Consider the following 144179-nt stretch of genomic DNA (forward strand, 5'->3'; position numbering starts at 1 on the left):
TGGATTCACACAAAGAGACATATTTCTTCCAAATACGATGGTAATGTTTAGACGTTTCCCCTTTCCTAGCCTGTATGAGGGTAGGAATAACCTTTCGGAATAACCGTCCAAGCAAGTATCAGGCACTCAACTTCCATGCCGTCAAACGTAGCCGCGGTAAGTCTTGATAGGCGAAAGGTCCCTGCTGCAGCAGGTCCTCCCGAAGAGGAAGAAGCCTTAGCTCTTCTTGCAGTAGATTCAGAAGGTCCGCGTACCAAGCCCTTCTTGGCCAGTCTGGGGCAATGAGGATCGCTTGAACCCTTGTTCTCCTTATGAGCTTTAGGATTCTTGGGATGAGTGGGAGTGGTGGAAACATGTACACTGACCGGAACACCCACGGAGACACCAGGGCATCCACTGCCACTGTGCCCCTCGACCTGGAACAATAACGCCGAAGCTTCTTGTTGAGACGAGAGGCCATCATGTCTATTTGGGTCAAACCCCAAAAGTCTGTTATTTCCATGAACACCTCTGGATGGAGACCCCACTCCCCTGGATGGAGATCGTGTCTGCTGAGGAAGTCTGCTTCCCAGTTGTCTACTCCCGGAATGAAGATGACTGACGGCGCCAACGCGTGCTTTTTTTGTCCAGAGGAGTATTCTTGTCACCTCTGACATTGCTGTTCTTGTCTTCGTTCCTCCTTGTCGGTTTATGTAAGCCACTGTTGTTACATTGTCTGACTGCACTTGAATGGCCCGATTTCTTAGAAGAGGGGGCCGCTTGAAGAATCCCGTTGTAGACAGCTTTGTTCAAAGGATGTTGATGGGCAGGCCGGCTTCCAGGCTTGACCACCGTCCTTGGAAGGGTATTCCTTGAGTGACTGCTCCCCAGCCCCAAAGGCTCGCATCCGTGGTTAGAAGGACCCAGTCCTGAATCCCGAACCTGCGGCCTTCCAGAAGGTGAGGCAATTGGAGCCACCAGAGGAGTGAAATCCTTGCCTTTGGCGACAGACAAATGCTCTGGTGCATGTGGAGATGAGATCCCGAGACCACTTTTCCAGAAGATCCAGTTGGAAGGTCAGAGCGTGGAGAGCCTCATAAGAGGCCACCATCTTTCCCAATAGGCGAATGCATTGATGAACTGACACCCGGGCTGGCTTCAGGACATCCCGAACTATAGTTTGTATCACCAACGCCTTTTCCTGCGGAAGAAACACCTTTTGCACTTCCGTGTCCAGGATCATTCCCAGAAAGGACAACCTCTGGGTTGGTTCCAAATGTGACTTTGGAAGGTTCAGAATCCAACCATGACTCCTGAGGAGGCGTGTTGTGAGAACAATGGATTGCAGCAGCTTCTCCTTGGACGATACCTTTATCAGCAGATCGTCCAGATATGGAATGATGTTCACACCCTGTTTGCGGAGTAAAATAATAATTTCTGCCATCACCTTGGTGCTGCGGAAAGGCCGAATGGCAGGGCCTGGAACTGGAAATGACAGTCCGGCAATGCGAAACGGAGAAAAGCCTGATGCGGCAGCCATATCGGAATGTGGAGGTACGCATCCTTGATATCCAGGGATACCAGGAATTCCCCCTCTTACAGACCTGCTATCACCGCCCTGAGAGGCTCCATCTTGAACTTGAACTCCTTTAGAAAGGGGTTCAATGATTTTAGGTTCAGAATGGGCCTGACCGAACCATCCAGTTTCGGTACCACGAAAAGGTTCAAATAATAACCTTTGTTCTGCATGTGAGGTGGTACAGGTAAAGGCCTGTGCCTCCACCAATTTTTGGACAGCGTCTTGTAGTACAGTGCTGTCTGCCAACAAAGGGGTTTTTTACTAATATTCGTGTTTGAGTAGAGTTTAAACTCATTTTTTATCGGGTGCATTTTCATGCAACTTTTTGAATATTTATGCTAATTTACGAAGCTGTCGAGTTATTTGTTTTCGTGTTTTCCAATGTCGATGGCAGTCGTATTTTTTTGGGCCATTTACGGCCGTCATTGACGTTTGTGTTCGTGTTTTTGTTGTTTTTACTTGATTTTTTTCAATGCTAAACGCGGCAGGGTTATTTACCAACCACGGCCGCATTTTTACTTTTAGTTTCAATTTTCATCCACGTTCGTGATTGGTTGTGTTTCAGATGTAGGAGTGTCTGTGCGCAACCATATAAATACGCCCCAAACCGTCCGCACCTCGTGGGTTTAGTTAGTGGTGAGGAGGGAGGTTGTGCTGTGGACGTTGGTGAGTAGTTGGTTTGGTGAGGAGTTTTGTTAGCGATTTCTGAGTGTAGTATTGTGTTTGAAAGTAGTCTTGTCATTCTTGTAGTCTTGTTTTTTTTTTTTTTGTCTCATTTTTTGTCCAAGTTTTTTTGCTTTATAGTCCCTTGTCAGTGTTTGTGTGTGTGTTGTGCAGTGGTAGAGGAGGAGTGTGTTTGTCTTACTATTTTTCTGTGTTAATTGTTGAACCACACAATTATGTCTGACTCAGAGGTGGGTGAGGTGGAGGGTGTGAGTGAGGGGGAGGAGGTTGGTCAGGTGGAGGTATGATGTTAGTGAGGTGGGTGAGGTTGCTGCAGCAGCCTCAAGTGATAGTGACAGTCAGACAGCTCCGCAGCCACGCACCACTACTAAGACTGGGCGGAATGTAAAGTTTAGTTATGCTGAAAATGTGGCATTGGTGCGGGAGCTGATGAAGTATCAGCGGCGGCTACTTGGGCCTGATTCCGCGAAGGTGCCAACACAGAAGACGGTGTGGGCGAAAGTTGTTGCTGCTGTAAATAGTGAGGGGGTGGTCAAGCAAACGGAGGACACGTGCCGCAAACGGTACTATGACATAAAGCGACGTGTCAAGTCCAAAATGGCCAAGGAGGCGAAGTCGGCTTGCAAAACCGGTGGTGGACAGCCCTTTATTGCCAGATATCTGGACTATGAGGAGCCCATGCGGAGTTTAATACCTCCTGAAGTAGTGTCTGCAACCCATGTCCGTGATTCCGATCGGCCCAGGAAGGATGGTGAGCATGTGTATTTGTCTTAACATTCTATTACATTACTTCTGTCTTAATGTTTTTTGTAAATGTGTGTCATGTGACGTTGCCTATTAATCACATCTTCAAGTGTGCATCAGCAAAGACATCGTTTTGGGTAATGTTTTCAACAAAAGCCAATGTCACATAGTACTTTATTGTATGTCATGGGGTATTTTTACAGTACATTTTCCATGTGTAGTTTGGACTTGGTGTGTCATAGCATAGTCCAGCATAGTGCATAGTCCAGCAATAATGTTTTCCTTTAGCACATCTTACAGTTTGAAAGTAGGACTGTTTTCTATTTCAGTTATCCATGTGCAATGTTTCCAAAACAGTGGTTGACATGTTAAGAGGCTGGAGTAGTGCAAAGTCAATTTGAAGCCAGTTACATGTGTAATTTCATTAGTACTGAATGTAATCTTGTTTAAGGCAAACCCACTATTTGTTGGTTCAGTTTTAGGCTGTATTTGTACCCTGTCACAACACTGCAGACTTAAGGCCCATACACACTTGACGATAAAATGAGCGACGTCGTTCATTTCAGCCCTCATCAACGACGTCGCTCATTATATCGTCAAGTGTGTATGCATCAGACGACCACCGATGCGCGGCCCCGCGGGACGTTAACGACCCTCGCTTATCTGTGGAGCATGTATGTTCAATTTCCACTATGGTCGTTACCGACCAGAGACGTCGTTGAATGTGTATGGTGTGAAAGACCAACGACCAAGCCACTGTTCACCAGCCCTGCTCCCAGCTCATTATTTTAATAAACTGTTCAGCTTGGATGCTTCAACGATGAATGGTCTTTCGTCTTTGGTAGTGTGTATGCTCATGTCGTTTGCTCAGCTGTTCAAGGAAAGTTCAAGGGAAGTCGTTAACGACGGTCGTTAACGATGTGTGCATCGTCAAGTGTGTATGGGCCTTTAGTTACCTTACTATTATGATGGGTTTTTTTGTTTGTTTGTTTTGCTCATATTGTGCTAATGTGTGTTTGGAGTGCCACATCACAGAGCATTTTCTATATTGCATTTTTCATTAATTACATTACATTTGAAAATGAAGATGTGTGTGTTTTTGCTTGTTAAGTGTATGTATTTGTAATTGTGTCCTATGTCTGTGTCCTGTACATTCTTTCCTGTGTTGCACTTACCATAGTGCATATGGCTATTGACCAATGTGTGTGTTTGTAATTTTTTTTTTTTGTGCGTAATTTTTAATCCCTAAATAAAGAACCATTTTTGTAAGATGTAATGTTTATACACATAATGGGTGGCTGCATCAACAATAGCATGAATAAATAAGTTCTTTTATTTGTTTCATGATTTATGGTGTTGAAAAAAAGCAGTACTGCTCATCCTACAGTCACTCCCATGACAACTGATGATGATGACGCACCGGAAGCAGGTAAAGTGTCCATTGTAGTATAGGTTATGTTTGTAAAGGAATGGCCATAACAACATTACACTTTAAATCCTAGGTCCACCAAAAGAAGTCTTCAGCAGCAGAAGGCGGACTCCTGTACCACACCAACAAATAATACATGTGCCAACAAAGAAAGCAAGGTCTGATGTCCAGTCCCAACCACAGCAGGTTACCCTGCCACGAAGATTGTCCTCAGTTTCTTCGGTCCCACCACTCCAAATTTTGGACACACCTCCAAGACACCAACCACACTCCCCTCATCTTGATTGTGAGTAAGAAACTGTAATTTAAAAAAAAAAAAAGTCATCTCGTAATAATCCATTTAATTAGACTAATTAACTCAAAATCCATCAAAATCTGCTATACTTACAGAAGTCACTAAAACATCAAATAGTATCTGAGCAAAATGGCCTTGTCCACATCCAGTAAAGCTATGTATGTCCACTTCAGCCATACAGTAGCAGATTGTGTGGAAGATGCTGCAACATAAACACATGTGTAAGCTTGGCAAATAGTAAGGTTGTTTTCCACAATTTCACATGTGTGTTTGTCCTAACATTGGCACCAACATGCAAAAACATTACTATGTTTTTGTTTTAGACACTATAAGGCAACACATTATGGTTTAAACTGTGTTTTTATGGTGGAGTATGTCTGATCTACCATACAACTCATGTGCTTGCTTTAAGAATGAAGTAACCAGACACATTTGCCACAAACAGGCATATGTCTGTATTTAAGTTCAAAGTGATGATGTTGCTATGCTGATATCTGAAAGTACCATTCAAATACATGTGTTCCATGTTTATTGCTTTGTATTAATTTCTCTAACATATGGATAACTAACGGCAAAATGATTCTAATTCCAGATTCTAGTACTGGTACCAGCATCCCTACACAACAGCAGCAACACAGTGACATGGATGAGACAATAATTTTACAAATGCAGCCAGTAATCGAAGGAATCAGCCACCCAGCACCTGTGAGTACACCACCATAGCAAAGCACACCACCACAACACAGCCCAACAACACCAGTAGCACAAGGTCCTGATCAAGTGTTTTGGGACAGTTGGGCTACACAGCAGGCCACTAATCAAGATTGCCTGCGTAGGCAGACCCAAATTTTTTCAAGCGTACCATCTCACCTCAGAAGAATCAGCAGAAATATCAGTCGCCAAAATGAACCAACCACCAGAATTGCCAATACCATGGAAATCATGCGTGCAGACATTACACATGTCACGGGCAACTTACAACCCATAATGGAAAAACAGCACAGACAACAGCAAAGCTATATCAACATCTTAGAAAACAATCAAATGATCAATGAATCTATCACCAGAATTTTAGAAAATCAAAATGCTGCAACATGTGAACTCAATGCCACCCTCACTAACCTCAATGAAACACTCAGATCCCAGCACCAACAGCAACCAAGCAGCAGTTCTGGTACGACTACTCCAATTATATCGCCAGTGTCCTCACCACCAATGCGCTCCACCAGAGCACGCCAACACAACAGTGGTAAAGGCAAAGGCCAGTCCAAGCAGCCACCCAAAAAAACATAAAAAATATAGACACCGATTTCTGTAAAGAGAAGAAAATAAACACAGTTAGTAAGTGTATGATTGTCAGAATATATATAACACTTAGCACCTTGTCAATTTTTACAACATCATTAATTATAACTGTTACAAACAACAGGATTTTTAGCAGCACATTTATTCTTTCACATCTTTTTTTTTTGAGGAGGAAAATGTTCTTTGAGCTGCACATTGATCTTAGCCTGCAGAAACAATACCACTTGATTTGATTAACTAATTAATATCTCTTGATTCCAATCACTCTCATATCCTGCAGACAGACTAATTGGCAGCCATACAGAATGTCTTTAGCCTGCAGAAACAATACCACTTTATTTGATTAATTAATCTCTTGATTCCAATCACTCTCATATCCTGCAGACAGACTGATTGGCAGCCATACAGATTAATCCATGAACAATACAACTTACAATGTGAATTTTAACTCTTTTACATTTCTTCTCTAGACAACATTACAATAATAACACAATTGAGTTTGCAAAGAGTGTCCTAATATGTTGTCAACAAATTTAGATAATTCCTTCCCAAAATGATTGACATTATTGTTGTGCCATATTTGTGTGTGGTAAAAAGGAGTAATCAGATTCTAAAACATGATGCAGAACCAAAGTAATGGGAAATATTTGATTCAAACAAATAATGTGTGGAATAATGGATATATGTTGAAAACTGTGTATTGACTTACAAATCTGCAAGTTTACTCCAGCAAACATAACTAAATAAATTTTTTTGGATGAGACTAAGTTTGTGTCCCTTAAATCCGATGGAGCATCACACATAGGGACACATGTATTCCTCAAGGATAACATATTATATGTTGAGAAGTGTTACATTAGGATGTAACACACTTTCCTAAAGTAAATAACATATTCAATTACTATCTGGATTGTGTGTTTAAAATAAATTACAAATATAAGTATTTTAACACTTATACAGACTTCATGCATGTCACTCATAAAATGATGTTTAGTCAATTTAATTAAACACAATACACATGCTGCATTTGTTTAGCATAAAGAGAGGGTATGTTTGTATGTCAGAAGGAGACAGACACATTCTGAGTAATGGTTTTTAAGGGAAAAATTATCAAAATATATTTAGGCTTAGACAACAAATGAAAGAAGCAAAACATACTTACCTTAAAAATAACTATTTATGAGGTCTTGCCTAACCTGCCTCCCTACATCTGTACTCCAAGTGTCGCCAGATGTCTCTAATTCCACTGCTTGCTGGCTTTCTTCATCCTCCTCGTCATCATCAACATGTGGCAGATGTTGTTGCTGATAATGCTGATTATCTTACAGGAATGAAAGCTATACCTTCTATACACTCTAAACACACTTTAAACCTTTAGCCGCTGCGGCCGCTATACTTGGTACACACGCTACGTACTTTTTACGCTATTAGCGTACAGAGTCCTGTACGATGTAAGGACTCTGTGTACAAACGCCGCGCTGACGGTACAATGCACCCGTAGCGCGTACACACCCAATGAATACGCTTTAAACCTTATACAGCAATGCAATGCGTTACTAATACACTTTTAATCCTTAGCTGGGAAAGAAAGACACAACACCGATTTGTAATTAAATCACTGGGTTCCGACACCACAGCATAATATTTCTGAAAGGGGGTTACAATATATACAATACAATATAAGACAATATAACAGAATAATGGCTACAGTCCATGGTACATGCGTGAGTATATTCGCGTGCGCTTCCCGGTCCGGTCCTCTGTAATCTAATAGATAACGTTGTGAGTCTTGTGTCTGACCAGGCCTGCAGCAGCTCTCTTTATACACTTCTTCAAAAAAGCAATACAATAGATACTGTAATCTCTTTGTCCATTGGACACAGGAATGCACATTTACAGTACAGGAGAGGTCATAGGTCTGTTTGAATAGGTGGGCGATGTCTATTTTCACTGCTCTTGTGGGTGGTCTCCTCTGGATTCCCGCCGCATACATAATGTACAGTAAATACAGTTTATATCTATATTCTGCTCCTGCACATAACTATCCGCAGGAACATGCGATCTTCCTCAAACCAACACCGGAATGTTTCCCTTAAAATACCTTACAGCTGGATACCAAACACCACCTTGTAACTTTGTTCTGTCCCCTCCTATCCTGTAAAGGTGAATCTTTTTGTTCTGTTACCATTTAAACTGATGTTAATTTCTGATGTGGTGCAAGGAGAATATGTGTACATTGTGCACTATTTGGATTAAAATAAGAATTTACTCACCGGTAATTCTATTTCTCGTAGTCCGTAGTGGATGCTGGGGACTCCGTTAGGACCATGGGATAGCGGCTCCGCAGGAGACAGGGCACAAAATTTAAAAGTTTGACCACTAGGTGGTGTGTACTGGCTCCTCCCCCTATGACCCTCCTCCAAGCCTCAGTTAGGATACTGTGCCCGGACGAGCGTACACAATAAGGAAGGATTTTGAATCCCGGGTAAGACTCATACCAGCCACACCAATCACACCGTACAACTTGTGATCTGAACCCAGTTAACAGTATGATAACGTAGGAGCCTCTGAAAAGATGGCTCACAACAATAAACAACCCGATTTTTTTGTAACAATAACTATGTACAAGTATTGCAGACAATCCGCACTTGGGATGGGCGCCCAGCATCCACTACGGACTACGAGAAATAGTCCGTAATAAATTCTTATTTTCTCTGACGTCCTAGTGGATGCTGGGGACTTCGTCAGGACCATGGGGATTATACCAAAGCTCCCAAACGGGCGGGAGAGTGCGGATGACTCTGCAGCACCGAATGAGAGAACTCCAGGTCCTCCTTAGCCAGGGTATCAAATTTGTAGAATTTTACAAACGTGTTCTCCCCTGACCACGTAGCTGCTCGGCAGAGTTGTAATGCCGAGACCCCTCGGGCAGCCGCCCAAGATGAGCCCGCCTTCCTTGTGGAGTGGGCATTGACAGATTTAGGCTGTGGCAGGCCTGCCACAGAATGTGCCAGTTGAATTGTGCTACAAATCCAACGAGCAATCGTCTGCTTAGAAGCAGGAGCACCCAGCTTGTTGGGTGCATACAGTATAAACAGCGAGTCAGATTTTCTGACTCCAGCCGTCCTTGAAATATATATTTTCAATGCTCTGACAACGTCCAGCAACTTGGAATCCTCCAAATCGCTAGTAGCCGCAGGCACCACAATAGGCTGGTTCAGGTGAAACGCTGATACCACCTTAGGCAGAAAATGAGGACGCGTCCTCAATTCTGCCCTGTCCGAATGGAAAATCAGATATGGGCTTTTATACGATAAAGCCGCCAATTCCGACACTCTCCTGGCTGAAGCCAGGGCCAGTAGCATGGCTACTTTCCATGTAAGATATTTCAAATCTACCGATTTGAGTGGCTCAAACCAATGGGATTTGTTTGAACCTTAATGGACCCTAATTTGAGGCCCATAGATAATCCTCTTTGCAGGAAATGTAGGAATCGACCCAGTTGAAATTCCTCTGTCGGGGCCTTCCTGGCCTCACACCATGCAACATATTTTCTCCAAATGCGGTGATAATGTTGTGCAGTCACCTCCTTCCTGGCTTTGACCAGGGTAGGGATGACCTCTTCCGGAATGCCTTTTTCCCTTAGGATCCGGCGTTCAACCGCCATGCCGTCAAACGCAGCCGCGGTAAGTCTTGGAATAGACACGGTCCCTGCTGAAGCAGATCCCTTCTTAGAGGTAGAGGCCACGGATCTTCCGTGAGCATCTCCTGAAGTTCCGGGTACCAAGTCCTTCTTGGCCAGTCCGGAGCCACTAGTATCGTTCTTACTCCCCTTTGCCGTATAATTCTCAGTACCTTGGGTATGAGAGGCAGAGGAGGGAACACATACACTGACTGGTACACCCATGGTGTTACCAGAGCGTCCACAGCTATTGTCTGAGGGTCTCTTGACCTGGCGCAATACCTGTCCAGTTTTTTGTTGAGGTGGGACGCCATCATGTCCACCATTGGTCTTTCCCAATGGACTACAATCATGTGGAAGACTTCTGGATGAAGTCCCCACTCTCCCGGGTGAAGATCGTGTCTGCTGAGGAAGTCTGCTTCCCAGTTGTCCACTCCCGGGATGAACACTGCTGACAGTGCTATCACATGATTTTCCGCCCAGCGAAGAATCCTTGCAGCTTCTGCCATTGCCCTCCTGCTTCTTGTGCCGCCCTGTCTGTTTACGTGGGTGACTGCCGTGATGTTGTCCGACTGGATCAACACCGGCTGACCCTGAAGCAGAGGTTTTGCCAGGCTTAGAGCATTGTAGATTGCTCTTAGTTCCAGTATATTTATGTGAAGAGACGTTTCCAGGCTTGACCACACGCCCTGGAAGTTTCTTCCTTGTGTGACCGCTCCCCAGCCTCTCAGGCTGGCATCCGTGGTCACTAGGACCCAGTTCTGTATGCCGAATCTGCGGCCCTCTAACAGATGAGCACTCTGCAACCACCATAGCAGAGAGACCCTTGTCCTTGTCGACAATTTTATCCGCTGATGCATCTGCAGATGCGATCCGGACCATTTGTCTAGCAGATCCCACTGAAAAATGTGTGCATGGAATCTGCCGAATGGAATCGCTTCGTAAGAAGCCACCATTTTTCCCAGGACTCTTGTGCATTGATGCACAGACACTGTCCCTGGTTTTAGGAGGTTCCTGACGAGTTCGTATAACTCCCTGGCTTTCTCCTCCGGAAGAAATACCTTTTTCTGAACAGTGTCCAGAATCATCCCTAGAAACAGCAGACGTGTCGTCGGGATCAGTTGGGATTTTGGAAAATTCAGAATCCACCCGTGCTGTTGGAGCACTACTTGAGTTAGTGCTACTCCGACCTCCAGCTGTTCTCTGGATCTTGCCCTTAATCAGGAGATCGTCCAAGTAAGGGATAATTAATACGCCTTCTCTTCGAAGAAGGATCATCATTTCGGCCATTACCTTGGTAAAGACCCTGGGTGCCGTGGACAATCCAAACGGCAGCGTCTGAAACTGATAATGACAGTTTTGTACCACGAACCTGAGGTACCCTTGGTGTGAAGGGCAAATTGGGACATGAAGGTAAGCATCCTTGATGTCCAAGGACACCATAAAATCCCCTTCTTCCAGATTCGCTATCACTGCTCTGAGTGACTCCATCTTGAACTTGAATTTTTGTATGTACAGGTTCAGAGATTTCAGATTTAGAATAGGTCTTACCGAGCCGTCCGGCTTCGGTACCACAAATAGCGTGGAGTAATACCCCTTTCCCTGTTGTAGAAGGGGTACCTTGATTATCACCTGCTGAGAATACAGCTTGTGAATGGCTTCCAATACCGTCGCCCTGTCTGAGGGAGACGTTGGCAAAGCAGATTTTAGGAACCGGCGAGGGGGAGACTTCTCGAATTCCAACCTGTAACCCTGAGATACTACCTGCAGGATCCAGGGGTCCACCTGCGAGTGAGCCCACTGTGCGCTGAAATTCTTGAGGCGACCCCCCACCGCCCCTGAGTCCGCTTGTAAGGTCCCAGCGTCATGCTGAGGCCTTTGCAGAAGCCGGGGAGGACTTCTGCTCCTGGGAAGGGGCTGCTTGCTGCAGTCTCTTACCCTTTCCTTTGCCTCGGGGCAAATATGAATGTCCTTTTGCTCGCTTGTTCTTATAGAAACGAAAGGACTGCGGCTGAAAAGACTGCGTCTTTTTCTGCTGGGAGGGGACTTGAGGTAAAAAGGTGGACTTCCCGGCTGTTGCCGTGGCTACCAAATCCGATAGACCGACCCCAAATAATTCCTCCCCTTTATACGGCAATACTTCCCTATGCCGTTTGGAATCCGCATCGCCTGACCACTGTCGTGTCCATAGACTTCTTCTTGGACATCGCACTTACTCTTGATGCCAGAGTGCAGATATCCCTCTGTGCATCTCGCATATAAAGGAATGCATCCTTTAATTGCTCTATAGTCAATAAAATACTGTCCCTATCCAGGGTATCAATATTTTCAGTCAGGGAATCCGACCAAGCCACCCCAGCACTGCACATCCAGGCTGAGGCGATTGCTGGTCGCAGTATAACACCAGTATGTGTGTATATACTTTTTAGAGTATTTTCCAGCCTCCTATCAGCTGGATCCTTGAGGGCGGCCGTATCAGGAGACGGTAACGCCACTTGTTTGGATAAACGTGTGAGCGCCTTGTCCACCCTAGGGGGTGTTTCCCAGCGCGCCCTAACCTCTGGCGGGAAAGGGTATAACGCCAATAACTTCTTTGAAATTCGCAGTTTTTTATCAGGGGTAACCCACGCTTCATCACACACGTCATTCAATTCCTCTGATTCAGGAAAAACTACAGGTAGTTTTTTCAGACCCCACATAATACCCCTTTTTGTGGTACTTGCAGTATCAGAGATATGCAAAGCCTCCTTCATTGCCGTGATCATATAACGTGTGGCCCTACTGGAAAATACGTTCGTTTCTTCACCGTCGACACTAGATTCGGTGTCCGTGTCTGGGTCTGTGTCGACCGACTGAGGCAAAGGGCGTTTTACAGCCCCTGACGGTGTTTGAGACGCCTGTACAGGTACTAACTGGTTTGCCGGTCGTCTCATGTCGTCAACCGACTTTTGCAGCGTGCTGACATTATCACGTAATTCCATAAACAAAGCCATCCATTCCGGTGTCGACTCCCTAGGGGGTGACATCACCATTACCGGCAATTGCTCCGCCTCCACACCAACATCGTCCTCATACATGTCGACACACACGTACCGACACAGCAGACACACAGGGAATGCTCTGATAGAAGACAGGACCCCACTAGCCCTTTGGGGAGACAGAGGGAGAGTTTGCCAGCACACACCAAAGCGCTATAATTATATAGGAACAACCTTATATAAGTGTTGTTTCCTTATAGCTGCTTAAATATATATAATATCGCCAAAAAATGCCCCCCCTCTCTGTTTTTTACCCTGTTTCTGTAGTGCAGTGCAGGGGAGAGCCTGGGAGCCTTCCTAGCAGCGGAGCTGTGTAGGAAAATGGCGCTGTGTGCTGAGGAGATAGGCCCCGCCCCCTATTCCGGCGGGCTCTTCTCCCGGTTTTTCTGAGACCTGGCAGGGGTGAAATACATCCATATAGCCTCATGGACTATATGTGATGTATTCTTTTTAGCCAGAAAGGTATTAACATTGCTGCCCAGGGCGCCCCCCCCAGCGCCCTGCACCCTCAGTGACCGCCGGTGTGAAGTGTGCCTGAGCGCAATGGCGCACAGCTGCAGTGCTGTGCGCTACCTCATGAAGACTGAAAAGCCTTCAGCCGCCGGTTTCTGGACCTCTTCTTACTTCGGCATCTGCAAGGGGGTCGGCGGCGCGGCTCCGGTGACCCATCCAGGCTGTACCTGTGATCGTCCCTCTGGAGCTAGTGTCCAGTAGCCTAAGAAGCAAATCCATCCTGCACGCAGGTGAGTTCACTTCTTCGCCCCTGGGTCCCTCGTTGCAGTCAGCCTGTTGCCAGCAGGACTCACTGAAAATAATAAAACTATCAAAACTTTTACTCTAAGCAGCTCTTTATGAGAGCCACCTAGATTGCACCCTGCTCGGACGGGCACAAAAACCTAACTGAGGCTTGGAGGAGGGTCATAGGGGGAGGAGCCAGTACACACCACCTAGTGGTCAAACTTTTAAATTTTGTGCCCTGTCTCCTGCGGAGCCGCTATCCCATGGTCCTGACGGAGTCCCCAGCATCCACTAGGACGTCAGAGAAATATGTAATGTATTTTGATAGCCTTCCATGCGCTCACAAACTCTACTGTAAATACTCATACCACGCGCTAATGCGCAGGACCGCGGGAGCGACCATACGCAAATTGCGAATATGCGCACGCACAGCAGAGCAAGTACGGGCATGGAGGCCATCTGTGTGTAGTTTGTACATGATGTGTGTACTGCATTTTTTTACTTTGACAGTCCACCCTTTGGCAGTCACCAATAACTGCCACTATCTAATCAATAAAAACAGAAAAATATCTACACAATATCTACAGAAGCTTGGAGTTGTCAGAGGAGAGTTGGTGGGAAATGTATGACCTAGTGGGATAGTAAAAGTATGTATGTATGAATCCATGTCTGAGGGGCATGTATCATCGTGCCGTATATGTTCTAAATAAGCTTCGAGGTATTGCGAAGTATACATTAAATCCTTCTCATCCCGTATTAAGGGTCTGTAAATGGGCCAACAAACACTACTGAGCTCTCTTCGGCTTCTTGTTCAAACAAATGGGGTGCACATTTAGTTGATGATACATGGAGGGGGAAACATAAGTGAGGGCTAGTATATGTGGATATCACCTGTCGACTATGTGTGTTATTAACTGGAGGTTGCTGAGATGAAGATAAGACACATATCTAAAATACATTCACATAAACCTTTTGGGTAGGGCAGATGTCTTTTCCGGATGGATGTATCTGGGCAGAGGGGGAAACAAAAGAAAAGCGGGAGAAAGAAACAGGCCATGAAATTCATTTACAATCCTTATCATAACACTGTCTCTATGGATGGGTTATAAATTAAATCTGCTGCTATAACAGCGCCCTCGCTCCTTAGACTCATCAATTTTGTGCCGTGCTTGCGCCGCGTCAGAATTCGAACACACCTGAATATCAAACCAATAATTATGACGACTCCCAGGATACAAAGGAGAAACTTCCCTACACTCATAACATTTTGAGCCCACTCTCCTAAACCTGAGAACCAATTGCATGGAATCAGTTCCTGCTTGTATGCTTGTAACTCCCTTCCCGTATACCTGAAGGGGTCGTCATACATCTCAGTGATATTATCTATCAATTTCGCTAGCACATGGATATACCTATAATTTATAATTCCTCTGGCAGTACGGGTGATGTCTAATGTGAGAAGGAATTGCTCTGTCCTATCTATGAGGTGTCTCTTGACGATGTGTTCATAGTGAGTATGAGTATAAGGAGCCTGAGCACTGCGGTAAACATCTTTCATCTTATCATGGGTTACGGTCATGACCTCTGGCAGTACTCTCCCAATATAACACAATCTCTCTGAGCAAGCCACTTGTACGCCTTCCTCCCACATATGAAATAGGCATCATCTGGGAGAACATAGGGGACAAAATATAACATTACCATATTACAGACTTTCCAAGTAAAGAAACCCATCCCCAGTTCTCCCATCTGCTCAGTACAAGTATCGGGCTGGATGATATGAGCACAATACCCTGGCGATACTTTTCCAACCCACATGGTCTTGCTTCCACGAGTATACCTATACCGAAAATACCTCCCACTGTTGGCTATTTGGCGTACAAGTTCAGAGTCTATGGGTATCCTATCAGCTCTGTGTGAAAAGGTCATTGTCTGGTTATTCCACGTCACTTCCCAATTTCCCGGTTTTCGGTAATTGGAAATATTAAAACATAATAAGGATCTATCTACATGATACTGGTGGAGCTTCAAACTAGGGGGCCTAGAAATATTGAATTTCTTGTCCACCGGTCTCCCACCCCGTAATTCGAGTACCTCATCTATTGCTAAAGGGTACGGTACTAATCCTGACTTGCTCTGACTTTGAGGTACCTGTCAGCACACCCAGCATTCGGTCTGGTTTAAGACCTTACCCACTAGTGAGTGGAAATCACTCAACGGATGACGGTCCATGTCGATATTAAGGTTGGACTGACATCTCTGGATGCACCCATCCTCAACTATATTCTCACAATTCCTACAAATACAATATTCATCAGACAATAACCCCTCACAGTGCCTCCGAGCTCCTTGACTACCAGAGCGCTTACTGATGCCAGCCTTTACTAAAGTGATGTGCTGATCCTGAGATCGTACAAATTCATACTTGCTATCAGAACCCATTCCAGATCCCTGCTCGACCTCTCTGGGACCCTCACAAAAATAATAATTACTCACCGGTAATTCTATTTCTCGTAGTCCGTAGTGGATGCTGGGAACACCGTAAGGACCATGGGGAATAGACGGGCTCCGCAGGAGACTGGGCACTCTAAAGAAAAGATTAGGTACTATCTGGTGTGCAAAACAAGCGCCTATTCACAAAATGTGGAATTAACTGATGGTATAACACGTCTGCAAATAATGATTCCTGAGATGCTGCGCTTGCCGGAATACTATGTGAAGTATTGTAATGGCAACATAAGAAAAAAAGGACAAACGGCTGCGCTGGATGTCAGGAAAAATAAATATGCTGTACAGAGAGCCAACGTTAAAAGCAATATTTATTAAAAATGAAACATTTTACTCCGGTGAGTTAATTTAAGAACAGTCACTAATAATGAATTAATGGTGACTAATGAAACATTTCTGACCGGTAGAATAATTAAGAACAGTCACTGGTGATGAATTGGTGGTGACTTGTGGTGACAGATGGATTCCATCTGTGCACCCTGACCATTATCAATTACCCACCAACTGGAATATGGAATTTTTCCTTTAAGGTCACGTTCATCACATTGATCCTGAGCTACTACAAGTCACCACCAATTCATCACCAGTGACTGTTCTTAATTATTCTACCGGTCAAAAATGTTTCATTAGTCACCATTAATTCATTATTAGTGACTGTTCTTAAATTATCTCACCAGAGTAAAATGTTTCATTTTTAATAAATATTGCTTTTAACGTTGGCTCTCTGTACAGCATATTTATTTTTCCTGACATCCAGCGCAGCCGTTTGTCCTTTTTTACTATCTGGTGAGCACTGGCTCCTCCCTCTATGCCCCTCCTACAGACCTCAGTTAGGGAAACTGTGCCCGGAAGAGCTGACATTACAAGGAAAGGAAATTTTGAATCCAGGGTAAGACTCATACCAGCCACACCAATCACACCGTACAACTTGTGATACCTTACCCAGTTAACAGTATGAACAACAACTGAGCCTCACTCAACGGATGGCTCATAACAATAACCCTTAGTTAAGCAATACTATATACACGTATTGCAGAAAGTCCGCACTTGGGACGGGCGCCCAGCATCCACTACGGACTACGAGAAATAGAATTACCGGTGAGTAAATTCTTATTTTCTCCGACGTCCTAGTGGATGCTGGGAACTCCGTAAGGACCATGGGGATTATACCAAAGCTCCCAAACGGGCGGGAGAGTGCGGATGACTCTGCAGCACCGAATGAGCAAACACAAGGTCCTCCTCAGCCAGGGTATCAAACTTGTAGAACTTTGCAAATGTGTTTGAACCCGACCAAGTAGTCGCTTGGCAAAGCTGTAAAGCCGAGACCCCTCGAGCAGCCGCCCAAGAAGAGCCCACCTTCCTTGTGGAATGGGCTTTTACTGATTTTGGATGCGGCAATCCAGCCGCAGAATGAGCCTGCTGAATCGTGCTACAGATCCAGCGAGCAATAGTTTACTTTGAAGCAGGAGCACCCAGCTTGTTGGGGGCATGCAAGATAAACAGCGAGTCAGTCTTCCTGACTCCAGCCGTTCTGGAAACATATATTTTCAAAGCCCTGACTACGTCCAGCAGCTTGGAGTCCTCCAAGTCCCGAGTAGCCGCAGGCACCACAATAGGTTGGTTCAAATGAAACGAGGACACCACCTTTGGGAGAAATTGGGGACGAGTCCTCAATTCTGCCCTGTCCATATGGAATATCAGATATGGGCTTTTACATGACAAAGCCGCCAATTCCGACACACGCCTAGCCGATGCTAAGGCCAACAGCAGGACCATTTTCCACGTGAGATACTTCAGTTCCACGGTCCTAAGTGGCTCAAACCAGTGGGATTTCAGGAAATCCAACACAACGTTAAGATCCCAGGGTGCCACTGGTGGCACAAAAGGGGGGCTGAATATGCAGCACTCCCTTAACAAATGTCTGAACCTCAGGCAGTGAAGCCAGTTCTTTTTGAAAGAAAATGGATAGGGCCGAAATCTGGACCTTTATGGACCCCAATTTTAGGCCCATAGTCACCCCTGACTGTAGGAAGTGCAGGAAACGACCCAGTTGGAATTCCTCTGTAGGGGCCTTCCTGGCCTCACACCAAGCAACATATTTTCGCCATATACGGTGATAATGCTTTGCTGTCACGTCTTTACTAGCCTTTATCAGCGTAGGAATAACTTCATCCGGAATGCCTTTTCCCACTAGGATCCGGCGTTCAACCGCCATGCCGTCAAACGCAGCCGCGGTAAGTCTTGGAACAGACAGGGCCCTTGTTGCAGCAGGTCCTGTCTGAGAGGCAGAGGCCATGGGTCCTCTGTGTGCATTTCTTGCAGTTCCGGGTACCAAGTCCTTCTTGGCCAGTCCGGAACAATGAGTATTGTTCTTATTCCTCTCTTACTATTCTCAGTACTTTTGGTATGAGAGGAAGAGGAGGAAACACATATACCGACTGGTACACCCACGGTGTCACTAGGGCGTCCACAGCTATCGCCTGAGGGTCCCTTGACCTGGCGCAATATCTTTTTAGCTTTTTGTTGAGGCGGGACGCCATCATGTCCACCTGTGGCAGTTCCCATCGGTTTGCAATCAGTTGGAAGACTTCTTGATGAAGTCCCCACTCTCCCGGGTGGAGGTCGTGTCTGCTGAGGAAGTCTGCTTCCCAGTTGTCCACTCCCGGAATGAACACTGCTGACAGTGCTTGCACGTGATTCTCCGCCCATCGAAGAATCTTTGTGGCTTCCGCCATTGCCATCCTGCTTCTTGTGCCGCCCTGGCGGTTTACATGGGCGACCGCCGTGATGTTGTCTGACTGAATCAGCACTGGCCGGTTTCGAAGCAGGGGCTCTGCTTGACTCAGGGCGTTGTAAATGGCCCTTAATTCCAGTATATTTATGTGTAGAGAAGTCTCCAGACTTGACCACAGCCCTTGGAAGTTTCTTCCCTGAGTGACTGCCCCCCAACCTCGGAGGCTTGCATCCGTGGTCACCAGGACCCAGTCCTGTATGCCGAACCTGCGGCCCTCGAGAAGGTGAGCACTCTGCAGCCACCACAGAAGAGACACCCTGGCCCTTGGGGACAGGGTGATCAGCCGATGCATCTGAAGATGCGATCCGGACCACTTGTCCAACAGATCCCACTGAAAGATCCTCGCATGGAACCTGCCGAAGGGAATGGCTTCGTATGAAGCCACCATCTTTCCCAGGACTCGCGTGCAGTGATGCACCGATACCTGTTTTGGTTTCAGGAGGTCCCTGACCAGAGGTGCTAATTCCTGGGCCTTTTCCACCGGGAGAAACACCTTCTTCTGTTCTGTGTCCAGAATCATGCCCAGGAAAAGCAGACGCGTCGTAGGAATCAGCTGCGACTTTGGAACATTCAGAATCAAGCAGTGCTGTTGCAACACTTCCTGAGAGAGTGCTACGCTGATCAACAACTGCTCCCTGGACCTCGCCTTTATGAGGAGATCGTCCAAGTACGGGATAATTATAACTCCCTTCTGCCGAAGGAGTATCATCATTTCGCCCATTACCTTGGTAAATATTCTCGGTGCCGTGGACAGGCCAAACAGCAGCGCCTGGAACTGGTAATGACAGTCCTGTACCACAAATCTGAGGTACTCCTGGTGAGGTGGGTAAATGGGGACATGCAAGTAAGCATCTTTGATGTCCAGCGACACCATAAAATCCCCCTCTTCCAAGCTTGCAATAACCGCTCTGAGCGATTCCATTTTGAACTTGAATTTCTTTATATAAGTGTTCAAGGACTTTAAATTCAGAATGGGTCTCACCGAACCGTCCGGTTTCGGTACCACAAACATTGTGGAATAGTAACCCCTTCCCTGTTGAAGGAGGGGGACCCTGACATTCACTTGCTGGAGGTACAGCTTGTGAATTGCCGCCAGCACTACCTCCCTTTCCATGGGGGAAGCTGGCAAGGCTGATTTGAGGTAACGGCGGGGGGGGGGGGACTCGCTTCGAACTCCAGCTTGTATCCCTGAGATACAATTTGTATAGCCCAGAGATCCACCTGTGAGCGAACCCACTGGCTGCTGAAGTTTCGGAGACGCGCCCCCACCGCACCTGGCTCCGCCTGTGGAGCCCCAACGTCATGCGGTGGACTTAGTGGAAGCAGGGGAGGACTTTTGTTCCTGGGAACTGGCTGCATGGTGCAGCTTCTTACCTCTACCCCTGCCTCTGGCAAGAAAGGATGCACCCCTGACCCCTCTTGCCTTTTTGGGAACGAAAGGACTGCATTTGATAATACGGTGCTTTCTTAGGCTGTGAGGAAACCTGAGGCAAGAAAGTGGACTTTCCAGCTGTCGCTGTAGACACTAGGTCCGACAGACCGTCCCCAAACAATTCCTCACCCTTATAAGGCAAAACCTCCATGTATTTTTTAGAATCGGCATCTCCTGTCCATTGCCGAGTCCATAAGACCCTCCTGGCAGAAATGGACATAGCATTAATTCTAGAGCCCAGCAGGCAAATGTCCCTCTGAGCATCTCGCATATATAAGACGACGTCTTTGATATGGCCCAGGGTTAGCAAAACAGTATCTCTGTCGAGGAAATCTATGTCGTCTAACAGAGTATCTGTCCACGCTGCTGCAGTACTACACATCCAGGCTGAAGCAATAGCAGGTCTCAGTAGAGTACCAGAGTGTGTATACACTGACTTCAGGATAGCTTCCTGCTTTCTATCCGCAGGCTCCTTTAGGGCGGCCGTATCCTGAGACGGCAGGGCCACCTTTTTAGATAAGCGTGTCAGCGCCTTGTCCACCCTAGGGGATGTTTCCCAACGTAACCTGTCCATTGGCGGGAAAGGGTACGCCATCAGTAACCTCTTAGAAATCACTAATTTCTTATCAGGGGAACTCCACGCTTCTTCACACAATTCATTTAATTCATCAGATGGGGGAAAAGTCACTGGCTGCTTTTTCTCCCCAAACATATAAACCCTCTTGGTATTAACCGGGTTACTCTCAGAAATGTGTAATACATCTTTCATTGCAATAATCATGTATCGGATGGCCTTGGTCATATTAGACTGTAAATGTGCCTCATCATCGTCGATACTGGAGTCGGACTCCGTGTCGACATCTGTGTCAACCATCTGAGATGGAGGGCGTTTATGAGCCCCTGACGGTTTCTGAGTCGCCTGGGCAGGCGCGGGCTGAGACCCCGGCTGTCCCAAGGCTGCAGCGTCATCAAACCTTTTATGTAAGGAGTTTACATGGTCATTTAAGACCTTCCACATATCCATCCAATCAGGTGTCGGCCCCGACGGGGGCGATACCAAACTTATCTGCCCTTGCTCCTCCTCCACGTAACCTTCCTCATCAAACATGTCGACACAGCCATACCGACACACCGCGCACACACAGGGAATGCTCAGACTGAGGACAGGACCCCACAAAGTCCTTTGGGGAGACAGAGAGAGAGTATGCCAGCACACACCACAGCGCTATATAACACAGGGATTTACACTGCTAATAAGTGATATACCCAATAGCTGCTTTTTTTGTATTCTTTGCGCCTAAATTTATGTGCCCCCCCTCTCTTTTTAACCCGTCTTGTACCTGGATACTGCAGGGGAGAGCCTGGGGAGCTGCTTCCAGCGGAGCTGTGAAGAAAAAATGGCGCTGGTGTGCTGAGGAAGAAGGCCCTGCCCCCTCAGTGGCGGGCTTCTGTCCCGCTTTCAGTGTAAAATAATGGCGGGGGTTTTTACATATATACAGTGCTAGACTGTATATATGTATTTTTATGCCAAAGGTACTTCAATTGCAGCCCCCCCCCCCCCCCCCAGCGCCCTGCACCCTACAGTGACCGGAGTGTGTAAGTGTGCTGGGAGCAATGGCGCACAGCTGCGGTGCTGTGCGCTACCTTAATGAAGACAGGAGTCTTCAGCCGCCGATTTCGTCATCTTCTAGCTTCTGTTCTTCTGGCTCTGCAAGGGGGACGGCGGCGCGGCTCCGGGAACGGGTGATCGAGGACAGGTGCCTGTGTTCGAACCCTCTGGAGCTAATGGTGTCCAGTAGCCTAAGAAGCACAAGCTAGTAGGTTTGCTTCTCTCCCCTTAGTCCCACGTAGCAGCGAGTCTGTTGCCAGCAGAAGCTCACTGAATATAAAAAACCTAATAAATACTTTCTTTATTAGTAAGCTCAGGAGAGCCCACTAGGAGCACCCAGCTCTGGCCGGGCACAGATTCTAACTGAGGTCTGGAGGAGGGGCATAGAGGGAGGAGCCAGTGCACACCAGATAGTACCTAATCTTTTCTTTAGAGTGCCCAGTCTCCTGCGGAGCCCGTCTATTCCCCATGGTCCTTACGGAGTTCCCAGCATCCACTAGGACGTCAGAGAAAACAAAACTGTCCTTATCAAAACCAGAGTGTCAAAGTCAGAAAAATATCACGCTGCACATTGCCATATATGCACCACATGCGTGTGCCCGCTGCACGTGCATGAGCCCTCCCGTGCGTGCGTATACTCGCGGTCGCGTGCACTCGCGGGCGCGCGGTATGCGCATTTACGGTAGAGTTTGTGTTCGTCTAGCGGGCGACTCAATCGTAACATATTTTAGTCATATAATGTATTTTGTAGATTATGGTCCCTTTGATAAATCTGAAAGTTTAGTTAATATAGCATGTTCGGGGACAGAGAGATTCCTCCTTGTTTGATACGAAGGGTCAGACAGGGGTTACACAGTGGTGTTTAGTATCCATCGGAAGAGAATATAATTAGCAATATTCCGGTGTTGGTTTGAAGCGGATTACTCGCCCGTGCGTATAGTTATGGACATAAGAAGTTTATGGACATTTACTATATTTGCACTTTATTACCCATGCGGCGGGAAACCCAGTTTCCCTCCCACCTGAGCAGTTTGAAATAGTCACAGCCCACCTGTATGAACCAACCTATGACCTTTTGTTATAATACAGAGACGAATTCCTGTGTCCAATGAACAATAAGAATGTAGGGACCATTGTACTGTACTGTGTGTAAGTGTATATAAAGACAAGCCGACCTGGGCCAGCTCTCTACTCTTCTCAACGGTTCTCATCACTGATAATCGGGAGCTGGATATCCAGAAAGGCGCTTGCGATTGTTCCCCTTGTGCGTAAGTTCTCTGCAACCATATTTATCTCCTATTTTGTTGTAAGCCATTCTCTCTCTCCTTCCCCCTTAAATGTAATTGTGTCTTTGTTGTATTTTAACGTGTAGTAACTCGGTTAGGTATTTTATGTTAGTTTGGTAGTGTATAACTTGTATTGTGTATTCTTTTGCGATTGAACGTTCATTCTCTCCCTTAAAAGGTGTTAGACCCTTAGACCGGTATTTGAGTGATTATTATATTGCTAAAGGGTTCTCAGAGCGTAAGAATCGCTCATACAGCTTTTAAACTAACAAAGTTACACTGTGTTGCATTTACACCATATCACTGCACAAAGGTTTACAATTTAAGTACATTGTTTAGGATATTGTTACAAAGGTTTAACTCTGTGAGCGTCAGCGCCGCTCGTGATCTCCTCGTGGTCTCGAGCGTCCGCTACGCTGATAGCGTATCATTACGTTAGTCGGCAGCCTATAGCGTGCTTGCCTTTACGCTGTAAGCCGTGAGCGAACATGCCGCTCGTGCGTCTCGTCCACGGCTAAGCGTTTGTACGCTACGTGCGTACTCTTACGGTATTCCATACGCCAATTGCGTACTGTGTTCATTAACCTTTTAGAGTGTTTTAACTAGGATAAATATTAGGCTTTTACAAGAGTTACTAATAGAACCCAAAACGCAGTCTCTTGTGATCGATCCTTTTCGTTTGGGTAAAGGAGGAAAATAAGGAGAAAAGAAAGGAAAAATGCAGGGGGAGGTGAAAAAAAAGAAAGTGGTACGACAACCGTTCTAGCTCTTGTTACTCTCTGTGCTCAGATGCCTTTCAACAGTCCTGCCTCTCAACTTTCCCGGAACACTCTAGTGTCTCTTTGCTTTGCTCTTTGGACACACAGTTCACTTTGCTCTTTGAGCACACAGTTACCAAACCACAAAACCTTGATGAAACTGCACGAGTTCTCTTCGGGTCAGCGACCTTCTTACAGTGGGACGAGTGGATCCAAGTCTCTTTTTTGGCGACCTTCAATGCTGTTGTGCTGGTTAACAAGACTTGATCTGGTCCTTCCCACCTGTCTATGAGGCAACCTGAGCGTAAGAAATTTCGAAACATCACATAATCCACAGGTTCAATGTCATTGCAATTACTGTTTGGTAGGTCAGGAATCACCAGCTTTAAATTTCTTTGTTGATTTTTCAGCTGCTGGCTCATCCCAACCAAATATTTCACAGTCACTTCAATATTACATTTCAAATCATCCTGGGGGTCTATCATTACATGAGGTTGTCGACCAAAAAGAATTTCAAAGGGTGATAGGTTAAGGGGAGACCTGGGAGTGGTTCTGATGCTGTACAACACTAGTGGCAAAGCTTCTGGCCACGACAATCCAGTTTCAACCATTAATTTGCTCAGCTTGTTCTTAATAGTGCTATTCACTCTCTCCACCTTTCACTCGCCTGTGGACGGTACGGAGTATGCATCTTGCTATTAATTCCCATCGGTTTGCACATGACCTGAAAGACTTCACCTGTAAAATGGGTACCCCTATCACTTTCAATTATTCTAGGGATACCATATCTACACACAAATTCCTGCACAATTTTCTTTGCAGTGAACGTAGCAGTATCTGTGGCAGCAGGGAACGCTTCTACCCAATTTGAAAATACGTCAATACAAACTAACACATATTTTAAATTCCTACAGGGTGGTATCTGTATGAAATCGATTTGTATTACCTGAAAAGGGCCGTCTGTCGGTGGGATATGGGATGGCTCTGTTGGTATTGACTTTCCAATATTCTTCCTCAAGCAAGTAAAACATGTCATTGCTCTCTTACCTGCATGAGAAGAGAATCCTGGCGCACACCAGTAGGCTCTCACCAGCTTACACATACCCTCTTTACCCAGATGAGTCAGACCATGTGCCGCCTCAGCTAAGCTTAGAAGATATGCTCTGGGGGCTACTGGCTTACCTTGTCCACCTGTCCACAGTCCCGAGGATTCCTGGCCATATCCCTTTGACCTCCAGACTGCCTTTTCCTGTAATGAACACAAATCTTGCATTTCAGTGTGTTTAACTGTTGTGTATTATCAGTTGTGTGAAGTAAACCATCTGTGGAAAGTGAAAAGAGAGGGGAAATAATAAAAAGAAAATTTGTCAGATTTGCGTTCACCATCAGGCTGTCACACCATCATGCATATCGGTATCTATGCACAGTCTCCCTTCACCAGTATTCTCATTCTCCACCCTGAGACCAGGCACACTGCGTAAATACTGGTGTCCTTATGCTGGTGAGGTATACTGGATTTGGGCAGAGCTCTGAAAGACCGAGTAGGCATGTGGCGTTTGAACTACAATCCTGTCAGTGAACGTAAGAGATGAAGAGGAAGCTTTGAAGACAAATCACATAGAGTTTAGTAACAGATACGTTTGTAGAGGCAAAGAAGATTTTACAAAATTTGACATCAGGATTGGGCACTACGGGGGAATGATACTCTACTCAGTCTGCTCCCCTAAAAGAAATTCTATGTGTGTTATCTCTCTACTGGGACTATCCCAGCCATCAATCCAGTGTCCTGTCCATTCTAAGTTCATAGGGAACCCGGTATCTTTGAGATAATTTCCTCTACCTGTGATGGACATGCATCTAAAACAGTAAAATGCAACATTAGTTTTCGTGGGTATCCCACATACTTTGTGCTTCCTGGGTGGGAGCACTCTATATGTATACCATCTCTAACAAAACTCCTGTTAAGTTACTTAGAGGTCACTTCTGCTACAGAGAGAAGCAAAAGTTTAGAGACCTCCTCGTAATCCCAGCAAGTTCTGTCAAAAGGGTAAAGTTGCATTTATTCCGTTCTTCCCATTAACCGAATCTGTGTTCTCTATTTGGCTCGTGATTCCTTACTTATGTCCCTTGATCCCGTCTATGTGTTTAATAACGTGGCTTGTTTTCTCTGTTTAGGGGTCTATATTGACTGTGTTCTACTATACCTACAATCTCTGGCAAAATGCCCTTCCTTTTTACAACTGTAACATATTCTCGGTCTTTTCCAAACAGCAGGGGTCTGGGGTTTAGGCTGATGAGACTTTGGTGTAAGAGCCTGTATTCTTTCAATCCTCAGCCTCTCCTCCTGCAGTTCTCTACGCCTAGCAATATTCTTATGGTGTACAATTGCGCATTCTCTAAGACAAGCTACTGTGGCCCCTCTCCAATCAGGCAAGGATGTTTGTACCCTGTCCCTTACTGTCTTATTGAGCCCGTCCATTAGCACAGAGACAGCCACTTCCCTATAATTCGCATCGTTCCCTGTATCTGATACCCCAATGTATCTATCCATTATTTGCAGGGCCCGATGGAAATATTCAGATGTCATTTCATTTTCCCTCTGTTTTATGGAGAACATTTTTCTCCACTTAACATTAATGGGGAAACACAACTCTAGTTGTCTATTAATTCGTTCTAAGTTCTCCTGATTGTGTTTGTCAGTCATAAGACTATCCGACTCTAACCTACAATCAGTGATACATTTTTGGGTGTCAATATTAGGGGGTAGGCACGCTTTCAAAACTATCCGCCAGTGTGTGTTTGTCTGTTCATACGCATTACCCAGATCTCTGATAAATTTCTGACATCTGGCTAAATGCTTCCGAGGGTCGGGGAATTCTGAAATGATTGATCGCAGCTCATCTCTGGGCCACGGGCAATACATTGCATTATTCCTGGTGAGGATTACTCCCTGACTATCGGTTCCCCCATTGGGAGTTACTATTTCCAAGACAGGGTGTAATTCTACCATTCCGTTCCTAATCTGTTTACTGTGAGGTGTTGTCTCTGTGCAATGAACTGTCTCACACTTACCGGTAGCTGTGACCTCACTAGTTCTTTCATTGGGGAATATGGTTACTGCTCTACCTGGTTGGACAGGCCCCACCTGAGTTTCCTGCAAAGTGACTGCTTGGAGGAGAGCTGCGATTTGGCTGGATCCTTCATCTTCTTGTGACCTATAACCTTGAAAAGACTTCAAAACAGGATACATCTTGCAAAAATTAGGGTTAATACATTGTTTTAGCATACTATGATCATTTACGGATATACCATTGACTGTAGCCATCTCTTCCCCTTCGACCTGTGTCGACACTGGTGTTGTGTTCTCATTCCCGCTAGGTTTTGAACCTGTTTTGCGAATTTGTTCTCTTTGCATATCCCCCTCCTGTTGCCATAATTTTAAACAATCATTATGTCTAATCCTTTGTTTTCTGGATTTAAGAAGACATATTCTACTGCTTATATTCTGCAGTACCTCTGGTTCAAAGCTGCCCACCCTAGGGAATGGTTCCCTATCATTGTTAGTCATAATACATACCCACTCATTGCATAAAACTTCTGTGTGTGAACCATATTTTTCACACATGATAAACCTTGCTGAGCCTTTTGGCCACAATTCTGCCTGAACCCTGTCCAAACGTCTCTTACTTGAGCAACTGGCTCCCATATTTGTGGGTCTCTTCCAATATCTTTAAAAAATTCCCACAAACACCAAAATACTCAATATAAGTAGACGGTGGAAGTATACCTGAGCGCCTTCCACTCGCTCTCGCCCACACTGGCCAGTACAACGATACACTGTTGATAGCGGATCGCAATGTACCCAATTTAGGGCTCCTGTCAGACCTTACACCGTAATTTCTTTCGGTGGAAGTTCTGTTTGGAATATTTTCCTGAGAGGCAGTGAAAATTTCCTTTTTGGCATCTTTCAACTGGAATTGTTTGTAGAGTGAAAAACAGAGAAATTAGATAACTATCTTTCACCCTTTCCAGTGAAGCCCACCAGGGAGATTTCCCGAAGTTATCAAAGAAAAACCCCTTTGTCTATACAATCACGTCTGCGTATGCTCTTCCACAGCGCATATGACACAATAATATCACGTTGCTGTGCTGAACAAACGGACATGTGATGCAATAGCACAGCCTATAGATACTAGTTATCTATATGCCCTACGATTGCTGTAGACCACCTAGACCACTAAGAGTTGTATGGGATACCACTCAGTCCACTAAGACCACCAAGTTAATAACGCAGGGTTGCGAACCCTACGCCACCGGGCCTCTACTAACCCAGTGTGTCCACCTAGACCACTTCAGTTCTTGGGTTCAGTATCCACTCACTCCTACATTCGCTCATTCAAATACACGTTATTTTTCTGTACAGAAAATTAGGATTCATTCAAGTTGGCAGCTTTACCCCCAGAGGCAATTAAAAAAAAAAAAAAAAAAAAGAAGAATTTACTCACCGGTAATTCTATTTCTCGTAGTCCGTAGTGGATGCTGTGGACTCCGTAAGGAACATGGGGAATAGACGGCTCCGCAGGAGACTGGGCACGTCTAAGAAAGATTTAGGACTATCTGGTGTGCACTGGCTCCTCCCCCTATGACCCTCCTCCAAGCCTCAGTTAGGAACTGTGCCCGGAAGAGCTGACACAATAAGGAAGGATTTTTGAATCCCGGGTAAGACTCATACCAGCCACACCAATCACACCATATAACACGTGATAGGAACCCCGGTTAACAGTATGATAACAAAATTGGAGCCTCTGAAGAGATGGCTCACAACAAGACCCGATTTTTGTAACAATAACTATGTACAGGTATTGCAGACAATCCGCACTTGGGATGGGCGCCCAGCATCCACTACGGACTACGAGAAATAGAATTACCGGTGAGTAAATTCTTATTTTCTCTGACGTCCTAGTGGATGCTGGGGACTCCGTAAGGACCATGGGGATTATACCAAAGCTCCCAAACGGGCGGGAGAGTGCGGATGACTCTGCAGCACCGAATGAGAGAACTCCAGGTCCTCCTCAACCAGGGTATCAAATTTGTAGAATTTTGCAAACGTGTTTGCCCCTGACCAAGTAGCAGCTCGGCAAAGTTGTAAAGCCGAGACCCCTCGGGCAGCCGCCCAAGATGAGCCCACCTTCCGTGTGGAATGGGCTTTTACAGATTTAGGCTGCGGTAAGCCTACCGCAGAATGCGCCAGCTGAATAGTGCTACAAATCCAGCGCGCAATAGACTGCTTAGAAGCAGGAGCACCCAGCTTGGTGGGTGCATACAGGATAAACAGCGAGTCAGTCTTTCTGACTCCAGCCGTCCTGGAAATATAAATTTTCAGGGCCCTGACTACGTCCAGCAACTTGGAATCCTCCAAGTCCCTAGTAGCCGCAGGCACCACAATAGGTTGGTTCAAGTGAAAAGCTGAGACCACCTTTGGGAGAAACTGAGGACGAGTCCTCAATTCTGCCCTATCCATATGGAAAATCAGATAAGGGCTTTTACAAGACAAAGCCGCCAATTCTGAAACCCGCCTGGCCGACGCCAAGGCCAACAGCATGACCACTTTCCACGTGAGATATTTTAAATCCACAGTCTTAAGTGGTTCGAACCAATGTGATTTCAGGAATGCCAGAACCACATTGAGATCCCAAGGTGTCACTGGGGGCACAAAAGGAGGCTGAATATGCAGTACTCCTTTGACAAAAGTCTGAACTTCGGGCAGTGAAGCCAGTTCTTTTTGGAAGAAAATCGACAGAGCCGAAATCTGGACCTTTATGGACCCCAATTTGAGGCCCAACGTCACCCCTGCTTGCAGGAAGTGCAGGAATCGACCCAGTTGAAATTCCTCCGTCGGGGCCTTCATGGCCTCACACCAAGCAACATATTTTCGCCAAATGCGGTGATAATGTCTTGCGGTGACATCCTTCCTGGCTTTGATCAGGGTAGGGGTGACTTCCTCCGGAATACCCTTTTCCTTCAGGATCCGGTGTTCAACCGCCATGCCGTCAAACGCAGCCGCGGTAAGTCTTGGAACAGACAGGGTCCCTGCTGCAGCAGGTCTTGTCTGAGCGGCAGAGGCCAAGGGTCCTCTGTAAGCATCTCTTGAAGTTCCGGGTACCAAGCTCTTCTTGGCCAATCCGGAACCACGAGTATGGTTTTCACTCCTCGCCTTCTTATTATTCTCAGTACCTTGGGTATGAGAGGTAGAGGAGGAAACACATAAACCGACTGGTACACCCATGGTGTCACTAGAGCGTCCACCGCTATCGCCTGAGGGTCTCTTGACCGGGCGCAATATCTTTTCAACTTCTTGTTGAGGCGGGACGCCATCATGTCTACCTGTGGTTTTTCCCACCGGTTGACCAGCATTTGGAAGACTTCTGGATGAAGTCCCCATTCTCCCGGGTGGAGGTCGTGCCTGCTGAGGAAGTCTGCTTCCCAGTTGTCCACTCCCGGAATGAACACTGCCGTCAGTGCTAACACATGATTCTCTGCCCATCTGAGAATCCTTGTGGCTTCTGCCATCGCCATCCTGCTTCTCGTGCCGCCCTGTCTGTTTACATGAGCGACCGCCGTGATGTTGTCTGACTGGATCAGTACCGGCTGGTTTTGAAGCAGGGGTCTTGCCTGGCTTAGGGCATTGTAAATGGCCCTTAGCTCCAGGATATTTATGTGAAGAGAAATCTCCTGATTTGACCACAGTCCTTGGAAATTTCTTCCCTTTGTGACTGCCCCCCAGCCCCGAAGGCTGGCATCCGTGGTCACCAGGACCCAGTCCTGTATTCCGAATCTGCGGCCCTCTAGTAGATGAGCCCTCTGCAGCCACCACAGCAGCGACACCCTGGTTCTGGCCGATAGGGTTATCCGCTGTTGCATCTGGAGATGGGACCCGGACCATTTGTCCAACAGGTCCCACTGGAACGTCCTTGCGTGGAACCTTCCGAATGGAATTGCTTCGTACGAAGCTACCATTTTTCCCAGGACTCGTGTGCATTGATGTACCGACACTTTTCCTGGTTTTAGAATGTCTCTGACCAGAGATGACAATTCCTCTGCTTTTTCCAGTGGAAGAAACACTTTTTTCTGGTCCGTGTCCAGAATCATTCCCAGGAACAGAAGACGTGTCGTCGGGACCAGCTGTGACTTTGGAATGTTTAGAATCCAGCCGTGCTGTTGTAGCACTTCCTGAGAAAGTGCCACCCCCACTATCAACTGTTCTTTGGACCTCGCCTTTATCAGGAGATCGTCCAAGTACGGGATAATTAAAACTCCCTTCTTGCGAAGGAGTATCATCATTTCGGCCATTACCTTGGTAAAGACCCTCGGTGCCGTGGATAACCCGAACGGCAGCGTCTGGAACTGATAGTGACAGTCCTGTACCACAAATCTGAGGTACTCCTGGTGCGGAGGGTAAATGGGGACATGCAGGTACGCATCCTTGATGTCCAGGGATACCATGTAATCCCCCTCCTCCAGGCTCGCAATAACCGCCCTGAGCGATTCCATCTTGAACTTGAACCTTTTGATATAAGTGTTCAAGGTTTTAAAATTTAAGATGGGTCTCACCGAACCGTCCGGTTTCGGTACCACAAACATTGTGGAGTAGTAACCCTTTCCTTGCTGAAGGAGGGGTACCTTGACGATCACTTTCTGTGAATACAGTTTTTGAATAGCCACCAACACTGCCTCCCTGGCAGAGGGAGTTGCCGGCAAGGCAGATTTTAGGAAACGGCGGGGGGGAGACGTCTCAAATTCCAGCCTGTACCCCTGAGATACTACTTGAAGGACCCAGGGATCCACTTGTGAGAGAGCCCACTGTGTGCTGAAAAACCTGAGACGTGCCCCCACCGTTCCCGATTCCGCCTGAGCAGCCCCAGCGTCATGCTGTGGACTTACCGGACGCAGGGGAGGACTTCTGCTCCTGGGAACTAGCTGTGTGCTGCAGCTTTTTCCCCCTTCCTCTGCCCCTCGGCAGAAAGGATGAGCCTCTAGCCCGCTTATTTTTCTGGGGCCGAAAGGACTGTACCTGATATTACGGTGCTTTCTTTTGCTGTGGGGTAGCCTGTGGCAAAAAAGTCGATTTCCCAGCAGTAGCTGTGGAAACGAGGTCTGAAAGACCTTCCCCAAAAAGTTCCGCCCCTTTATAGGGTAAAACTTCCATGTGCCGCTTGGAGTCGGCATCACCTGACCATTGCCTAGTCCATAACCCCCGTCTGGCGGCAATGGACATAGCGCTTATTTTTGATGCCAGCCGGCAAATATCCCTCTGTGCATCACGCATGTATAAGACCGCGTCTTTTATATGGTCAATCGTTAGCAAAATATTGTCCCTATCCATGGTATCAATGTTTTCCGACAGGGAGTCTGACCACGCAGCAGCAGCACTGCACATCCAAGCTGATGCAATAGCGGGTCTCAATATAATGCCAGTGTGTGTGTATATAGCTTTTAGGGTACTTTCCAGCTTTCTATCAGCAGGTTCTTTTAGGGCGGCCGTATCCGGAGACGGTAGTGCCACCTTCTTTGATAAGCGTGTCAATGCTTTATCTACCCTAGGGGGTGTTTCCCAGCGTCACCTATCCTCTGGCGGGAAAGGGTACGCAGCCATTAACCGTTTAGAAATGATCAATTTCTTATCTGGGGAAGTCCACGCTTCCTCACACACCTCATTTAATTCGTCAGATGCAGGAAAAACTACTGGTAGTTTTTTCTCACCAAACATAATACCCTTTTTTGTGGTACCTGGGGTATCATCAGAAATGTGTAAAACATTTTTCATAGCCTAAATCATATAACGGGTGGATCTATTGGAGGGTACACTCGTCTCATCATCGTCGACACTGGAGTCGGTATCCGTGTCGACATCTGTATCTGTCATCTGAGGTAGCGGGCGTTTTACAGCCCCTGATGACATTTGAGACGCTTGGACAGGCACAAGCTGAGTAGCCGGCTGTCCTATGTCGTCAAACCTTTTATGTAAGGAGCTGACACTGTCACGTAATTCATTCCATAAGTCCATCCACACTGGTGTCGACCCCGCAGGGGGTGACATCACATTCACAGGCATTTGCTCCGCCTCCACATCATTATCCTCCTCATACATGTCGACACAGCAGTACCGACACACAGCAGACACACAGGGAATGCTCTTACAGAGGACAGGACCCCACAAAGCCCTTTGGGGAGACAGAGGGAGAGTATGCCAGCACACACCAGGGCGCTATATAACACAGGGATATCACTATACAAAGTGTTTTCCCCTATAGCTGCCTATAATATATATATATATATACTGCACCTAAATTGTGCCCCCCCCTCTCTTTTTTACCCTTTCTGTAGTGCAGGACTGCAGGGGAGAGCCAGGGAGCTTCCTTCCAGCGAAGCTGTGAGGGCATAATGGCGCCAGTGTGCTGAGGGAGTTGGTTTCGCCCCTTTTTCGGCAGGGGTTAATATACACCTATATAGCCTCTGGGACTATATATGGTGTTAGTTTTGCCAGCCAAGGTGTTATTATTGCTGCTCAGGGCGCCCCCCCCCCCCCCCCCCAGCGCCCTGCACCCATCAGTGACCGCAGTGTGTGGTGTGCATGAGGAGCAATGGCGCACAGCTGCAGTGCTGTGCGCTACCTTGGAGAAGACAGAAGTCTTCAGCCGCCGATTTTCCGGACCACCTTCTTGTTTCTGGCTCTGTAAGGGGGACGGCGGCGCGGCTCCGGGAACGGACGACGAGGTCAGGTCCTGTGTTCGATCCCTCTGGAGCTAATGGTGTCCAGTAGCCTAAGAAGCCCAAGCTACAACCACTTAGGTAGGTTCGCTTCTTCTCCCCTTAGTCCCTCGTTGCAGTGAGCCTGTTGCCAGCAGGTCTCACTGAAAATAAAAAACCTAAACTATACTTTCTTCTAGGAGCTCAGGAGAGCCCCTAGTGTGCATCTAGCTCAGCCGGGCACAGAAATCTAACTGAGGCTTGGAGGAGGGTCATAGGGGGAGGAGCCAGTGCACACCAGATAGTCCTAAATCTTTCTTAGATGTGCCCAGTCTCCTGCGGAGCCATCTATTCCCCATGGTCCTTACGGAGTCCCCAGCATCCACTAGGACGTCAGAGAAATGGGATTATTCCATTCACTGTTTGACTACTCTATGACCCCCAAGCGCCGCATCACTTCCAGTTCCCGTTTTACTGCTGCCTGTTGGGCCTCAGATATACAATTTGGCCTTTGCTTTATCACCCCCCCGGGTGGAGTAACATTGTCATGCTGTATGATTTGAGTTTTCCCCAGGAGGGCAGAGAACACAACCTGGTACTGTGCTATTAAGTTTACCACTTCTTGTTTCTGGCTAGGACTCAAAGTTACTTCAGTAGGCACCTGACATTCTGGGGTTTTCATGGCCACTAAAGAGGGATGACTGGCACTTTCCAAGGCTTCAACAAATTCACATGGTAGACTTTTACCTCTTTCCTTCTACCTTCCTGCCGTACCTAGACACAAGTATCAGTACCTTGTTGCCCCTATTGAGAGTTGACAGCAGTAACGCCATGACTGCATTTTTGATCCTGTTGAGCTCTTACCATATGCTTGGTCAAAAGTGGCGCAATTTGCCTTAGACAGCCATACAATTGGGACACAAACTGAACGATGTTAGGCTCTTGGGACGGGATCAGTACTAAATCCCGCTGGACGGGATCCCGGCGGTCGAAATACCGACGCCGGAATTTCGACTGCATAATCCCGACAGGGGTGGCGAGCAGAATGCAGCCCCTTGCGGGCTCGCTTCGCTCGCCACGCTGCAGGCACGGTGCCTTGCTATGCTCGGCACACTGTTATATTCTCCCTCTATGGGTGTCGTGGACACCCACGGAGGCAGAATATGTCGGGATTGTGCCGGTCGGTGTTCCGGCGTCGGTATTTCGACCGCCGGGATTCTGTCCGGCGGGATCTTGACCGCATCCCCTTGGGACAATTGCTGTTCCCACCCATCTTTTAATAGATCTAGTATCCCTCTGCGTTGTCTACCATAGAGGAGTTTGAAGGGTCTAAACCCCATACAGTCTCTATATAAAGTCTCTGTATAAATAAAGGATAATAATAATAATAATAATAATAATAATAAAAGAGGTTTGGGGTACCTCTCAAACTGCCAACAATAGCTAAGGTAAGAGTAGGTCCTAATCTCGCTTCTCCTGTGACACTGCCCTTTTCATCATCTGCATAAGGGTTCTGTTAAAGCATTCAACCAAGCCGTCTGTCTGCGGGTGGTAAACCGAAATGGTAATTCTATCCACCTTTAACAGGCGACACAGGTATTTCATTAATTTAGACACAAAAGGGGTACCTTAGATGGTCAGGACCTCCATTGGTATTCCTAGACGGGTATACAGCATCAAGAACTCCCGGACAATAGTGCTAGATTTCATGTTACATAGTGGTATGGCCTCCGGGTACCCGGAGTAGTCCACCGTCACCAATATATACTGATGCCCACGATCCGATTTTTCTACTGGCCCTATCAGATCTATAAAAATTGGCTCAATAGACATGGAAATTATAGTCAGGAAAACCAAGGTCGCCCTAAATTCTGTCTGGGGTGCATTCTTTTGGTACACTGGGCATCCCTGACAATATTTTTTTACTGCAGCATGAATGCCTGGCCAGGAGAATCATAGCTGGATACGCTGGAGAGTTTTCCTCTCCCCTAAATGGCCACCCCATAAATGCATGTGAGCCGCCCTCAATACCAGCTGCTCATGTTTTCGGGGAATCAGCAACTGGTCTACCCTTTTACCTTGCAAATAAGTTACAAGGTAAAACTATTTTTTTTTTCACATTAAGTAATAGGCCCTACACACTGGCCGATTTTCTGAAAGATATGAACGATCTCGTTCATAAATGAACGAGAACTCGTTCATATCTTTCAGTGTGGAGACTCCAGCGATGAACGATGCGCGGCCCCGCGCTCGGTCATCGCTGGTCTCCCGTCGGCTGTGCATGCAGGCCAATATGGACGATCTCGTCCATATTTGCCTGCACTTCAATGCAGCCGCGAGACGGGGGGAGTGAAGAAACTTCACTCCCCCCGTCACTGCCCCCCCGCCGCCGGGTCGCGTTTCGGCCGTCGGGCACCTCGGCGGCGCATCGTCAAATGTGTAGGGCCCCTAAGGTACACCTTCAGGTGGTAGAGCAGAGTTTACCTTACCATTTACCACTACCACATTTTAAAAAGTATTGGACAAGTTTCCATCGTTATGTTGATCTCGCCTAAAGTCCTGCAAAGACACTCTTTCGCAAATGGGGGACTAATGTGTCTCAATCTCACTGGCAAGAGAGGGCTTTACAGTCATACAACCTTGGCTCCCAGTAGATCTTGGCCCCTGCGACAGCTTAACCTTTGTCTGTCTGCCAATGTCATGCCAGGTAACAAACTACTGCAACAGTGGGAAGTCCTGGCCCAGGATTAGTGGATAAGGAGGTTTGGAAGCTACTGTTACTACCATTTTTACTGGTCTTACTTTAATCACCACCGGCAGGTGCACTCATGGGCATTCTTCTATGTCACCAAGTATACATAGCATCTTTACCAGAAGCACAACCTGGCCAGACCCGGGAAGAACCAGGTTAGCAGAGATGATAGACAATTCATTGCCAGTATCAACCAAGGCCCAGATATCCCAGCCTTCAATCTGTACCATCAGATGAAACGGTAGTTTCAGCTGGGGAAATGATTTCAGGCGCCATACTGAATACAGGTTGTGCTGTTTTCCCTGAGCTGCAATCCACTAAGCTCACCCTGCTTTAGGAAGTACCTCTGTGCATGACTGGGCTCTCTGCACTCAAAACATATGACTGGAGACAGGCTTTTTGGTTTAACAATGGGGATCTCGGTATTGGGCTTAGGTACTTGCTTGGCTTTATTAAAATTTCCCAGGGTCAGGTACCTCTCAATGACCACTGCTAGCTCCTCAAATGTCTGGGGTCAGCCTGCAAAGGCCCAGTGTTTTACACCACAGTCTAATACCCGTATAGCCTGGTCTAGAGGGTATCTGGACTCCAAGTCGACAACAAAAAGGTCGACACACCTTAGGTCGCCGCCAATTGGTCGACACACCTTAGGTCGACATGGAAAAAGATCGACATGAGTTTTTCACAATTTTTTTCTTTTTTGGAACCTTTTCATCCACGTGGACTACGATTGGAACGGTAATCTGTGCCAAGCGGAGCGGAGTGAAGGCACCATGACCGAAGCATGGCGAGCGAAGCGGTGCACTAGTTGGGGTTCCTGGTCACTCTACAAAGAAAACAACACCAAAAAAACATTAAAAACTCATGTCGACCTTTTTCCATGTCGACCTTGTTCTTGTCGACCTTTTGTCTATGTCGACCTAAGGTGTGTCGACCTTTTTCTGGTCGACCTAGAGTCCCAGACCCGTCTAGAGCCATCACTTCCACTACCCACTGAGAAGAGTTTTTATCTGTCTGTAACCAGGTTTTACTCAGTTTGGCCAATTCTGCCAGTTTGACCACTGGAGGATCAGATGGGTTCAGCTGCAACTCATAATATTCTTGGGCTTTGCTGGGACCCGTCACCCCAATCCTGCTGAGTATAGGTTCCTTCAAGCAAGGATAGGAGCTGACTTCAGACAACTTTAACTCAACATAGGCTTTCTATGACTCCCCTGTGCAATAAGGAGCTAATCTAACCCTTGATTTCTGGTATCAAATATGTCGCCCAAGACTAGTTAACCCTTGCAAAACTACAGCTACATATTCAAAATGGTAAATTATAATATGGTGCTTGTGCCCACTTTCCCAGCGTATTTCATTCACAAATCAATGTTTGGCCAGGCAGAATACAAGTGGGTGATATGTAAGAGACCACATTCTGTTGATTGCAGGTCTCACAATTGTGTCCCAAGAATAGTTAACTCTTGCAAAACTACAGCTACTTATTCAAAATGGTAAAATATGGTGTGTGTGCCCACTTTGCCAGTGTATGTCATGACCAAAACAGCGTTGGGTCAAACAAATACAAGTGGGTCATATGTAACTGACCCCGCTTTGTTGATTTCAGGTGTCAAATTTGTGGCCCAAGACTAGTTAACCCTTGCAAAACTACAGCTACTTATTCAAAATGGCAATTTATAAAATGGTGTTTGTTTCCACTTTGCCAGTGTACTTAATGCCCAAAACAGCGTTGGGCCAAACAAAATACAAGTGGGTGATATGCAAGTGACCACCCTCTGTTGTTTTCGGGGGTCACATTTGTGGCCCAAGACTGGTTAACCCTTGCAAAACTACAGCTACTTATTCAAAATGGTAAAATATGGTGTGTGTGCCCACTTTGCCAGTGTATTTCATGCCCAAAACAGCGTTGGGCCAGGCAAAATACAAGTGGGTCACATGCAACTGACCACCCTCTATTGTTTTTGGGGGTAAAATTTGTGGCCCAAGACTAGTTAACCCTTGCAAAACTACAGCTACTTATTCAAAATGGTAAAAATAAGATTTTACTCACCGGTAAATCTATTTCTCGTAGTCCGTAGTGGATGCTGGGAACTCCGAAAGGACCAGGGGGAATAGCGGCTCCGCAGGAGACTGGGCACAACTAAAGAAAGCTTTTAGGTCACCTGGTGTGCACTGGCTCCTCCCACTATGACCCTCCTCCAAGCCTCAGTTAGGACACTGTGCCCGGACGAGCTGACATAATAAGGAAGGATTTTGAATCCCGGGTAAGACTCTTACCAGCCACACCAATCACACCGTATAACTCGTGATACCATACCCAGTTTAACAGTATGAAAACAACTGAGCCTCTCAACAGATGGCTCAACAATAACCCTTTAGTTAACAATAACTATGTACAAGTATTGCAGACAATCCGCACTTGGGACGGGCGCCCAGCATCCACTACGGACTACGAGAAATAGATTTACCGGTGAGTAAAATCTTATTTTCTCTGACGTCCTAGTGGATGCTGGGAACTCCGAAAGGACCATGGGGATTATACCAAAGCTCCCAAACGGGCGGGAGAGTGCGGATGACTCTGCAGCACCGAATGAGAGAACTCAAGGTCCTCCACAGCCAGGGTATCAAATTTGTAGAATTTTGCAAACGTGTTTGCCCCTGACCAAGTAGCAGCTCGGCAAAGTTGTAAAGCCGAGACCCCTCGGGCAGCCGCCCAAGATGAGCCCACCTTCCTTGTGGAATGGGCTTTTACTGATTTAGGATGCGGCAGTCCAGCCGCAGAATGTGCCAGCTGAATTGTGCTACAAATCCAGCGAGCAATAGTCTGCTTAGAAGCAGGAGCACCCAGCTTGTTGGGTGCATACAGGATAAATAGCGAGTCAGTTTTCCTGACTCTAGCCGTCCTGGAAACATAAATTTTCAAGGCCCTGACTACGTCCAGCAACTTGGAATCCTCCAAGTCCCTAGTAGCCGCAGGCACCACAATAGGTTGGTTCAAGTGAAAAGCTGATACCGCCTTAGGGAGAAACTGGGGACGAGTCCTCAATTCTGCCCTATCCATATGGAAAATCAGATAAGGGCTTTTACATGACAAAGCCGCCAATTCTGACACACGCCTGGCTGAAGCCAAGGCCAATAACATGACCACTTTCCACGTGAGATATTTTAGATCCACGGTTTTAAGTGGCTCAAACCAATGTGATTTTAAGAAACTCAACACCACGTTGAGATCCCAAGGTGCCACTGGAGGCACAAAAGGGGGGCTGAATATGCAGCACTCCCTTAACAAACGTCTGAACTTCAGGTAGTGAAGCTAGTTCTTTATGGAAGAAAATCATAGAGCCGAGATCTGTACCTTAATGGAGCCTAATTTCAGGCCCATAGTCACTCCTGCTTGTAGGAAATGCAGGAAATTCCTTCAGGGTCCGGCGTTCAACCGCCATGCCGTCAAACGCAGCCGCGGTAAGTCTTGGAACAGACAGGGCCCCTGCTGCAGCAGGTCCTGTCTGAGCGGCAGAGGCCATGGGTCCTCTGAGATCATCTCTTGAAGTTCCGGGTACCACGCTCGTCTTGGCCAATCCGGAACCACGAGTATTGTTCTTACTCCTCGTTTTCTTATTATTCTCAGTACCCTTGGTATGAGAGGCAGAGGAGGGAACACATAAACTGACTGGTACACCCACGGTGTCACTAGAGCGTCCACAGCGATCGCCTGAGGGTCCCTTGACCTGGCGCAATATCTCTCTAGTTTTTTGTTTAGGCGGGACGCCATCATGTCCACCTGTGGCCTTTCCCAACGGTTTACCAACAGTTGGAAGACTTCTGGATGAAGTCCCCACTCTCCCGGGTGTAGGTCGTGTCCGCTGAGGAAGTCTGCTTCCCAGTTGTCCACTCCCGGAATGAACACTGCTGACAGTGCTAAGACGTGATTTTCCGCCCATCGGAGAATCCTTGTGGCTTCTGCCATCGCCATCCTGCTTCTTGTGCCGCCCTGTCGGTTTACATGGGCGACTGCCGTGATGTTGTCTGATTGGATCAGTACCGGCTGGTTTTGAAGCAGAGGCCCTTGCCAGACTTAGGGCATTGTAAATGGCCCTCAGTTCCAGAATATTTATGTGTAGGGACGACTCCTGACTTGACCAAAGTCCTTGGAAATTTCTTCCCTGTGCGACTGCCCCCAGCCTCGAAGGCTGGCATCCGTGGTTACCAGGAACCAGTCCTGTATGCCGAATCTACGGCCCTCTTGAAGATGAGCACTCTGCAGCCACCACAGTAGAGATAACCCTGTCTCCAAGGACCAGGGTATCAGCCGATGCATCTGAAGATGCGATCCCGACCACTTGTCCAAGAGGTCCCACTGAAAGGTTCTTGCATGGAACCTGCCGAATGGAATTTTGCTTCGTAAGAAGCTACCATTTTTCCCAGGACTCGTGTGCAGTGATGCACCGATACCTGTTTTAGTTTCAGGAGGTCTCTGACTAGAGATGACAGCTCCTTGGCTTTCTCCTGCGGGAGAAACACTTTTTTCTGTTCTGTGTCCAGAACCATCCCCAGGAACAGTAGGCGTGTGGTAGGAACCAGCTGTGACTTTGGAATGTATAGAATCCATCCGTGCTGTTGTAGCACTTCCCGAGATAGTGCTACTCCGACCAACAACTGCTCCTTGGACCTCGCCTTTATAAGGAGATCGTCCAAGTACGGGATAATTAAAACTTCCTTTCTCGAAGGAGTATAATCATTTCTGCCATTACCTTGGTAAAGACCCTCGGTGCCGTGGACAGTCCAAACGGCAGTGTTTGGAATTGGTAATGGCAATCCTGTACCACAAATCTGAGGTACTCCTGGTGAGGATGGTAAATGGGGACATGTAGGTAAGCCTCCTTGATGTCCAGGGATACCATTTAATCCCCCTCCTCCAGGCTTGCAATAATCGCCCTGAGCGATTCCATCTTGAACTTGAATTTTTTTATGTATGTGTTCAAGGATTTCAAATATAAAATGGGTCTCACCGAACCGTCCGGTTTCGGTACCACAAACAGTGTGGAATAGTAACCCCGTCCTTGTTGAAGTAGGGGCACCTTGACTATCACCTGCTGGGAATACAGCTTGTGAATTGCCTCTAGCACAGTCTCCCTGCCTGAGGGAGTTGTCGGCACGGCAGATTTGAGGAAACGGCGGGGGGGAGACGCCTCGAATTCCAGCTTGTACCCCTGAAATACTACTTGAAGGATCTAGGGATCCACCTGTGAGCGAGCCCACTGATCGCTGAAATTTTTGAGGCGGCCCCCCACCGTACCTGGCTACGCCTGTGGAGCACCCCCGTCATGCGGTGGACTCAGAGGAAGCGGGGGAAGAATTTTGATTCTGGGAACTGGCTGACTGGTGCAGCTTTTTCCCTCTTCCCTCGTTTTACACGCTTGCATTTCTGAAGCCGAAAGGACTGTACCTGATAATACAGTGCTTTCTGAGGCTGTGAGGAAACCCGAGGTAAAAAAAATTTCTTCCCAGCTGTTGCTGTGGATACGAGGTCCGAGAGACCATCCCCAAACAATTCCTCATCCTTATAAGGCTCTATGTGCCTTTTAAAGTCAGCATCACCTGTCCAGTGTCGGGTCTCTAATAACCTCCTGACCGAATGGACATTGCATTAATTCTGTATGCCAGCCGGCAAAATATCCCTCTGTGCATCCCTCATATATAAGACGACGTCTTATGTTCGCAAAAATAGGATTTTGGTACTTACCAGGTAAATCCTTTTCTTTGAATCCATAGGGGGCACTGGAGTACTCTTGGGATATGGACGGGCTTCCGTAGGAACAGCACTGAATATTTAAATTTTTAACACTCCACCCCTCCATATCCCCGAGTACTTGTCAGTGTTTTTTACTGAGCCGAAACAGGAACTATAGAGAGGTTGACAATGGAGTATTACATATAACATAATGGACAATAACGAAGTTGACACATAACGTTACTGACAACTAAACAGTTGACACCCTAACCAGCACTTGTAATTTGAACCAGTCGGTGAAAGTGTGTTACCATAAGATCCTCAGAACTAACCACAACTAGGTAAAACTGCTCTGGGTGGGCGTCCAGTGCCCCCTATGGATTCAAAGAAAAGGATTTACCTGGTAAGTACCAAAATCCTATTTTCTTTATCATCCACTAGGGGTCACTGGAGTACTCTTGGGACGTACCAAAGCTTCCCCCGTGGGCGGGAGAGCTGTTTGGCACTTGTAACACTAGGCGGCCAAAGCTAGATGCTGATGCCGCAAACGTATCAAACTTGTAAAAGCGCACAAACGTGTGCACTGAAGACCATGTAGCCGCACGGCAAAGCTGCGTCGCAGAAGCCCCACGACCAGCTGCCCATGAAGTTCCCACAGAACGTGTGGAATGAGCGGTTACTGACGTAGGCGGTTGTAACCTAGCATGAAGGTAAGCCTGACGTATGGTCAGTTTTATCCATCTGGATAAGGTTTGTTTAGACGCTGGCCAACCCATCTTGGCCGCATCATATAGAACAAACAACGTATCCGTTTTACGAACTGAAGACGTTCGGGATACATAAACGCGTAAAGCGCGTACCACATCCAGCGTTCCAGAATGTGCTGTCAACACAGGAACTACTATTGGTTGATTGATGTGAAAAGATGACACTACCTTTGGTAAGAAGGCGGGATTCGTCCGAAGTTCCGCTCTGTCATCATGAAATACCAAATACGGTGCCTTGCATGACAAGGCACCCAAATCCGAAACACGCCTTGCCGAAGCTAAGGCTAGGAGAAAAATTGTTTTCCAAGTGAGAAACTTTATATCCACTTGCTGTAAGGGTTCAAAATATGAAGACTGTAAGAACTCCAAAACCAGATTCAAGTCCCATGGCGCTGTAGGTGGAATGAATGGAGGCTGTACCCTGAGTACACCTTGGAGAAAAGTGCGTATAGACGGCAATAGAGCCAATCATCTTTGAAAGTAAATTGACAAAGCAGAGACCTGCACCTTCAGTGTAGATAAACGCAATCCTCCATCTAACCCTGTTTGTAGAAACAACAACAGGCGGCATAACTTGAAAGATGATGTCGGAAATTTCCGAGCTTCACACCAACCTATATAGGCACGCCATATTCTGTAATAATGAGCTGCCGTAACCGGCTTCCTAGCTCGTAACATGGTTGGTATAACTGAATCTGGAATGCCCTCTCTTCTTAAGAGGGCGGTCTCAACAGCCACCCCGTCAAACGCAGCCGCGCTAAATCGGGGTAAAGGAACGGACCCTGTTGTAACAGGTCTGGACGTAGCGGGAGCGGCCAAGGATCGTCTGCGAGTAATCCTCGAAGATCCGAGAACCAAGCTCTCCGAGGCCAATGAGGCGCCACTAGTATGACTGTGACCGACTCTCTTTTGATCCGTTTTAGCACCAGAGGGAGCAGCGGAAATGGTGGAAACAGATACACAAGACTGTACGGCCACGCGACAGTGAGAGCATCCACCGCCACTGCCTTTGGATCTCTTGTTCTGGACACATACTGGAACGTTTGGTGATTGTGTCGAGATGCCATCAGGTCCACCTGAGGATAACCCCATCGCTGAACCAACATGTGAAACACTTCTGGATTTAATGCCCATTCGCCTGGATGAAAATCCCGACGACTGAGATAATCCGCTTCCCAGTTGTCCACTCCCGGAATGAACACGGCCGACAATATCACCTGGTGGCATTCCGCCCAATTGAGGATTCGAGCTACTTCCCGCATTGCCATGCGGCTTCTCGTTCCTCCTTGTTTGTTGATGTATGCGACCGCCGTCGCATTGTCCGACTGCACTTGGACAGGCTGAGAGCGAAGCATGTGCACTGCTTGTCGTAGCGCATTGTAAATTGCGCGGAGTTCTAGAACATTTATAGACAGCAATTTCTCGTGATCCGCCCAGAGACCCTGGAGCTGACAATTTTGAATTACCGCTCCCCAACCTCTGAGACTGGCGTCCGTAGTTAGAATTATCCAATTCCAACTTCCGAACTGTTTTCCTGCGGTTAAATTGTGTTCCTTGAGCCACCAGAGCAGAGATACTCTTGCTGTTGGCGACAACCTCACCCTGTGGTGAATCTGCAGATGCGAGCCCGACCACTGGGCAAGCACATTCAGCTGAAATGGACGAGAGTGAAATCTTCCGAACTGAAGCGCCTCGAAAGCTGCCACCATTGTGCCTAAGAGGCGAATGCACAAATGTACCGACACTGTGCGTGGCTTGAGCACTAATTGTACTAGATGGCGTAGCATTTGTACTTTCTGCTGTGGTAGGTAAATTCTTTGATTGACCGTATCGAGAATCATACCTAGGAACTGAAGGCGTTGAGACGGAATTAGATGTGATTTATTGAAGTTGACAATCCAACCGTGGTGAACCAGTACATTGTATGTCAGCAGCGCATGTTGGAGAAGTATCTGTTGAGACGGAGCTTTGATGAGCAGATCGTCTAAATACGGAACTATTGTCACTCCCAGGGATCTGAGGTGAGCTATCATCACAGACATCACTTTGGTGAATACCCGAGGCGCTGATGACAGGCCAAACGGTAGAGCCTGAAACTGGTAATGGTTCTGGCGTACTGCAAACCGTAAGAATTTCTGATGAGGCTGCCAAATTGGAATGTGTAAGTACGCATCCTTGAGGTCTAGCGCAATCATAAATTCCTTTGCCTCTAAACCCGCAATCACCGAACGTAGAGACTCCATTTTGAATCTGTAGTAAGTTACGTACTGATTGAGGCCCTTTAAGTTCAATATTGGTCTGACTGAGCCATCCGGCTTCGGGACCACAAACAGACTTGAATAATAACCCTGACCCTGTTGGTGTACAGGGACCGGAATCAACACTGCCGAATCCAGTAGGGACTGAATGGCAATTTGCAAAACCGTCCTCTTGTCGTCCGACAGAGGCAATCCTGTCTTGAAAAACCGCAGAGGCGGAAGACAGTCGAACTCTATTTTGTAACCTTTTAACACTAAATTACGGATCCAGCCATCCGCGGATGTGTGGAACCACGCCACATGGAACGTCTGAAGGCGTGCTCCCACAATTGGAGAACCGAGATGGGCTGGTAACCCGTCATGCCAATGGCTTGTCGGTAACCTTAGCGTCTTGGCGAGTTGTGTTGGTTTGATGGAAACCACGTCCGCGACCACGTCTAGCAGGCGTGGCTGATCCTCTGCCACGTCCTCGAAAGGGCTGAGGTCTAAAGGATTTGAACGAAGGTCCAGCGTACCTTCTTCTTGGAGCCGGTGGAGGCAATGGTAAGAAAACAGACTTACCTCCCGTAGCCTCCGCAATCCATGCGTCCAATTCTGGACCAAACAACTTCTTGCCATCGTAAGGCAACGCCTCTATACTTCGTTTGACCTCTGCCTCCGCCTGATAAGTACGCAGGTAGAGTGCTCTTCGTGCCGTAACTAGCGACGATGAAATACGAGAAGTGAGCTGACAGACGTCAGTAGACGCTGTACAGAGATACTCTACAGCCTCAATCATTTGATTTACAAGAATTATCAGGTTTTCATCATGTAGAGCAGATTTGAGTTCTGTAAGCCATATTATGAGCGCCTTAGTGACCCAAATGCCAACCAATCCAGGTCTTAGCATCACACCTGCTGCTACATACATGGATTTTAGCATAGTTTCTATCTTGCGATCTGAAGGATCTTTAAGTGTAGTCGCTGCTGGCACTGGTATGGTTAATTTCCTGGTAAGCTTGGACACTGACGAATCAACTATTGGTGGATTCTCCCATGTACACGTTACCGAGTCTGGAAACGGATAACTAGACTTAAATCTGCGAGGTATAGAAAACCGTTTATCTGGATTCTGTCGTGTTTCTACTAACATCTGATTTAGAGAATCCGACAGAGGGAAACTTATTGGCGTCTTCCGTCGTTTCGTAAATACGACCTGATCATTTGTGAGTGGCTCCTCAGTTTCAGGAAACTTCAGAGACTGACGTACCGCTCTGATGAGATCATCAATGCCGGAACTGTTAACCTCCTCGCTATCTAACTCCACTTCGCCCTCCTCACCCTCATCTTGTTCCGTGAGGTCTGGCATGGAATCGTCAGAATGCAACATAGCAGAAACTGGAAAATCATAAGACATATGAAATTTATCCCGTTTACCCAAAATGGATTTGGACCTTACGCAAGGCTGAGACGCCTCCGGTAGTTCTGGCGGTCTCATCCTAGACTCAGATCTTACCGCTTCCCGCTCCTGACGAGCGGCGGTCATTTCTGTTTGTAACCTATCCAGTACATTTACTAACATACCCCACGGAGGGTCCGGTGAGGACATTGGTTGTAAAACCGGAGCAGAAATGGTATTCTGAACCGAATCCACAAAACATACTGTACATGTGGTAGATCCATCCGGTAACACACTGTTACAGACTTTGCAATTATGCTTTTTAGTTTTTGCTGGTGCCTTACTCATTATGGCGACAGACAATACAATACACAAAAAACAGACACCTGCACGACTCAGTAAAATAGCAGTAAGGTGTCTCTGTATATATATCTGGCCAAGTGCAGTACACGTGGCCAGTACTGTGAAATGTGATCCCAAATTCCCACCAACACCCCTGCGCCTCCGGTGGAGTAGAGATGTAAGACAGGAACGTTCTGGAATCACAGAGGAAGACACAGGAAACATGGTTAAAATGGCCCCCATGCTTATACATATAATCACTGCATTCATGCTGATATTATAAACAGCCTGTGTAAACAATAAAAATCTCCTCCCTGGCAGTATAAACATCTTATATAGTTATATGCTATACTACCAGCAGCCTGATTCTGCTGTTCTTTCTCCCACCCCCTCGCATCTGCTCCAGGTACCGGGTAGCGGGCACCCCGGTACCTGGGAGCGCGTGTTAGCGCTATGAGACCCGGCAGCAGCGGTCCAGCGACGGGGGGAAATGCAGGACAAGCGGCGGCGGACCCGTTGTCTCCCCCCTGCAAGACGCGCCGGACCAGCGGGAAGCCGACTTTAGAGACGCGGGAGCGGGAGCAGCGGAAGCGGGGCTATGTTACCCGGCGGCCGGAGCAACTGCGGCGGGCGGCAGACACTTCCCCACACCTCGGGGCGGCAGCGGAAGCTGACCGCCCCGTTCTCTCCCCTCACATACCTTTATAGATGTGAAGAGGCTCCGACGGGGCTTCTTAGTAAGCGCCGGCCAGCCTGCTGTGTGGGCTGTGAGGGAGCTGTTTCAGAGAGGCCCGACACGCCCCTGCTGCTTCAGCAGCTGCACTATCCCTGACCCTGCCTTTTGGAAGGGGGAAAGGGATGTGTAAAATAGAAAAAAGAAAAAGAAAAAAGAAAATTCTTCAATAGGAATCGTCTAGCTGTTGCTACGTGTAGCACAGAAAAAACACTGACAAGTACTCGGGGATATGGAGGGGTGGAGTGTTAAAAATTTAAATATTCAGTGCTGTTCCTACGGAAGCCCGTCCATATCCCAAGAGTACTCCAGTGACCCCTAGTGGATGATAAAGAAATAGTATCCCTGTTTGGCAGGGTTACAGACCACGCTGCAGCAGCACTATCTGCAGGTCTCAGTCTAGTACCTGAGTGTGTAAATACAGACTTCAGGATAGCCTCCTGCTTTTTATCAGCAGGTACCTTCAAAGTGGCCGTATCCAAAGACGGCAGTGCCACCTTTTTTGACAAACGTGTGAGCGCCTTATCCACCCTAGGGGATATCTCCCAGCGTAACTTATCCTCTGGCGGGAAAGGGTACGCCATCAGTAACTTTTTAGAAATTACCAGTTTCTTATCGGGGGAACCCACGCTTTTTCACACTTCATTCACTCATTTGATGGGGGAACAAAACACTGCCTGCTTTTTCTCCCCAAACATAAAACCCTTTTTTAGTGGTACTTGGGTTAATGTCAGAAATGTGTAACACATTTTTTATTTTCGGGATCATGTAACGGGTGTTCCTAGTGGATTGTGTATATGTCTCAACCTCGTCGACACTGGAGTCAGACTCCGTGTCGACATCTGTGTCTGCCATCTGAGGGAGCGGGCGTTTTTGAGCCCCTGATGGCCTTTGAGACGCCTGGGCAGGCGCGGGCTGAGAAGCCGGCTGTCCCATAGCTGTTACGTCATCCAGCCTTTTATGTAAGGAGTTGACACTGTCGGTTTATACCTTCCACCTATCCATCCACTCTGGTGTCGGCCCCACAGGGGGCGACATCACATTTATCGGCATCTGCTCTGCCATCACATAAGCCTCCTCATCAAACGTGTCGACACAGCCGTACCGACACACCGCACACACACAGGGAATGCTCTGACTGAGGACAGGACCCCACACAGCCCTTTGGGGAGACAGAGAGTATGCCAGCACACACCAGAGCGCTATATAATTTAGGGATTAACACTATATTGAGTGAATTTTTCCCAATAGCTGCTTGTATATACAATATTGCGCCTAAATTTAGTGCCCCCCCTCTCTTTTTAACCCTTTGAGCCTGAAAACTACAGGGGAGAGCCTGGGGAGCTGTCTTCCAGTTGCACTGTGAAGAGAAAATGGCGCCAGTGTGCTGAGAGAGATAGCTCCGCCCCTTTTTCGCGGACTTTTCTCCCGCTTTTTTATGGATTCTGGCAGGGGTATTTATCACATATATAGCCTCTGGGGCTATATATTGTGATATCTATGCCAGCCAAGGTGTTTTTATTGCTGCTCAGGGCGCCCCCCCCCCAGCGCCCTGCACCCTCAGTGACCGGAGTGTGAAGTGTGCATGAGGAGCAATGGCGCACAGCTGCAGTGCTGTGCGCTACCTTGGTGAAGACTGATGTCTTCTGCCGCCGATTTTCCGGACCTCTTCTTGCTTCTGGCTCTGTAAGGGGGACGGCGGCGCGGCTCCGGGACCGAACACCAAGGCCAGTTCCATGCGGTCGATCCCTCTGGAGCTAATGGTGTCCAGTAGCCTAAGAAGCCCAAGCTAGCTGCAAGCAGGTAGGTTCGCTTCTTCTCCCCTTAGTCCCTCGCTGCAGTGAGCCTGTTGCCAGCAGGTCTCACTGTAAAATAAAAAACCTAATTATATACTTTCTTTCTAGAAGCTCAGGAGAGCCCCTAGTGTGCATCCAACCTCGGCCGGGCACAAAATCTAACTGAGGCTTGGAGGAGGGTCATAGTGGGAGGAGCCAGTGCACACCAGGTGACCTAAAAGCTTTCTTCAGTTGTGCCCAGTCTCCTGCGGAGCCGCTATTCCCCCTGGTCCTTTCGGAGTTCCCAGCATCCACTAGGACGTCAGAGAAATATGGTGTGTGTGCCCACTTTACCAGTGTACTTCATGCCCAAAACAGTGTTGGGCCACACAAAATACAAGTGGGTGATATGTAAGTGACCACCCTCTGTTGATTTCAGGTGTAAAATTTGTGGCCCAAGACTAGTTAACCCTTGCAAAACTACAGCTACTTATTCAAAATGGCAAAATATGGTGTGTGTGCCCACTTTGCCAGTGTATTTCATGCCCAAAACAGCGTTGGGCCACACAAAATACAAGTGGGTGATATGTAAGTGACCACCCTCAGTTGATTTCAGGTGTCAAATTTGTGGCCCAAGACTAGTTAACCCTTGCAAAACTACAGCTACTTATTCAAAATGGTAAAAATAAGATTTTACTCACCGGTAAAGCTATTTCTCGTAGTCCGTAGTGGATGCTGGGAACTCCGAAAGGACCATGGGGAATAGCGGCTCCGCAGGAGACTGGGCACAACTAAAGAAAGCTTTTAGGTCACCTGGTGTGCACTGGCTCCTCCCACTATGACCCTCCTCCAAGCCTCATTTAGGACACTGTGCCCGGACGAGCTGACATAATAAGGAAGGATTTTGAATCCCGGGTAAGACTCTTACCAGCCACACCAATCACACCGTATAACTCGTGATACTATACCCAGTTTAACAGTATGAAAAACAACTGAGCCTCTCAACAGATGGCTCAACAATAACCCTTTAGTTAACAATAACTATGTACAAGTATTGCAGACAATCCGCACTTGGGACGGGCGCCCAGCATCCACTACGGACTACGAAAAATAGATTTACCGGTGAGTAAAAATAAGAATTTACTTACCGATAATTCTATTTCTCGTAGTCCGTAGTGGATGCTGGGAACTCCGTAAGGACCATGGGGAATAGCGGCTCCGCAGGAGACTGGGCACAAAAGTAAAGCTTTAGGACTACCTGGTGTGCACTGGCTCCTCCCCCTATGACCCTCCTCCAAGCCTCAGTTAGGATACTGTGCCCGGACGAGCGTACACAATAAGGAAGGATTTTGAATCCCGGGTAAGACTCATACCAGCCACACCAATCACACCGTACAACTTGTGATCTGAACCCAGTTAACAGCATGATAACAGAGGAGCCTCTGGAAAGATGGCTCACAACAACAATAACCCGATTTAGTTAACAATAACTATGTACAAGTATTGCAGACAATCCGCACTTGGGATGGGCGCCCAGCATCCACTACGGACTACGAGAAAATAAGAATTTACTTACCGATAATTCTATTTCTCATAGTCCGTAGTGGATGCTGGGGACTCCGTAAGGACCATGGGGAATAGCGGCTCCGCAGGAGACTGGGCACATCTAAAGAAAGCTTTAGGACTAACTGGTGTGCACTGGCTCCTCCCCCTATGACCCTCCTCCAAGCCTCAGTTAGGATACTGTGCCCGGACGAGCGTACACAATAAGGAAGGATTTTGAATCCCGGGTAAGACTCATACCAGCCACACCAATCACACCGTATAACCTGTGATCTGAACCCAGTTAACAGTATGATAACAGAGGAGCCTCTGAAAGATGGCTCACAACAATAATAACCCGATTTTTGTAACAATAACTATGTACAAGTATTGCAGACAATCCGCACTTGGGATGGGCGCCCAGCATCCACTACGGACTATGAGAAATAGAATTATCGGTAAGTAAATTCTTATTTTCTCTAACGTCCTAAGTGGATGCTGGGGACTCCGTAAGGACCATGGGGATTATACCAAAGCTCCCAAACGGGCGGGAGAGTGCGGATGACTCTGCAGCACCAAATGAGAGAACTCCAGGTCCTCCTCAGCCAGGATATTAATTTTGTAGAATTTTACAAACGTATTTGCTCCTGACCAAGTAGCTGCTCTGCAAAGTTGTAAAGCCGAGACCCCTCGGGCAGCCGCCCAAGATGAGCCCACCTTCCTTGTGGAGTGGGCATTTACAGATTTTTTTGGTTGTGGCAGGCCTGCCACAGAATGTGCAAGCTGAATTGTACCACAAATCCAACGAGCAATAGTCTGCTTAGAAGCAGGAGCACCCAGCTTGTTGGGTGCACACAGGATAAACAGCGAGTCAGATTTCCTGACTCCAGCCGTCCTGGAAACATATTTTCAGGGCACTGACAACGTCTAGCAACTTGGAGGCCTCCAAGTCCCTAGTAGCCGCAGGCACCACCAATAGGTTGGTTCAGGTGAGACGCTGAAACCACCTTGGGGAGAAACTGAGGACGAGTCCTCAATTCCGCCCTGTCCGAATGGAAAATCAGATAAGGGCTTTTTCAGGATAAAGCCGCCAATTCTGACACGCGCCTGGCCCAGGCCAGGGCCAACAGCATGACCACTTTCCATGTGAGATATTTTAACTCCACAGATTTAAGTGGTTCAAACCAATGTGACTTTTGGAACCCAAAACTACATTGAGATCCCAAAGTGCCACTGGAGGCACAAAAGGAGGCTGTATATGCAGTACCCCTTTTACAAACGTCTGAACTTCAGGGACTGAAGCTAATTCTTTTTGGAAGAAAATTGACAGGGCCGCAAATTTGAACCTTAATGGACCCCAATTTTAGGCCCATAGACACTCCTGTTTGCAGGAAATGTAGGAATCGACCCAGTTGAATTTCCTCCGTCGGGCCTTACTGGCCTCGCACCACGCAACATATTTACGCCAATTGCGGTGATAATGTTTTTGCGGTTACATCCTTCCTGGCTTTGATCAGGATAGGGATGACTTCATCCGGAAAGCCTTTTTTCCTTCAGGATCCGGCGTTCAACCGCCATGCCGTCAAACGCAGCCGCAGTAAGTCTTGGAACAGACAGGGTCCTTGCTGGAGCAGGTCCCTTCTTAGAGGTAGAGGCCACGGATCCTCCGTGAGCATCTCTTGAAGTTCCGGTTACCAAGTCCTTCTTGGCCAATCCGGAGCCACGAATATAGTGCTTTCTCCTCTCCATCTTATCAATCTCAGTACCTTGGGTATGAAAGGCAGAGGAGGGAACACATACACTGACTGGTACACCCACGGTGTTACCAGAGCGTCTACAACTATTGCCTGAGGGTCTCTTGACCTGGCGCAATACCTGTCGAGTTATTTAATCATGTGGACGACTTCTGGGTGAAGTCCCCACTCTCCCGGGTGGAGGTCGTGCTGAGGAAGTCTGCTTCCCAGTTGTCCACTCCCGGAATGAATACTGTTGACAGTGCTATCACATGATTTTCCGCCCAGCGAAGAATCCCTGCAGCTTCTGCCATTGCCCTCCTGCTTCTTGTGCCACCCTGTCTGTTTACGTGGGTGACTGCCATGATGTTGTCCGACTGGATCAACACCGGCTGACCTTGAAGCAGAGGTCTTGCTAAGCTTAGAGCATTGTAAATGGCCCTTAGCTTCAGGATATTTATGTGAAGTGATGTATCCAGGCTTGACCCTAAGCCCTGGATATTCCTTCCCTGTGTGACTGCTCCCCAGCCTCGCAGGCTGGCATCCGTGGTCACCAGGACCCAGTCCTGAAAGCCGAATCTGCGGCCCTCTAGAAGATGAGCACTCTGCAACCACCACATGATGGATACCCTTGTCCTTGGTGACAGGGTTATCCGCTGATGCATCTGAAAATGCGACCCGGACCATTTGTCCAGTAGGTTCCACTGGAAAGTTCTTGCGTGGAATCTAACGAATGGGATTGCTTCGTAGGAAGCCACCATTTTTACCCAGAACCCTTGTGCATTGATGCACTGAGACTTGGTTCGGTTTTAGGAGGTTCCTGACTAGCTCGGATAACTCCCTGGTTTTCTCTTCCGGGAGAAACACCTTTTTTCTGGACTGTGTCCAGGAACATCCCTAGGAAACAGAAGACAAGTCGTCGGAACCAGCTGCGATTTTGGAATATTGAGAATCCAATCGTGCTGCCGCAACACTACCTGAGATAGTGCTACACCGACTTCCAACTGTTCCCTGGATCTTACCCTTATCAGGGAATCGTCCAAGTAAGGGATAACTAAAATTCCCTTCCTTCGAAGGGATATCATTTCGGCCATTACCTTGGTAAAGACCCGGGGTGCCGTGGACCATCCCTACGGCAGCGTCTGAACTGATAGTGACAGTTCTGTACCATAACCTGAGGTACCCTTGGTGAGAAGGGTAAACTTTGACATGAAGGTAAGCATCCTTGATGTCCCAAGACATCATGTAGTCCCCTTCTTCCAGGTTCGCAATCACTGCTCTGAGTGACTCAATCTTGAATTTGAACCTCTGTATGTAAGTGTTCAAAGATTTTAGATTTAGAATCGGTTTCACCGGGCCGTCTGGCTTCGGTACCACAATAGTGTGGAATAATACCCCGTTCCCTGTTGCAGGAGGGGTACCTTGATTATCACCTGCTGGGTGAATGGCTTCCAAAACTGCCTCCCTGTCAGAGGGAGACGTCGGTAAAGCCGACTTTTGGAAACGGCGAGGGGGAGACGTCTCGAATTTCAATATGTACCCTTGAGATATTACCTGAAGGATCCAGGGGTCTACTTGCAAGTGAGCCCACTGCGCACTGAAATTCATTGAGAACGGGCCCCCACCGTGCCCGAGTTTGTAAGGCCCTAGCGTCATACTGAGGGCTTTTGCAGAGGCGGGAAAGGATTTCTGTTCCTGGGAACTGGGTAATCTCTTCAGCCTTTTTCCTCTCCCTCTGTCACGAGCAGAAAAGAGGAACCTTTTGTCCGCTTGCCAACAAAGGACTGCGCCTGATAATACGGCGTCTTATTTTGAGAGGCGACCTGGGGTACAAACGTGGATTTCCCAGTTGTTGCCGTGGCCACCAGGTCTAAAAGACCGACCCCAAATGTCCCCTTTTAAAGGCAATACTTCCAAATGCCGTTTGGAATCCGCATCACCTGACCATTTTACTGGTAGAATTGGACAACGCACTTAAACTTGATGCCAGTCGGCAAATATTCCGCTGTGCATCATGCATATATAGAAATGCATCTTTTAAATGCTCTATAGGCAATAATATACTATCCTTATCTAGGATATCAATATTTCCAGTCAGGGAATCCGACCATGCCAACCCAGCACTGCACCTCCAGGCTGAGGCGATTGCTGGTCGCAGTATAACACCAGTATGTGTGTGAATACATTTTTGGATACCCTCCTGCTTTCTATCAGCAGGATCCTTAAGGGCAGCCATCTCATGAGAAGGTAGAGCCCTTGTTCTTACAAGCGTGTGAGCGCCTTATCCCCCCTAGGGGGTGTTTCCCAACGCACCCTAACCTCTGGCGGGAAAGGGTATACAGCCCATACTTTTTAAGAAATTATCAATTGTTATCGGGGGGAAACCCACATATCATCACACACCTCATTTTATTTTTCAGATTTAGGAAAACTACAGGTAGTTTTTCCCTCACCATAATACCCCTTTTTGGTGGTACTCGTATTATCAGAAATGTATAAAACATTTTCCATTGTCTCAATCATGTAACGTGTGGCCCTACTGGAAATCACGGTTGTCTCTTCACCGTCGACACAGGAGTCAGTATCCGTGTCGGCGTCTGTATCTGCCATCTGAGGTAATGGGCGCTTTAGAGCCCCTGACGGCCTATGAGACGTCTGGACAGGCACAAGCTGAGTAGCCGGCTGTCTCATGTCAACCACTGTTTTTTTATACAGAGCTGACACTGTCACGTAATTTTCAACAGTACATCCACTCATACATGTCGACACAAACGTACCGACACACAGCACACACACAGGGAATGCTCTGATAGAGGACAGGACCCCACTAGCCCTTTGGGGAGACAGAGGGAGAGTATGCCAGCACACACCAGAGCGCTATATATATATATATATATATACAGGGATAACCTTATATAAGTGTTTTTCCCCTTATAGCTGCTGTATGTTTTAATACTGCGCCTAATTAGTGCCCCCCTCTCTTTTTTTTTTAACCCTTTCTGTAGTGCAGGGAAGAGCCAGGGAGCTTCCCTCCAACTGAGCTGTGAGGGAAAATGGCACCAGTGTGCTGAGGAGATAGGCTCCGCCCCCTTTTCGGCGGCCTTATCACCCGTTTTTCTGTATATTCTGGCAGGGGTTAAATGCATCCATATAGCCCAGGAGCTATATGTGATGCATTTTTTGCCATGTAAGGTATTTTTATCGTGTTTTATTGCGTCTCAGGGCGCCCCCCCCAGCGCCCTGCACCCTCAGTGACCGGAGTATGAAGTGTGCTGAGAGCAATGGCGCACAGCTGCAGTGCTGTGCGCTACCTTATTGAAGACAGGAACGTCTTCTGCCGCCGATTTTTTCCGGACCTCTTCGCTCTTCTGGCTCTGTAAGGGGGCCGGCGGCGCGGCTCCGGGACCCATCCAGGCTGAACCTGTGATCGTCCCTCTGGAGCTAATGTCCAGTAGCCAAGAAGCCCAATCCACTCTGCACGCAGGTGAGTTCGCTTCTTCTCCCCTTAGTCCCTCGATGCAGTGAGCCTGTTGCCAGCAGGTCTCACTGAAAATAACAAACCTAAACTAAAACTTTCACTAAGAAGCTCAGGAGAGCCCCTGGTGTGCACCCTTCTCGTCGGGCACAGAAATCTAACTGAGGCTTGGAGGAGGGTCATAGGGGGAGGAGCCAGTGCACACCAGTTAGTCCTAAAGCTTTCTTTAGATGTGCCCAGTCTCCTGCGGAGCCGCTATTCCCCATGGTCCTTACGGAGTCCCCAGCATCCACTTAGGACGTTAGAGAAATAGAATTATCGGTAAGTAAATTCTTATTTTCTCTGACGTCCTAGTGGATGCTGGGAACTCCGTAAGGACCATGGGGATTATACCAAAGCTCCCAAACGGGCGGGAGAGTGCGGATGACTCTGCAGCACCGAATGAGAGAACTCCAGGTCCTCCTCAGCCAGGGTATCAAATTTGTAGAATTTAGCAAACGTGTTTGCCCCTGACCAAGTAGCTGCTCGGCAAAGTTGTAAAGCCGAGACCCCTCGGGCAGCCGCCCAAGATGAGCCCACCTTCCTTGTGGAATGGGCTTTTACAGATTTTGGCTGTGGCAGGCCTGCCACAGAATGTGCAAGCTGAATTGTACTACAAATCCAACGAGCAATAGTCTGCTTAGAAGCAGGAGCACCCAGCTTGTTGGGTGCATACAGGATAAACAGGGAGTCAGATTTTCTGACTCCAGCCGTCCTGGAAACATACATTTTCAGGGCCCTGACAACGTCCAGCAACTTGGAGTCCTCCAAGTCCCTAGTAGCCGCAGGTACCACAATAGGCTGGTTCAGGTGAAACGCTGAAACCACCTTAGGGAGAAATTGTGGACGAGTCCTCAATTCTGCCCTGTCCGTATGAAAATCAGGTAAGGGCTTTTATAAGATAAAGCCGCCAATTCTGACACGCGCCTGGCCGAAGCCAGGGCCAACAGCATGACCACTTTCCATGTGAGATATTTCAAATCCACAGATTTAAGCGGTTCAAACCAATGTGATTTTAGGAACCCCAAAACTACATTGAGATCCCAAGGTGCCACTGGAGGCACAAAAGGAGGTTGTATATGCAGCACCCCCTTGACAACGTCTGAACTTCAGGAACTGAAGCCAGTTCTTTCTGGAAGAAAATCGACAGGGCCGAAATCTGAACCTTAATGGATCCTAATTTTAGGCTGTTTGCAGGAAATGCAGGAATCGACCCAGTTGAAATTCCTCCGTTGGGGCCTTCCTGGCCTCGCACCACGCAACATATTTCCGCCAAATGCGGTGATAATGCTTTGCGGTCACATCCTTCCTGGCTTTGATCAGGGTAGGAATGACTTCTTCCGGAATGCCTTTTTCCTTCAGGATCCGGCGTTCAACCGCCATGCCGTCAAACGCAGCCGCGGTAAGTCTTGGAACAGACAGGGTCCTTGCTGGAGCACGTCCCTTCTTAGAGGTAGAGGCCACGGGTCCTCTGTGAGCATCTCTTGAAGTTCCGGGTACCAAGTCCTTCTTGGCCAATCCGGAGCCACGAGTATAGTTCTTACTCCTCTCCGTCTTATAATTCTCAGTACCTTGGGTATGAGAGGCAGAGGAGGGAAACACATACACTGACTGGTACACCCATGGTGTTACCAGAGCGTCCACAGCTATTGCCTGAGGGTCCCTTGACCTGGCGCAATACCTGTCCAATTTTTTGTTGAGGCGGGACGCCATCATGTCCACCTTTGGTTTTTTCCAACGGTTTACAATCATGTGGAAGACTTCTGGGTGAAGTCCCCACTCTCCCGGGTGGAGGTCGTGCCTGCTGAGGAAGTCTGCTTCCCAGTTGTCCACTCCCGGAATGAACACTGCTGACAGTGCTATCACATGATTTTCCGCCCAGCGAAGAATCCTTGCAGCTTCTGCCATTGCCCTCCTGCTTCTTGTGCCGCCCTGTCTGTTCACGTGGGCGACTGCCGTGATGTTGTCCGACTGGATCAGCACCGGCTGACCTTGAAGCAGAGGTCTTGCTTGGCTTAGGGCATTGTAAATGGCCCTCAGCTCCAGGATATTTATGTGAAGTGATGTCTCCAGGCTTGACCACAAGCCCTGGAAATTTCTTCCCTGTGTGACTGCTCCCCAGCCTCGCAGGCTGGCATCCGTGGTCACCAGGACCCAGTCCTGAATGCCGAATCTGCGGCCCTCTAGAAGATGAGCACTCTGCAACCACCACAGGAGAGACACCCTTGTCTTTGGTGACAGGGTTATCCGCTGTGCATCTGAAGATGCGATCCGGACCATTTGTCCAGCAGGTCCCACTGGAAAGTTCTTGCGTGGAATCTGCCGAAAGGGATTGCTTCGTAGGAAGCCACCATTTTTCCCAGGACCCTTGTGCATTGATGCACTGACACTTGGCCTGGTTTTAGGAGGTTTCTGACTAGTTCGGATAACTCCCTGGCTTTCTCCTCCGGGAGAAACACCTTTTTCTGGACTGTGTCCAGGATCATCCCTAGGAATAGAAGACGTGTCGTCGGGATCAGCTGCGATTTTGGAATATTGAGAATCCAACCGTGCTGCCGCAACACTACTTGAGATAGTGCTACCCCGACTACCAATTGTTCCCTGGATCTTGCCCTTATCAGGAGATCGTCCAAGTACGGGATAACTAAAACTCCCTTCCTTCGAAGGAGTATCATCATTTCGGCCATTACCTTGGTAAAGACCCGGGGTGCCGTGGACAAACCAAACGGCAGCGTCTGAAACTGATAGTGACAGTTCTGTACCACAAACCTGAGGTATCCTTGGTGAGAAGGGTAAATTGGGACATGGAGGTAAGCCTCCTTGATGTCCAAAGACACCATATAATCCCCTTCTTCCAAGTTCGCAATCACCGCTCTGAGTGACTCCATCTTGAATTTGAACCTGTGTATGTAAGTGTTCAAGGATTTCAGATTTAAAATAGGTCTCACCGAGCCGTCCGGCTTCGGTACCACAAACAGCGTGGAATAATACCCCTGTCCCTGTTGCAGGAGGGGTATCTTGATTATCACCTGCTGGGAATACAGCTTGTGAATGGCTTCCAATACCGCCTCCCTGTAGGAGGGAGACGTCGGTAAAGCAGACTTTAGGGGAGTGCCTGAGTCCGCTTGTAAAGCCCCAGCGTCATGCTGAGGACTTGGCAGAAAACGGGAGAGGGCTTCTGTTCCTGGGAACTGGCTGTTTGCTGCAGCCTTTTTCCTCTCCCTCTGCCACGGGGCAGAAATGAGGAGCCTTTTGCCCGCTTGCCCTTATGGGGCCGAAAGGACTGCGCCTGATAATACGGCGTCTTCTTATGTTGAGAGGCTACCTGGGGTAAAAATGTGGATTTCCCAGCAGTTGCCGTGGCCACCAGGTCTGATAGACCTACCCGAAATAACGCCTCCCCTTTGTAAGGCAATACTTCCATATGCCTTTTGGAATCAGCATCACCTGACCACTGCCTCGTCCATAACCCTCTTCTGGCAGAAATGGACAGCGCACTTACTCTTGATGCCAGTCGGCAAATATCCCTCTGTGCATCACGCATATATAGAAATGCATCTTTCAAATGCTCTATAGTCAGTAATATACTGTCCCTATCCAGGGTATCAATATTGTCAGTCAGGGAATCCGACCAAGCCACCCCAGCACTGCACATCCAGGCTGAGGCGATTGCTGGTCGCAGTATAACACCCGTGTGAGTGTATATACATTTTAGGATATTCTCCTGCTTTCTGTCAGCAGGTTCCTTAAGGGCGGCCCTATCAGGAGACGGTAGTGCCACCTGTTTTGACAAACGTGTGAGCGCTTTATCCACCTTAGGGGGTGTTTCCCAACGTGCCCTATCCTCTGGCGGAAAGGGGTATGATGCTAATAACCTTTTAGGAATTATCAGTTTTTTATCGGGGGAAACCCACGCTTCATCACACACTTCATTTAATTCCTCAGATGCAGGAAAAACTACAGGCAGTTTTTTCTCACCAAACATAATACCCTTTTTAGTGGTACTTGTATTATCAGAAATATGTAAAACATTTTTCATAGCATCAATCATGTAACGTGTGGCCCTACTGGAAGTCACATTCGTCTCTTCATCGTCGACACTGGAGTCAGTATCCGTGTCGGCGTCTGTATCTGCCATCTGAGGTAACGGGCGTTTTAGAGCCCCTGATGGCTTTTGAGACGCCTAGACAGACACGAGCTGAGTAGCCGGCTGTCTCATGTCATCAACCGTCTTTTGTAAAGAGCTGACACTGTCACGTATTCCTTCCATAAGCTCAGCCACTCAGGTGTCGACTCCCTAGGGGGTGACATCTCCATTACAGGCAATTGCTCCGCCTCCACACCATTTTCCTCCTCATACATGTCGACACAATCGTACCGACACACAGCACACACACAGGGAATGCTCTGATAGAGGACAGGACCCCACTAGCCCTTTGGGGAGACAGAGGGAGAGTATGCCAGCACACACCAGAGCGCTATATATATACAGGGATAACCTTATAGAAGTGTTTTTCCCCTTATAGCTGCTGTTTTATTTATACTGCGCCTAATTAGTGCCCCCCTCTCTTGTTTTACCCTTTTCTGTAGTGCAGGACTGCAGGGGAGAGTCAGGGAGACGTCCTTCCAGCGAAGCTGTGAGGGAAAATGGCGCCCGTGTGCTGAGGAGATAGGCTCCGCCCCCTTCTCGGCTGACTTTTCTCCCGCTTTTTGCTGTATTCTGGCAGGGGTTAAAATACATCCATATAGCCCTGGGGGTTATATGTGATGTATTTTCGCCAGCCAAGGTGTTTCTATTGCTGCTCAGGGCGCCCCCCCCCAGCGCCCTGCACCCTCAGTGACCGGAGTGTGAAGTGTGCCTGAGGAGCAATGGCGCACAGCTGCAGTGCTGTGCGCTATCTTGGTGAAGACTGATGTCTTCTGCCGCCGATTTTCCGGACCTCTTCTTGCTTCTGGCTCTGTAAGGGGGCCGGCGGCGCGGCTCTGGGACCGGACTCCGAGGCTGGGCCTGTGTTCGGTCCCTCCGGAGCTAATGGTGTCCAGTAGCCAAGAAGCCCAAGCTGGCTGCAAGCAGGCAGGTTCGCTTCTTCTCCCCTTAGTCCCTCGATGCAGTGAGCCTGTTGCCAGCAGGTCTCACTGAAAATAAAAAACCTAAAACTAAACTTTTACTAAGAAACTCAGGAGAGCCTCCTAGAATGCACCCTTCTCGGCCGGGCACAAAAATCTAACTGAGGCTGGGAGGAGGGTCATAGGGGGAGGAGCCAGTGTACACCAGGTAGTCCTAAAGCTTTACTTTTGTGCCCAGTCTCCTGCGGAGCCGCTATTCCCCATGGTCCTTACGGAGTTCCCAGCATCCACTAGGACGTCAGAGAAATCTTATTTTCTCTGACGTCCTAGTGGATGCTGGGAACTCCGAAAGGACCATGGGGATTATACCAAAGCTCCCAAACGGGCGGGAGAGTGCGGATGACTCTGCAGCACCGAATGAGAGAACTCAAGGTCCTCCTCAGCCAGGGTATCAAATTTGTAGAATTTTGCAAACGTGTTTGCCCCTGACCAAGTTGCAGCTCGGCAAAGTTGTAAAGCCGAGACCCCACGGGCAGCCGCCCAAGATGAGCCCACCTTCCTTGTGGAATGGGCTTTTACTGATTTAGGATGCGACAGTCCAGCCACAGAATGCGCCAGCTGAATTGTGCTACAAATCCAGCGAGCAATAGTCTGCTTAGAAGCAGGAGCACCCAGCTTGTTGGGTGCATACAGGATATATAGCGAGTAAGTTTTCCTGACTCCAGCCGTCCTGGAAACATAAATTTTCAAGGCCCTGACTACGTCCAGCAACTTGGAATCCTCCAAGTCCCTAGTAGCCGCAGGCACCACAATAGGTTGGTTCAAGTGAAAAGCTGATACCACCTTAGGGAGAAACTGGGGACGAGTCCTCAATTCCGCCCTATCCATATGGAAAATCAGATAAGGGCTATTACATGACAAAGCTGCCAATTCTGACACACGCCTGGCTGAAGCCAAGGCCAATAACATGACCACTTTCCACGTGAGATATTTTAGATCCACGGTTTTAAGTGGCTCAAACCAATGTGATTTTAAGAAACTCAACACCACGTTGAGATCCCAAGGTGCCACTGGAGGCACAAACGGGGGCTGAATATGCAGCCCTCCTTTCACAAACGTCTGAAATTCAGGTAGTGAAGCTAGTTCTTTCTGGAAGAAAATCGACAGAGCCGAGATCTGTATCTTAATGGAGCCTAATTTTAGGCCCATAGACACTCCTGCTTGTAGGAAATGCAGAAATCGACCTAGTTGAAATTCCTCTGTTGGGGCCTTTTTGGCCTCACACCAAGCAACATATTTCCGCCATATGCGGTGATAATGCTTTGCAGTTACATCTTTCCTGGCTTTAATCAGCGTAGGAATGACCTCCTCCGGAATGCCCTTTTCCTTCAGGATCCGGCGTTCAACCGCCATGCCGTCAAACGCAGCCGCGGTAAGTCTTGGAACAGACAGGGCCCCTGCTGCAGCAGGTCCTGTCTGAGCGGCAGAGGCCATGGGTCCTCTGAGATCATCTCTTGAAGTTCCGGGTACCACGCTCGTCTTGGCCAATCCGGAACCACGAGTATTGTTCTTACTCCTCGTTTTCTTATTATTCTCAGTACCCTTGGTATGAGAGGCAGAGGAGGGAACACATAAACGGACTGGTACACCCACGGTGTCACTAGAGCGTCCACAGCTATCGCCTGAGGGTCCCTTGACCTGGCGCAATATCTCTCTAGTTTTTTGTTTAGGCGGGACGCCATCATGTCCACCTGTGGCCGTTCCCATCGATTTACAATCAGCGTAAAGACTTCTGGATGAAGTCCACACTCTCCCGGGTGGAGGTCGTGCCTGCTGAGAAAGTCTGCTTCCCAGTTGTCCACTCCCGGAATGAACACTGCTGACAGTGCTAGTACGTGATTTTCCGCCCATCGGAGAATCCTTGTGGCTTCCGCCATTGCCATCCTGCTTCTTGTGCCGCCCTGTCGATTTACATGGGCGACTGCCGTGATGTTGTCTGACTGGATCAGTACCGGCTGGTGTAGAAGCAGGGATTTTGCCTGACTTAGGGCATTGTAAATGCCCTTAGTTCCAGAATATTTATGTGTAGGGAAGTCTCCTGACTCGACCATAGTCCTTGGAAGTTTCTTCCCTGTGTGACTGCCCCCCAGCCTCGAAGGCTGGCATCCGTGGTCACCAGGACCGAGTCCTGTATGCCGAATCTGCGGCCCTCTAGAAGATGAGCACTCTGCAGCCACCACAGCAGAGACACCCTGGTTCTTGGAGACAGGGTTATTAGGCGATGCATCTGAAGATGCGATCCGGACCATTGGTCCAACAGGTCCCACTGAAAGATTCTGGCATGGAACCTGCCGAAAGGAATTGCTTCGTAAGAAGCCACCATCTTTCCCAGGACCCGCGTGCAGTGATGCACCGATACCTGTTTCGGTTTCAGGAGGTCTCTGACTAGAGATGACAGCTCCTTGGCTTTCTCCTCCTGGAGAAACACTTTTTTCTGGACTGTATCCAGAATCATACCCAGGAACAGTAGACGTGTCGTCGGAACCAGCTGTGATTTTGGAATATTCAGAATCCAACCGTGCTGGTGTAGCACCTCCTGAGATAGTGCTACTCCCACCAACAACTGCTCCTTGGACCTCGCCTTTATTAGGAGATCGTCCAAGTACGGGATAATTAAAACTCCCTTTCTTCGAATGAGTATCATCATTTCCGCCATTACTTTGGTAAACACCCTCGGTGCTGTGGAGAGTCCAAACGGCAGCGTCTGGAATTGGTAATGGCAATCCTGTACCACAAATCTGAGGTACTCCTGGTGAGGATAGTAAATGGGGACATGCAGGTAAGCATCCTTGATGTCCAGGGATACCATGTAATCCCCCTCGTCCAGGCTTGCAATAACCGCCCTGAGTGATTCCATCTTGAACTTGAATTTTTTTATGTATGTGTTCAAGGATTTCAAATTTAAAATGGGTCTCACCGAACCGTCCGGTTTCGGTACCACAAACAGTGTGGAATAGTAACCCCGTCCTTGTTGAAGTAGGGGCACCTTGACTATCACCTGCTGGGAATACAGCTTGTGAATTGCCTCTAGCACAGCCTCCCTGCCTGAGGGAGTTGTCGGCAAGGCAGATTTTAGGAACCGGTGGGGTGGAGACGCCTCGAATTCCAGTTTGTACCCTTGAGATACTATTTGCAGGATCCAGGGATCCACCTGTGAGCGAGCCCACTGATCGCTGAAATTTTTGAGGCGGCCCCCCACCGTACCTGGCTCCACCTGTGGAGCCCCACCGTCATGCGGCGGACTTGGAAGAAGCGGGGGAGGACTTTTGCTCCTGGGAACCTGCTGTTTGTTGCAGCCTTTTTCCCCTACCTCTGCCTCTGGACAGAAAGGACCCGCCTTTTCCACGCCTGTTTTTCTGAGTCCGAAAGGACTGTACCTGATAAAACGGCGCCTTTTTAGGCTGTGAGGGAACATGGGGTAAAAATGCTGACTTCCCAGCAGTTGCTGTGGAAACTAGGTCTGAGAGACCATCCCCGAATAACTCCTCACCCTTATAAGGCAAAACTTCCATGTGCCTTTTTGAATCTGCATCCCCTGTCCACTGGCGAGTCCATAAGCCTCTCCTAGCAGAAATGGACAGTGCACTTATTTTAGATGCCAGCCGGCAGATCTCCCTCTGTGCATCTCTCATGTATAAGACTGAGTCTTTTATATGCACTATGGTTAGCAGAATAGTGTCCCTGTCTAGGGTGTCAATATTTTCTGACAGGGAATCTGACCACGCAGCGGCAGCACTGCACATCCATGCTGACGCAATAGCTGGTCTAAGTATAATGCCTGAGTGTGTATATACAGACTTCAGGATCGCCTCCTGCTTTCTATCAGCAGGTTCCTTGAGGGCGGCCGTATCCGGAGACGGTAGTGCCACCTTTTTAGACAAACGTGTGAGCGCTTTATCCACCCTAGGTGGTGTCTCCCAACGTGACCTATCCTCTGGCGGGAAAGGGAACGCCATTAGTAACTTCTTAGAGATTACCAATCTTTTATCAGGGAAAGCCCACGCTTCTTCACACACTTCATTTAATTCTTCTAATGGGGGAAAAACTACGGGTAGTTTTTTCTCCCCAAACATAATACTCTTTTTAGTGGTACCTGGGTTTATATCAGAAATTTGTAACACCTCTTTCATTGCTTCAATCATGCAACGAATGGCCTTAGTGGACATTAGACTAGACTCATCGTCGTCGACACTGGTGTCAGTATCCGTGTCGACATCCGCGTCTGCCATCTGAGGTAGCGGGCGTTTTAGAGCCCCCGATGGCCTTTGAGACGCCTGGACAGGCACGAGCGGAGAAGCCGGCTGTCCCGCATTTGGCATGTCGTCAAATTTTTTGTGTAAGGAGTCGACACGTGCACGCAATTCCTTCCATAAGTCCATCCACCCAGGTGTCTGCCCCGCAGGGGGTGACATCCCTTCTATAGGCATCTGCTCCGCCTCCACATCATTATCCTCGTCAAACATGTCGACACAGCCGTACCGACACACCGCACACACACAGGGAATGCTCTAACAGAGGACAGGACCCACAAAAGCCCTTTGGGGAGACAGAGTGAGAGTATGCCAGCACACACCAGAGCGCTATATAATGCAGGGACTAACTGAATTATGTCCCCTATAGCTGCTGTTATATATACTGCGCCTAAATTTAGTGCCCCCCCTCTCTTTTTTACCCTTTTCTGTAGTGTAGACTGCAGGGGAGAGCCAGGGAGCTTCCTTCCAGCGGAGCTGTGAGGGAGAAATGGCGCCAGTGTGCTGAAATGGCGCCAGTGTGCTGAAGGAGATAGCTCCGCCCCTTTTTCGCGGACTATTCTCCCGCTTTTTTATGGATTCTGGCAGGGGTAATTATCACATATATAGCCTCTGGGGCTATATATTGTGGTATTTTTGCCAGCCAAGGTGTTTTTATTGCTGCTCAGGGCGCCCCCCCCTAGCGCCCTGCACCCTCAGTGACCGAAGTATAAAGTGTGTATAAGGAGCAATGGCGCACAGCTGCAGTGCTGTGCGCTACCTTGGTGAAGACTGATGTCTTCTGCCGCCGATTTTCCGGACCTCTTCTTGCTTCTGGCTCTGTAAGGGGGACGGCGGCGCGGCTCCGGGACCGAACACCAAGGCCAGTTCCATGCGGTCGATCCCTCTGGAGCTAATGGTGTCCAGTAGCCTAAGAAGCCCAAGCTAGCTGCAAGCAGGTAGGTTCACTTCTTCTCCCCTTAGTCCCTCGCTGCAGTGAGCCTGTTGCCAGCAGGTCTCACTGTAAAATAAAAAACCTAATTATATACTTTCTTTCTAGAAGCTCAGGAGAGCCCCTAGTGTGCATCCAACCTCGGCCGGGCACAAAATCTAACTGAGGCTTGGAGAAGGGTCATAGTGGGAGGAGCCAGTGCACACCAGGTGACCTAAAAGCTTTCTTTAGTTGTGCCCAGTCTCCTGCGGAGCCGCTATTCCCCATGGTCCTTTCGGAGTTCCCAGTATCCACTAGGACGTCAGAGAAATATGGTGTGTGTGCCCACTTTGCCAGTGTATTTCATGCCCAAAACAGCGTTGGGCCAAACAAAATACAAGTGGGTGATATGTAAGTGACCACCCTCTGTTGATTTCAGGTGTCAAATTTGTGGCCCAAGACTAGTTAACCCTTGCAAAACTACAGCTACTTATTCAAAATGGCAAAATATGGTGTGTGCCCACTTTGCCAGTGTACTTTATGCCCAAATCAGCGTTGGGCCACACAAAATACAAGTGGGTGATATGTAAGTGACCACCCTCTGTTGATTTCAGGTGTCAAATTTGTGGCCCAAGACTAGTTAACCCTAGCAAAAATAAGATTTTACTTACCGATAAATCTATTTCTCGTAGTCCGTAGTGGATGCTGGGGACTCCGTCAGGACCATGGGGATTAGCGGCTCCGCAGGAGACAGGGCACAAAAATAAAGCTTTAGGATCAGGTGGTGTGCACTGGCTCCTCCCCCTATGACCCTCCTCCAAGCCTCAGTTAGGATACTGTGCCCGGACGAGCGTACACAATAAGGAAGGATTTTGAATCCCGGGTAAGACTCATACCAGCCACACCAATCACACCGTACAACTTGTGATCTGAACCCAGTTAACAGTATGACAACGTAGGAGCCTCTGAACAGACGGCTCACAACAATAACAACCCGATTTCTTTGTAACAATAACTATGTACAAGTATTGCAGACAATCCGCACTTGGGATGGGCGCCCAGCATCCACTACGGACTACGAGAAATAGATTTATCGGTAAGTAAAATCTTATTTTCTCTAACGTCCTAGTGGATGCTGGGGACTCCGTCAGGACCATGGGGATTATACCAAAGCTCCCAAACGGGCGGGAGAGTGCGGATGACTCTGCAGCACCGAATGAGAGAACTTCAGGTCCTCTTTAGCCAGGGTATCAAATTTGTAGAATTTTACAAACGTGTTCTCCCCCGACCACGTAGCTGCTCGGCAGAGTTGTAATGCCGAGACCCCTCGGGCAGCCGCCCAGGATGAGCCCACCTTCCTTGTGGAATGGGCCTTGACAGATTTAGGCTGTGGCAGGCCTGCCACAGAATGTGCAAGTTGAATTGTGCTACAAATCCAACGAGCAATCGTCTGCTTAGAAGCAGGAGCACCCAGCTTGTTGGGTGCATACAGTATAAACAGCGAGTCAGATTTTCTGACTCCAGCCGTCCTTGAAATATATATTTTCAATGCCCTGACAACGTCCAGCAACTTGGAATCCTCCAAATCGCTAGTAGCCGCAGGCACCACAATAGGCTGGTTCAGGTGAAACGCTGACACCACCTTAGGCAGAAAATGAGGACGCGTCCGCAGTTCTGCCCTGTCCGAATGGAAAATCAGATATGGGCTTTTATACGATAAAGCCGCCAATTCTGACACTCTCCTGGCTGAAGCCAGGGCCAGTAGCATGGTTACTTTCCATGTAAGATATTTCAAATCCGCCGATTTGAGTGGCTCAAACCAATGGGATTTGAGAAAATCCAAAACTACATTAAGGTCCCACGGAGCCACTGGGGGCACAACCGGGGGCTGTATATGTAGTACTCCTTTTACAAAAGTCTGGACTTCAGGAACTGAAGCCAATTCTTTCTGGAAGAAAATCGACAGGGCCGAAATTTGAACCTTAATGGACCCCAACTTGAGGCCCATAGACAATCCTGTTTGCAGGAAATGTAGGAATCGACCCAATTGAAATTCCTCAGTGGGGGCCTTCCTGGCCTCACACCACGCAACATATTTTCTCCAAATGCGGTGATAATGTTGTGCAGTCACCTCCTTCCTGGCTTTTACCAGTGTAGGAATGACCTCTTCCGGAATGCCTTTTTCCCTTAGAATTCGGCGTTCAACCGCCATGCCGTCAAACGCAGCCGCGGTAAGTCTTGGAATAGACACGGTCCCTGCTGAAGCAGGTCCCGTCTTAGAGGTAGAGGCCACGGATCTTCCGTGAGCATCTCCTGAAGTTCCGGGTACCAAGTTCTTCTTGGCCAATCCGGAGCCACGAGTATCGTTCTTACTCCCCTTTGCCGTATAATTCTCAGTACTTTTGGTATGAGAGGCAGAGGAGGAAACACATACACTGACTGGAACACCCACGGCGTTACCAGAGCGTCCACAGCTATTGCCTGAGGGTCTCTTGACCTGGCACAATACCTGTCCAGTTTTTTGTTGAGGCGAGACGCCATCATGTCCACCTTTGGTTTTTCCCAACGGTTCACAATCATGTGGAAGACTTCTGAATGAAGTCCCCACTCTCCCGGGTGTAGATCGTGTCTGCTGAGGAAGTCTGCTTCCCAGTTGTCCACTCCCGGAATGAACACTGCTGACAGTGCTATCACATGATCTTCCGCCCAGCGAAGAATCCTTGCAGCTTCTGCCATTGCTCTCCTGCTTCTTGTGCCGCCCTGTCTGTTTACGTGGGCGACTGCCGTGATGTTGTCCGACTGGATCAACACCGGCTGACCCTGAAGCAGGGGTTTTGCCAGGCTTAGAGCATTGTAAATCGCTCTTAGCTCCAGTATATTTATGTGAAGAGACATCTCCAGGTTTGACCATACTCCCTGGAAGTTTCTTCCCTGTGTGACCGCTCCCCAGCCTCTCAGACTGGCATCCGTGGTCACCCAGTCCTGTATGCCGAATCTGCGGCCCTCTAACAGATGAGCACTCTGCAACCACCACAGAAAAGACACCCTTGTCCGTGGCGACAAGGTTATCCGCTGATGCATCTGCAGATGCGATCCGGACCATTTGTCCAGCAGATCCCACTGAAAAGTTCGTGCGTGGAATCTGCCGAATGGAATCGCTTCGTAAGAAGCCACCATCTTTCCCAGGACTCTTTTGCATTGATGCACAGACACTTTCCCTGGTTTTAGGAGGTTCCTGACAAGTTCGGATAACTCCTTGGCTTTCTCCTCCGGAAGAAACACCTTTTTCTGAACCGTGTCCAGAATCATTCCCAGGAACAGCAGACGTGTCGTCGGGGTCAATTGAGATTTTGGAAAATTCAGAATCCACCCGTGCTGTTGCAGCACTATTTGGGTTAGTGCTACTACGTCCCCCAGCTGTTCCCTGGACCTTGCCCTTATCAGGAGATCGTCCAAGTAAGGGATAATTAATACGCCTTTTCTTCGTAGAAGAAACATCATTTCGGCCATTACCTTGGTAAAGACCCGAGGTGCCGTGGACAATCCAAACGGCAGCGTCTGAAACTGATAATGACAGTTTTGCACCACGAACCTGAGGTACCCTTGATGTGAAGGGCAAATTGGGACATGCAGGTAAGCATCCTTGATATCCAGGGACACCATAAAGTCCCCTTCTTCCAGATTCGCTATCACTGCTCTGAGTGACTCCATCTTGAACTTGAATTTTTGTATGTACAGGTTCAAAGATTTCAGATTTAGAATAGGTCTTACCGAGCCGTCCGGCTTCGGTACCACAAATAGTGTGGAATAATACCCCTTTCCCTGTTGTAGGAGGGGTACCTTGACTATCACCTGCTGAGAATACAGCTTGTGAATGGCTTCCAATACCGTCGCCCTGTCTGAGGGAGACGTTGGCAGAGCAGACTTTAGGAACCGGCGAGGGGGGAGACTTCTCGAATTCCAACCTGTAACCCTGAGATATTATCTGCAGGATCCAGGGGTCCACCTGTGAGTGAGCCCACTGTGCGCTGAAATTCTTGAGTCGACCCCCCCACCGCCCCTGAGTCCGCTTGTAAAGCCCCAACGTCATGCTGAGGGCTTTGTAGAAGCCGGGGGGGGCTTCTGCTCCTGGGAAGAAGCTGCTTGGTGCACTCTCTTACCCTTTCCTTTGCCTCGGGGCAAATATGACTGTCCTTTCGCCCGCTTGTTCCTATAGGAACGAAAGGACTGCGGCTGAAAAGACGGTGTCTTTTTCTGTTGGGAGGGGACCTGAGGTAAAAAGGTGGATTTCCCGGCTGTTGCCGTGGCCACCAAATCCGATAGACCGACCCCAAATAATTCCTCCCCCTTATACGGCAATACTTCCATATGCCGTTTGGAATCCGCATCACCTGACCATTGTCGCGTCCATAAACTTCTTCTGGCAGATATGGACATCGCACTTACTCTCGATGCCAGAGTGCAAATATCCCTCTGTGCATCTCGCATATATAGAAATGCATCCTTTAAATGCTCTATAGTCAGTAAAATACTGTCCCTATCCAGGGTATCAATATTTTCAGTCAGGGAATCCGACCAAACCACCCCAGCACTGCACATCCATGCAGAGGCGATGGCTGGTCGCAGTATAACACCAGTATGAGTGTATATACTTTTCAGGGTAGTTTCCAGCCTCCTATCTGCTGGATCCTTGAGGGCGGCCGTTTCAGGAGACGGTAACGCCACTTGTTTTGATAAGCGTGTGAGCGCCTTATCCACCCTAGGGGGTGTTTCCCAGCGCGCCCTAACCTCTGGCGGGAAAGGATATAATGCCAATAACTTCTTTGAAATTAGCAGTTTTCTATCGGGGTTAACCCACGCTTCATCACACACTTCATTCAATTCGTCTGATTCAGGAAAAACTACAGGTAGTTTTTTCAGACCCCACATAATACCCCTTTTTGTGGTACATGCAGTATCAGAGATATGTAAAGCCTCCTTCATTGCCGTGATCATATAACGTGTGGCCCTACTGGAAAATACGTTTGTTTCTTCACCGTCGACACAAGATTCGGTGTCCGTGTCTGGGTCGACCGACTGAGGTAAAGGGCGTTTTACAGCCCCTGACGGTGTCTGAGACGCCTGTACAGGTACTAACTGGTTTTCCGGCCGTCTCATGTCGTCAACTGATTTTTGTAATGTGCTGACATTATCACGTAATTCCATAAATAAAGCCATCCATTCCGGTGTCGACTCCCTAGGGGGTGACATCACCATTACCGGCAATTGCTCCGCCTCCACACCAACATCGTCCTCATACATGTCGACACACACGTACCGACACACAGCAGACACACAGGGAATGCTCTTATCGAAGACAGGACCCCACTAGCCCTTTGGGGAGACAGAGGGAGAGTTTGCCAGCACACACCCAAGCGCTATAAATATATAGGAACAACCCTATAGAAGTGTTGTCTCCCTTATAGCAGCTTAATATATATCAAAAACGCCAAAAAAAGTGCCCCCCCCTCTCTGTTTTACCCTGTTTCTGTAGTGCAGTGCAGGGGAGAGTCCTGGGAGCCTTCCTCGCAGCGGAGCTGAGCAGGAAAATGGCGCTGTGTGCTGAGGAGATAGGCCCCGCCCCCTATTTCGGCGGGCTCTTCTCCGGAGTTTGTGAGACCTGGCAGGGGTTAAATACATCCATATAGCCCCAAGGGCTATATGTGATGTATTTTTTAGCCAGAACAAGGTATTCTCATTGCTGCCCAGGGCGCCCCCTGCAGCGCCCTGCACCCTCCGTGACCGCTGGTGTGAAGTGTGTGACAACAATGGCGCACAGCTGCAGTGCTGTGCGCTACCTCATGAAGACTGAAAAGTCTTCTGCCGCCGGTTTCTGGACCTCTTCGCTTTTCGGCATCTGTAAGGGGGTCGGCGGCGCGGCTCCGGGACCGGACTCCATGGCTGGGCCTGTGTTCGATCCCTCTGGAGCTAATGGTGTCCAGTAGCCTAAGAAGCCAATCCATCCTGCACGCAGGTGAGTTCACTTCTTCTCCCCTAAGTCCCTCGTTGCAGTGAGCCTGTTGCCAGCAGGACTCACTGAAAATAAAAAACCTAAAAACTTTTTCTAAGCAGCTCTTTAGGAGAGCCACCTAGATTGCACCCTGCTCGGACGGGCACAAAAACCTAACTGGGGCTTGGAGGAGGGTCATAGGGGGAGGAGCCAGTGCACACCACCTGATCCTAAAGCTTTATTTTTGTGCCCTGTCTCCTGCGGAGCCGCTAATCCCCATGGTCCTGACGGAGTCCCCAGCATCCACTAGGACGTTAGAGAAACTACAGCTACTTATTCAAAATGGCAATTTATAAAATGGTGTGTGCCCACTTTGCCAGTGTATTACATGCCCAAAACAGCGTTGGGAGAAGCAAAATACAAGTGGGTGATATGTAAGTGACCACCCTCTGTTGATTTCAGGTGTCAAATTTGTGGCCCAAGACTGGTTAACCCTTGCAAAACTACAGCTACTTATTCAAAATGGTAAAATATGGTGTATGTGCCCACTTTGCCAGTGTATTTCATGCCCAAAACAGTGTTGGGCCAGGCAAAATACAAGTGGGTCACATGCAAGTGACCACTCTCTGTAGATTTCAGGGGTCAATTTTGTGGCCTAAGACTAGTTAACCCTTGCAAAACTGAATGATCTGAATAAGAAGCTGGAGTTTGAATAAGAAGTGAATAAGAAGCTAGAGCTTGAATAAGAAGTGAATAAGAAGCTGGCCGAATAAGAAGCTAACTTCAGCATCGTCTAATTATAACCTTTCTTATTCTCTTGCAGCAATGACTGCCCCATCTGGCACATGGCCTCCCTGTACTTGGCCTGAGCTAGGGATGCTCATACTTTGTCAGGAAACATCTGCAGGAACAACAAATAATTGTGGATAACCGTCTGTTCTACTCTCCTGCAGCCCCACACACGTGGCTCACCGTCTTACGCGTTTACCGCAAATATGGCGGCCAAAGAAGTGTCACAGCATCATTCACCTCCTTCTCCAAACACCAATGCTAGATATGGGAGTACTAAGATGGAGACGCGCGAGCATCCGGTGACGCACTTCCGGTAAGGGTCGCTCGGGTGTACAGTGCGCTGCGCGCGCAGCTGGACGCGGTGATTCAGGTTCGGAGCCGGATCGGCAGCGGGAAGCAAGATGGCAGAAACCGACAGCTGGGGTGAGAGAGCACCGGGAGCCGACCGTGACCCCCCTGCCCGCACCCACCCCACAAACCCCCCTCACCGCCACGTGTCATTAGCCGTGTTCCCACCCGTTCCTCCTTGTACCGGAGGGCCGCATGGCTGAGTATGGGGGCTCCGACCGGTGTGTCCTGAACCTCCGTTGCTCCTCCGGCACTGGCCGCCGACACATGTCACTCACAAACTTCGTGTTTAGTGTGAACGGGCCGCCAGCTGTCCAGGGCGTCATCTGTCACCGCTCACCGTGCGGGTCCACCCAGCTTCTGTCTCATCATGTTAACATCTGCCCCCCACCCCTTTACTCCTCTCTTTCTGCTGACTCCCTCTGCCCCCCTTACTACTGGTCTTGCCCTCTTGACTACTACTTTTGCCCCCTTACTACTTGTCTTGCCCTCTGCCCCCCCCCCCATACTACTTGTCTCTCCCTCTGCCCCCCCTTATACTTGTCTCCCTCTGCCCCCCCCCATTAATACTTGTCTCCCTCTGCCCCCCCCCATTAATACTTGTCTCCCTCTGCCCCCCCCCCCTTAATACTTGTCTCTCTCCCTGCCCCCCCCCCTTAATACTTGTCTCTCTCCCTGCCCCCCCCCCCCTTAATACTTGTCTCTCTCCCTGCCCCCCCCCCTTAATACTTGTCTCTCTCCCTGCCCCCCCTTAATACTTGTCTCTCTCCCTGCCCCCCCTTAATACTTGTCTCTCTCCCTGCCCCCCCTTAATACTTGTCTCTCTCCCTGCCCCCCCTTAATACTTGTCTCTCTCCCTGCCCCCCCTTAATACTTGTCTCTCTCCCTGCCCCCCCTTAATACTTGTCTCTCTCCCTGCCCCCCCTTAATACTTGTCTCTCTCCCTGCCCCCCCCCCTTAATACTTGTCTCTCTCCCTGCCCCCCCCCTTAATACTTGTCTCTCTCCCTGCCCCCCCCCCTTAATACTTGTCTCTCTCCCTGCCCCCCCCCCCCCCTTAATACTTGTCTCTCCCTCTGCCCCCCCCCTTAATACTTGTCTCTCCCTCTGCCCCCCTTCTACATGTCTCTCCCTCTGCCCCCCTTCTACATGTCTCTCCCTCTGCCCCCCCTTCTACTTGTCCCCCCTTCTACTTGTCCCCCCTTCTACTTGTCCCCCCTTCTACTTGTCCCCCCTTCTACTTGTCTCCCCCTGCACCCCCCCTTCTACTTGTCTCCCCCTGCACCCCCCCTTCTACTTGTCTCCCTCTGCACCCCCCCCTTCTACTTGTCTCCCTCTGCACCCCCCCCCCCTTCTACTTGTCTCCCTCTGCACCCCCCCCCCTTCTACTTGTCTCCCTCTGCACCCCCCCCCCTTCTACTTGTCTCCCTCTGCACCCCCCCCCCTTCTACTTGTCTCCCTCTGCACCCCCCCCTTCTACTTGTCTCCCTCTGCACCCCCCCCTTCTACTTGTCTCCCTCTGCACCCCCCCCCCCTTCTACTTGTCTCCCTCTGCACCCCCCCCCCCTTCTACTTGTCTCCCTCTGCACCCCCCCCTTCTACTTGTCTCCCTCTGCACCCCCCCCCCCTTCTACTTGTCTCCCTCTGCACCCCCCCCTTCTACTTGTCTCCCTCTGCACCCCCCCCTTCTACTTGTCTCCCTCTGCACCCCCCCCTTCTACTTGTCTCCCTCTGCCCCCCCCCCCTTCTACTTGTCTCCCTCTGCACCCCCCCCTTCTACTTGTCTCCCTCTGCACCCCCCCCTTCTACTTGTCTCCCTCTGCACCCCCCCCCCTTCTACTTGTCTCCCTCTGCACCCCCCCCCCCCCCCTTCTACTTGTCTCCCTCTGCACCCCCCCCCCCTTCTACTTGTCTCCCTCTGCACCCCCCCTTCTACTTGTCTCCCTCTGCACCCCCCCCCCCCTTCTACTTGTCTCCCTCTGCACACCCCCTTCTACTTGTCTCCCCCCTTCTACTTGTCTCTCCCACTGCCCCCCTTCTACTTGTCTCTCCCTCTGCCCCCCCCTTCTGCTTGTCTCTCCCTCTGCCCCCCCTTCTACTTGTCGCTCCCTCTGCCCCCCCTTCTACTTGTCTCTCCCTCTGCCCCCGCTCCTTTTACTTGTCTCTCCCTCTGCCCCCGCTCCTTTTACTTGTCTCTCTCTCTCTCCCCCCCCCCCTTCTACTTGTCTCTCCCTCTGCCCCCCCTTCTACTTGTCTCTCCCTCTGCCCCCCCTTCTACTTGTCTCTCCCTCTGCCCCCCCTTCTACTTGTCTCTCCCTCTGCCCCCCCCTTCTGCTTGTCTCTCCCTCTGCCCCCCTCTTCTACTTGTCTCTCCCTCTGCCCCCCCCCCCTTCTGCTTGTCTCTCCCTCTGCCCCCCCCCTTCTACTTGTCTCTCCCTCTGCCCCCCCCCCTTCTACTTGTCTCTCCCTCTGCCCCCCCCCCTTCTACTTGTCTCTCCCTCTGCCCCCCCCCCTTCTACTTGTCTCTCCCTCTGCCCCCCCCTTCTACTTGTCTCTCCCTCTGCCCCCCCTTCTACTTCTCTCCCTCTGCCCCCCCCTTCTACTTGTCTCTCCCTCTGCCCCCCCCCTTCTACTTGTCTCTCCCTCTGCCCCCCCCCTTCTACTTGTCTCTCCCTCTGCCCCCCCCCCTTCTACTTGTCTCTCCCTCTGCCCCCCCCCCCCCTTCTACTTGTCTCTCCCTCTGCCCCCCCCCCCCCTTCTACTTGTCTCTCCCTCTGCCCCCCCCCCCCTTCTACTTGTCTCTCCCTCTGCCCCCCCCTTCTACTTGTCTCTCCCTCTGCCTCCCCCCCTTCTACTTGTCTCTCCCTCTGCCCCCCTTCCCTTCTACTTGTCTCTCCCTCTGCCCCCCCCCCTTCTACTTGTCTCTCCCTCTGCCCCCCCCCCCCCCTTCTACTTGTCTCTCCCTCTGCCCCCCCCCCTTCTACTTGTCTCTCCCTCGCCCCCCCCCCCCCCTTCTACTTGTCTCTCCCCCCCCCCTTCTACTTGTCTCCCCCCCCCCTTCTACTTGTCTCTCCCCCCCTTCTACTTGTCTCTCCCCCCCCCCCCTTCTACTTGTCTCTCCCCCCCCTTCTACTTGTCTCTCCCCACCCCCTTCTACTTGTCTCTCCCCACCCCCTTCTACTTGTCTCTCCCCCCCCCCTTCTACTTGTCTCTCCCCCCCCCCCCCCTTCTACTTGTCTCTCCCTCCCCCCCTTCTACTTGTCTCTCCCCCCCCCCCTTCTACTTGTCTCTCCCTCCCCCCCCTTCTACTTGTCTCTCCCTCCCCCCCTTCTACTTGTCTCTCCCTCCCCCCCTTCTACTTGTCTCTCCCTCCCCCCCTTCTACTTGTCTCTCCCTCCCCCCCTTCTACTTGTCTCTCCCTCCCCCCCTTCTACTTGTCTCTCCCTCCCCCCCTTCTACTTGTCTCTCCCTCCCCCCCTTCTACTTGTCTCTCCCTCCCCCCCTTCTACTTGTCTCTCCCTCCCCCCCTTCTACTTGTCTCTCCCTCCCCCCCTTCTACTTGTCTCTCCCTCCCCCCCTTCTACTTGTCTCTCCCTCCCCCCCTTCTACTTGTCTCTCCCTCCCCCCCTTCTACTTGTCTCTCCCTCCCCCCCCCCTTCTACTTGTCCCTCCCCCCCCTTTCTACTTGTCCCTCCCCCCCCCTTCTACTTGTCTCTCCCTCCCCCCCCCCCCTTCTACTTGTCTCTCCCTCCCCCCCCTTCTACTTGTCTCTCCCTCCCCCCCCCCCCCTTCTACTTGTCTCTCCCTCCCCCCCCCTTCTACTTGTCTCTCCCTCCCCCCCCCCTTCTACTTGTCTCTTCCTCCCCCCCTTCTACTTGTCTCTCCCTCCCCCCCCTTCTACTTGTCTCTCCCTCCCCCCCCCTTCTACTTGTCTCTCCCTCCCCCCCCCCTTCTACTTGTCTCTCCCTCCCCCCCCCCCTTTTACTTGTCTCTCCCCCCCTTCTACTTGTCTCTCCCTCCCCCCCCCCCCTTCTACTTGTCTCTCCCTCCCCCCCCCTTCTACTTGTCTCTCCCTCCCCCCCCCTTCTACTTGTCTCTCCCTCCCCCCCCCTTCTACTTGTCTCTCCCTCCCCCCCTTCTACTTGTCTCTCCCCCCCCCCCCTTCTACTTGTCTCTCCCCCCCCCCTTCTACTTGTCCCTCCCCCCCCCCCCCCTTCTACTTGTCCCTCCCTCCCCCCCCTTCTACTTGTCCCTCCCTCCCCCCCCCTTCTACTTGTCCCTCCCTCCCCCCCCTTCTACTTGTCTCTCCCTCCCCCCCCCCTTCTACTTGTCTCTCCCTCCCCCCCCCCCTTTTACTTGTCTCTCCCCCCTTCTACTTGTCTCTCCCTCCCCCCCCCCCTTCTACTTGTCTCTCCCTCCCCCCCCCCTTCTACTTGTCTCTCCCCCCCCCCCCCTTCTACTTGTCCCTCCCCCCCCCCCCTTCTACTTGTCCCTCCCTCCCCCCCCCTTCTACTTGTCTCTTCCTCCCCCCCTTCTACTTGTCCCTCCCTCCCCCCCCCCCCTTCTACTTGTCTCTCCCTCCCCCCCCTTCTACTTGTCTCTCCCTCCCCCCCCCTTCTACTTGTCTCTCCCTCCCCCCCCTTCTACTTGTCTCTCCCCCCCCCTTCTACTTGTCTCTCCCCCCCCTTCTACTTGTCCCTCCCCCCCCCCTTCTACTTGTCCCTCCCTCCCCCCCCCTTCTACTTGTCCCTCCCTCCCCCCCCTTCTACTTGTCTCTCCCTCCCCCCCCCCTTCTACTTGTCTCTCCCTCCCCCCCTTCTACTTGTCTCTCTCCCCCCCCCTTCTACTTGTCTCTCCCTCCCCCCCCCTTCTACTTGTCTCTCCCTCCCCCCCTTCTACTTGTCTCTCCCTCCCCCCCTTCTACTTGTCTCTCCCTCCCCCCCCTTCTACTTGTCTCTCCCTCCCCTCCCCCCCCTTCTACTTGTCTCTCCCTCCCCCCCCTTCTACTTGTCTCTCCCTCCCCCCCCTTCTACTTGTCTCTCCCTCCCCCCCCTTCTACTTGTCTCTCCCCCCCCCCCCTTCTACTTGTCTCTCCCCCCCCCCTTCTACTTGTCCCTCCCCCCCCCTTCTACTTGTCCCTCCCTCCCCCCCCCCCTTCTACTTGTCTCTCCCTCCCCCCCCCTTCTACTTGTCTCTCCCTCCCCCCCTTCTACTTGTCTCTCCCTCCCCCCCCTTCTACTTGTCTCTCCCTCCCCCCCCCTTCTACTTGTCTCTCCCTCCCCCCCCCTTCTACTTGTCTCTCCCTCCCCCCCCTTCTACTTGTCTCTCCCCCCCCCCCCCTTCTACTTGTCCCCCCCCCCCCCCCTTCTACTTGTCCCTCCCTCCCCCCCCCTTCTACTTGTCCCTCCCTCCCCCCCCTTCTACTTGTCTCTCCCTCCCCCCCCTTCTACTTGTCTCTCCCTCCCCCCCTTCTACTTGTCTCTCCCCCCCCCCTTCTACTTGTCTCTCCCTCCCCCCCCCTTCTACTTGTCTCTCCCTCCCCCCCTTCTACTTGTCTCTCCCTCCCCCCCCTTCTACTTGTCTCTCCCTCCCCCCCCTTCTACTTGTCTCTCCCTCCCCCCCCCCCTTCTACTTGTCTCTCCCTCCCCCCCCCCTTCTACTTGTCTCTCCCTCCCTCCCCCCCCCCTTCTACTTGTCCCTCCCTCCCCCCCCCTTCTACTTGTCTCTCCCTCCCCCCCCCCCTTCTACTTGTCTCTCCCTCCCCCCCCCCCTTCTACTTGTCTCTCCCTCCCCCCCCCTTCTACTTGTCTCTCCCTCCCCCCCCCCTTCTACTTGTCTCTCCCTCCCCCCCCTTCTACTTGTCTCTCCCTCCCCCCCCCTTCTACTTGTCTCTCCCTCCCCCCCCCTTCTACTTGTCTCTCCCTCCCCCCCCCCTTCTACTTGTCTCTCCCTCCCCCCCCCCTTCTACTTGTCTCTCCCTCTGCCCCCCCCCCCTTATTATGTCTCTGCCCCCCCCCCTTATTATGTCTCTGCCCCCCCCCCCCCCCTTACTACTTGTCTCTCCCTCTTCCCCCCCCCCCCCACCCCCCATTTTTACTACTTGTCACTCCTTAAGGTGCATACACATGTGTTGCAATGTGGGTATTCAGTATCGATGGGTACATCCAATCGTTCAAATCGTTCCATGTGTATGAACAATGGTATCTGGTCTTTAGGTTAACATCACGTAGGTTGGCACTCATTATGCTGACATTGTCACTAGGTCGACACAGCAAAGGTCGACACATGAAAAGGTCAACATGAGTATTTAACTTTGCTCTTGTCTCCTTGCCCTCTCCCAAACCTACACTCCATTATCGGATCATTTGTCAGCTACATTTAGCACATTGGATAATGGCCCCTTCTGCAAGGCAGGTTATGGCATACCCTTCCCATAACACTAGGATTACTTCTTACTACTCCTCACAAATCATTTCTTGTTAACTTTCCTATTTACAGAGGTAGATGACTTTGAGCCAGAGGAGACCGTTCCAAAGACTGGAGCATTGACGGCAAAAGACAAATGGGAGGGAGAAGATGAAGAGGATGAAGTTAAGGTGCGGTCATTTTAAGGGAGTTTATTTTTTTACTAGTAACATGGACTATTTACATTTCTCTGTCATCCATCTGGGGGACGCTGCGCCGTTACTTGTGGGTTAGAGGTGTGTGGTAGTGGAGTTTGGCACAGAATCTATCTAAAGCTGACTCCTCCCCCCTCTAACCCCTCCCATCTCCTTCCTGCTCAGCCATCACTCAGTTTTAGTTTTGTGCCTGTGGACTACAGACACAGTTTTTATTACTCCTAGATTTTTTTTATTTTATTTTATTTACAAGATACCTAGTCCCTGTTTACAGGTGACAGGTATTAATGGAGTGGGTCTATATTCCACTCGAGATTGCTGTCAAAAAAGGCCACCATACCTGGGTCACTGGGGCCTTTATTTACTGAAGAAACGGCAGAAAGAGGTACCGGACAGCCACAATCTGTCACTGACAGTATTGGGCTATCCCTATTGATCTTATTCAGCTTGTTTATTTTATTTTATTTTATCTTTCAAGTGTGATTTCCCCCCCCCCCCCCCCCCCGGCGCACGACCGTCAGCGGCGTCGGAGACTTCTCCCCTACACCCACAGTGTGAGACCTGAGGGGTTGTGGGGACAGACGGAAGACAAGTCCGGGAGAGTCTTCTGGTCTCCTGGGACCAGCTAGAAGCCGCCGCGGACGCTGTGGGTAGCGACGCGCGACGGCCCGAACTTCCGGTTTTAAGAACGCGGGGTTACGTCAGCAGTGCAGGGACGGCTTCCTGCCCCGCCCGCGTGAGCCACTCTGCCTGCCGCCATCTTCTTCACCCGGAGACAGGGGGACGCTGTGCGCTTCACACACGGAGCCTTCCAGGGGGAGAATTTTTATTCAAATAGCAGCTAACCGCAAGTATAGAGGGGGCTAATCAAGGGGGGGATTACAGGCCCTATTGGAACACAGCAGCTCACTAGGCAGAAGTTTGATACTTTTATTTAGTATATAATTTCAGAATGGAAAAAATGACTAGTAAACCGGACAGACCTACAAAGGGCAAAACGGCCTCGGTAGTTTATTTTTCCTGCTCTCAGTGTGGCTCAAAGCTGGCTAAAGGTAGTACTGACGCAGGTACCCTCTGTACTTCATGCTCTGGTGCATCAGTGACAGATCAGCGGGGAGGTTCCACAGATCAGCCGATGCCCCCATGGGCTAAAAACATGGTGGATGCCATTTCAGATTTGCGTCAGTCTAGAGAGACTGAATCTGATCGGACTCAGGTGGAGCCTTTATGGGCCCAAAATATGGGCAAGTGCCTCACTGATTTAACTCAGTCCTTAAATAAGTTTGTCAATGCTGCTAGCAGTTCGACCGCTACTAAGCGATCGCAGCCGTTACCCGCTATAGCGTTTCCAGGAGAGGAGGTGGACTCTCTGTCATCTCCTTTGGAGGAGGGGGAGGTAGATCCTGAATGGGATGAAGTTTCGGCTTGGGAAGATGAGGAACCTTCTACTGGTTCAGGTGTTAGATTGTTAATAGAAGCCATTCGTCAGACTCTTAATATTCAGGACACGGCGGTGGAGGAAACTCCTTCCCCCTTTTTCAAACGACAGAAGAGACAGGTTACTGCCTTCCCTTCTTATTCTCACTTTGCGGATATTTTAAAAGAACCCTGGCTTAAACCGGATTCTCGTTTTCAGGCGCCTAAAAAGTTAAAATTTCTATATCCTTTTACAGAAGAGGATACAAAATTTTGGGAGACGGCCCCTAAGGTAGACGCTCCTATTTCACATCTGGCAAAAGCTACGGTTATTCCGTCGGTACAGTCTGTGACCTTAAAAGATACTACCGATAGGAAGATTGAAGCATTACTAAAATTATGTTTTCTTTATCAGGTGTTTCTCTCCGTCCAGTGCTGGCAAGTGCCTGGGTACTTAAGGCCGTGGATGAATGGCTTGCACAGGTGCTATCTGGAATGCAGTCGGATGATCCGTCGGAAGCCATTCACTTAGCGGAACAGATTTCGGAGGCGCTCACTTATGTGGGTGAAGCCTTGTTGGATTCGGTTGCGTTACAGACCCGGGTTTCAGCCTTGACAGTATCCGCAAGACGCTCTTTGTGGCTTAGAGTTTGGAATGCTGATTCTGAGTCAAAGCAAACATTGACGGCAGTGCCTTTTGAAGGTGAGTTTCTTTTTGGTTCAGAGTTAAAGAAGATTATTTCAGATACTACTGGAGGAAAGAGCCCTTTCCTTCCATCTGCACCTCACAAACCAAGACCTACTAGGTTTCGGTCCTTTCGTACACAGGGCAGAGGTAGTTTTCAATCCTTTCGTGCTTCCTCCAGATTTCCAAGACGGGGGTTTTTCAGAGGAAGAGGATCCCAGGCTATTCGCAGACCGGCCAGTAAGTCTGCCGACAAACCTGAGGCATGACGCCTCAGGTCCCCTGGAGGGATCGATGAAGGTTGGGGCCCGGTTACTTCAGTTCAGGGAAGTGTGGCTCCTATCGAAACCGGATCGATGGGTGATGGGGGTCATATCCAGAGGTTATATGTTGGATTTCGAAGACACGGTCCCAGCCCGACTATTCATAACACCTCTCCCAGACGATCCCTCCAGACGGCAAGCGCTTCTTCAGGCAATCGCAACCCTCTTACAAAATGGAGTAATCATTCCGGTTCCCTCTCATCAGAGGGGTCGGGGTTTTTACTCAGGTCTTTTTCTCGTGGACAAGCCGGATGGTTCGTTTCGGCCCATTCTGAATTTGAAGGCTCTCAACCCGTATCTCTCAACCCAAAAATTCAAGATGGAATCCATTCGCTCAATTATCGCCGCCATGGAGCCAGAGGAATATTTGGCTTCAATAGACATAAAAGACGCCTACTTACATGTCCCGATTTGGGTAGGACATCAGTCTCTGCTGAGATTTGCAGTCGGCCCGGAGCATTTTCAGTTTCAAGCTCTTCCCTTTGGTCTTTCTACGGCCCCCCGGGTTTTTACAAAGGTCATAGGCCATGTAGTCGCAGTTCTTCGTTGCCAAGGGGTCAACATCACTCCATATTTGGACGACCTGTTGGTCAAGGCACCGTCAGCGGAGAGTCTCACTCAGAACCTGCAGCTAACGATGGAGACGCTACAGTCGTTCGGGTGGATAATCAACTTTCCAAAGTCATCTCTCCTCCCTTCTCAGAAGATGATTTTTCTGGGACTTTTATTCGACACCAACAGCCAGAAGGTGTTTCTTCCTGCGGACAAGATTCAGGATCTGCAGTCGAGAATCCGAACCCTGTTACACTTACCAGTAGTGTCGGTCCTCAGATGTATGCAGGTGTTGGGCAAAATGGTATCCTCTTTCGAAGCAGTTCCATATGCCAGATTTCATGCCCGACCTCTTCAAACTCAGATTCTCAACTGTTGGACTCAGACGGAACCACGTCTCGAATTGCAGTTGATCCGCTTGTCGATAAGGACTCGTCAGTCTCTTCACTGGTGGCTTCACAGTCACAATTTGAAAAAGGGTGCACCGTTCACGATCTGGTCTTGGATGATGGTCACCACGGATGCAAGTCTCAGTGGCTGGGGGGCAGTGTTCCAGACTGATCACTTCCAGGGACGCTGGAACAATCAGGAGTCAAACTTACAAATCAACATTCTGGAACTAAGGGCGATTCGATATGCACTCCTTCACATTCAGACCATGGTACAGGGTCATCCAGTTCGTGTGCAGTCCGACAATGCCACCGCAGTGGCTTACATCAACAAACAGGGAGGAACTCGCAGCTGGTCCGCAATGAGAGAAGTCGCTCAGATTCTCGCGTGGGCGGAACGTTGAGTCCCGGTGATCTCCGCAATTCACATTCCAGGAGTCGAGAACTGGGAAGCAGACTTTTTGAGTCATCACACGATTCATCCGGGAGAATGGGAACTTCATCAGGAAGTGTTTCTCTCTCTAGTGGACCGATGGGGAATGCCAGACATAGACCTGATGGCGTCTCGCCTCAACGCGAAACTTCCTCACTACGGCGCAAGGACTCAGGATCCACAGGCATTCCTGATCGATGCTCTAACTGCTCCATGGCAGTTTCAACTGGGGTATGTATTTCCGCCAATCCCACTGATCCCGCGCCTACTTCAACGCATTCGGCGAGAGGGTCTCGCAGTGATTCTGGTGGCCCCAGATTGGCCGCGTCGACAGTGGTACACTCTCCTGCACAGTATGGTCGTCGGAGACCCCTTTCGTCTACCTCTGCGACCAGATCTTCTTCTTCAAGGACCTTGTCGCCACCCAGATTTACATCGGATGGCTTTGACGGCTTGGCTCTTGAATCCAAGATTTTAAAGGCAAAAGGTCTTTCTCGATCGGTTGTTCAGACGATGATTCGAGCTAGGAAACCGGTGACTTCTGGCATTTACCATAGAGTATGGCGTATTTACATTTCCTGGTGCGAACAGCGGAGCCTAACTCCGCATTTGTTTAGACTACCTCGACTGCTCTCTTTCCTTCAGGAGGGTCTCGATAAGGGCCTAAAGCTTTCTTCACTAAAGGGTCAGGTTTCAGCTTTGTCGGTTCTTTTTCAGAAGAAGCTAGCAAATATTCCAGAGGTTCAAACATTCCTACAAGGTGTACTTCGGATTCAACCACCTTTTGTTCCTCCCTGGGATTTAAACTTGGTCCTTACGGCTCTTCAATCCTCTCCATTTGAACCTTTGGAATCGGTGGAACTACGTTATCTGACGCAAAAAGTTGTTTTTCTGTTGGCTATTGCCTCGGCTAGACGAGTATCTGAATTGGCGGCTCTTTCTTGCAGACCCCCCTTGTTAGTGTTTCATGAGAACCGGGTGGTTCTACGGACTAAGCCTTCCTTCCAAAGGTTGTTTCAACTTTCCATGTGAATCAGGACATTGTCCTTCCGGCTTTTAATCCGACATCTTCTCCTGGGGAGGAATCTCATTTGGCTCTCCTGGATGTGGTTCGAGCCTTACGTATCTATTTGTCTCGCACAGAGTCATTCCGTCGTACTGATAACTTGCTGGTTTTGATTGATGCTCCGAAACGAGGTTGGCCGGCCTCCAAAAATACTGTGGCCCGTTGGATAACTTCGGCCATAAGACAGGCTTACGTGTCTTCTCATGTTTCGTTTCCTGACTCAATTAGGGCTCATTCGACTAGAGCTGTTGGAGCCTCTTGGGCTGTTCGCGGTGGTGCATCTGTTGAGCAACTGTGCAGAGCAGCGACCTGGTCGTCAGTTCATACTTTCACAAAGTTTTATCGTTTTCATACTTTTGGTTTGGAGACTGCCTCTGTTGGGCGTCATATATTGAAGACGGCTATGCCGTCACCGTCTCCCTCCTCTCATTAGCTTGCTTTGGGAAATCCCACAAGTAACGGCGCAGCGTCCCCCAGATGGATGACAGAGAAATGGGGATTTTTTTGTTTACTTACCGTAAAATCTCTTTCTCTGAGTCCATCTGGGGGACGCTGCGATCCCTCCCATGGTTTTGTCTGGTTTAATTGGTTAGTTTTTTTGTTCTGATCTATATCCTTTGGCTTGGCTAAACGTTAACTGAGTGATGGCTGAGCAGGAAGGAGATGGGAGGGGTTAGAGGGGGGAGGAGTCAGCTTTAGATAGATTCTGTGCCAAACTCCACTACCACACACCTCTAACCCACAAGTAACGTCGCAGCGTCCCCCAGATGGACTCGGAGAAAGAGATTTTACGGTAAGTAAACAAAAAAATCCCCATTTTTAACATTAGGAACTTGGGGCAGTTGACCAGGTGTAAGCTAGGTTTCAAATGTGGTAGATTTTTAAATTGTGACAGTTCTCCACGTCATTCAAGCTGTTTATCCATATCTGATATGAGACGTTCCTCTTGGCCTCTCTAGCTTCAAAGATCTATTCCAACAGTGGTTCTTGGTTATCATAGAAACATAGTTTGTGCGTCTTGAGATAAAGTTTGCCAGCTCTGTCATGACTGCTGCTAAGAATCCTCATACATGGCTGTAGCAATACAGGGTGCGTTTCTGCCATGAGGTGAGCACAACTGCAGAAATCGGGGAGTGGAGTAGGATATGTTTTAAATTACCAATTTTTATTAAGTAAAATGTTTTAAACTTGGTTGCATTTATCATGGAGCTTCTCACTTTATTGCCGTAGGAGGAATGCAATGATTGGTCAATAAATTGTCCATTCACAACGTTTCCTGGCACTTTAACACTTCACAGCTTAAGTTGAGAAGGATCGTGTGCAATTTGTATCCATAAAACAAAGGCTTTGTGACCTATACATTAAAGTAACACTTACACACTTTTCTCTTTCATCCACTAGGGGACACTGGAGTCCTATACAGTAGGGGTGTGAAGCGTGCAACCGGAGGTGTGGCACAATCTAAAATTAGCATTGTCTGCACAGCCGGCTCCTCCCCCTTCACATCCCTCCTCCCTCAGTTTGAAAAATTGTGCTGGAGGTGCAGCACATGGAGCACTGAGCTCCTGACTAAAACTAATACGTAGAGTGGCTGCGTCAACCTAACTATAAAAGGGGGACAAGGCTACATATCATCGGAGAGACAAAGTTCCCTATTGAAGGAAACTGCATCTCTCTTCAAGGAGAAAGATTTTTTTTATATATTTATTATATATATATATATATATATATATATATATATATATATATATATATATATATATCCCTTCACAAATCACGGCACTGGAGACAGGTTTCAAATGCAATAAAAAAGCTTGTAATTTAGGTAGACGCACGTTTCAGAGCTTCCGCTCCGTCCTCAGTACCATACAAGATAAACACAGCTTAACAATACACACATTTAAATACCTGTGTAGGTCCCGCTGAGCACCGCCGCCGTCCCCCTGGTTCCCGTTCACCGCTTCCGCTCCCGACCTCATGTTGCCAGGCAACGCTGAGCTTGCGCGTCACCAGCCCCACAGTCTGTAGAGCGGGACGTCACTGATGTTGCAGCTCTGGAACTGGTTCCCCCGGGGTCTGCAGCACAAGCCTGACAGGGACCTATAACAAAGACAACACATAATACAGACACTAAAAGAGAAAAACATTACATTAGACATAACATTGAACATACATATCATACCCAGAAGCATCTTCCCACTACTAAATGCGGATCAGTACAAATGCATATACTTGTATATCCTATGGCTAGATACCACAGCTACTGGGGTATCAACTATGAAGAACAGCACTATTCCCCAATCGATCACCCCCACAAAGAACAATATAACCCCAGTGTGTCCTATACTAGGGGCATGTCATCCCTCAGTAATCCAGTACTATACTCACTGCCACCCCCTCTACATAACATTCCAGTTGATCTTGTCATTTAGACCAAAGGGAGTGAATGTGTTTAGCCTCATAATCCACCTTGATTCCTTTTCCAGCAAGCATTTAGCCCTGTCACCTCCCCGCAATGTGAGTGGAACATGATCAATGCCAAAGTAGCTCAGATCACTTAATTTATGGCCAGCTTGTTTAAAGTGGCGCGCAACCGGTTGGTCCACTATCTTACCCTCGAGCGTCAACTTGATGGCTGACCGATGGGCTGCCATCCTTTCACTAAGCTTGCGTACCGTCTGGCCTATATAATAAAGGCCACAAGGGCAGACTATGACATATACCACGAAAGAAGTGTTGCATGTAATTACATATCTAATGCCGTACTTTTTATCATTATTATGTGGGTGCTTAAAATCTTTGCACACCACCATATAACGGCATGTGGTGCATTTCGGGCATCTATATACATCAGTGACGTCCCGCTCTACAGACTGTGGGGCTGGTGACGCGCAAGCTCAGCGTTGCCTGGCAACATGAGGTCGGAAGCGGAAGTGAGAGCAGCGGCGGTGAACGGGAACCAGGGGGACGGCGGCGGTGCTCGGCGGGACCTACACAGGTATTTAAATGTGTGTATTGTATGGTACTGAGGACGGAGCGGAAGCTCTGAAACGTGCGTCTACCTAAATTACAAGCTTTTTTATTGCATTTGAAACCTGTCTCCAGTGCCGTGATTTGTGAAGGGGTGTATGCTGTCTTACACTGGCACGGGGACCCATTGCTGATTGAACTCCAGAGTGCCGGCTGCTATGGACAAATATATATATATATATATATATATATATATATATATATATATATATATATATATATATATATATATATATATATATATATATATATATATATATATATATATATATATACATACATACTGTTCCTTGAAGAAATAATACTAAATGGATGCTGCGTCCACCTGAAGAAAAGGAAGACAAAGCAACGGACATCCCCAACAGATCAGTGAATTTCAGTTGGGTGTGCAGGAATTGCAATAAGGCTGGTGGTTTATTTATGATTTATTTTTAATTTTTTTTTTTTATATATATATATATATATATATATAATTACAGATAATACAGCAAGGTGACTCCAAATATGCAGAGCTGGTGTGGCTCAGCACATTACTAAACCCGGGACAAAATTACCGTTGCTTCCATCATCTATCACAGTCTTTCTCTTCCTAGTGTAAAGGGTGAAAGCGCTGCTTAGTAGTTTGGTACGGGGTTTATTCAACATGTCTAAGACACCAAGGACCTCTAAGACCTATTATGTTTGCACGAAGTGTAACAAACAGCACACGGGTTGGCAGCTCCGGGGGGTGCGACTCCTGCTTAGACAAGGATGCTCCGCTTGGGAGCAGTGCTTCGTCTCGGTCATGGGAAGATAACCTTGCAGATAGAATCTCCAAGGAGAGGGCGGAATCACGCAAGCAGCAATCGGAATGGGCTGCGGGATTCTCAGAGACGATGGAGAACTCCGTACAAGAGATTTTCTAAACAGGTTAACCGCCCACGCAGGTAGAAACAAATGTGCGCAGGGCAGCTAAAATACCTCTTCCTATTGTACCAAAGGAGGAGGAGGGTCTTACTGATACAGAGGAAGGTGAGTTGATTGAATTCAACCTAGACGTCGATTCTCCGGAAGAGGACACGGACATCTCTGGTCTTGATTCCTTAATTGACGCTGTAAAAGATACCCTAAACTTTAGGTAGAAGAAGTTAAGGAAGCAGAGGATTTTGAATGATTTGAATCCTAAAAACCGCGTTCAGCAGTGTTTCCCATTCCTAAATCCCTCCAATCTCAAATGGAGGAGGCTTGGAAACAACCTGAAAAACGCTTTCAACTTCAGAAAAGGTTTCAAGTAACTTATCCCCTACCTAAGGGTGTAATGGATAAGTGGGAGACTCCACCAGTAGTGGATACTTTCCTAGGAAGGTTGTCGAAGAAGACAATCTTACCGATGCCTAATGTACCGACTTTACAGGATGCTTCAGATCGTAAGGTTGACACAGTCACTTTTTGTAGCAGCAGGTGCAGCACAGAGACCTGCAATCGTCTGTGTTTGGGTCAAGGCCATGGGAGCATGGTCTGGCCATATTGTACAGGCTATTGAGGAAAATAGCTTAGACGAGATTACCCAACTAGCGGAACACATTTGAGAATGTGCTTCATACTTGTGTCAAGCCTCAAAGAATAGCATCGCGCATCTCTGCATCGGCTATATCGGCTAGACGGATTTTATGGCTCAGACTGGCAAGGAGACTCTGACACCAAGAAGGCGGTAGAATCCATCCCTTTTGGGGGTGAGATGCTTTTTGGTCCAGAATTGGACAAGTGGATTTCGCAGGCTACAGCAGGAACCTGCTGACAAGACCGTGGCATGAGGGCCTCCCAGCTCACCTGGGGTCTCCCTTCATGGGCGCACATTTGGAAGGTTTTCTGGACATCTGGGCCAACACCTCACCAGAACCTTGGATAAACAACATAATTTCCCAGAGGTACATACTGGATTCCAGCAGAGGCTTCACAGTCGTTTTTTTTACAACGGGATTGCCTCTGTGCCCTCAGAAAGCAAAAGCACTACTCGCAGCAATTCAACAATTACTATGGTCAGAGGTCATTATTTCAGTTCCCACCTTTCAGAGAGGAACGGGTTTCTATTCCAGTATTTCTCTAACGTCCTTGAGGATGCTGGGACTCCGTAAGGACCATGGGGAATAGACGGGCTCCGCAGGAGATAGGGCACTTTAAGAAAGCTTTGGACTCTGGGTGTGCACTGGCTCCTCCCTCTATGCCCCTCCTCCAGACCTCAGTTTTACACTGTGCCCAGAGCAGGATGGGTGCACTGCAGAGAGCTCTCCTGAGTTCTCTGCCTAAAAGCATTTTTGTGTGGATTTTTTCTCTACTTTTTCACAGGGACCACTGCTGGCAACAGGCTCCCTGCATCGAGGGAGAGAGGAGCAGACCTTCTTGTCTAAGATAGGCTCTGCTTCCTCGGCTATTGGACACCATTAGCTCCAGAGGGGGTGAACGCAGGTCTTACTGGGTGTCCACCCCCGGAGCCGTGCCGCTGTTCTCCCCACAGAGCTAGAAGACAGAAGTCGTCAGGCGGCAGAAGCCTTTAGCTTCACGGAGGTAACGCACAGCACTGCAGCTGTGCGTCATTGCTCCCATACACCTCACACACTCCGGTCACTGTAAGGGTGCAGGGCGCAGGGGGGGGCGCCCTGGGCAGCAATATAAACACCTCTTATGGCAAAAGACAATATACATGTACAGGTGGGCACTGTACATGTATATAAAAGAGCCCCCGCCATATTTTTGTAAGTTTGAGCGGGACAGAAGCCCGCCGCCGAGGGGGCGGGGATTCTCCCTCAGCACTCACCAGCGCCATTTTCTCTCCACAGCACCGCTGAGAGGAAGCTCCCCGGACTCTCCCCTGCTTACACACGGTGAAGGGGTGTTTAAAAGAGAGGGGGGGGGGGGCACATAATTGGCGGATAACATATATACAGCGCTGCTGGGGAAAAAACATTGTGTTGGTCTCCAGGATCATTGCGCTGGGGTGTGTGCTGGCATACTCTCTCTCTGTCTCTCCAAAGGGCCTTGACAGGGATACTGTCTTCAGGAAAGGGGTTCCCTGTGTGTGTGAAGTGTGTCGGTGACGAGAAAGGCTCGCTTAATGTGGGAGGGGGAGTGCTTGAATGTCATGTCGCCGTCGGCAACGCCGACACCGGAATGGGTGGATATGCTGAATGTCTTGAATGCAAATGTTAATCTATTGCATAAAAGGTTAGACAAGGCAGAAGCTAGGGATCAGTCAGGTAGCCAGTGCATGCCTGTCCCTGTGGCGCCAGGCCCTTCGGGGTCTCAGAAGTGCACCATATCCCAGATCGATGACACAGATACTGACTCTTGTGTCGACTATGAAGATGAAAAATTACAGCCGAAGGTGGCAAAAGGTATTCGGTACATGATTATTGCCATTAAAGAGGTTTTGCATATTACTGAAGAATCCCCGGTCCCTGACACGAGGGTACACATGTATAAAGGGAAAAAGCCTGAAGTCACCTTTCCATCCTCATTTGAACTAAGTGAATTGTGCGAAAAGGCTTGGGAATCTCCGGATAGGAGACCACAAGTTCCCAAAAGGATTCTTATGGCGTATCCTTTTCCACAAACTGATAGGATACGCTGGGAATCTTCGCCTAAAGTAGACAAGGCGCTGACACGCTTGTCCAAAAAGGTGGCACTGCCTTCTCAGGATATGGCTTCCCTCAAGGAACCTGCTGACCGCAGGCAGGAAATTAGCTTGAAGCACATTTACACTCATTCAGGTACTATTGCTAGACCGGCTATGGCGTCGGCCTGGGTTTGTAGTGCGGTTGTGGCATGGGCAGATTCCTTATCTACGGAGATTGACACCTTAGATAGGGATGCTATTCAAATGACCATAGAGCAGATCAGAGATGCTGCCTTGTATATGAGAGATGCTCAGAGAGACATTTGTTTATTAAGCTCCAGAATAAATGCTATGTCTATTTCTGCTAGGCGACTCTTGTGGACCCGACAGTGGACGGGAGATGCCGATTCAAAGCGGCATATGGAGTCCTTGCCTTACAAAGGGGAGGCGTTGTTTGGAGACGGCCTCTCGAACCTTGTCTCTACGGCTGGTAAGTCGAATTTCTTACCTTATGTCCCCCCGCATCATACAAAAAAGGCACCTCATTATCAAATGCAGTCCTTTCGTTCCAATAAAAACAAAAAGGTACGGGGATCGTCCTTTGTTGCCAGAGGGAAAGGTAGGGAAAAGAAGCTGCATACAGCTAGTTCCCAAGAACAAAAGTCCTCCCCTGCCTCTGCAAAGTCCACCGCATGACGCTGGGGCTTCCCGGGGGGAGGCAGATCTAGTGGGGGCTCGTCTTCGGTTTTTCAGCCACGTCTGGGTTCACTCGCAGGTGGATCCCTGGGCATTAGAGATTGTTTCTCAGGGATATAGGCTGGAATTCGAAGACTTGCCTGCTCGACGGTTTTTCAAATCTGCTCTGCCGGCTTCCCCGTCAGAGAGGGAGCTAGTGTTGGCGGCAATCCAAAAATTGTATATTCAACAGGTGATTGTCACAGTTCCTCATCTCCAGCAAGGAGAGGGATATTACTCAACCCGGTTCAGTCAGACCCATTTTAAACCTAAAATCTCTGAACCTGTACTTGAAGAGGTTCAAGTTCAAGATGGAATCACTCAGGGCGGTCATCGCCAGCCTGGAGGGGGGGGATTGGATGGTGTCCCTGGACATAAAGGATGCATACCTTCATGTTCCGATATTCCCCCCTCATCAGGCGTTCCTGAGATTTGCAGTGCAGGACTGTCACTACCAATTTCAGACGTTGCCGTTTGGGCTTTCCACGGCCCAGAGTATTTTCACCAAGGTAATGGCGGAAATGATGGTGCTCCTGCGCAGGCAGGGGGTCACAATTATCCCATACTTGGACGATCTCCTCATACAGGCGAGATCTTGGGAGAAGTTGCTGGACCGTGTGTCTCTGTCCATGAAGACGTTGCAGATACACGGCTGGATTCTCAATATACCGAAGTCCCAGCTAGTCCCTACAACGCGTCTGACCTTTTTGGGGCTGATTCTAGACACAGACCAGAAAAAGGTTTTTCTTCCGATCAAAAAGGTTCAGGAGCTCATAGCCATGGTCAGGAACCTCTTAAAACCAAAAAAGGTTTCAGTGCATCATTGCACGCGGGTCCTGGGGAAGATGGTGGCTTCATAGGAGGCCATCCCTTTCGGCAGGGTCCATGCGAGGATCTTTCAATGGGACCTCTTGGACAAGTGGTCCGGGTCCCATTTACGAATGCATCAAATGATCACCCTGTCTCCCAGGACCAGGGTATCTCTCCTGTGGCGGCTGAACAGTGCTCACCTGCTAGAGGGTCGCAGATTCGGCATTCAGGACTGGGTCCTGGTGACCACGGACGCAAGCCTCCGAGGCTGGGGAGCAGTAACACTGGGAAGAAATTTCCAAGGTCTCTGGTCAAACCTAGAGACTTGTCTCCACATCAACGTTCTGGAGTTGAGGGCCATATACAACGCCCTGTGTCAAGCGTCGGACAACGTCACGGCAGTGGCTCATATAAACCGGCAAGGCGGAACAAGGAGCAGAGTGGCCATGGCAGAAGCGACCAGGATTCTACGCTGGGCGGAAGGCCATGTAAGCGCACTATCAGCAGTGTTCATCCCGGTGGTGGACAACTAGGAGGCGGACTTCCTCAGCAGGCACGACCTGCATCCGGGAGAGTGGGGACTTCATCAAGAAGTCTTCGCACAGATCACGGATCGATGGGGACTGCCTCAAATCGACATGATGGCATCCCGTCTCAACAAAAAGCTAAAGCGGTATTGCGCCAGGTCAAGGGACCCTCAGGTGGTAGCGGTGGACGCTCTGGAGACACCTTGGGTGTTCAGATCGGTCTATGTGTTTCCTCCTCTTCCTCTCATACCCAAAGTGTTGAGAATAATAAGAATGAGCAGGGTCAGAACAATCCTCATTGTTCCAGATTGGCCACGGAGGACTTGGTATCCGGAACTGCAAGAGTTGCTCACAGAAGATCCGTGGCCTCTTCCTCTAAGGCAGGACCTGCTGCGGCAGGGGCCCTGTCTGTTCCAAGACTTACCGCGGCTGCGTTTGACGGCATGGCGGTTGAACGCCGGATCATAGCGGAAAAAGGGATTCCGGAGGAGGTCATTCCTACCCTGATCAAGGCTAGGAAAGACGTGACGTTAAAACATTATCACCGTATATGGCGGAAATATGTTTCTTGGTGTGAGGCCAGAGCTGCTCCTACGCAGGAGTTCCATTTGGGCTGTCTGCTTCACTTCCTTCAAACAGGAGTGACTTTGGGCCTAAAATTAGGGTCCATAAAGGTCCAAATTTCGGCCTTATCCATTTTCTTTCAAAGAGAATTAGCCTCTCTTCCTGAAGTACAGACTTTTGTGAAGGGGGTGCTGCATATTCAGCCTCCCTTTGTGCCTCCGGTGGCGCCTTGGGATCTTAACGTTGTGTTACGTTTCCTCAAGTCACCTTGGTTTGAACCACTCAAAACTGTGGAGTTGAAATACCTCACGTGGAAAGTGGTCATGTTGCTGGCATTAGCTTCGGCTAGACGTGTTTCAGAATTGGCGGCTTTATCACATAAAAGCCCATACTTGGTTTTTCACGTGGATAGGGCAGAGTTGAGGACTTGTCCTCAATTTCTGCCAAAGGTGGTCTCATCTTTTCATATGAACCAACCTATTGTCGTGCCTGTGGCTACACGGGACTTGGAGGATTCCGAGTCCCTGGATGTGGTCAGGGCTTTGAAGATTTATGTGACCAGAACGGCTAGAATCAGGAAGACTGAAGCTCTGTTTGTTCTGTATGCGGCCAACAAGGTTGGCGCTCCTGCTTCAAAGCAGACTATTGCTCGCTGGATCTGTAACACGATTCAGCAGGCGCATTCTACGGCAGGATTGCCGATACCGTAATCGGTTAAGGCCCATTCCACTAGGAAAGTGGGCTCTTCTTGGGCGGCTGCCCGAGGGGTCTCGGCATTACAGTTGTGACGAGCAGCTACTTGGTCGGGGTCTAACACCTTTGCAAAGTTCTATTAGTTTGATACCCTGGCTGAGGAGGACCGCCCGTTTGCTCAATCTGTGCTGCAGAGTCATCCGCACTCTCCCGCCCGTTTGGGAGCTTTGGTATAATCCCCATGGTCCTTACGGAGTCCCAGCATCCTCAAAGACGTTAGTTAGATTTACAAAAATCCTTCCTTGTACTGTCCATCTACTCTGGGCACAGTTTCCCTAACTGAGGTCTGGAGGAGGGGCATAGAGGGAGGAGCCAGTGCACACCCAGAGTCCAAAGCTTTCTTAAAGTGCCCTATGTCCTGCGGAGCCCGTCTGTTCCCCATGGTCCTTACGGAGTCCCAGCATCCTCTACGGACTACGAGAAATAGATTTACCGGTAAGTAAAATCTTATTTTTTGTCGTGCCAAAGCCAGACGGGACGGTCAGACCGATACTCAATTTAAAAGTTTTAAACCAGTTTCTACGGGTCTACAAATTTAAGATGGAATCAATCCAGTCGGTCATTGCAGGCTTAGAACAAGGCGAGTTCATGGTATCCATGGACATATAGGATGCATATCTGCATATCCCAATCGGGACTCCTCACCAGGCTAACTTAAGGTTCGCTCTGGTGACGGATCACTACCAATACAGGGCCTTGCCGTTCGGTCTATTGTCAGCCCCAGGAATCTTTACGAAGATCATGGCAATCATGTTTGCAGGATTGAGACTGTTGGGGGTCACAATTATACCTTATCTAGAAGATCTACTGATCAAAGCAATCATCTCAGGAAGAGCTGATCAATTGTGTTCAGACATCTCATCAATTTTTCATTCAACATGGGTGGATTGTCAATTTCCAGAAATCCAACCTCATGCCAACTCAACGGATTCGATTCCTCTGTCTCATCTTGGACACTACAATTGGGAGTATTCCTACCAGAGAACAAGGTACAGGACCTACAGTGGTGGTGGCTCAGGTACTGAGGACACACACGGTTTCTCTACACCTCTGTATGCAACTTCTCGGGAAGATGGTGGCGTCGTTCGAAGCTCTTCAGTAAGGCAGACTTCATTCTCGACCATTCCAGATGAACCTCATTGCTCAGGGAGCAGGTTCGCACTGGCTTCTATATCGAAGAATCCGACTTCCACCGCGTGTACGAACCTCTTTAATTTGATGGTCGTTGCACAGGAATCTCGCATTAGGCACGATATTCGGCATTTGGGATTTGAGGATCCTGACAACGGACGCCAGTCTTATAGGCCCTACACACTGGCCGATTTTTTGAAAGATATGAACGATCTCGTTCATAAATGAACGAGAACTCGTTCATATCTTTCAGTGTGGAGGCTCCAGCGATGAACGATGCGCGTCCCCGCGCTCGTTCATCGCTGGTCCCCCGTCGGCTGTACATGCAGGCCAATATGGACGATCTCGTCCATATTTGCCTGCACTTCAATGCAGCCGGGTGATGGGGAGAGTGAAGAAACTTCACTCCCCCCGTCACTGCCCCCCCGCCGCCGGGTCGCTCGTCGGCCGTATCCGCCGTCGGGCAGCTCGGCGGCGGGTCGGCCAGTGTGTAGGGCCCCTTAGAGGTTGGGGTGCCGTCTTAGAGGAACATCAGTTTCAGGGCAGATGGAAGTTGCTGATGAGCAACCTACCTATTAACATTCTCGACCTAAGAGCAGCTTACTTTGCGCTTCTCTTAGCCGAAGACCTAGTCATGGGTCAACACTTAAAGATACAATCAGACAATGTCACGGCGGCGACATACATAAACCGTCGAGGAACAAAGAGCAGGATGGCGTTAAAGGAAGCCACAAAGATCTTGTTGTGGGCAGAAGGGCAAATCATCATCATCCCGGCAGTGTTCGTTCCAGGTGTGGAAAACTGGAAAGCAGATTATCTCAGTCGCCAGGACATGCATCCGGGAGAGTGGTTCCTACATGCACGGATTTTCGACATGGTGGTGAGGAGATGGGGTCTACCTCAAGTGGACATAATGGCATCTCGGCAAAACCATCAGCTGCCCAGATATGTGTCCAGAGCAAGAGATCCAGCAGTAGAAGGAGTGGACACATTGACACTTCCTTGGTGTTACAGGAGGGTTTGAATTTTTCCACCTTTCCCCCTCATACCCAGGGTTCTGAAACCGTTAAAACGAGAACGAGTGTGGGCGATTCTAATCGCTCCATATTGGCCCTGCACGAGTTGGTACTCAGACCTGCGAGGGTTACTAGCGGAAGATCCTTGGCGATTACCTCAGAGAGAGAACCTGCTATCTCAGGGGCCGTTCCACAAACCTGAACAGGCTGTGTTTAACGGCGTGGCTATTGAAACCCGGATCTTAAGAAGCCAAGGGATACCAAGAACGGCCATTCCTACGATGATTGCCACTAGGAAGCCGGTCACAGCCATGCACTACTACAGAATTTGGAAGAGGTACATGGACTGGTGTCAAGAACGTGGGTGAGATTCGACGAACTTCCACTTATCCAGACTTCTACTCTTCCTTCAGGCTGGTCTAGATGTAGGCCTGAGGCTGGGCTCTCTGAGGGTTCAAATTGCGGCTCTCTCCATCATATTTCAACAGCAGTTAGCATCCTTGACAGAGGTTCAAACCTTTTTGCAGGGGGTTCTGAGGATACAACCCCCTTTTTCGTCCTCCTACTGCACCATGGAACTTAAATTTGGTGTTGGACTTTTGAGCCGTTGGCAAGAACTGATCTGAAATATCTCTCTTGGAAGGTCACATTATTGCTTGCCTTGGCTTCGGCCAGGCGGGTTTCTGAGTTGGGAGCTTTATCGTGTAAGAGCCCTTTTTAATTTCACGATGATAGGGCAGAACTCTGTACAAGAGCAGATTTCCTTCCTAAGGTTGTTTCGGGGTTTCATGTAAACCAGCCAATTGTGGTCCCATCTTTCCAGGGTCTCACAGATGGGGACGTGTCCTTGGATGTTGTCCGAGCTTTAAGGGTATATGTACAAGTTACGTCGTCCTTCAGAAAGTCGGACCATTTGTTTGTTCTTTATGATGGGCCTAAGAAGGGTTGGCCAGCTTCTACGCAGTCTTTGTCTAGATGGATTAGACTGGCCATTCGGCAAGCTTATATTTCCTGTGGCAAACAGGTTCCTGTTCAGACGGGTGCTCATACCACCCGTTCAGTGGGTGCCTCATGGGCGGCTGCCAGAGGCGCTTCCACTACTCAACTTTGCAGAGCGGCGACGTGATCCTCAGCCCACACGTTCGCGAAATTTTACAAGTTTGATACCTTTGCGTCCGGTGACTCTTAAGTTCGGACGTTTAGTTTTGCGGGCCACCTACAGCACTCCCTCCCTGGGGGATAACTTTGGGACGTCCCCTACTGTATAGGACTCCAGTGTCCCCTAGTGGATGAAAGAGAAAAGAGGATTTTGGTACTTACCGATAAATCCATTTCTCTGAATCCTCTAGGGGACACTGGACGCCCGCCTCAGTGCTGTCGGCCTGCTGTGTTCATAGTTCTTCTTCAAACAGTTCATACAAACAGCGTTACTTTTTCGGTTAAAGAAGGTTCTTGGCTGCTGTTTGATATGTTGTACGGTTCGGTTCCTCGCCATGTGCTATATTATCATGTCCTATTCTCTCAGTCAAATTTTCCAAACTGAGGGAGGAGGGATGTGAAGGGGGAGGAGCCGGCTGTGCAGACAATGCTAATTTTAGATTGTGCCACACCTCCGGTTGCAAGCTTCACACCCCTACTGTATAGGACTCCAGTGTCCCCTAGAGGATTCAGAGAAATGTACCAAAATCCTCTTTTCTTCGTTCCTCTGTGCTATGTCTTGTCTGTGGATGTTTTGGCAGTAGGAAGAATAATGCTTTGTAGCTGTTAAAATAAAATGTATGGGCTATAGCAGTGATGGCTAGCCTTGACACTCCAGCTGTTGTTGAACTACACAACCCAGCATGCCCTGCTACAGTTTTACTATTTGGCCTTGCTAAAACTGATGCAGGGCATGCTGGGATGTATAGTTCAACAACAGCTGGAGTGTCGAGGTTAGCCATCACTCGGCTATACTGTCTTTAAATACTGGTCCTGTACAAATGTCTCACAACCTCCATATACAATGATCTTTTGGAAACTGTAAAACCCATGAGACAGTTCTATAGATAGAAGTACAATACAGTATGCTAGATTAGCGTTTTTGTTGGTGCACACCATAACTAAACCAAGAGAGAAAGGGATGGAACTGAGCGCTCATGTACCTCTTGTCCATGTCTGCATTCAGTTGCTGCTTCATGATTTGCAGCAACTAAAATTGATGAGCGGGTGTACTTAACAGTCAGAACAACAGAATGAACAGTAGAGAAATCTAAGTCAAATCAATATTTGTTGTGACCACCCTTTGCCTTCAAAACATCCTCAGTTCTTCTAGGTACACTTGCACAAAGTCAGGGTTTTTGTAGTAGTATAGTGTATGAGTAACCAGTCATACCAATCATTTGATAATGATCATTTTCATATGTAGATTGAAACAGTCATTAACTGAAACAGAAACAACTGTGTAGGAGGCTTAAAACAACTGGGTGACTGGCAACCAAGCTGTGCTACAAAGGTGAGGTTGTAGAAGACCGTTTCATGTCACATGTCATACACCATGGCAAGACTAAGCACAGCAACAAGACAAATGGAAGTTATACTGCATCAGCAAGGTCTCTCCAGGCAACGATTTCAAAGCAGACTGGGATTTTAAGATGTGCTGTTCAAGCTCTTTTAAAGAAACTGGCAACATTGAGGACCGTAGACGCAGTGGTCGGCCAAGGAAACTTAGTACATCAGATGAAAGACACATCCTTATCTTCCTTTGAAATCGGAAGATGTCCAGCTGTGCCATCAGCTCAGAACTGGCAGAAGCCAGTGAGACTCTGATACACCCATCTACTGTTTGGAGAAGTCTGGCCAGAAGTGATCTTCATGGAAGAATTGTGGCCAAAAAGCCATGCCTTCGATGTGGAAACAAGGCCAAGCGACTTAACTATGCTCAAAAACATACTGGGTGCAGAAAAATGGCAGCAGGTGCTCTGGGCTTATGAGTCCAAATTTTAAGAAAATAAGATAAATGACATACTAAAATGTTTTCTTTGGATGATGTTACAGTACTGCCTGTGTTAAAGTACTTTTAGTATGTCTTGTCATCACACTGAAAAATAACTCTCTCTCTCTTCAGGATAACTGGGATGATGAGGAGGACACAGAAAACAAACAAGAGGCTCAGAAGTTAGGTAAGGAATAGGGAATATTGTGTTATTGTAGACATGGCGGATTGACAGATCAGCAGGCACCTGTCTAGCAACATGGATGCTGGATTATATGTTGGTAACCAACTTTTGGAGCTGTACAATTAGAGGAGAGCACTTCATAGCTTTGTCGAAGTAAAGACTATAGTAGCATAATGATTGCAGACTTTACAGTGGAGCACTTTATTGATTGTCAGTGGTAAGGTTGGTAAGAAATGTTTTTTTTTAATTTTTTATTTCTCTGACGTCCTAGTGGATGCTGGGGACTCCGTCAGGACCATGGGGAATAGCGGCTCCGCAGGAGACAGGGCACAAAATTTAAAAGTTTGACCACTAGGTGGTGTGTACTGGCTCCTCCCCCTATGACCCTCCTCCAAGCCTCAGTTAGGTTTTTGTGCCCGTCCGAGCAGGGTGCAATCTAGGTGGCTCTCATAAAGAGCTGCTTAGAGTAAAAGTTTTGATAGTTTTATTATTTTCAGTGAGTCCTGCTGGCAACAGGCTCACTGCAACGAGGGACCTAGGGGAGAAGAAGTGAACTCACCTGCGTGCAGGATGGATTTGCTTCTTAGGCTACTGGACACTAGCTCCAGAGGGACGATCACAGGTACAGCCTGGATGGGTCACCGGAGCCGCGCCGCCGACCCCCTTGCAGATGCCGAAGTAAGAAGAGGTCCAGAAACCGGCGGCTGAAGGCTTTTCAGTCTTCATGAGGTAGCGCACAGCACTGCAGCTGTGCGCCATTGCGCTCAGGCACACTTCACACCGGCGGTCACTGAGGGTGCAGGGCGCTGGGGGGGGCGCCCTGGGCAGCAATGTTAATACCTTTCTGGCTAAAAAGAATACATCACATATAGTCCATGAGGATATATGGATGTATTTCACCCCTGCCAGGTCTCAGAAAAACCGGGAGAAGAGCCTGCCGGAATAGGGGGCGGGGCCTATCTCCTCAGCACACAGCGCCATTTTCCTACACAGCTCCGCTGCTAGGAAGGCTCCCAGGCTCTCCCCTGCACTGCACTACAGAAACAGGGTAAAAAACAGAGGGGGGGCATTTTTTGGCGATATTATATATATTTAAGCAGCTATAAGGAAACAACACTTATATAAGGTTGTTCCTATATAATTATAGCGCTTGGTGTGTGCTGGCAAACTCTCCCTCTGTCTCCCCAAAGGGCTAGTGGGGTCCTGTCTTCTATCAGAGCATTCCCTGTGTGTCGGTACGTGTGTGTCGACATGTATGAGGACGATGTTGGTGTGGAGGCGGAGCAATTGCCGGTAATGGTGATGTCACCCCCTAGGGAGTCGACACCGGAATGGATGGCTTTGTTTATGGAATTACGTGATAATGTCAGCACGCTGCAAAAGTCGGTTGACGACATGAGACGACCGGCAAACCAGTTAGTACCTGTACAGGCGTCTCAAACACCGTCAGGGGCTGTAAAACGCCCTTTGCCTCAGTCGGTCGACACAGACCCAGACACGGACACCGAATCTAGTGTCGACGGTGAAGAAACGAACGTATTTTCCAGTAGGGCCACACGTTATATGATCACGGCAATGAAGGAGGCTTTGCATATCTCTGATACTGCAAGTACCACAAAAAGGGGTATTATGTGGGGTCTGAAAAAACTACCTGTAGTTTCTCTAACGTCCTAGTGGATGCTGGGAACTCCGTAAGGACCATGGGGAATAGCGGGCTCCGAAGGAGGCTGGGCACTCTAGAAAGATCTTAGACTACCTGGTGTGCACTGGCTCCTCCCACTATGACCCTCCTCCAAGCCTCAGTTAGATTTCGTGCCCGGCCGAGGTTGGATGCACACTAGGGGCTCTCCTGAGCTCTTAGAAAGTTATAGTCTTAGAATTTGTTCTTTTCAGTGAGACCTGCTGGCAACAGGCTCACTGCAGCGAGGGACTAAGGGGAGAAGAAGCGAACTCGCCTGCTTGCAGCCGGATTGGGCTTCTTAGGCTACTGGACACCATTAGCTCCAGAGGGATCGACCGCAGGCTCAGCCTTGATGTTCGGTCCCGGAGCCGCGCCGCCGTCCCCCTTACAGAGCCAGAAGCAAGAAGATGGTCCGGAAAATCGGCGGCATGAAGACTCAGTCTTCACCAAGGTAGCGCACAGCACTGCAGCTGTGCGCCATTGCTCCTCTCACACACTTCATACTCCGGTCACTGAGGGTGCAGGGCGCTGGGGGGGGGCGCCCTGAGGCAGCAATAAAAACACCTTGGCTGGCAAAAATACCTCAATATATAGCCCCAGGGGCTCTATATGAGGTAAATACCCCTGCCAGAAGTCCATAAAAAACGGGAGAATAGGCCGTGAAAAAGGGGCGGAGCCTATCTCCTCAGCACACTGGCGCCATTTTCCCTCACAGCTCCGTTGGAGGGAAGCTCCCTGGCTCTCCCCTGCAGTCTACAAGGGTTAAAAAAAGAGAGAGGGGGCACTAAATTTAGGCGCAGTATACATTATATATATATATAGATATAAAGCTATAGGGGACATAACTCCGTTAGTCCCTGCAGTATATAGCGCTCTGGTGTGTGCTGGCATACTCTCACTCTGTCCCCCCAAAGGGCTTTTGTGGGTCCTGTCCTCGTTTAGAGCATTCCCTGTGTGTCTGCGGTGTGTCGGTACGACTGTGTCGACATGTTGAATGAGGAGGCTTATATGGTGACGGAACAGAGGCCGATATATGTGATGTCGCCCCCTGTGGGGCCGACACCAGAGTGGATAGAGAGGTAAAAGGTATTAACCGACAGTGTCAACTCCTTACATAAAAGGGTGGATGACGTAACAGCTGTGGGACAGCCGGCTTCGCAGCCCGCGTCTGCCCAGGCGTCTCAAAGGCCATCAGGGGCTCAAAAACGCCCGCTCTCTCAGATGGCAGACACAGATGTCGACACGGAGTCTGACTCCAGTGTCGACAAGGTGGAGACATATACACAATCCAATCCTTGACTTGATCCCGGCAATAAAAAATGTGTTATACATTTCTGACTTTAACCTCTATAAATGGGTTTTAGGTTTGGGGAGAAAAAACAGGCAGTGTTTTGTTCCCCCATCAGATGAATAAATGAAGTGTGTGAAAAGCGTGGGTTCCCCCGTTAAGAAACTGGTAATTTATAAAAAGTTACTGATGGCGTACCCTTTCCCGCCAGGAGGATAAGTTACGCTGGGAGATATCCCCTAGGGTGGATAAGGCGCTCACACGTTTGTCAAAAAAGGTGGCACTGCCGTCTTAGGATACGGCCACTTTAATAGGTACCTGTTGATAAAAAAACAGGAGGCTATCCTGAAGTCTGTATTTACACACTCAGGTACTAGACTGAGACCTGCAGATAGTGCTGCTGCAGCGTGGTTGGTGACCCTGTCAAACAGGGATAATAGTTGGCAAACATAAAAACATATTAAAGACGTTGTCTTATATATGGGGGATGCACAGAGGGATATTTTGCCGGCTGGCATCCAAAATAAATGTAATGTCCATTCTGTCAGGAGGGTATTAGAGACCTGTCACTGGACAGGTGATGCTGACTTAAAAAGCGCATAGAGAGCCTTATAAGAGTGAGGAATTATTTGGGGATGGTCTCTGGGACCTCGTATCCACAGCAACTGCTGGGAAGAAATAATTTTACCTCAGGTTTCCTCACAGAAAAAGGTACAGTCCTTTCGGCTTCAGAAAAGCAAGCGGGTCAAATGGCGCTTCCTTTCTGTACAGAGACAAGGGTAGAGGGAAAAAGCTGCACCAGTCAGCCTGTTCCCAGAATCAAGATTCTTCCCCCGCCTCCTGTGAGTACACACCATGACGCGGGTGCTCCACAGGTGTAGCCAGGTACGGTGGGGGGCCGCCTCAAAAATTTCAGCAATTAGTGGGCTCGCTCACAGGTGGATCCCTGTTTCTTCCAAGTAGTATTTCAGGGGTACAAGCTGGAATTAGAGATGTCTCCCCCCAGCCGTTTCCTAAAATATGCCTTGCTGACAACTCCCTCAAGCAGGGAGGCTGTGCTAGAGGCAATTAATAAGCGGTATTCCCAGCAGGTAATACTCAAGGTGCCCCTACTTCAACAAGGACGGGGTTACTATTCCACACGGGTTGGGGTACCGAAACCGCATGGTTCGGTGTGACCCATTTTATATTTAAAATCCTTGAACATAAAAAAAAATTCAAGTTCAAGATGGAATCGCTCAGGGCGGTTATTGCAAGCCTGGACGAGGGGGATTACATGGTATCCCGGGACATCAAGGATGCTTACCTGCATGTCCCCATTTACCATCCTCGCCAGGAGTACCTCAGATTTGTGGTACAGGATTACCATTACCAAGTCCAGACACTGCCGTTTGGACTGTACATGGCACAGAGGGTGTTTTATCAAGGTAATGGCCGAAATGATGATACTCCTTCAAAAAAAAGGGAGTTGTAATTATCCCGTAATTGGACCATCTCGTTATAAGGGCGAGGTCCAAGGAGCAGTTGGTAGTCGGGGTAGCACTATTTTGGAAAGTGCTACAACAGCATAGGTGGATTCTAAACAGTCCAAAGTCACAGCTGGTTCCTATGACACGTCTACTGTTCCTGGGGATGGTTCTGGACATAAACCAGAAATAGTGTTTCTCCCGGAGGAGAAAGCCAAGGAGTTGTCATCTCTAGTCAGAGACCTCCTGAAACCAAAATAGGTAGCGGTGCATCATTGCACGCGAGTCCTGGGAAAAATGGTAGCTTCTTACGAAGCAATCCCATTAGGCAGGTTCCATACAAGAACTTTTCAGAGGGACCTGTTGGACAAGTGGTCCGGATCGCATCTTCCGATGCATAGGCTGATAACCCTGTCTCCAAGGACCAGGGTATCTCTACTGTGGTGGCTGCAGAGTGCCCATCTTCAAGAGGGCCGCAGGTTCGGCATACAGGACTAGGTCCTAGTGACCATGGATTCCAGCCTTTGAGGCTGGGGGGCAGTCACATAGGGAAGAAACTTCCAGGGACTTTGGTCAAGTCAGGTTATTTCCCTACACATAAATATTCTGGATCTGAGGGCCATTTACAATGCCCTGAGGCCAGCAAGGCCTCTGCTTCAAAACCAGCCGGTACTGATCCAATCAGACAACATCACGGCAGTCGCCCATGTAATCAACAGGGCGGCACAAAAAGCAGGATGGCGATGGCAGAAGCCACAAGGATTCTCCGATAGGCGGAAAATCATGTGTTAGCACTGTCAGCAGTGTTCATTCCCGGAGTGGACAACTGGGAAGCAGATCTTCTCAACAGACACGACCTCCACCCGGGAGAATGGGGACTTCCTCCAGAAGTCTTCCAATAGGATTGCACACCATTGGGAAAGGCCACAGGTGGACATGATGGCGTCCCGCCTTAACAAAAAGCTATAAAAGATATTGCTCCAGGTCAAGGGACCCTCAGGCGATGGCTATGGACGCTCTGGTAACACCGTGGGTGTACCAGTCGGTTTAGGTGTTCTCCCCTCTGCCTCTCATACCAAAGGTACTGAGAATAATAAGAAGGCGAGGAGTAAGAACGATACTCGTGGATGGCCAAGAAGAGCTTGGTACCCAGAACTTCAAGAATTTATATCAGAGGACCAATGGCCTCTGCCACTCAGTCAGGACCTGCGGCAGCAGGGGCCCTGTCTGTTCCAAGACTTACCGCGGCTGCGTTTGACGGCATGGCGGTTGAACGCCGGATCCTGAAGGAAAAGGGTATTCCGGAGGAAGTAATTCCTACGCTTACTAAAGCCAGGAAAGAGGTTACAGCAACTCATTATCACCGCATATGGCGAAAATATGTTGCATGGTGTGAGGCCGAAAGGGCCCCAACAGAGGAATTTCAACTAGGTCGATTTTTGCATTTCCTGCAAGCAGGAGTGACTATGGGCCTTAAATTGGGTTCCATTAAGGTACAGATCTCGGCTCTGTCGATTTTCTTTCAAAAAAGAACTAGCTTCAGTACCTGAAGTTCAGACATTTATAAAAGGAGTGCTGCATAGTCAGCCCCCGTTTGTGCCTCCTGTGGCACCTTGGGATCTCAACGTGGTGTTGAGTTTTCTTAAAATCACTTTGGTTTGAACCACTAAAAACCGTGGATCTGAAATATCTCACATGGAAGGTGGTTATGTTATTTGCCTTGGCTTCTGCCAGGCGAGTATCAGAATTGGCGGCTTTGTCTTGTAAAAGCCCTTATTTGATTTTCCATATGGATAGGGCAGAATTGAGGACTCGTCCCCAGTTTCTCCCTAAGGTGGTGTCGGCGTTTCACCTGAACCAGCCTATTGTGGTGCCTGCGGCTACTAAGGATTTGGAGGACTCCAAGTTGCTAGACGTTGTCAGGGCCCTGAAAATATGTTTCCAGGACGGCTGGAGTCAGAAAATCTGACTCGCTGTTTATCCTATATGCACCCAACAAGCTGGGTGCTCCTGCTTCTAAGCAGACTATTGCTCGTTGGATTTGTAGTACAATTCAGCTTGCACATACTGTGGCAGGCCTGCCACAGCCAAAATCTGTCAATGCCCATTCCACAAGGAAGGTGGGCTCATCTTGGGCGGCTGCCCGAGGGGTCTCGGCTTTACAACTTTGCCGAGCAGCTACTTGGTCAGGGGCAAACACGTTTGCAAAATTCTACAAATTTGATACCCTGGCTGAGGAGGACCTGGAGTTCTCTCATTCGGTGCTGCAGAGTCATCCGCACTCTCCCGCCCGTTTGGGAGCTTTGGTATAATCCCCATGGTCCTTACGGAGTTCCCAGCATCCACTAGGACGTTAGAGAAAATAAGAATTTACTCACCGGTAATTCTATTTCTCGTAGTCCGTAGTGGATGCTGGGCGCCCATCCCAAGTGCGGTTTATCTGCATTACTTGTACATAGTTATTGTTAACTAAATCGGGTTATTGTTGAGCCATCTGTTGAGAGGCTCTATTGTTTCATACTGTTAACTGTGTTTCATATCAAGAGTTGTACGGTGTGATTGGTGTGGCTGGTATGAGTCTTACCCGGGATTCAATATCCTTCCTTATTGTGTACGCTCGTCCGGGCACGGTACCTAACTGAGGCTTGGAGGAGGGTCATAGTGGGAGGAGCCAGTGCACACCAGGTAGTCTAAGATCTTTCTAGAGTGCCCAGCCTCCTTCGGAGCCCGCTATTCCCCATGGTCCTTACGGAGTTCCCAGCATCCACTACGGACTACGAGAAATAGAATTACCGGTGAGTAAATTCTTATTTTTTCCTGAATCAGAGGAATTGAATGACGTGTGTGATGAAGCGTGGGTTACCCCTGATAAAAAACTGCTAATTTCAAAGAAGTTATTGGCGTTATACCCTTTCCCGCCAGAGGTTAGGGCGCGCTGGGAAACACCCCCTAGGGTGGACAAGGCGCTCACACGTTTATCCAAACAAGTGGCGTTACCGTCTCCTGATACGGCCGCCCTCAAGGATCCAGCTGATAGGAGGCTGGAAAATACTCTAAAAAGTATATACACACATACTGGTGTTATACTGCGACCAGCAATCGCCTCAGCCTGGATGTGCAGTGCTGGGGTGGCTTGGTCGGATTCCCTGACTGAAAATATTGCTACCCTGGATAGGGACAGTATTTTATTGACTATAGAGCAATTAAAGGATGCATTCCTTTATATGCGAGATGCACAGAGGGATATCTGCACTCTGGCATCAAGAGTAAGTGCGATGTCCATATCTGCCAGAAGAAGTCTATGGACACGACAGTGGTCAGGCGATGCGGATTCCAAACGGCATATGGAAGTATTGCCGTATAAAGGGGAGGAATTATTTGGGGTCGGTCTATCGGATTTGGTAGCCACGGCAACAGCCACCTTTTTACCTCAAGTCCCCTCCCAGCAGAAAAAGACGCAGTCTTTTCAGCCGCAGTCCTTTCGTTCATATAAGAACAAGCGAGCAAAAGGACATTCATATTTGCCCCGAGGCAAAGGAAAGGGTAAGAGACTGCAGCAAGCAGCCCCTTCCCAGGAGCAGAAGTCCTCCCCGGCTTCTGCAAAGGCCTCAGCATGACGCTGGGACCTTACAAGCGGACTCAGGGGCGGTGGGGGGTCGCCTCAAGAATTTCAGCGCACAGTGGGCTCACTCGCAAGTGGACCCCTGGATCCTGCAGGTAGTATCTCAGGGTTACAGGTTGGAATTCGAGAAGTCTCCCCCTCGCCGGTTCCTAAAATCTGCTTTGCCAACGTCTCCCTCAGACAGGGCGACGGTATTGGAAGCCATTCACAAGCTGTATTCTCAGCAGGTGATAATCAAGGTACCCCTTCTACAACAGGGAAAGGGGTATTACTCCACGCTATTTGTGGTACCGAAGCCGGACGGCTCGGTAAGACCTATTCTAAATCTGAAATCTCTGAACCTGTACATACAAAAATTCAAGTTCAAGATGGAGTCACTCAGAGCAGTGATAGCGAATCTGGAAGAAGGGGATTTTATGGTGTCCTTGGACATCAAGGATGCTTACCTTCATGTCCCAATTTGCCCTTCACACCAAGGGTACCTCAGGTTCGTGGTACAAAACTGTCATTATCAGTTTCAGACGCTGCCGTTTGGATTGTCCACGGCACCCAGGGTCTTTACCAAGGTAATGGCCGAAATGATGATCCTTCTTCGAAGAGAAGGCGTATTAATTATCCCTTACTTGGACGATCTCCTGATAAGGGCAAGATCCAGAGAACAGCTGGAGGTCGGAGTAACACTAACTCAAGTAGTGCTCCAACAGCACGGGTGGATTCTGAATTTTCCAAAATCCCAACTGATCCCGACGACACGTCTGCTGTTCCTAGGGATGATTCTGGACACTGTTCAGAAAAAGGTATTTCTTCCGGAGGAGAAAGCCAGGGAGTTATCCGAACTCGTCAGGAACCTCCTAAAACCATGGACAGTGTCTGTGCATCAATGCACAAGAGTCCTGGGAAAAATGGTGGCTTCTTACGAAGCGATTCCATTCGGCAGATTCCATGCACAAATTTTTCAGTGGGATCTGCTAGACAAATGGTCCGGATCGCATCTGCAGATGCATCAGCGGATAAAATTGTCGACAAGGACAAGGGTCTCTCTGCTATGGTGGTTGCAGAGTGCTCATCTGTTAGAGGGCCGCAGATTCGGCATACAGAACTGGGTCCTAGTGACCACGGATGCCAGCCTGAGAGGCTGGGGAGCGGTCACACAAGGAAGAAACTTCCAGGGCGTGTGGTCAAGCCTGGAAACGTCTCTTCACATAAATATACTGGAACTAAGAGCAATCTACAATGCTCTAAGCCTGGCAAAACCTCTGCTTCAGGGTCAGCCGGTGTTGATCCAGTCGGACAACATCACGGCAGTCGCCCACGTAAACAGACAGGGCGGCACAAGAAGCAGGAGGGCAATGGCAGAAGCTGCAAGGATTCTTCGCTGGGCGGAAAATCATGTGATAGCACTGTCAGCAGTGTTCACCACATGATTGTAGTCCATTGGGAAAGACCACTGGTGGACATGATGGCGTCCCGCCTCAACAAAAAACTGGACAGGTATTGCGCCAGGTCAAGAGACCCTCAGGCAATAGCTGTGGACGCTCTGGTAACACCATGGGTGTACCAGTCAGTGTATGTGTTCCCTCTTCTGCCTCTCATACCCAAGGTACTGAGAATTATACGGCAAAGGGGAGTAAGAACGATACTAGTGGCTCCGGACTGGCCAAGAAGGACTTGGTACCCGGAACTTCAGGAGATGCTCACGGAAGATCCGTGGCCTCTACCTCTAAGAAGGGATCTGCTTCAGCAGAGACCGTGTCTATTCCAAGACTTACCGCGGCTGCGTTTGACGGCATGGCGGTTGAACGCCGGATCCTAAGGGAAATATATATTTTCAATGCTCTGACAACGTCCAGCAACTTGGAATCCTCCAAAATCGCTAGTAGCCGCAGGCACCACAATAGGCTGGTTCAGGTGAAACGCTGATACCACCTTAGGCAGAAAATGAGGACGCGTCCTCAATTCTGCCCTGTCCGAATGGAAAATCAGATATGGGCTTTTATACGATAAAGCCGCCAATTCCGACACTCTCCTGGCTGAAGCCAGGGCCAGTAGCATGGTTACTTTCCATGTAAGATATTTCAAATCTACCGATTTGAGTGGCTCAAACCAATGGGATTTGAGAAAATCCAAAACTACATTGAGATCCCACGGTGCCACTGGGGGCACAACCGGGGGCTGTATATGTAGTACTACTTTTACAAAAGTCTGGACTTCAGGAACTGAAGCCAATTCTTTCTGGAAGAAAATCGACAGGGCCGAAATTTGAACCTTAATGGACCCTAATTTGAGGCCCATAGATAATCCTGTTTGCAGGAAATGTAGGAATCGACCCAGTTGAAATTCCTCTGTCGGGGCCTTCCTGGCCTCACACCATGCAACATATTTTCTCCAAATGCGGTGATAATGTTGTGCAGTCACCTCCTTCCTGGCTTTGACCAGGGTAGGGATGACCTCTTCCGGAATGCCTTTTTCAAGGACGGCTGGAGTCAGAAAATCTGACTCGCTGTTTATACTGTATGCACCCAACAAGCTGGGTGCTCCTGCTTCTAAGCAGACGATTGCTCGTTGGATTTGTAGCACAATTCAACTGGCACATTCTGTGGCAGGCCTGCCACAGCCTAAATCTGTCAATGCCCACTCCACAAGGAAGGTGGGCTCATCTTGGGCGGCTGCCCGAGGGGTCTCGGCATTACAACTCTGCCGAGCAGCTACGTGGTCAGGGGAGAACACGTTTGTAAAATTCTACAAATTTGATACCCTGGCTAAGGAGGACCTGGAGTTCTCTCATTCGGTGCTGCAGAGTCATCCGCACTCTCCCGCCCGTTTGGGAGCTTTGGTATAATCCCCATGGTCCTGACGGAGTCCCCAGCATCCACTAGGACGTCAGAGAAAATAAGAATTTACTCACCGGTAATTCTATTTCTCGTAGTCCGTAGTGGATGCTGGGCGCCCATCCCAAGTGCGGATTGTCTGCAATACTTGTACATAGTTATTGTTACAAAAAAATCGGGTTGTTTATTGTTGTGAGCCATCTTTTCAGAGGCTCCTACGTTATCATACTGTTAACTGGGTTCAGATCACAAGTTGTACGGTGTGATTGGTGTGGCTGGTATGAGTCTTACCCGGGATTCAAAATCCTTCCTTATTGTGTACGCTCGTCCGGGCACAGTATCCTAACTGAGGCTTGGAGGAGGGTCATAGGGGGAGGAGCCAGTACACACCACCTAGTGGTCAAACTTTTAAATTTTGTGCCCGGTCTCCTGCGGAGCCGCTATTCCCCATGGTCCTGACGGAGTCCCCAGCATCCACTACGGACTACGAGAAATAGAATTACCGGTGAGTAAATTCTTATTTTTTTTATTTGTGTTAATGGGAAAAAAATGGAATCCTGCTTATTATAGTAATGTTGGGAAACATTGATATGTATTGGTGTATTAATGCTTTCTAGCATTAACAATCCAACTTTAGATCAATGTTAGAAATCGTTAAAATGTTGAAGGTTTTTAATACATAGCAATGTTTCACAGTATTAATATAATAAGCAGTATTTTAATTATTTCTTTCATTATAACATTAATGCTGGAAATGTTGGTTTAAACCAAAAAATGGTTTGGTAGAAGTTTTCTTTTTTTTTAAAAACACAACTTTTATAGTTTTGTTTTTGGGGGTTTTCCCAAACCCTGGAAGTGGGCTCAATTCTTATAGTTATGTTTATTCTGACTTTTCGTGGTCTTCTGCTTTTAGAACAGAAAGTTCCAGATAAGAAGAAATTAGTTGATAAAATCAAACAAAAAGAAATTCTACAAAAGAAGAAACAGGAGGAACTGAAGAAAAGGGTGTGTTAGCTGAAGTGGGCATGGAGCGCATGATTACAGGAATATTTATATTCAATGGGTACTTTTCAGTCCTAAATTAAGTTATCTTGTTTGTTCGCCTTACAGCTAGAGGAGCCTGCTGAGGAGCTGGTAGAATTATCACCGGAGGAACAGCTGGCAGAGAAGCTGCGCCTGAAGCAGTTACAAGAGCAGTCCGACCTGGAGTTGGCAAAAGAAGCTTTTGGTAAATAGTTTCCATGTTACCTTTGGAAGAACACTGTAGATGACTTTCTTATTTAGTTACGATGAAGGGGTTACAGATAGAATACTTAATCCATTCATCTTTACACTTCTTTATATCTTCTAAAGTCCATTATCAAGATGAGGCTCAACCATGAAATATACTTGTTTAGTAGTGCCTCTGAGACTTACCACTATACTCCCATCACAGGTGTGGTCTCAGTTACTGGCATTGATGCCATGAATCCATCCTCAAGAGATGACTTTGCAGAATTTGGGAAGCTGCTGAAGGAGAAAATCACCCAATATGAGAAATCTATACATTACACAGGCTTCCTAGAAGCACTGTTGCGGGATATCTGTATTTCATGTGAGTAGCGTGCCTAATTGTGTCACAGAAATAAAACTAAAACTCCTTGTTCATCTATTTATTTGCTTTTCTACATTTTTGTTAAATATATAAAAAAAAAATAATTTCTTAATGAATTTTTGTTCTGGAAAGCTCCTTTGCTAATTAGATAACACATCTGTCTTCCAGTGGAAGTTGAAGACATGAAGAAGATATCCAATACCCTAACAGTTCTCTGCAGTGAGAAGCAGAAACAAGAGAAGGTGAGATTGGCCATGAATGGGGGGTGAAGTCCTGCATGGGAGACAGAGAGAGGAGCTGACATTGGTTTTGACTTACACCGGAAGTTCTCACTGTGCGTGTTTTGGAACAAAGCGCATGCAACTATGGGCAATGCAAGGTCACATGTCTGCTACATCTATACTTCCAGCAGAGGATGTGGTACAGTGTAGTCCCAAATAGGCCAGGTTAAATGAGGGCTTGTTGATGCTACAGCGGTCTATAGAGACTTGTTTCCAGGCTTAGGTGAGACATGAGTATTGAAACAAGTGTATTGATGGGGAGCATGTATATGCAATTTTCCTTTTCTCTATCGTCCTAAGTGGATGCTGGGGTTCCTGAAAGGACCATGGGGAATAGCGGCTCCGCAGGAGACAGGGCACAAAAAAGTAAAGCTTTACTAGGTCAGGTGGTGTGCACTGGCTCCTCCCCCTATGACCCTCCTCCAGACTCCAGTTAGATTTTGTGCCCGAACGAGAAGGGTGCAATCTAGGTGGCTCTCCTAAAGAGCTGCTTAGAGAAAGTTTAGTTTAGGTTTTTTTCTTTACAGTGAGTCCTGCTGGCAACAGGATCACTGCAACGTGGGACTTAGGGGGAAAGTAGTAAACTCACCTGCATGCAGAGTGGATTTGCTGCTTGGCTACTGGACACCATTAGCTCCAGAGGGATCGAACACAGGCCCAGCCGTGGAGTCCGGTCCCGGAGCCGCGCCGCCGACCCCCTTGCAGATGCTGAAGCGTGAAGAGGTCCAGAAACCGGCGGCTGAAGACTCCTCAGTCTTCATAAGGTAGCGCACAGCACTGCAGCTGTGCGCCATTTTCCTCTCAGCACACTTCACTGGGCAGTCACTGAGGGTGCAGAGCGCTGGGGGGGGGCGCTCTGAGAGGCAAATATAAACCTTATACAAGGCTAAAAATACCTCACATATAGCCCATAGGGGCTATATGGAGATATTTAACCCCTGCCTGACTGGAAAAATAGCGGGAGAAGAACCCGCCGAAAAAGGGGCGGGGCCTATCTCCTCAGCACACGGCGCCATTTTCTGTCACAGCTCCGCTGGTCAGAACGGCTCCCAGGTCTCTCCCCTGCACTGCACTACAGAAACAGGGTAAAACAGAGAGGGGGGGCACATTAATGGCTATATATATATATATATTAAAGCAGCTATAAGGGAGCACTTAATATAAGGATATCCCTTGTATATATAGCGCTTTGTGGTGTGTGCTGGCAGACTCTCCCTCTGTCTCCCCAAAAGGGCTAGTGGGTCCTGTCTTCATTAGAGCATTCCCTGTGAGTTTGCGGTGTGTGTCGGTACGTGGTGTCGACATGTATGAGGACGATATTGGTGTGGAGGCGGAGCAATTGCCAAATATGCAGATGTCACCCCCCAGGGGGTCGACACCAGAATGGATGCCTTTATTTGTGGAATTACGTGATGGTTTATCTTCCCTTAAACAGTCAGTTGAGGACATGAGGCGGCCGGACAATCAATTAATGCCTGTCCAGGCGCCTCAAACACCGTCAGGGGCTGTAAAACGCCCTTTGCCTCAGTCGGTCGACACAGACCCAGACACGGGCACTGATTCCAGTGACGACGGTAGAAATTCAAACGTATTTTCCAGTAGGGCCACACGTTATATGATTTTGGCAATGAAGGAGACGTTACATTTAGCTGATACTACAGATACCGTAAAACAGGGTATTATGTATGGTGTGAAAAAACTACAAACAGTTTTTCCTGAATCAGAAGAATTAAATGACGTGTGTGATGAAGCGTGGGTTGCTCCTGATAAAAAGTTGATAATTTCAAAAAAGTTATTGGCATTATACCCTTTCCCGCCAGAGGTTAGGGCGCGCTGGGAAACACCCCCTAAGGTGGACAAGGCGCTCACACGCTTATCCAAACAAGTGGCGTTACCCTCTCCTGAGACGGCCGCACTTAAGGATCCATCAGATAGAAAGATGGAAGTTATTCAAAAGAATATATACACACATGCAGGTGTTATACTACGACCAGCTATAGCAACTGCCTGGATGTGCAGTGCTGGAGTAGTTTGGTCAGAATCCCTGATTGAAAATATTGATACCCTAGATAGGGACAATGTTTTACTGTCGTTAGAACAAATAAAGGATGCATTTATCTATATGCGTGATGCACAGAGGGATATTTGCACACTGGCATCTCGGATGAGTGCTATGTCCATTTCAGCCAGAAGAGCCTTATGGACACGACAGTGGACAGGCGATGCGGATTCAAAACGTCACATGGAGGTTTTGCCGTATAAAGGGGAGGAGTTATTTGGAGTTGGTCTATCAGACTTGGTGGCCACGGCTACTGCCGGGAAATCCACTTTTTTACCTCAAGTCACTCCCCAACAGAGAAAGGCACCGACCTTTCAACCGCAGCCTTTTCGCTCCTACAAAAATAAGAGAGCAAAGGGCTTGTCGTACCTGCCACGAGGCAGAGGAAGAGGGAAGAGACACCAACAGGCAGCTCCTTCCCAGGAACAGAAGCCCTCCCCGGCTCCTGCAAAAACCTCAGCATGACGCTGGGGCCTCTCAAGCGGACTCGGGGACAGTGGGGGGCCGTCTCAAAAATTACAGCGCGCAGTGGGCTCACTCGCAGGTAGACCCCTGGATCCTGCAGATAATATCTCAGGGGTACAGGTTGGAATTAGAGACGGATCCTCCTCATCGTTTCCTGAAGTCTGCCTTACCAACCGTCTCTTCCGAAAGGGAGAGGGTGTTGGAAGCCATTCACAAGCTGTACGCTCAGCAGGTGATAGTCAAAGTACCCCTATTACAACAAGGAAAGGGGTATTATTCCACTCTATTTGTGGTACCGAAGCCGGATGGCTCGGTAAGGCCTATTCTAAATCTGAAGTCCTTGAACCTCTACATAAAAAAGTTCAAGTTCAAGATGGAGTCACTCAGAGCAGTGATAGCGAACCTGGAAGAAGGGGACTTTATGGTATCCTTGGACATCAAGGATGCGTATCTACACGTTCCGATTTACCCCGCACACCAGGGGTACCTCAGGTTCATTGTTCAAAACTGTCACTATCAGTTTCAGACGCTGCCGTTCGGATTGTCCACGGCGCCTCGGGTCTTTACCAAGGTAATGGCCGAGATGATGATTCTTCTTCGAAGAAAAGGCGTATTAGTTATCCCATACTTGGACGATCTCCTAATAAGGGCAAGGTCCAGAGAACAGCTGGAGACAGCTTTAGCACTATCTCAAGAGGTGCTAAGACAACACGGGTGGATTCTGAATATTCCAAAATCCCATTTAATCCCGACAACTCGTCTGCTGTTCCTAGGAATGATTCTGGACACGGTTCAGAAAAAGGTTTTCCTTCCAGAGGAAAAAGCCAAGGAGTTATCCGATCTGGTCAGGAACCTCCTAAAACCAGGAAAAGTGTCAGCACATCAATGCACAAGAGTCCTGGGAAAAATGGTGGCTTCTTACGAAGCAATTCCATTCGGCAGATTCCATGCAAGAATATTCCAAAGGGATCTGTTGGACAAATGGTCAGGGTCGCATCTGCAGATGCACCTGCGAATAACCCTGTCACCAAAGACAAGGGTGTCACTTCTGTGGTGGTTGCAGAAGGCTCACCTATTAGAAGGCCGCAGATTCGGCATTCAGGATTGGATCCTGGTGACCACGGACGCCAGCCTGAGAGGCTGGGGAGCAGTCACACAAGGAAGAAACTTCCAGGGAGTATGGACGAGTCTGGAAAAGTCTCTTCACATAAACATTCTGGAACTAAGAGCAATCTACAATGCTCTAAGCCAGGCGGAACTTCTCCTGCAAGGAAAGCCGGTGTTGATTCAGTCGGACAACATCACGGCGGTCGCCCATGTAAACAGGCAGGGCGGCACAAGAAGCAGGAGTGCAATGGCAGAAGCTGCCAAGATTCTTCGCTGGGCGGAGAATCACGTGATAGCACTGTCAGCAGTGTTCATCCCGGGCGTGGACAACTGGGAAGCAGACTTCCTCAGCAGACACGATCTTCATCCGGGAGAGTGGGGTCTACATCCAGAAGTCTTCAACATGTTAATAGACCGTTGGGAAAGACCAATTGTAGACATGATGGCGTCTCGCCTCAACAAGAAACTGGACAAATATTGCGCCAGGTCAAGAGATCCACAGGCAATAGCTGTGGACGCACTGGTAACTCCTTGGGTGTACCAGTCAGTGTATGTGTTTCCTCCTCTGCCGCTCATACCAAAGGTATTGAAGATCATACGGCAAAGAAGAGTAAGAACAATACTAGTGGTTCCGGATTGGCCGAGAAGGACTTGGTATCCGGAACTTCAAGAGATGCTCACGGACGAACCGTGGCCTCTACCTCTGAGAAGGGACCTGCTACAGCAGGGTCCCTGTCTTTTTCAAGACTTACCGCGGCTGCGTTTGACGGCATGGCGGTTGAACGCCAGATCCTAAAAGGGAAAGGCATTCCAGAAGAAGTCATTCCTACCTTGATTAAGGCACGGAAGGAAGTCACCGTGAAACATTATCACCGCATTTGGCGAAAATATGTAGCGTGGTGCGAGGATCGGAGGGTTCCGACGGAGGAATTCCAACTGGGTCGTTTCCTACATTTCCTGCAATCAGGATTATCTATGGGTCTCAAATTGGGATCCATTAAGGTTCAAATTTCGGCCCTGTCAATATTCTTCCAAAAAGAATTGGCCTCTGTCCCTGAGGTCCAGACTTTTGTCAAGGGAGTACTGCATATACAGCCTCCTGTGGTGCCTCCGGTGGCACCGTGGGATCTAAATGTAGTTTTAGATTTCCTCAAATCCCATTGGTTTGAACCATTGAAAAAGGTGGATTTGAAATATCTCACATTGAAAGTGACTATGTTACTAGCCCTGGCCTCTGCCAGGAGAGTATCTGAATTGGCGGCTTTATCTTATAAAAGTCCTTATCTAATCTTCCATTCGGATAGGGCAGAACTGCGGACTCGTCCGCATTTTCTCCCTAAAGTGGTATCAGCATTTCATCTGAACCAACCTATTGTGGTGCCTGCGGCCACTAGCGACTTGGAGGACTCCAAGTTGTTGGACGTTGTCAGAGCCTTAAAAATATACATTGCAAGGACGGCTGGAGTCAGAAAATCTGACTCGCTGTTTATATTGTATGCACCCAACAAGTTGGGCGCACCTGCTTCTAAGCAGTCGATTGCTCGTTGGATTTGTAACACAATTCAACTTGCACATTCTGTGGCAGGCCTGCCACAGCCTAAAACTGTAAAAGCCCACTCCACAAGGAAGGTGGGCTCATCTTGGGCGGCTGCCCGAGGGGTCTCGGCATTACAACTCTGCCGAGCAGCTACGTGGTCGGGGGAGAACACGTTTGTAAAATTTTACAAATTTGATACCCTGGCAAAGGAGGACCTGGAGTTCTCTCATTCGGTGCTGCAGAGTCATCCGCACTCTCCCGCCCGTTTGGGAGCTTTGGTATAATCCCCATGGTCCTTTCAGGAACCCCAGCATCCACTTAGGACGATAGAGAAAATAAGAATTTACTTACCGATAATTCTATTTCTCGGAGTCCGTAGTGGATGCTGGGCGCCCATCCCAAGTGCGGATTATCTGCAATACTTGTACATAGTTATTGTTAACTAATTCGGGTTATTGTTAAGGAGCCATCTTTAAGAGGCCCTTTCTGTTGTCATACTGTTAACTGGGTTTAGATCACAAGTTGTACGGTGTGATTGGTGTGGCTGGTATGAGTCTTACCCGGGATTCAAAATGCCTCCCTTATTGTGTATGCTCGTCCGGGCACAGTACCTAACTGGAGTCTGGAGGAGGGTCATAGGGGGAGGAGCCAGTGCACACCACCTGACCTAGTAAAGCTTTACTTTTTTGTGCCCTGTCTCCTGCGGAGCCGCTATTCCCCATGGTCCTTTCAGGAACCCCAGCATCCACTACGGACTCCGAGAAATAGAATTATCGGTAAGTAAATTCTTATTTTTTGTGCACAACGTTTTTGGCCTGTCTGTTTAACTCCAAATCAGGACCCTTTTTTCCAGTAATGGAGTTACACTCAAGTTGCATTGATAAATATAAGCGTTATGTTGGAGAACTTCATTCTTAGAGAATTGATCATTAGGGGGAGATTCAATTGTTTTTGTGTCCAATCCCCCATCTAAAGTGACGGGATATCAGAGGGCAAAAAAAAAAATTTTTAGTTTTTTTTTAATGCGCTGATGTCGGCCAGACAGATCGGTTTTAGCTGGGCGCAAAGTGAAATGTAATTTGGGCACACAAACAGGTCACTTATCGCACATCTCTTCTTGCCAGCACGGGGCACTACGAGCACAATTACATTACTGCAGGTGGGTGCCCTCTGGTGGCGGACGCCCATTAAATCAACTCTCCCCCCCCCCCCCCCCTTTTGACTGAAGAGCAAAATTCCTATTACTTCAATATTTAAACTCAGTGTTTAGTAAAGCCAAGTTCATGTGCTGTGCCATTGTGTAATTCGCACTGTACAATTACCACACTGGCAATATAGCTGGGCCTCTATTATAGCTTGGGCCTCTAGCCTTATGTCATTGGAAGTTAATTTGTTCTGTGTAATAGTTTTATGGGAAAGTGTGTGGGGAACCTTCTACTCCAAGTGGGTTCCTGGATTAATGTGTATTTTGTTTTTTCATAAATTTAGCAAAACAAAGCCAAGAAAAAGAAGAAAGGAGGGGTTCCTGGTGGCGGCTTTAAGGCCAACATGAAGGACGATCTGGCTGATTATGGGGGCGTCGATGAGGGATATGGACGAGAGTTCGAGGATTTCATGTGACACTTGCTTTAATATTCATGGCTCTGAATGTGAGTGTCGTCCTCCACCCTTGAGGACTGCCAAATGCTACAGTCAAAGAATTCATCCCTTTCACCTTTCTCGATTTGCCAGGGTGGGTGAAATCTGGATACAACAGGGTTAATAATGCCCACCTTACACCGTACATAACTTGCTCATGCACTATATCTCCTGGCCTGCACTCTGTTCCGCTCTGCTTGTGGCATGCGTGTGTAGCTGTGCCATGTTGCAAACAGAGTGGTCTGTACTTCCCGCCCACTGACCTACCCAGACATGAGGGATGATCTTTAAGCAGCGTTGGTCTCGCAGTCAAGGTCCTCTTCTCTAGTCCTACAGAATTTCTGTTCGTATGATGCTGCTGCTAGCCTCCTGCCACATAGTCTTTTTTATGGTTGTTACAGAGCCATGTACTGGTATGAGCTCTGTCTTGTGCGGAGACTCCCTCTTCACACCGCTCAGAGCTATTTTTTTTTTTCTCCCATATGTTAATATAAAGACTTAAAACCACACGGGAGTATCTTAAACTTTGCGACCATAAAACACATGAGCACTGATGCTTCAGAATTTGGGGTCATCTATTGGAGAGAGAGACTTAAACTGCTAATGTGAAGCCAGCATAATACGTGTGATGTCCATGCTGAACACAAATCGATTGGTCTTTCATTTTTGGTTTTCCCCCTTGGGCGGCTTGATATTTAATGGTCGAGTGTTGGTGTGGTTTTAAGGTTGGTTAGATGCTTTTGGACTCTTGCTCAGAGGTGCGGGGTCTTGCCCTTTCTCTTAAACTTCAATTCTGCTCACTAAATGGATGATGCTTTGCAAGCAGGTCCTGCCATGGGAGAATTGTTATATTAACAATGACACTGCAATGTTTGTTTTAGAAGACAACTAATTTAATAAACTCATCCTTGTGACAAGGTGGCTGCTGTGTTTTCTCATGCAGTTTTACAGGTGCTATTGTTATATACCATTTTTATAGAGCTGTTTTGGTACATAGCTTATAGGAGCACAACCCGTTGGTGGGTTGTAGGGCGTTTATGGGTAAGTGTGGAATATTTGCCCCAACTGACTTGCCACGCATCACATTCTTCAACCGTACCATCTACAGCAACAGCGTCCAACCGCAAATCTATGCTAACCAGGCTTGCTGTGAGAACTGTTCATCACATCAGACCAGTGTAATGAGTGCTATGATGCTTAACACTGCTCTGAAGGAGTGTCCTGTTTGCTACAGTGAAATGTCCCATTGACCACCTGCTACAGTGAAATGTCCCATTGACCACCGATGATTAGTTACTAAAGTATTGGGCATTGTTGGGTTACAGCGATTTGACAGTTCAATACAATGCTTTTGTGAAGTTTTTAATTAATGTTGAAAACCAATGCCCTAATAAAGTTTATTTTGTACTTGCCTGAATCTGCAAACCCAGCTGCATCAACGTGTTTTTCTTCAGGGTAGCCTGATCACATCACTGCTGTTTGTTCATGCACTATTGTAGTCTTCAGAATATAGGCAAAAGTGAATGTTATTGTGACCTCATGGGGTAGTATCTCAAGCAGCAGAGACAAATATTTTTGTTTTTCGTCCACCAGAGGGTACAGGAGCAGGCTGGCACCAAATGGGTTACTTTAAAGTATCCAGCAGGCCTTTTCTCCCTGTCCCATGGCACTTCTAAGTAGGAGCTGTTTTCTAAAACAGGTTACTTTCTTTTGTCTTTTGATTAGTTTAGCGCTGCAGCGAAGAGAGCGGGATGCTGGCACACTTCGCTACCAGCATGCCCGCTCCAGCACCCAGAGTCCACGGGTGTTAGCGCCGGTAACTGGGCTGGGGTCTTCTGCCGCGAGGCACTTAAGCATACTACAGCGCCTCCCCCGTAGCCACGTCCGGACCTGGAGGAGGGTAAGTTGAACGGCTCCCTGCGTGCAGGGAGCCTTGACGAGCGGCGATCCCCTCCTGATGAAGGTAGGCAGCAGGAGGGCAGATGAGTGGGGACCCAGGTGCACTGCGCCTTATTACCACTAGACCACCAGGGTAATCGGGACAGGTAGGCAAGGTCCCTGGGGTCCATTATCTGAGGGGTAGGGTGCCCAGCCTGCAGCCCCTCCCCTACCCCTGGGGTTTACTAGTAGCTTTGCTCAAGGTCTGCCCCAGGGCTGTTCCTCCTCCCTCTTCTCTCAGTCCCTCCCAGAAAACGCTGAGCAGCCATTTTAGCTCACATGCTGGCTGGGAGTTGCTGAGAGAGGAAGGTCTGGCCACATTCTCCCCTGTACCCCGCTCCAGTAGATGGGTTCAGTCTATTTCTCTAATGTCCTAGTGGATGCTGGGGACTCCGTAAGGACCATGGGGAATAGACGGGCTCCGCAGGAGACTGGGCACTCTAAGAAAGATTTAGTACTACTGGTGTGCACTGGCTCCTCCCTCTATGCCCCTCCTCCAGACCTCAGTTAGAATCTGTGCCCGGACAGAGCTGGGTGCTTTTAGTGAGCTCTCCTGAGCTTGCTAATAAGAAAGTATTTTAGTTAGTTTTTTTATTTTCAGAGAGCTTCTGCTGGCAACAGACTCTCTGCTACGTGGGACTGAGGGGAGAGAAGCAAACCTACTAACTGCGGCTAGGTTGCGCTTCTTGGGCTACTGGACACCATTAGCTCCAGAGGGATCGAACACAGGAACCTAACCTTGTCGTCCGTTCCCGGAGCCGCGCCGCCGTCCCCCTCGCAGAGCCAGAAGACGTCAAAATCGGCGGCAGAAGACTCCTGTCTTCATATGAGGTAGCGCACAGCACTGCAGCTGTGTGCCATTGCGCCCACACTAACCCACACACTCCGGTCACTGTAGGGTGCAGGGGGGGGTGCCCTGGGCAGCAATTAAGTACCTCCTGGCAAAAGCAGCATATATACAGTTGGACACTGTTATATGCATGAGCCCCCGCCATTAATTTTACACAATTGCGGGACAGAAGCCCGCCGCTGAGGGGGCGGGGCCTTCTTCCTCAGCACTCGCCAGTGCCATTTTCTCTCTACAGCTCCGCTGAGAGGAAGCTCCCCAGGCTCTCCCCTGCAGACTCACGGTAGAAAGGGTAAAAAGAGAGGGGGGGCACATAAATTTAGCGCATTAAATATATATACAGCAGCTACTGGGTAAACATTAAGTTACTCTGTGATTCCTGGGTCATATAGCGCTGGGGTGTGTGCTGGCATACTCTGTCTCTCCAAAAGGCCTTGTGGGGGTCCTGTCCTCATATAGAGCATCCCCTGTGTGTGTGGTGTGTCGTTACGCGTGTGTCGACATGTTTGACGAAGAGGGCTAGGTGGAGGCAGAGCAAGTGCAGATGAATGACGTGTCTCCGCCGACACCTGATTGGATGGATATGTGGAAGGTGTTAAATGATAATGTAAACTCCTTGCATAAAAGGTTAGATAAAGCTGATGCCTTGGGACAGTCGGGGTCTCAGCCCATGCCTGATCCTACAGCGCAGAGGCCGTCAGGGTCTCAGAAGCGCCCACTATCCCAAATTGTTGACACAGATATCGACACGGATTCTGACTCCAGAGTAGATGATGATGATGCAAAATTGCAGCCTAAAATGGCTAAGGCCATCCGCTACATGATTATAGCAATGAAGGATGTATTGCACATATTGTCCCTGACAAGAGGGTTTATGTGTATGGGGAGAAAAAGCAAGAGGTGACTTTTCCCCCTTCATATGAGTTAAATGAGTTGTGTGAAAAAGCGTGGGATTCCCCAGATAATAAAGTGCTGATTTCCAAAAGGTTACTTATGGCGTACCCTTTCCCGCCAACGGACAGGATGCGCTGGGAATCCTCCCCTAGGGTAGATAAAGCTCTGACACGCTTATCTAAGAAGGTGGCCCTGCCGTCACAGGATACGGCCGCCCTAAAGGATCCTGCAGATAGGAAGCAGGAAAGTATCCTGAAGTCTGTTTATACACATTCAGGTACTCAACTGAGGCCGGCAATTGCGTCGGCCTGGATGTGTAGTGCTGTAGCAGCATGGACAGATAATCTGTCTGAGGAAATGGATACCTTAGACAAGGATACCATTTTACTGACCCTGGGGCATATAAAAGACGCTGTCCTATATACGAGGGATGCCCAGAGGGACATTTGCTTACTGGGCTCTAGAATAAATGCAATGTCAATTTCTGCCAGAAGGTCCTGTGGACTCGGCAATGGACAGGTGATGCCGACTCCAAAAAGCACATGGATGTGTTACCTTACAAGGGTGAGGAATTGTTTGGGGACGGTCTCTCGGACCTAGTTTCCACAGCTACGGCTGGGAAGTCAAATTTTTTGCCATATATTCCCTCACAGCCTAAGAAAGTACCGTATTACCAAATGCAGTCCTTTCGATCATAAAGAAGCAAGAAGGTCAGAGGTGCGTCCTTTCTTGCCAGAGGCAGGGGTAGAGGAAAGAAGCTGCATCATACAGCTAGTTCCCAGGAACAGAAGTCCTCCCCGGCTTCCACTAAATCCACCGCATGACGCTGGGGCTCCACAGGTGGAGCCAGGAGCGGTGGGGGTGCGTCTCCGCAATTTCAGCCACCAGTGGGTTCGCTCACAGGTGGATCCCTGGGCTATACAGATTGTATCTCCGGGATACAAGCTGGAAGTGATGCCCCCTCACCGTTACCTCAAATCGGCCCTGCCAGCTTCCCCCATGGAACGGGAAGTAGTGTTAGCGGCAATTCACAAGTTATATCTCCAGCAGGTGGTGGTAAAGGTTCCCCTCCTTCAGCAAGGAAGAGGATACTATTCCACAATGTTTGTGGTACCGAAACCGGACGGTTCGGTCAGACCCATTTTGAATTTAAAGTCCCTGAACATTTATCTGAAAAGATTCAAGTTCAAAATGGAATCGCTCAGAGCGGTCATTGCAAGCCTGGAAGAGGGGGATTTTATGGTGTCTCTGGACATCAAGGATGCTTACTTGCATGTCCCCATTTATCCACCTCATCAGGAGTACCTCAGATTTGTGGTACAGGACTGTCATTACCAATTCCAGACGTTGCCGTTTGGGCTCTCCACGGCACCGAGAATATTTACAAAGGTAATGGCAGAAATGATGGTGCTCATTCGAATGCAAGGAGTCACAATTATACCATACTTGGACGATCTCCTCATAAAGGCGAGGTCCAGAGAGCAGTTGCAAATCAGCGTAGCACACTCTCAGGAAGTGTTGCAACAGCACGGCTGGATTTTGAATATCCCAAAGTCGCAGCTGATTCCTACAACGCGTCTGCCTTTTCTGGGCATGATTCTGGACACGGACCAGAAGAAGGTGTTTCTCCCGGCGGAGAAGGCTCAAGAGCTTGTGACTCTAGTCAGAGACCTCTTAAGACCGAAACAGGTGTCTGCATCGCTGCACGTGAGTCCTGGGAAAGATGGTGGCATCATACGAAGCCATTCCCTTCGGCAGATTCCATGCGAGGATCTTTCAGTGGGATCTGTTGGACAAGTGGTCCGGATCGCATCTTCAGATGCATCGGCTGATCACCTTGTCCCCGAGGGCCAGGGTGTCTCTTCTGTGGTGGCTACAGAGTGCTCACCTTCTCGAGGGCCGCAGGTTCAGCATAGAGGACTGGGTCCTGGTGACCACGGATGCGAGCCTCCGAGGGTGGGGGGCAGTCACTCAGGGAAGAAACTTCCAAGGATTGTGGTCAAGTCAGGAGGCTTGTCTGCACATAAATATCCTGGAACTAAGTGCCATATACAACGCCCTGAGTCAAGCGGAGCATCTGCTTCGCAACCAACCGGTGCGGATTCAGTCAGACAACATCACCGCAGTGGCTCATGTAAACCGCCAGGGCGGCACAAGAAGCAGGGTGGCGATGGCGGAAGCCACCAGGATTCTTCGTTGGGCCGAGAATCACGTGCAAGCACTGTCAGCAGTGTTCATTCCGGAAGTAGACAACTGGGAAGCAGACTTCCTCAGCCGGCACGACCTCCACCCGGGAGAGTGGGGACTTCATCACGAAGTCTTCACTCAGATTACAAATCGATGGGAACTGCCACAGGTAGACATGATGGCGTCCCGTCTCAACAGAAAGCTACAAAGGTATTGCGCCAGGTCAAGAGACCCTCAGGTGATAGCTGGGACGCACTGGTAATACCGTGGGTGTTCCAGTCGGTCTTTGTGTTTTCTCCTCTTCCTCTCATACCCAAGGTGCTGAGAATCGTAAGAAAAAGAGGAGTGAGAACAATACTCATTGTTCCGGACTGGCCAAGAAGGGCTTGGTACCCGGAACTGCAAGAAATGCTCACAGAGGACCCGTGGCCTCTGCCTCTCAGACAGGACCCTTGCGCAACAGGGGCCCTGTCTGTTCCAAGACTTACCGCGGCTGCGTTTGACGGCATGGCGGTTGGACGCAGGATCCTAGCGGAAAAAGGCATTCCGGAGGAAGTTATTCCTAAGATGATAAAGGCTAGGAAGGACGTGACAGCAAGACACTATCACCGTATATGGCGAAAATATGTTGCCTGGTGTGAGGCCAGGAAGGCCCCTACAGAGGAATTCCAGCTGGGTCGGTTCCTGCACTTCCTACAGTCTGGAGTGACTATGGGCCTGAAGTTGGGGTCCATAAAGGTCCAGATTTCGGCCCTATCCATTTTCTTTCAAAAGGAACTGGCTTCTCTTCCTGAAGTTCAGATGTTTGTTAAGGGAGTGCTACATATTCAGCCCCCTTTTGTGCCACCAGTGGCACCTTGGAATCTTAACGTGGTGTTGGGTTTCCTGAAATCCCACTGGTTTGAGCCACTTAAGAGGAGCTAAAGTATCTCACGTGGAAGGTGGTCATGCTATTGGCCTTAGCTTCGGCTAGGCGTGTGTCAGAATTGGCGGCTTTGTCATGTAAAAGCCCCTATCTGGTTTTCCATATGGACAGGGCAGAATTGCGGACTCGTCCGCAATTTCTGCCGAAGGTGGTGTCATCTTTTCATTTGAACCAACCTATTGTGGTGCCTGCGGCTACTCGTGACTTGGAGGATTCCAAGTTGCTTGATGTAGTCTGGGCTTTGAAGATCTATGTAGCCAGGACGGCTGGAGTCAGGAAGACTGACTCTCTGTTTATCCTGTATGCATCCAACAAGCTGGGTGCTCCTGCTTCAAAGCAAACCATTGCTCGCTGGATCTGTAGCACGATTCGGCAGGCTCATGCCGCATCCAAAATCAGTGAAAGCCCATTCCACAAGGAAAGTGGGCTCTTCTTGGGCGGCTGCCCGAGTGGTCTCTGCATTACAGCTTTGCCGAGCAGCTACTTGGTCGGGTACAAACACCTTTGCAAAATTTACAAGTTTGATACCCTGGCTGAGGAGGACTTTGTTTTTGCCCATTCGGTGCCGCAGAGTCATCCACACTCTCCCGCCCGTTTGGGAGCTATGGTATAATCCCCATGGTCCTTACGGAGTCCCCAGCATCCACTAGGACGTTAGAGAAAATAAGATTTTACTCACCGGTAAATCTATTTCTTGTAGTGGATGCTGGGCGCCCGTCCCAAGTGCGGATTTTCTGCAATACATGTATATAGTTTATTACTTAATAAAGGGTTATGTTATGTGGCATCCGTTGATTGATGCTCGTTTGTTGTTCATACTGTTAACATATCCAGTTATCACAAGTTGTACGGTGTGGCTGGTATGAGTCTTACCCTGGATTCCAAAATCCTTTCCTTGTAATGTCAGCTCTTCCGGGCACAGTTTCCTTAACTGAGGTCTGGAGGAGGGGCATAGAGGGAGGAGCCAGTGCACACCAGTAGTACTAAATCTTTCTTAGCGTGCCCAGTCTCCTGCGGAGCCCGTCTATCCCCCATGGTCCTTACGGAGTACCCAGTATCCACTACGGACTACGAGAAATAGATTTACCGGTGAGTAAAATCTTATTTTCTCCTGCCTACTGTATTATCATCGGACAGTTGAATATCTTGGCCCTTTTCTTGTTTTATTTCAAGCATTGTGTGGCTGTGTTTGTGGGTATGCTGCTGCAGTACATGTGGTTGGCTTCACTTCCCTTATACAGAGCCTAGTACTGCAGGGGGTACATCAGTGACCGGCCTGTGCTTACTTACTAAGCACTTTCAGTGGTGTAGAGTGTTTACTCGTTTACACCCTTTATTTGTACATTTTAAGAATGTCATCCAGAGTCAAAAAGATAGTTACACCTGAGCTTCCCACTTGTCGTGTGTGCTGCAATATTCGGTTTACACAGGATTCCGCGGACCTATGCACAGCATGCGTGGGAGCTCCGCCACGAGCTGATCCTGCATCTGTCACGCAGGAACAGGCTTGGTCAACCGCCCTCACTCAGGTTATGACGCAACTTGTGGATCGCTTGGCTACGCCACATGTGTCTCTACTGGATTCAGCACCGCCTAGTGCCTCTGCATTAGGTCAGTCCTACCAGATTCCTCCTCAGGTAGAACACCCTTGGCCTCACACGTTGGCTCAGTCAATTCAGGGCCTTTCTCAGTTCTCAGGCTCCATGCAAGGAGAGGGAAATATATCCCAGATGGGCTCATGCTTCTAGTGGCACCGCAACCCCTCTCTCAGAAAGGGATTCAGAATTGGAGTCCCTTAATTCAGACCAGGAGAGTGGGTCAGGGGCTTCTGATCTGGACACTTCAGGTCTGGAAAACTCCCTTTTGGTGGCAGAGGTTGAAGCCCTTTTCAAACAAGTGAGATTGGTTTTGGATATTGAGCACGAAGATCTGGCTCCCATGTCAAAGACACCAAGAAATATTCAACATAATTCCCCTCCTTGGCACAATTGGATGACATGGAGGGAGCATGTGCCAAACAAGATAAAAGGTTTCAGCTCTCCAAAAGATATTAGTCGTTCTACCATTTTCCATCTAAAGACAGGTCCAAGTGGGAGAAATGGGAGAAGCCCCCCACCCATTGTACACACGTGGTGCGCCTGGTACATTCCTCGGTTCAGCCAATTCCAGGTACTTATCTCAAGGAGTCTACGGATCGTAAGTTAGACACGTTCCTTAAGACCGCTTTTACACAAGCCAGGGTGATTACCAAACAGTCGCTGGCTTTGGCCTGGATAACTTAAGCGGTAGCTTGTTGGATGGAGCAACTGCACCAGTGCGTGTCTACTACTGTTAGTAGGAAACCGTTGTTGGTCCTGGTGGGGAATATTCTGAAGGCGAACAACTACCTTGGAGAAGCAACCCTAGATACAGCTATCCTTACATCTAAGGTTTCGGCTTCAACGGTGGCGGCTAGATGCTCATTATGGCCACGTTCTTGGAGAGCAGATGCCTCCTCCAAGAAAGCTCTAGAAGCATTACCTTTTGCAGGAGATACCTCCTTTGGCAAGGAATTAAATGACATTGTAACCTCACTGGCGACCGCTAAAACGGCCTTCCTTCCGTCAGCAGCGACACACAAACCTTCCTTTCGCTCCTTTAGTTTTCAGGGAAGGGCCAGGCCTCCTCTCGTTACTAAGCCCCGGCGAAAGGTTCCCGGACTTGCACAAAACAACCTTGGGCTACCAGAAGCCCAACTGCCAAATCCACCGACAAGCCTGCAGCGTGCCGGGTGGGCCTCCACCTGAGGGATCCCGGGATGGGGGCTGACTACTGTCTTTTGTTCTGCAATGGTTGGATATCACAACAGACTCACGAGTTCCCTGACCCAGGCCTCACGGATATGTGATGACGTTTTGGTGCCGTTCTCCAAGGAGATTCTTCACCACGGGGCTTCCCGGAGAGGCAGAAGCACTACAACGAACACTCTGCTCCCTTCTCGCCTCCAAAGTCATCATTCCAGTACCAACGGAACAATAAGGTCAGGGTTTTTACACCTTGCTCTTAGTTCAGAAGCCGGACGGACCAATTCTCAACTTCAAGGAGTTGAATGTTTACCTACAGGTCCCCAAATTCCGCATAGAATCTCTTAGAACCATCATCTTGGCTCTGGAACTTGGGAATTATATGGCATCCCTGGATATACAGGATGCATATTTGCATATTCCAATTTGACCATGCTATCAACGGTATCTCCGGTTTGCAATCAGACAATCATTTCCAATTTCGGGCTATCCACGGCTCCGCAAGTCTTCACAAAAGTCATGGCAGTGATTGCTGCCCATCTGAGACGCACCAGAATATGGATTCTACCCTTCTTGGATGACCTCCTGCTTCTAGGGCACTTGAGGAGATGCTCTCTGAGCACTTTTTCACTTGAAGGTGGAGATGCGACAATCTCACGGCTGGAAAATTAACTGGAAAAAATCATCCTTAACGCCCTCGCAGACTATCGTTCATTTAGGGGCGTTATTAAATTCCAGGGAACAGTGAGTATTCCTACCTCGGGACAAGATCCTGGTCATTCAAACCAGGATTCAAACACTTCTACATCTGCGCACAGTATCATTCCACTCATGCATGAGGGTTCTGGGCTTGATGGTGGCGGCGTTCGACGTGGAGGCGTATGCCCAGTTCCAATCTCGCCCTCTACAATTGAAGGTACTCCGCAAGTGGGACAGTTCTCCTCTCCACATTCAATCACAGACCATTGTCCTCGCTCCAGAGGTTCGGCCATCATTAACATGGTGGCTCCTACGAGCCAATCTCGACAAGGACGGACCCTTTTGGAATCAATACTGGACCGTGATCACCACCAACGCCAGTCTTCGAGGGTGGTGAGGGGTCTCAGAGACTCGCACGTTCCAAGGTCGCTGTACCCTTCAAGAAAGCACACTCCCCATCAACGTGCTAGAATTGAGAGAGAGTCTTAACACGTTGCTTTCAGCTCAACCTCTCCTCAGCGGCCGGCCAGTCAAAGTCCAGTCAGACAACGCAACGGCGGTGGCATACATCAACTGCCAGGGCGGCACTAGCAGTCGAGGGGCCATGCGACAGGTAACAAAAATGTAACTCTGGGCAGAACACCTCCCAGGAGTGTTCAACTGGGAAGCAGACTTCGGCAGGATATGCACTTGGGAGAGTGGAAGCTTCATCCAGTGGTTTTCAGCCAGTTGGTGTCCCGATGATCTATGATGGACATAGACCTCATGGCATCCCGGCACAACAGGCAGCTCAGCAGGTTCAGCTCTCGCACAAGAGATCCAAAAGCGCTCCTGGTGGACGCCCTGACAGCCCATTGGTTATTTCCCCTGGTGTATGCCTTTCCCCCGATTTCCATGATTCTCAGACTCCTCCGGAAATTCAAGCAACAAAGAGGCACGATGATACTGGTGTTTCCCGATTGGCCACGTCACCCTTGGTATGCGGATCTTCTCAGTCTGTCCATAGACACCCCGTGGCGTCTCCCAGTACACCCGGACCTTCTGTCAGAGGGAACCTGTGTACAGCTAAACCCCATCTCTGGTTTTGATAGCGTGGCTATTGAGACATCCGTCCTAAGACAAAAAGGATATTCCAGGACTGTCATCAAAACTATGCTTAATTGCCAGGAAGACATCCTCTGCCAGAATCTAGAACCGCATCTGGAAAGCATACTTTTCCTGGTGTGCGAATCATCACTTCAACCTGCGGTCTCTTAAACTACCTCGATTTTTGGCCTTTCTCCAGTCAGGTTTAGATCTGTTACTTGGTTGTTGTCCTTGAAGGTCCAGTTCTTGGCACTGTCCGTACGGTTTCAAAAATAACTTGCGCCCATTCCAGATGTCAACACTTTCCTCCAGTGAGCACTCCATGACAGCCGTCATTTGTACCTCCAGTGGCTCTGTGAGAACTTTCCTGATCCTCAGAGCGTTGCGAACGGCTTCCTTTGAACCCATGGACACGGCTGACTTCCGATGGATCACATGGAAGACGATGTTCTTTTTGGCTATCTCTTCGGCTCAGAGTTCCTGATCTTAGTGCCTTATCCTGGCGTTCGCCCTTCCTGGTGTTTCACTCTGACAGGGCAGTCCTTCGCACTCGGCGATGTTTCCTTCCTTAAGTGGCTTCATCCCTGCCCTTTAGGGGACCGCTTTAGGACGTCCCAGTGTTAAGACTTCTGTGTTCCCTAGTGGGCGATAAAGAAAAAAGAATTTATAACTTGCATTGGTAAATCCTTTTCTTTGAGTCCATAGGGGGCACAGGACGCCCTCCCTGACGCACCTGTCCTGCGGATCTAAGTTCCTGTGTAGGTAGTGTGTGGCCAGCCATCTTCGCAGTGTTTCTCTGTGTGATGTGTTCTTCCTTCCTCTTCTACCGCTCCTGCCTTGGGCTTGCTATTAAAACTGGCGGTCCTGGGGAGAGGTTTAGGGGACAGGTAGGCAATGTCTGCTGGGTACTTAAAAGTAACCCTTTTGGTGCCAGCCGGCTCCCAGCGTTAAGCCTTCTCCTGTGCCGCCTATGGACTCAAAGAAAAGGATTTACCAAGGTAAGACAAAAATCCTTTTTTCTCACAATGATAGTGGTACATTATGGTGGGCATGGAATCATGATGTGTTTTTATATGTATGATATTGAGCAACTTGTAACACTCCAGCTGCTGCTAAACATCCCAGCATACCTTGACATTGTTTTTGTATACCCGAACAGCAGTACTATGGCAGGGCATGCTGGAATGTGTAGTTACACAACAGCTCGAGATCCACAGGTTGCCTACCCCTGCTTCAGAATGTGGAGATTGCTTGACCTAATATTTTATGGTGTTTGCCTTTTTATTTATGCGCAGCATAAAAATAAGTTCGTTTGCAACAGTTTTGGCTATTAATGATGCTGGGAGGGCAAATCTATTTTAAATCTGCAGACACAAGACTATTTAAACTTTGTGTAAGCAAAATACAAATGTATAACAAGGCTTTAAAAGTGTAGTGTAAAAATCCATTACATTTATACTCATTGCAGAAAAAAGGCCTTAATGATTTGGTGTCTGTCAAACTCCTATTTTTTCCTTGTTGCACATATAGATAATGTTTGAAATTTGAGTCTGATTTGACTAAGATTTTGCTTTTCGCTCTTGTGGGGAATGTTTTACTTGATATCGGTTACTGCAGTGACGAGTCAATGTCCAGCATCTTAAATGTATTAAAATGTGTTTAAAATATAATTAATGAAATATGTAATGTGTGTAACTTACTCTGGTGGCCCGATGGGAATCAAGGGCACCTCTGGTGGTTTTCTGCGTTGTTCTGTTCCACGGGAGACTAAGTGTGGTGGTACCTTTTTAATTCTTCCATCTCTAGTAGCAGATAGTCACTGCGCTCCAGCAAAAGATCTGGTGCTGGATGGACTTGCAATATACCTCCTAGATTCAAATTGATCAAATGATGCGTTGCTCTTGGGAATTCCAGTGGGTAGATTACTACACCGGTGCCTGCAGAGCTGCAGCAGCAAGGAACTTGCTTCCCTGAGATCTTGCCAGCACCCTTCTGGAGGGTGTGATGCAGCTTATCGGCGGATGGGATGTCAGCAGCCAAATGACCGGCATCCTGGCAATGAGAATGCAGACGGATTAACTATTTTACCTAACCTTAACCCGCCTAGGGTGGCGGCTAGGGCTAAGTGTAAGGGGGTTACCCCACCCCCCCTGGTCCTAACCCTAACAGTTACCCCGTTACTTAACGTTGGGATGTCGACGGTCGGTGTTGCGGCGCTGGGATTCCGGCATTGGTTACATGACCACCGGCATCATGACTGCCGGAATGCTAACCACATCCCTTTCTTGTGACTACTTTCATGTGGTAGGGAGAGTTGGAGCAGGCAAAATGGAAGAATTTGGAGGATTAAATGAGTGGATTAACTCCTGCCATCCTATCTGTAAAAAATAAAACTAAAAGGGCAACAAAGTCCCAAGTAATGTAGAGATTCCTCTATATGCATCATCACTTACACTCAGGAATGTGTAACATTTATTTTAGGAATTACTGTTGAGCAATAAACCCAACTCTTCCTAAAGAACCAACTTTAGTCGTGCATTATTGCTATTATATGAGCTATTCCTGTAACCTACAGATACGTGCTAACTCTCTAACCTGTTGTCTGGGCTGTTCTGGGTTGAATTGCCCTACAGCCTGGTTGTGAGGCCATGAAGTTATGGGGGGGGGGGGGGAGGTGGAAACTGTACATTAGTCATTTCTGTTATGTCCTAGAGGATGCTGGGTCCACATTAGTACCATGGGGTATAGACGGGTCCACTAGGAGCCACTGGCATTTTAAGAGTTAGAGTGTGTCGGCTGGCTCCTCCCTCCATGCCCTTCCTACCAGACTCTGTTTAGAAAATGTGCCCGGAGGAGACAGACACAGCTAGGGGAGCTCCATAGGAGTTTTTTTAGTTTTATTATTTTAAATAGGCTGCTGGCAACAGCCTCCTTGCTTCGAGGGACTAAAGGGGGGAGTAGTGTCCGCCCTGCGGGGTCTGAGCCACTATCTCCGCTGACAGGACACTGAGCTCCTGAGGGGATCAAACGTGCCCCGCCACAGGGGATCGCTCACCCCAGCAGCATGCCGCCACCCCCTTACAGAGCCAGAAGATCAGTGGCGAGTTAGTCACCGGCCCCCCTAGCAAGCGGGGAGCCAGTGTGAAGATGGCGTCAACAGGGTAGGGAGCGCAGTACTAACTGTGATCCGGGGCTTGGCGGTACATAGTGCGGCGCTGTGAGGGGCGCCCTGAGCCAGCGCCTACACCCTACACCAGGCTTTTTCAACCAGTGTGCCGTGGCACACTAGTGTGCCGCGACCAGTTGCAAGGTGTGCCACGGAGCCAGAGCAGCTTCCTGCACATTCAGAGTGAACTGTTGGCCCGGGCTCTTCTTAGGGGATCAGTCGTGCTCTGGTCATGACCTATGCCTTGAAGACGCGGTGGTGTGATATCATATGTTCATAGGCTCACCACCCAGCCAGCCCACCCGTCTGCATACACATCTTCCAGTTCCTGCCTGCATACACAGCTTTCCTTGCCAACCCAAAATCCACACCTGCCCGACCGCCCGCTGCTCAGTATTCGCAGCACTCCACTATGAACAATCCCCGCCACTGAGGGTCAGGGAGGAGGACCGCTGACCGGTAGGAGCTAATATTTGTTATTTTATTTCTCCCGTGGGGAACAATAGGATTTATGTGGGTAGATTAAGGATTTATGGATTTATGGGGGAAGGGGGTGGGGAGAACAATGTGAATAATTCATGTGGGGAGCAATAGGATTTATGTGACGAGCAATGTGATTGATTTATGTGGGGAGCAATAGGATTTATGTGGGGAGCAATGTGATTGTTTTTTCTGTGTAGGCCAATGTATGTGGATTTTTTTTTTTTTTACTGTGAGGGCCAATGTGTGTTTTTTGGGTTTTTTTCTGTGGGGAACTGATGGTGTGCCTTGGCAATTTTAAAATATTGTTTGGTGTGCCGCGAGTAAAAAAAGGTTGAAAATCACTGCCCTACACTGACCACAAAGCCTGTCAGTGTCCCAGGATCGCTGCCAGCACTTTTTCTCAGGTCAGTATAATCTTCAGAAGAGCGGGAAGCAGCAGAATGAAAGGGGGCGGAGCTTTTCCTCAGAGCAGACCCAGCAGCGTTCAGTGACGTTTTCCTGCCTGCAGAAGCGTTGTCAGAGCTGTCCCTCCAAATCAACTCCAGCTATCTTATACGGTACCAGGGAGTTGTAGAAGGGGAGTAGGCTGTATATCTGTACTGTGCAACCTATTAAGGTACACAGTAAGCGCTGGTTAGGGGTCTCCCTATCTTGTAGCGCTGTGTGTGGGTTGGCTCCAATCTCTGTGCGTCTCTTGCCATTCTTGGGGGAGAAACTGTCTGCCTTCCGTGTGTGTGTGTGTGTGTGTGTGTGTGTGTGTGTGTGTGTGTGTGGGGGGGGGTCTCCATTCAGCTATGTCCAGGTACTCTGGGTCATTCCGAGTTGATCGCTAGCTGCTGCTGTTCGCAGCAATCAGGCTAAAAATTGTCATTTCTGCGCATGCGTATGGCCCGCAATGCGCACGCGCATTGTATGGGTACAAAGCCCATTGTGGTTGTGCACAGGTTCTAGCGAAGTTTTCAGTCGCACTGACTGCTGCAAGAAGATTAACAGGAAGGGGGCGCTTCTGAGTGTCAACTGACCGTTTTCAGGGAGTGTTTGCAAAAATGCAGGCATGGCTGGGCGTTCGCGTGTGTATGACGTCAAATCCGGACACGAATAGGCTGAAGTGATCGCATGCGCGGAGTAGGTTCAGAGCTACTCAGAAACTGCACAAACTGCTTTTGCAGAGCTCGGCTGCACATGCGTTCGCACTTCTGCTAAGCTAAAATACACTCCCCCGTGGGCGGCGGCATAGCGTTTGCACGGCTGCTAAAACTAGCTAGCGAGCGATCAACTCAGAATGACCCCCTCTGTGTCATATGCTGCAGAGGATATGTCCTCTCAAGATGATCCCATTCCATGTAATCAGGATTGCACTGTGTTAGTACAGGTCCCAGCAAGGGAGCCTGAGTGGTTAGCCTCTCTTAAAAGTATGTTTTCTCAGATATCTACTAGAGTTGCACAAAATTAGTCTGCAACTCAGGTTTTACAGAACTCTATGGCAGTTTGGTCTGGTTCTGTTACCTTTGGGCCCCCTAATGTACGCTCCCAAAAACGTGCTCTTGCCCAGATTATTCAAGATGACACGGATACCGATTCTGACATGGTAGACAGTGAAGGCTTGTTTGCCTTGTGTGTGAGCTGGTGTGAATCTCGCCACTATCTGTGTAAGATCCTTCTCTCGAAGTTGTCCGTCTCCTCGGGCACAGTTTCTAGACTGAGTCTGGTAGGAGGGGCATAGAGGGAAGAGCCAGCCCACACACTCAAACTCTTAAAGTGCCAGTGGCTCCTAGTGGACCCATTTATACCCCATGGTACTAATGTGGACCCCAGCATCTTCTACGGACTACGAGAAAAGGATTTACTGGTAGGTAATTAAAATCCTATTTTCTATTCTATTGGGAGACACTAGGCCGTGGGATATAAAGCTCACTTCAGAAATTGTTGCTTATGGCGGCATGGATGGTGTAATGCAGGCATTCCCAACCACGGTCCTCAAGGCACACCAACAGTGCAGGTCTTAGTGATATCCAGGCTTCAGCACAGGTTACTTAATTAGTAGCTCAGTTATTTTGATTTAACCATCTGTGCTGCAGCCTGGATATCACTAAAACCTGCACTGTTGGTGTGCCTTGAGGACCGTGGTTGGGAATGCCTGGTGTAATGGTTAGCATTACTGTGTGCAGTTTGTATATTCTCTTTATGCTTGCATGTGTTTCCTCTCACAAACCAAAAATATACTGGTAGGTCAACTGGCTCCTGACAAAAATGAACCTATGTGTATGTGTTTAGAGCAGACTAGATGAGCCAAGTGGTCTTTATCTGCCATCAAGTTCTATGTTAAATTTGGACCTTTAAAATACCATGCAGAACAGAATTAGTTCCACCACAGTTTCAAAAAACAAACAAAAAACAATTAACTAGTAAACTTTCTTCTTCAGGGTCCATAGTGCTCTACAGGGAATACCTTGGGGTTTAGGTGGTGGAAAGGACTGGACACCAGACAGTTCCGCTTTTACAGCTCCCAGAATGCAACGATGTGTCCCCCGTCCACAGCCCCGACTCTTCAGTTTTGTTTTGGAGCCAGCAGGAGCTGGATGTGCCTTTTAACGGTGGGGCTGCTTTTAATTTTATGATTTCTTTTATTTTCCTTTTTTTTTTTTTTTTTTTTTTTTTTCCCTTCATGTGCTAGACAGTCCTGTTCCATCACCTCTGGCGCCAAAACTCCAGCCCCAGGTCTGGTACTTTCGGCGGGGCAACGGGGAGCATGGCTAGCACTGCTCCCATGGTTGACCCCAGGAGTGCTTCCTTCAGGCCCCTGGAGACGGAATAACTGGAGGTGCTGGCGTGGACCTCGGCTCTTCCAGGACTCCACTAGACCACCAGGGCTATTTACTGGTGTAAGCACATGCTTTAAGAAGCCAGAGTACTGGTGGGGAACACTCTCCAGCTCTATTCAACAAGCTTATCAGCGTACCCAGGTTTTGTGTGGAAATCTTCCACACTATTGTCCTGGCTATGGAGCCTGGGGACTTTTATGGTGTCCCTGGACATTCAGTATGCTTATCTCTGCAGGTACCTATAGCATCTCATCAGCGGCTTGCTATCCTTCAGCAGCATTACCAATTTCAGGCACTACCCTTTGGTCTTTCTACTGCTCCCAGGTTCTTTACCAAAATTAGGACGGTTATGGCGGCATAGTTGCATTGCCAGGAGGTCTGAATACTCCCATATCTGGACAACCTCCTTATCCTAACATACTCTCTGGAGGTCCTTCACCGCCATCCTCATTTGACTACCGCCTTCTTGCAGCAACACTGTTGGCTAATCAACTGGAAAAAGTCATCCCTCACGCCTTCGCACTAGATGCTTCATCTGAGAGCTCTCCTGGACTCTGGTTCAGAGGTTTTGTTTTTTTCTGCCTGCAGACAGAATTTCAGCACTACAGCAACAAGTACACAAGTTGCTGCACAGTTGCCGAGTGTCCATCCACTCGGCCATGCAGGTCCTGGGGTCCATGGTCTCCACCTTCCCCATGGCGGAATACGCCCAGTTTCACTCCAGGTCCCTGCAACACCTGATCTTGGCCAGGTGAAATGGACTACCACATCTGTTCAGGTCTCAGATGATTGTCCTCTCTCTGTCTTTAAACTGGTGTCTCCAGATGGCGCAATTACACAAAGGTCGCCCCTTTTGGATTTTGGATTGGGTCCTTCTTACAACAGAAGCCAGCTCTGCAGATGGGGCTTAGTGTTCAGTCAACACCCTCTTCAGGACTGCTGGACTCCCGCAGCTCTCAAAGTCTGAGAGCTAAGAGCTGTCTGCTGAGCTCTAGTTTTGGTATGGGACATTCCCCAGGGCAGATGGATCAAGTCCAGTCTGACAATGCAACTGGGGTGTCCTACCTCAACCATCAGGGAGGTACTCGCAGTTGGTTGGCAATGTAGGAAGTGGCTCTCATCCTTCAATGGGCAGAACGCCATCTCGGCAGTGTTCATCATAGAGGTCCTCAACTGGGAAATGGACTTCCTCAGCTGTCATATTGTGCACTCCGATGAGTGGTCTCTAAGCCCAGCAGTCTTCCAGCTTCTGGTGGACAAATGGGGCCAGACAGACGTGGACCTCATGGCCTCAAGACACACCCACAAGGTTCTTGTGTACAGATACAGGACAAGAGATCCCGAAGCAGCCTTTGTGGACACCCTGATAGTGGGAGGGACCTTCTGTCTGCCGTTCGTCTTCCCTCCAGTTTCCCTCCTTCTGTGGGGTTTTCAGAAGCTCAAGCAAGGCGGAGGCTAGTCACGTTGGTAGCTCCAGCATGGCCCAGGCGTCATTGGTTCTCTGATCTCCAGAGTCTCTCCATAGATGCTAAAGATCCAAGTTCAGCTACAAGTGGCAAATTTCTACATTCCTTACAGGGAGCATCTCTCAAGCAATTTGTGACTGAGCCCACTTGCAAAGATTCAATATTAGATTTAATTCTTACAATTATCCGACATATAAGTGGGTGAGCATCTGGGATCCAGTGATCATCAAGCAGTATGGTTTAGTATAAAGACAGGATCCAACTCCTGTCACACAAAAACAAAGGTGTTGGATTTTAGAAATGCTGATTTTGCAAAAATGGGGAGATGTTTAAGTGATTCATTGGCAGCCTGGTGGAACTTGGAAGGAGTGCAGGAGAGGTGGGAAAAACTGAAAAGTGCAATACTAAGTGCAACTGTTCTTTGTATCAAAAGGGTTAGGAAAAGCACCAGGAAAAGGAAGTCAGTGTGGTTCACAAAAGAAGTATCAACTAGTGTGAAAGCAAAAAAGATGGCTCTTAGGAAATACAAACAAACTCAAAATAATAACGACAAAGAGGTGTATCTTGACAGACGGAAAGATGCTAAGAAAGTGATCAGACGTGCAAAGGCAAAAGCTGAGGAGAAAATGGCCCAGTCAGTAGATAAAGGGGGTAAAACTTTTTTTAAGTATATAAGTGAAAGGAGAAAATCAAATGGAGGAATAATAAGACTTAAGACAGAGAGTGAGCATTTGGTGGAGGGTGGCAAGGCAATAGTAGATCACCTAAATAATTATTTTTGCTCAGAATTTAGTACAGAAGAAGGGATGGGGCCTCAGTTAAGTTGCAAGGACATTCATAAAAATAAGGTAGATGAAAATACATTTACAGAGGAGAGGGTCCTAACAGAACTTTCACAACTAAAAGTGGATAAATCAATGGGACCAGATGGGATACACCCAAGGATACTCAAAGAGCTAAAAGATGTGCTGGTTACACCATTAACAGAATTATTTAACCAGTCACCAAATACAGGTGCTATTCCAGAGGACTGGAAAAGAGCAAATGTAGTTCCACTGCACAAAAGTGGAAGCAAGGAAGAAGCAAGTAATTACAGACCAGTAAGCCTTGCATCAGTAGTGGGGAAAGTAATGGAAAAACTATTAAAAGAAAGAGTTGTGGAATATCTTAAATCAAACCACTTACAGGATCCAAAACAGCATGGATTTACTGGTGGTAGATCATGCCAAACAAATCTTACTGACTTTTTTGATTCTGTGACGAAAATAATAGAACAAGGGGGAGCTGTAGATGTAGCATATCTAGACTTTAGTAAGGCATTTGACACTGTCCCACATCGCAGACTGCTAAATAAACTTGAAAGCGTGGGGGTGGATTATAAAACAGTTAAATATATATGAGCCTGGTTGCAGGATAGGAAACAGACAGTTGTAGTTAATGGAGTGCAATCTATGGAGGGAAATGTTACCAGTGTAGTACCCCAGGGATCTGTACTTGGTCTAGTTCTCTTTAATATCTTTGTTGGTGACATTGCAGATGGTATTAAAGGGAAGGTATGCCTTTTTGCAGATGATACAAAGATATGCAACAGGGTAGACACACCGGGAGGGGTAAAACAAATGATTGATGACCTAGGTAGGCTTGAGAAATGGTCAAGAACGTGGCAACTACAGTTTAATGCACTTAGGTCTAAAAAACCCAAAGGCTAAATATAGTATCAAGGGTACTATAATGGAAACTACTGAGGAGGAAAGGGATTTAGGAGTCACTATTTCAAGTGACTTGAAGGCAGGAAAGCAATGCAACAAAGCAATGAGAAAGACAAGTCAGATGCTTGGTTGCATAGGGAGAGGAATCAGTAGTAGGAAAAAAGGAGTGATAATGCCACTTTGTAGGTCATTGGTGCGGCCCCATCTGGAATACTGTGTCCAGTTCTGGAGACCATATCTCCAGAAGGATATAAATACATTAGAGAGTGTACAAAGAAGGGCAACTAAAATGGTGCATGGCCTACATCACAAAACGTACCCGGAAAGGCTAAAAGATCTTAACATGTATAGTTTGGAGGAGAGAAGAGAAAGGGGGGACATGATAGAAACTTTCAAATATATCAAGGGTCTTAACAAAGTTCAGGAGGGAAACATTCTTCAAAGGAAGAGAAATATTAGAACTCGAGGACATACACTGAGACCGGAGGGGGGGGAGTTCAGGGGAAATTTAAGGAAAAATTACTTCACAGAAAGGGTAGTGGATAAGTGGATTAGTCTCCCATCAGAGGTGGTAGAGGCTAAGACTGTAGAGCAATTTAAACATGCTTGGGATAGGCATATGAATATCCTTACAAAGAATTAGGGTTCAAAAAGGGTTGAGATTACATAAAGGATAAAAAAAAAAAAAAAAGGGGCAGACTAGATGGGCCAAGTCAGAGCCGGCCTTAGCTATAGGCAGGCTAGGCATTTGCCTAGGGCATTCAAGCATGTCTAGGGGCATCCAAGCATGTCCCTGCAGCATCTCATGCTGAGAGGGACAGTCCGCAAACTAACTGTTACTTTCCAAATGTATTCAGTCAGTACTTGTATACACTGCTGTTTACATTTGTCAAAAAAAATGCACACTGTGCCTTAAACTTCCTCTGACATGCTTGAATGCCCCTGACTTGTGAGACCTCAGACAGACAGCAGAAGCCCAGTAAATGCAATTCCTGGACCTGTGACATTTTTTACTGACTATATAAGGTTATTACTGGATGGCTTCTTATAATAACACATGTGTATTTTGGAAGAATGCTTCACAGAAACCTGACATCACCTATACTGCTTGTGCACATGGGGGAGGGGGACCCTGGTATCCTGTGTCCCTTATCCCTGTGCAAACCCCAGGTGTCTGCAGGGACATAACATGGGTAGTGTTCTCCCCACACTTTATTTCCTAGTCAGTCCATACCGTAAAATTCCCCTGCCATCTAGCACTGTAACGTGGTCAGTAAGTTGCGTTGTACTATTTCTATATGAAACATCAGTGCAGCGTGACTTTTGGACACATCAGACTGGAGGGCAGAGCATTTAGCTCCCACAGTATAAAGTAAAGTGCATGCAGTTAACGGGAGTAACAGACACCAGCAAACACTGAATAGTGAAGAGAATGGACAGTTTCTACATGTTTGATACTGATCTTTTTGTATAACCAGCAAGTGTGGCAGTATCTGTGGCAGTATATGTGTATTATGGGCATTACTAATGTGGGTCATATGTGTAAGGTGCATTACTGTGTGGCATTATGTGTATTATGGGCATTACTAATGTGGGGCATATGTGTAAGGTTCCTTTACTGTGTGGAATTATATGTATTATGGTCATTACTGTGTGGCATTGTGCAGAGTTGAACTGGCCCACAGGGTAACCCCCCGGTGGGCCCCACTACCTGAGCGTTGCAGGTACAGATGCAGAACTAGCGGCGGAGCTAGGGGGCACCAGACAAAATTTTGCCTAGGGCATCAAATTGGCTAGGGCCGGCTCTGGGCCAAGTGGTTCTTATCTGCCGTCAAATTCTATGTTTCTATGATGCTCCACTTGCACTACGTCCAGACCAGTGGTCTCGGGGACCCTGTCTAACCCCGGTCCTAGCCCGTCTGTCTTTGACGGCGTGGCTTTTGAGTCATTCCTCCTAAGGTCGATAGATTTCTCGTGTTCGTGGTCCAGACCATGCTCAGGGCGAGAATACCGGCCTCTGTCTGTATCTCTTACTTTGTGTGGCATACATTCTTCCAGCGGTGTGCTGCACGACGCTATGACCCTTTGTTTTTTTGGGTTTCTCGGATCCTTGCCTTTCTTTAAGCTGGATTGAATCTCTGACTCTGCCTAGCCTTTGTAGAAGTGCACGTCTCTGCTCGGTCAATTTGGTTCCACCGCAGAATTGCTCCACTCCCTGATCTAGCAGAGAAAGGAGCTCCACTGTGGTTTGTCTATTTCTGTGGCGGGTTTCTAATGAGAAAAGCCAGCCAAGAGATCTCATTAGGTGAGCTTTTACTGATAGGCTGTGCAATAGTTTGGATCCTCTTACACAGAACTGCTGATTCAATAGCTGAGAGCTGTTCTTCACATCCTCAATGAACTTGAGCTCTTTGCTGCTTTTTGGAAGCCTATGGGCCTTGGTACCTCTTTATTCTTGTATGTATATTCCACTTCTTGTTCATAGGAATTTAATACTGTGACTCATTTCTGTAGGATTTATAATATATTTCTAGATCTGCTTACTTAGTGTGCAAGTACTGTTGGGAATGTCTGTAATTCACTTCCTTAAGGTCCTCATGTGTAGCCTTTGAGGTGGAGGTATGCAGCATGTGCATGGTTGGAGGATCCTACTTGGGTTCGTCCTATAGGGGTGATCGTTAATACTCCTACTTCTGACGCCACTGGAACCCATCTTGGGCCCTTCTAGTCGCACGTGCATCCTCTGCAGTTACCGGAGATGACCAGTAAACTGGAATATAAAGAACAAAACTAATAAGCAATAAAAAGACATTAAAATTCAATATGAATAATATACTGGGTAAGTGCTAATACATATGCTGGGTACCTGTTGTGAGCCTCCTGGCTCATTGTAATGCATTCTCTACTGCTTAGTTTACTTTTTAGCTGATGCAGTGGTAAATGCATGTGCTGTAGAGGGCCTGGTAGTCAGGCAACCGGTTTGTGTACTTACCAGTTTCAGTGCTGAGGAAGCCCTCATTGGGAGAAAAGTGTGGGTTGACACCCACAAACATTGTCAGTGAATCACCTAAAGAGTGGACTAAGGGGGTGATTTAGAGCTGATCGTAGATGTGCTATATTTAGCACATATACGATCAGATTCTCAGATATGTGGGGGGACGCCCAGCCCCCCTCCCCTCGCACGGGTGTGCAATGCTTTTGCACCCGCTGAGTAGCTTCCTGCCTGCGCAGCCTAGCTGCGCTGGCAGGCGGCTACACGCC

The 144179-nt window shown here is 48.6% G+C and overlaps 1 protein-coding gene and 1 long non-coding RNA gene across 2 annotated transcripts; one reads left to right on the top strand and one right to left on the bottom strand.

The window, feature by feature from the left end:
* Positions 1 to 4296: 4296 nt before the first annotated feature.
* On the bottom strand, positions 4297 to 73484 carry LOC134931793 (uncharacterized). The gene is made up of 4 exons (XR_010179174.1): positions 73384 to 73484; positions 5833 to 6022; positions 4804 to 4912; positions 4297 to 4713 (listed from the first exon to the last, which is right to left on the bottom strand). It is a non-coding gene; the product is annotated as an uncharacterized LOC134931793 (long non-coding RNA).
* Positions 73485 to 73507: 23 nt separating this feature from the next.
* EIF3J (eukaryotic translation initiation factor 3 subunit J) lies at positions 73508 to 120830 on the top strand. Its single transcript, XM_063925488.1, has 8 exons — positions 73508 to 73626; positions 80049 to 80146; positions 100296 to 100350; positions 112146 to 112237; positions 112343 to 112460; positions 112668 to 112826; positions 112995 to 113068; positions 119764 to 120830. Exons 1-8 carry the CDS (start codon positions 73605 to 73607, stop codon positions 119893 to 119895), a joined length of 750 nt encoding a protein of 249 aa, XP_063781558.1. The 5' UTR covers positions 73508 to 73604; the 3' UTR covers positions 119896 to 120830.
* The last annotated feature ends 23349 nt before the right edge of the window (positions 120831 to 144179 follow it).

This window comes from Pseudophryne corroboree, chromosome 6, assembly GCF_028390025.1.
Source record: "Pseudophryne corroboree isolate aPseCor3 chromosome 6, aPseCor3.hap2, whole genome shotgun sequence".
NCBI classification, from domain to species: Eukaryota; Metazoa; Chordata; class Amphibia; order Anura; family Myobatrachidae; genus Pseudophryne; species Pseudophryne corroboree.

What these genes read in the sequence shown, in the direction of transcription:
- EIF3J (XM_063925488.1), top strand. Translation starts at nt 73,605, where the DNA reads ATGGCAGAAACCGACAGCTGGG. An exon ending in GCGGGATATCTGTATTTCAT is followed by an intron (nt 112,827 to 112,994) that starts GTGAGTAGCGTG and finishes TCTGTCTTCCAG; the next exon opens with TGGAAGTTGAAGACATGAAG. An exon ending in AGAAGCAGAAACAAGAGAAG is followed by an intron (nt 113,069 to 119,763) that starts GTGAGATTGGCC and finishes TCATAAATTTAG; the next exon opens with CAAAACAAAGCCAAGAAAAA.